General features: G+C 41.3%; 2 protein-coding genes across 2 annotated transcripts; one reads left to right on the top strand and one right to left on the bottom strand.

The window, feature by feature from the left end:
* The first annotated feature begins 9382 nt into the window (after positions 1-9382).
* Positions 9383-55888, top strand: LOC132816716 (ankyrin repeat domain-containing protein 42-like). The gene is made up of 12 exons (XM_060826607.1): positions 9383-9440; positions 11828-11988; positions 20957-21064; positions 23976-24095; positions 27383-27518; positions 35211-35411; positions 36115-36240; positions 41575-41680; positions 43879-44048; positions 44628-44754; positions 45942-46083; positions 55697-55888. The coding sequence occupies exons 1-12, from the start codon at positions 9413-9415 to the stop codon at positions 55880-55882; spliced, it is 1611 nt and encodes a 536-aa protein (XP_060682590.1). The 5' UTR covers positions 9383-9412; the 3' UTR covers positions 55883-55888.
* A 7586-nt stretch (positions 55889-63474) lies between these two features.
* On the bottom strand, positions 63475-104767 carry ccdc90b (coiled-coil domain containing 90B). Its single transcript, XM_060826606.1, has 9 exons — positions 104532-104767; positions 96405-96524; positions 83968-84071; positions 78575-78676; positions 70162-70203; positions 69229-69300; positions 68138-68191; positions 64379-64493; positions 63475-64276 (listed from the first exon to the last, which is right to left on the bottom strand). Exons 1-9 carry the CDS (start codon positions 104635-104637, stop codon positions 64218-64220), a joined length of 774 nt encoding a protein of 257 aa, XP_060682589.1. The 5' UTR covers positions 104638-104767; the 3' UTR covers positions 63475-64217.
* Positions 104768-126869: the final 22102 nt, after the last annotated feature.

The following is a 126869-nucleotide window of genomic DNA, read 5'->3' as shown; positions in this document are numbered from 1 at the left end:
TTCCTCCCAAAGTGCATAACCTCACACTTTTCCACATTATATTCCATCTACCATCTCTTTGCCCACTCACCTAGCATGTCCAAGTCCTTCTGCAGCCTCTCCACTTCCTCAATACTACCTGTCTTTGTGCATTCCCGTAAACTTAACAACAATGTCCTCAGTTTTTTCCTCCAGATTGTCAATGTATGTTGTGAATAGCTATGGTCCCAAAACCTACCCCTGCGGAACTCCTTTAGTCACTAATTGCCATCTTGAAAAAGACCCCTTTATCCCTATTCTCTGCTTTCTGCTAATCAGCTAATCCTGTATCCATGCCAGTAACTTGCTCCAATGGCCGTAGGTTCGTATCTTGTTTAGCAGCCTCCTGTCTGGTACCTTGTCAAAAGCCTTCAGGTAATCCAAATAAATCATGTCCACTGGCTCTCTTTTTTTAACCTTGCTTGTTACCTTCTCAAAGAATTCTAACAGATTTGTCAAGCATGATTTCCTCTTGACAAAGTTATACTGCCTTGCCCTATTTTGCCATACATTTCAAAGTATTGTGCAATCTCATCCTTATTAATTGACTCTAAAATCTTATCAAAGATCGAGCTCAGGCTAACTGGCCTATAGCTTGTCTTCTGCCTCCTTCCCTTCTTGAGCAAGTCTGTTACATTATCCATTTTCCCATTCTTTAGGACCCTCCCTGACTTCAGTGATTGCTGAAAGATCACCACCAATGCCTTTACCACCTCCTCACCTATCTTCTTCAAAATGCTGAGGTGTAGCCCATCCAGTCTGGGTGGTTTATTGCCTTTAGACTTTTCAGCTTCCCCAGCGCCTTCTCCTTAGAGATGACCACTACACTCACATGTGTCCCCCAACTCTCCTGAAGTTCTGCAATGTGGCTGGTATCTTCTGTAGTGAAAACTGATGCAAGTACCAAATCACTTCTTTATTTTCTGTTATCACTTCTACAGCCTAATTTTTCGGCAACCAATGTCCACTCTGTCTTACCTCTTAGATATCTAAAAAAAACTTGCAATTTTTTATATTACTAATTAGACCACTTTCATATTTCATCTTCTCCTCCTTATTGATTTTTTAGTTTTGTTTGTAATTTATACAAACCATTGGATGAAAATTTAGGAGGCATGGTTACTAAGTTTTTAGATAATACCAAAATTAGTGCTACAGTCAACAATGAAGAGGGTTATTTAAAATTGCAAAAGAATCTTGATCAATTGGGCCAATGGACTGAAGAGTGGCAAATGGAGTTTAATTTGGATAGATGCAAGGTATTACATTTTGGTAAAACAAACAAGGGCACGACTTGTACAGTTAATGTTAGAACCCTGGGAAGTGTTATTGAACAGAGACCTAAGGGTGCAGGTATACAGTTCTTTGAATGTTCTGTCACTGGTATACAGAATGGTTAGAGCTGAAAATGTGTTGCTGGAAAAGCACAACAGGTCAGGCAGCATCCAAGGAGCAGGAGAATCGATGTTTCGGGCATGGGCCCTTCTTCAGGAATGAGGAAAGTGTGCCAAGCAGGCTAAGGTAAAAGGTAGGGAGGAGGGACTTGGGGGACGGCTGTTGGAAATGAGGAAACTGGAGAAATCTGAGTTCATCCCTTGTGGTTGGAGGGTTCCCAGGCGGAAGATGAGGTGCTCTTCCTCCAGCCATCGTGTTGCTATGGTCTGGCGATGGAGAAGTCCAAGGACCTGCATGTCCTTGGTGGAGTGGAAGGGAGAGTTGAAGTGTTGAGCCACGGGATGGTTGGGTTGATTGGTCCGGGTGTCCCAGAGGTGTTCTCTGAAATGTTCTGCAAGTAGGCGGCCTGTCTCCCCAATATAGAGGAGGCCACATCGGGTGCAGCGGATGCAGTAAATGATGTGTGTGGAGGTGCAGGTGAATTTGTGGTGGATATGGAAGGATTCCTTGGGGCCTTGGAGGGAAGTAAGGGAGGAGGTGTGGACGCAAGTTTTGCATTTCTTGCAGTTGCAGGGGAAGGTGCCGGGAGTGGAGGTTGGGTTGGTGGGGGGTGTGGGCCTGACGAGGGAATCACTGAGGGAGCGGTCTTTTCGAAATGCTGATAGGGGAGGGAAGGGAAATATATCCCTGGTGGTGGGGTCCGTTTGGAGGTGGCGGAAATGACGACGGATGATACGATGTATATGGAGGTTGGTGGGGTGGTAGGTGAGGTCCAGTGGGGTTCTGTCCTGGTGGCGATTGGAGGGGTGTGGCTCAAGGGCAGAGAAGCAGGAAGTGGAGGAGATGCGGTGGAGAGCATCGTCAATCACGTCTGGGGGGAAATTGGGGTCTTTGAAGAAGGAGGTCATCTGGATTGTTCGGTATTGGAACTGGTCCTCCTGGAAGCAGATGCGGCAGAGGAGAAGAAATTGGGATGGAGTTTTTACAGGGGGTAGGGTGGGAGGAGGTGTAGTCTAGGTAGCTGTGTGAGTCGGTCGGTTTATAGTAAATGTCCGCGTTGATTCGGTCGCCTGAGATAGAAATGGAAAAGTCTAGGAAGAGGAGGGAAGTCTGAGACGGTCCAGATAAATTTGAGGTCGGGGTGGAAGATGTTGGTAAAGTGGATGAACTGTTCAACCTCCTCGTGGGAGCACGAGGACATGCAGGTCCTTGGACTCCTCCATTGCCAGACCATAGCAACACGATGGCTGGAGGAAGAGCGCCTCATCTTCCGCCTAGGAATGAACTCAGATTTCTCCAGTTTCCTCATTTCCCCTTCCCCAACCTTGTCTCAGTCCCAACCCTTGAACTCAGCACCACCTTCCTAACCTGCAATCTTCTTCCTGACCTCTCCACCCCCACCCCCACTCCAGCTTATCACCCTCATCTTAACCTCCTTCCACCTATCACATTTCCAACGCCCCTCCCCCAAGTCCCTCTTAGCCTGCTTGGCACACTTTCCTCATTCCTGAAGAAGGCTCATGCCCGAAACATCGATTCTCCTGCTCCTTGGATGCTGCCTGACCTGTTGTGCTTTTCCAGCAACACATTTTCAGCTCTGATCTCCAGCATCTGCAGTCCTCACTTTCTCCATACAGAATATTTAAACAGGCATTTAGCACACTTGTCTTCATTGCCCAGACTATTGAGTACATGAGTTGGGACATCATGTTCAAGTGGTACACAATGTCAGGGAGGCCATTTTTGGAGTATTGTGTACAGGTCGGTCACCCTGTAATAGGAAGGATATTATTAAATTAGAGACGGTTTAGAAAAGATTTACCAGGTCGTCACTGGGACTGGAAGGTTTGAGACATGAGAGGAAGCTGGATAGACTAGGACCTTTATCACAGGAGCGTAGGAGTTAAGGGGCGACCTTATAGAGTTTTATAAAATCATGGGGGACATAGATAAGGTGAATAGCAAAGGTCTTTTCCTTAGGGCAGATGATTTCAAAACTAGGGGGTATTTTTTAAGATGAGAGGAGAAAGATTTAAAAGGGACCTGACGGACAACTTTTTCACATGTGGAATTAATTGCTAGAGGAAGTATTAGATGCAGATACAGCTGCAACATTTAAAAGACATTTCAGCAAGTACTTGAATAGGAAAGGTTTCAAGGGATATGTGCCAAACACAGGCCAGTAGAAATAGTTTAGTTGGGAAATTTGGTCGGTATGGATGAGTTGGACCGATGGGTCTGTTTCTGTGCTGTATGACTCTGTGGCTGTAGTTATCCTCTGCTGTTTTTAAAGGCTTTACAATTCTCTGGCTTACCACTAATCTCCACCACACTGCATGCATTTTCTTTTGCTGTTATGCTATCTACTTTTCTCATCAGCCATGGTTGCCTAAACCTACCCTTATCATTTTTATTCTATTTGCCTCACAAATTACCCCAGAAACCCGGCCCTCCGTTGCTGCTCCATTGTCTTCACTGCTAGGCTCCCTTTCCAATCAATTTGAGCCAGCTCCTCCCTCATGCCTGTATAGTTACCTTTACTCAACTGTAATATCATTACATCTGATTCATTCTTCTCCCTCTCAGCTGCAGGGTGAATTCTATTGTATTATAGTCACTGGTCCCTAGGGGTCCCTTCACTTTCAGCTCCCTAAACAAGTTTGCCTCATTACACATCACTAAATCCAAAATTGTTCCCTATTGGGCTGTAACACAAGCTGCTCCAAAAACCATCTCAAAGGCATTCCAAAAATTCCTTTTCTTAGATTTGCTACCAATATGATTTTCCCAGGCACCTGCATATTGAAGTCCCCCATGATTATTATATTAGTGCCTTTCTTACATGCCTTTTCTTTCACTATTTTCTATTTATTTTCTTCTCCACATCCTGAGAACTGTTGGAAAGCCTGAATACAATTCCGTTGGGACCGTAATTTCTTAACAACAAGGCAATCCCTTCCACTCTGCCCATCTGCCTGTCCTTTTGGTAGGAGTGTATCCTTGTTTATTTAGTTCCCAGCTCTGATCCCCTTGTAGCCATGCCTCTGTGATATCGACAATATTTTACCTTCAAATTTCAATCTGCACTATCTAAACAAGCTACTAAAATGGCTTACCTTGTTTTGTATACTACATGTCTTTAGTTAAAACACTCTCAGTCCTATGTTAGCTGCCCTTCTCTTCTCATAGTTGTCTCCTTATCTGCTGTACCTGAAGTTAGATACCTGACCTTTTACATACTGTGTGACTTATTACTTGTTCTGGAAACTTTAATAATCTCTACTGATCTCCACTTTTTCTGTAATTTCCCACAAAACTGAACCCATCCACCCACTATTCAGTTTAAAGCTCTAGCTATGGAAGGAGTGTCACTTATGTGTCCATTATTGTCCTTGAGAAAATCCCAATTTGAGCCATGTTCTCCAACTACTAAAGCCAAGGTGATGTATGTGCACATGCATAATTGATAAGAAGGCAGTTCCAGGATGGTGATGGTGAAGGAATAACAATAGTTTTCCAAATCAGGTTGGAACATGGCTTAGAAAAGAAGCTTCAGGTTGTAGCGCTCTTGCATATGTTGCTCTTGTCCTTCTAGAAGTCACAGGGTTGGAAAGTGTTGTTGAATGAGGCATGGTGAATTAGTGCATTTTGTAGATGTTACATACTACAGGTTAGATGAGTGAATGTTGAAGGAGGTTGATGAGTTGAAATTCAAGCAGACTTCTTTGTCCTTCTTAACTTTTATTGGAGATGCACTTAACAGTCAGGTAGAAACTTTTGCATCACACCACTGAATAATAACTTACAGATGGATATGCCTTCAAAAGTCAGGAAGTAATTTATTTGCAGAATCTGGAGCCTTTGACTTGGTCTTGTAGCAACTATTTTTTAAAGACTGGGCAGAATTTTTAAAAAATGCTTACACTATCCTTGACTATCCTTTCCCAAACTAATTATAAAAAACTTTGTTAATTTTAATATTCCCGACAAATTTCTTTTTGTATTCCCACGAGCATGTTGCATACATAACGAAGGACAGGATATTAGATCATTGTCTGGATAATCAAACAGACCAAATGAAAGTGATTAGAAGGAATGAAAACATTTCATAAAGATTAACCTTGTTGAATATAAAAACTCAAATATGATGCTGTTGAGTTGGAGACTAGAATGAACGAGGGTGAAGCCCAGATTGTGTTCAGGGAAAAAAAAGAGTCACAGGTACGAGGGATGGGAAATATTTCAAAATCAGGTAGCTAGGTCAAGTAGTACAAGTTCAGTATATTACAAGTTGAAACTTAAATGCATTAAGGACAAGTATTAAAAGTAGACTGGAGCATTTCTTTTTGAAAAGGCAATTGATAAATACTGTGAGAGCGAGAATAATAAAACAGACTCATAGAAGAGAAGCAAATTAAACAAGCTGAGTGAGTGGGCGAATGCATGGCAAGTGAAGTATAATGTGAGTAAATGTGAGATTATGCACTTTGGTAGCAAAAACAGGAAGGCAGATTATTATTTGAATGACAATAGGGTCGGGAAGGGGAGCTATAATGAGACCTAAGCATCCTTATACCCCAGTTGCTGAAAGTAAGCACACAGGTGCAACAAGCAGGAAAGAAGCAAGCATCGGACTGTTGAAAGGATTTCATCACAGGAGCAAGGATGTCTTGCTGCAATTGTACAGAACCTTGCTCAGATCAAGTATTTTGTATTATGTATAAAGGTATTATGTAAAAGGATGTCCTTTAGGTCTCCTTCTCTGAGCAAGCTTGTTCTGGTTATAGGGGGATTCCACAAAGGTTTACCTGATTTATTCCTGGGATGGCAGAACTAATGTTTGAAGAGACACTGAATCAGTCAGGACAATATTCAATATGTTTAGAAGAATGAAGGGCAAATAAAGGGCAAAGAATGAGGGGTAGCATGGGCTCAGTGATTAGCACTACTGCCTCACAGCATCAGGCATCCAGGTTTGATTCCAGCCTTGGGGACTGTCTGTGTGGAGCTTGCACATTCTCCCAGAGTCTGAGTGAGTTTCCTCTGGGTACTCCAGTTTTCTTCCACAGCCGAAAGATGTGCAGGTTAGGCGGATTGACCATGGGAAATACAGGGTTACAGGGATAGGGCTGGGGGACAGGTCTGGGTAGGATGCTGTACGGAGGGTTGGTGTGGACTCAAAGGACAGATTGGCCTGCTTCCATATTGTAGGGATTCTATGATCTTATAGAAATCTGTAAAATTCTATTTTATTTTATTCAAATAAATCATGGCTTGGTACGGCAACCGTTCTGCCCAGGACTGTAAGAAACTAAGAAGAGTTGCGAATACAGCCCAGACCATCACACAAGCCAACCTTCTATCCCGTCATTCCATCTGTGCTTCTTGCTGTCTTAGGAAGGCAGCCAACATAATCAAAGACACCTCCACCCCAGTTACAACCTCTTCCAAACTCCTCTGTCAGGCAGAAGATACAAAAAGTTAGACACACATATCAACAGATTCAAGATCAGCATCTTTCCTGATGTTATTAGAGTTCTGAATGGACTCCCAAATTTAAATTTACTGTTGATCTTGCTCCTTCGCAGATATAACGTTGTATTCTTTGGTCTGTTCTATTACTTTAGATCACCTTGTATAGTATAATCTACCTGTTCTGCATGCAAAACAAAATTTTTCACTTTTCCCAGGTACATGTGACAATAATAAATAAATCAAAATCAAATTGAAAGTTTCTGAAAATAACAACTTGCAAGAAGCAAAATGGACTCCTAACCATATTCTGCAGACAGATACAATTTAGAATGTTTGCCCAGTATTTGTACCTCCAATCATGAAATCTATGTTTGTTTCTTTCTTTCTTCTTTTGTCTGTCTGCAAGTGTCTAGGAGTTTAGGAAAGGGACAGAGCTTAGGTTAGCAGATAATTAGTTGATAATTAGTTTTATTTTCCTCGGTTGGAACTGATTTCTTTGTAATAAATAGTTGTTTTGGTAAGTGGAGTAACCTATTCAGTGTTTTCTGTTTATCTTGGTCGATCATTCAGCTAAACTGGGAAACTTTGAGTAATTGGGTTTGGGCGTCAGTACACTTTCACACATGGGTTGTGACTATCATCATGTATTAAGTATAATCTATAATAAACAGTTTTACTTTGAAGGCTCAGCCTGAAGACAGTTTAAGACTTTGTCTTCTTCTTCATCAGCCTGTTCCTAAGTGCAAATTCATAGTTTAGCATCAAACCATGTGATAAAAGACATATTACTGAACTTAGCGTTCATTAGCAGAGGGATTGAATTCAAGAATCGTGAGGTGATGTTGCAGCTGTACAGGACTTTGGTAAGGCCACATTTGGAGTACTGTGTGCAGTTCTGGTCGCCTCACTTCAGGAAAGATGTGGAAGCTTTGGAGAGGGTGCAGAGGAGATTTACCAGGATGCTGCCTGGAATGGAGAATAGGTCGTACGAGGATAGGTTGAGAGTGCTACGCCTTTTCTCATTGGAACGGCGAAGGATGAGGGGTGACTTGATAGAGGTTTATAAGATGATCGGGGAATAGATAGAGTAGACAGTCAGAGACTTTATCCCCGGGTACAACAGAGGGTTACAAGGGTACATAAATTTAAGATGAAGGGTGGAAGGTATAGGGGGGATGTCAGGAGTAGGTTCTTTACCCAGAGAGTGGTGGAGGCATGGAATACAATGCCTGTGGGAGTGGCAGAGTCAGAATCATTGGTGACCTTTAAGCAGCAATTGGATAGATACATGGATAGGTGCTTAAGCTAGGACAAATGTTCGGCACACCATCATGGGCCGAAGGGCCTATTCTGTGCTGTATTGTTCTATGTTCTATGAAACTGACCCTCCAACTCACAAATAGTATCTCAGAGAGAGAGGTCACCCAGCAGCGGTGAGAACCGACAGCTGGATGTGGTGGCAAAAGCAGACAGCCCGAGGCAGTGGTGAGTGCAGGCAGCCTGAAGGGATGGTGTGAGCAAGCAGCCTGAGGCAGTGGTAAGTGCAGGTAGTCTGAAGGGATGGTGTGCATAGGCAGCTGGAGGTCTTGCAGCATCTGCGCGGGAGTGATTCAGCCATTGTGGGGATTGCGAGGCCAGCCTGGCTAAGCGCCTAAGAAGGGCTTTAATGTTGAACTTGTAACTTTATTTCTTTCTTTTCTACTCTGTACCTAAGATTTTGCAAAGGGGATACCTTTACACCCATGATGGCGCAGAGAATGGTGACTTTGTAAACTTTCACTGTACTCTTGTATCCTTGTACTTTAGTACATGTGACAATAAAATATAATTCTAATCTTCCATGGAAGATAGTGTGCACTTCACCCCTCAGCTCTTCTTACAATCTTTAACCTCCCACAGCATTCTTTACCAACATTTTTTCCAGTTCAGTCGACTGCCAACGCTTGATTTTTATTAAATCATAGCTAGGTCAGTTCGGGGAAATACACCTCTCTACCCCACCGCCAGCCACGATTTGTAACCTGACCACCCTTCACTACATGCTGAACTTCCACTGTGTCATCCGAAGAAATGCGAACAGATCCTAAAGCTTCACTTCATCCAACATTCTGCAGTCCACATTCTACAGCGCAAAAAAACCCTGTCAATTCATTCCTTATATTCTTGCAGACCTACAATGCCAATTTAAAATAATGTAACTCCTTTTCCTACATGATTCCGAGTGTTCCTCTCTATTTATTAGCTCTACAACCTCACAGATATTTGCTTTCATTCACATTGTCTGCCTGTGTTCCATTCTCTGCTTTATCCTAAACCACCTTCTCCCTTAGTTACATTTCCCATCAATGTATCTTCTAGTGTTTTATTCCTCGGCATTCCGGAAATGAAAACAACTTCTTATCTTCAATTCAAGTGACACCGGAAGTTTATTCCTGTTGCTAATGAAGTCGTCACCTTACTCCGCGTTAGGAGGCTGTTAGTGAACATTTAATCAGGTTTCATTAACTCGGAGCAAGCTGCAACTATGCCTGCGGTTTCTGCAGCTGTCCTAGGTAATACAATGATTTGGAGTGTGAGGGCAAATAAGGGATCTTTAGAGGAACCCTGTATGAGGGTTAATATGAAAAAATGTTCAAGGATTGGCATTTGCCACGAATGGAGTGAGATCTGAAACATTACAATTGTCTTCTGGTGAAAAAAAATCGAAAAAAGTTTCAGAAATAAACATACATTTAGATAATGCCTAGAACATTCTGGTTAGTTGTAGGTTAGATTAGTAGTTAGTTGAGTTTTTTTCTTCTCGGTTTTTTTTCTGTTTGATAAATTTTGGTTATTATTTATTTAAGATTTAACTGTATATCAATGGGTTTTTACTTGGTTTTTTTATTTGTAAACTTGTAAAAATATGTTAAATTTTCAATAAAAGTATCTATTAAAAAAAACCCTAGAAATTACGAGTGTAACTTCCTCCCTAGCAACCGAATTTGGAATGGGGAATGAGCAGGTAGCGAACACAAGCAAGATTGTCCGCTTACCTTCCTGTAGGAATTGTTAACTTTGTCTTCAGTCTTTGGCACTCTCTTCCCTCAGAGAATGATGGACGCGGGATCATAAGTACTTGCCGAGAGAAGGTAGATTTTTCTTAAATAGGTATTTTCCAGTCGACCTGTTCAGAGATGCTATTACACATCTCTGGAGCAGGTGGAACTTGAACTCTGGCCTTCTGCTCCTAATTCTTTTATTGAAAAAAATACAAAAATCTAGCTTTGTATTGAATGCAGACCTTTTTATACATAATGTTAACTAGGTATTTTTGTTTAAAATTTAGTTACTAGCTATAACTAATGATTTTGTTTCAGACTGATTTTTCTGCTGTGAGTTTGAATTCATGTTATCTTTCAGTAGTGTTTATACAAATGGAGTATAATTACAGAAAGAGGCCACTTGGTTCGTAGTGTATGTGCCACCCATAAATGAGTTAACCAGCTTAATCCAACTTTGCAGCATCTGGTCATTATCTTTAGACTTGCACTTCATAGTCTCCTGAATTAAGTTATAATGCTGTTTAAAACCCGTAGCAAGAATGTGCTACACATAGTGTTTTAATAATTCTTTGTCAGAACAGTTTTTTCTTTGATTTTTAAGAATGTAATACTTAAAGTATTATAATTAAAGGCAAATAAAAACCATTTTCTCTTGGACAAGTTTGAATCGCCTGCCAACCAGCACTAGCCTTGCTAACTGCGTATCCATCAGGTTATCTTCCCGCTACTCTCCATGCTGCTCACCCCACTATGCATTGTTTAAGAGCTGCCTGCACTCCATTCTCATACTTTTGATCACAAAGCTATCTAATCACAGAATCCTGTGTGATTGATTGCATCAGACGTCCGTAAAGCTGTTCCTACTCAATGAGAACTTCCAAATTATTTCACTTGGCACCACTGATGAATACTACTTGAGCAAAGCATAAATGCTAAGATGCCCAATGGGATTAAAGTGCTATTATGATTTTTTAAAAAAAATCATTTAATGGAATACAGCTGTTGATGGCTATTATTATCTATTTCTAATTGAAATTGTGGTGGGCCATGTCCTTGAATTGCTGCAGTCCATATAATGTAGATACTCTTATTGTGCTATTAGCAAGAGAATCTAGGATTTTGACCTAGTGACACTATGGGCAATTTAGCATGACCAATTCACACCAATTCACCTGACCTGCACATCTTTGGACTGTGGGAGGAAATCGGAACAACCGGAGAAAACCCATACAAACACTGGGAGAATGTACAAACTCCAGACAACAGGAATTGAACCCAGGTCCCCACCGCTGCGAGGTAACAGTGCTAACTACTGAGCCACCATGCTGCCTGTTGGAGCTGCATTCATCCAGGGAGGTGGAGATGGTCAAACACACGCCCAACTTGTGCTTTTGGTACCTGTCCATCACTTTGATGATCAAAAGTAGGCTGGGGAGTTTGGGTGGTTATGTGTCAAGTTAGAATTGTCCAATGTTTTATGCATAAGAGGTACCTGGGCAATTTTCCACATTGTTGTGTAGATACCCATGTTTGAATGTATATGTCTATCCCAGGCTACCTCCACATCATCTTCTAAACTGCAGAAGGGTGTTAGGGCTAATAGTCTTTGCAAATTCAATGATTTCTGCTGATTTTTGATATCACATTGAATGAATCAAATCAGTTGAAGATTGGTATCTATAATGATGGGGACTTCAGAAGACAGAGATGGATCAGTCACTTGGGACTTGTGGCTAAAAATGATTGCAAATGCTTCAGCCTTGTCCTTTGCACTGTTGTGCTGGGCTCCCCCATCATTGAGGGTGGACATATTTATGGAGCCACCACCTTCAGTCAGTTGTTTAATTGCCAATAATTTGTGCATTTATTGTTTGAAATTGTTTTTTGTTTGACAGCTACAAAGAAGAAGTCTTTTGTCAGTATTCATGATGCAGTGAAAGCCGGTGATGTGAAGGAGCTCGAGCTGATGGTAAAAAATGGAGCCAGCATTAATGAAGTCGATCCCATTCACAAATTCACTCCATTGCAATGGGCGGTGCACTCGGACGGTTTAGAGGTGAAGAAGTATTTCTGTCTGTTAAAATAAGTGCATCTAGATAATTTCAGCAGGTTGTAACCCCAAATTTTGTCAGTGAATTGGATGTAACAGCTATCAGTTGGGTTTTCCAGTAATGACAGCTAAAGAGAAATGAGTTGTTGGATTGAGTGGATCAGTGTTCTGACATTGTTACTTCTCAGCCAGGAGGAGCAGGATTGCTTCCCCGGTCCCACAGTTAACCAGCCATGATCTACCTCCCTGCAATTTGCTATCTGTTTTCACATTTCCTGTCATGCTCTGATTTTTGTCCTGATTCATGTTTTAGCCATTCTCTCCAGTTATTTATAATCTGACCAGTCATCTAACCTGCCACTTAGCTTTGCATAATTAGATACGTTTTCCTTAAGTTTCATATGTTCCTTGATTTCTTCACTTAACCACAGATGGTGGATCCTCCACTTGGAATTTTTCTTAATTGTGGAGATGCACTTATTCTAAGTACAATGAAATATCCCTTTAAAAGTCTACTGATGCTTTTACAATGATTTATCTCCTCAACTTGCATGCTAGTTCACTTCAGCTCAGCTGTCATGCACATATAGTTATTTATGTTTTAAATCCAATCTTAGACCTACTCTTCAGTCCATATTAGGTTTGCTGCTACTTAGAGCTACCTTTACTCTAAGATCATTAACTAATCCTGTCACATGACCAAATATAATACACCTACTCTTGGTCAATTCTAGAATGTGCTGCTTTAGAAAGCTACTTCGGAGATCCAAGATGGTGGCAGTCTGCGTGGTCTGCTGCGCTGGGCTCTGTGCCAGATCCCCAGGCAAGGTGGACCTTTACACCCCCCACCCCCTTACCAAACACCTCCGGGAGAAAAAAGTATTAATTTAAACCTGCTGACCATTTGGAGCTGCTGAAATTGTGTATGAAAGCTTTAAGGACAGGATGAAATTGAATAAAGGAAACGGACCTAAAGGAGTACAGCAGACAGGATACTCCTCTACTGCATCCAGGGTACCTGCAGCCAGTGCTCAATCTTCCGGGGTGGCCCCTTTGGATCTAACTGGACAACAGCATTTAATCTTGGAGTTTGCCAAGATTCAAGCAGCAGTTGAGCCACTATCTGTCATGCTGCCATGGAAATCCAGCTGCTGGAACGAAGAATGGAGGCAATGGAGGGGAGGACCGCGGCACCAGAGACCATGGCGGAGGTCTCAGGAGGAAAGATCCGAACGTTGGAAGACCAGGTTTGGGTCCTTCAGGATCAAGTTCCAACCTGGAAAATAAAAACAGAAGGAAAAACTTACGGATAGTGGGTCTTCAGAAAGCCGAGGACCTCGTTGGCTTCTTGCAGGGGTGGCTCCCAAAGTTCCTGGGGCTGGAGTTGGAGTCGGGCCTGGTAAACGTGGAGAGGAAAGTGAGGACTGCAGATGCTGGAGATCAGAGCTGAAAAATGTGTTGCTGGAAAAGCGCAGCAGGTCAGGCAGCATCCAAGGAGCAGGAGAATCGATGTTTCGGACATAAGCCCTTCTTAAAGGTGGAGGGGGCCCAACGGTTTGCAGTGCACAGGTCCAGGCCGGACCTGCGCCCCTGCACGGTCCTAGTGCAGCTCCTGCATTATAAAGAAAAACAATTAATAGTTGAAACAGCAAGAAGACTGAGAAGGAATTCACAAACTTTAATGTATGAAGGCTGAAGGATAATGTTTTTTCAGGACTTTTCAGGAGCCCTAATTAAGAAGAGAAGGACATTTGATGAAGTCAAGAAAGAATTAAGGGACCTGAACATTCAATATTTCTTGAGGTACCTGGCCGAGTTGCGTATCACCCATGGGGGGAACGATATATAACTTTAACTCTGCAGAAAAGGCGAAAGACTTTGTGAAGTCTTTGAATTGAAGGACCTGAGTTGGGGTGGGAGAGGAAGGGGCATCATTGTGGACTATAGTATGGGTTTTCTTATTGCCCCTTTTTTAACTTCTCTCTCCCCCTTTTTGTGGTTATTGGTTTTATATGTACAGCTCTGTTGTAAAGTTGGAATAATTTTTATATATCGGTCGGTTGAGTATTATCTAAGGCTCCTTTTTTTAAACTGCTGTCTTTTTGATTTTGTATTGGGGGTGGTTGGTAAGGGGGTGGGTGGGGGGTAAAGGTCCACCTTGCCTGGGGATCTGGCACAGAGCCCAGCACAGCAGACCACTCAAACTGCCACCATCTTGGATCTCTGAAGTAGTTTTTTAAAGCAGCCCATTCTAGAATTGACCAAGAGTAGGTATATTATATTTGGTCATGTGACAGGATTGTTTCAGATGAGTGGAGGTAGGGCAATGGGCATCCATTGTTAGCTTTTTAGAATGTAAATAACAGGTTTTCTTCATTTGGGGCTAAGGCATGGCCTCGGCCAGAGTGAGTTAAGATGGTAGTAAGGATTGGGAGGGGTACCCCCTATGGACTAGGGGGTAGACCTCGAGCGAATTGGGGGTTATTTGGGTATTCATTTCAGTTAAATGTAGTGGTTTTCTTTAGTTGTAGTAGTTTTTAGAGGAATAGGTTTCAGATCTCATAGAGTTAATGTCTTTGTAGCTCATCACACCTCAGATAAGTTCCCTTCTCTTGGGAAACCACGGGCTGCTCTGGATGACCATGTCTAGTGATTTGCTCAGGTGGTGCACCTGGAATATAAAAGGACGCCATTCTCCTATTAAAAGAAATAAGATGTTATCAAGCCTTAGGAAGGAAAGAGTGGACATTGCCCTGCTACGGGAGACGCATCTAACTGATGAGAATCTGAAACTGCAGCAGGGGTTTTATAAGAGGGTATTTTTCTCCTCCTTCAGCTCTAAGAGTAGAGGAGTAGCTATACTGGTAAGAAGGAACCTCCCTTTCCAGGTAACAGAGCAGATTAAGGATAAATATGTATGGTTTATCATTCTTAAAGCCCTAGTACATGGAGAAGAGTATGGCTTCTTGAATATATATTGTCATCTGGTGCATCCTCTTTAATTTAGCCATTGCATCAATTAGAAATTTATGAATCTTGGGGTGTGCCGTATGATTATAAGAGGGGATTTTAATTACCTAAATAGACCCAGAGGTTGACAGGGTGCCAAAAGGCCTGGCAGGTACGCGCAGTCTAAGCAGTTGGTGGACATGTGTGAAGAGTTGGGACTAGTGGATATGTGGAGGTACCTCCACCCTAATGGAAGAGACTTTACATTCTACTCCAACCCACACAAGTGCCATACGTGAATTGACGTGTTTTTTATGCCGGCTGATAGTTTGGACAGAACATTGGCGTGCAAAATTGGGAATATAGCTGTTTCAAATCATGCACCAGTGTATCTAGATGTTAAAATCAAGGGTAGTGGAAAAGATGCATGTCACTGGTGCATGGATCCGTTTTGTTAGGGGACAGCAAATTTGTTGAGTATATTAGAAGAGAGTTCAGGGCCTTTTGCGATATCAATTCAAGTCCGGCCAGTAATCCGGCAATACTTTGGGAGGCCACTAAGGCATATTTACGAGGCCTGATCATCTCATATTCGACGACTAGAAGGAGGCAGAGAGAGGAGCAGCAACAGATGCTGGAGGCCTGGCTGAAGGTAGCTGAGAAGACGTATCGTAATAGGCCGTCATTCATTAAACTGCAGCGGGTCATAGCTCTCCGGGCTGTTCTCAACTCATTGCATGCACAAGTGGTGCAAAGAAAGGTCTCCTTTGTCAAACAAAGACTGTTTGAAGTTGGAGATAAACCTGGTAGATATCTGGCTTATTTGACTGGGAGAAAAAAAGCTTCCCAATCCATTACGACTGTTAGGGAGAAGGTTGGTACGATTATCTGTGAGTTGAAAAAATCAATGTTAGGTTTAGGGAATACTTTGCAGAGCTATATTGGTCAGAGGTGGAGGCGAACACGGTACAATGGGAACTCAGTCCTTTTTTGAAAATCTGGACCTCCCCAATATAAACACAGAGCAAGCTTCCATTTTGAATGCCCCTATAATGGTACAGGAAGTGCAGAAAGTAGTAAGGCATCTCCAGAGTGGCAAAGCACTGGGGCCAGATGGATTCCCAACTGAATTCTATAAGGAATTCATAAACATGTTAGTGGAGCCACTCTGGAGATGTATAACTATTCATATGCACAGGATTGTCTGCCACCCTCTATTAGGGAGGCTAATATCTCCCTCCTTTTAAAGAAGGGGAAAGACCTCGAAGACTGTGCTTCATATAAACCAATTTCGCTATTGAATGTAGATTTTAAAATTCTATCCAAGATGCTGGCTCTGAGGTTGGAGAAGGTCCTGTCCCATATGATAAAAGAAGACCAGATGTGTTTTGTTAAAGGCCGTAGCTCCTTCAACAATATCAGGAGAGTACTGAACGTAGTGCAGGTATGCCAGCAAAGATTGATCCTGGGTTTGGTGGTCTCCCTAGACGCAGAGAAGACACTTGATCGGATAGAATGACCGTATCTGTTTGAGGTCCTAGAGCACTGTGGTTTGGGGGTGATCCTTTGCCAGATGGATGGCAGTGTTATATAATAATCCTAAGGCAGCAATCATTACAAATGGTACTAAGTCAGATAACTTTAACATTGGAAGAGGTAGTCGATATGAGTGTCCTTTATCACTTCTGTTATTTACCTTGGCGATTGTGCCATTAGCCGAAGCTATTAGGAGGGCTCCTGAAATAGTAGTGCTAAGGGTGGGCATGGGGGAGCATAATATCACCCTATATGCTGACGACATCCTATTGTTTTTGGCTAATCCGGAGAAGTCTGTTCCTCGACTGATGCAAACAATTAATTCATATGGTAGTTTCTCGGGTTACAGGATCAATTTTACAAAATTGGAAACCATGCCGGTAGGGAGATTAGTGCAGGTGCCTCATCTGAAGGATGGAATGCAGTTCCCACTTAGATAGTTGTCAAAAGGTTTTTTGTATTTGGGAATTTTTATTACTTCTTCCTTCCACCACCTGTTTAAAGCTAACTATGTACAACTACTCGAGAGGATAAAATAGGATTTGCAATGGTGGGAGGGGTTACCGTTATCATGGTTGGGCCGAATAACCCTGATTAAGATGAATGTTCTTCCCCACCTGCTATACCCCATGAGAATGCTCCCATTGTTGTTACCAGACCAAGTGTTATGGAGGCTCAGTAGTTGGCTAGGGTTCTTTATTTGGTGCCACAGGCACCCTCTAATTAAATTCACTAATTGGTAGCTTTTGCAAGGTAAGGGAAGGGTTGATCTTCCGGATTTGAAGAAATACCAAATAAGTGCCCTGTTAACATATGATGGAAACTGTGTACGGGTGAATTCGGAGTCGATTTGGCTTGATATCGAAGCTTTGCAGTCGAGATGTCCTTTAACTAATTTATTATTTATGGATAAGATGAAATCCGTGACCAAGCAGTGTAAGAGCCAAATTATTTTAAATACGGTGAGAGCCTGGAGGATATTGTAGCAAGACGAGGGCAATTAATCTAAGGTCTCACCATTTACCCTTTTGGTGGGAGCCCAAGTATTTAAACCAGGGGCAATGCACTCCGGCTTTAAGGCATAGGAGAATAAGGGAATCTCCTGTCTGGGAGATTTATTCAAGGGAGAGGTCCTAATGTCATTTAGTCAGTTAAGTCAGAAATATGGATTGTCTTTCAGGGACCTTTTCCGATACTTTCAGATAAGGGACTATATACAGAGGAAGACCACACTCCTGACCCGGTATTCCAAATCAGATGTGGAGAAAAGAGTATTCCGGTGTATAGGAGCACTTTATATCATTTACAGGAAGGTCATGCCCTGGGGGACGTGGAAGGACTCTGTAGGACGAGGAATCGAGAGTTAGGAGAGGATATTTCATTGGAGGTATGGGAAGACATATGGGGAAATGTAAGAAAAATGTCAGTATGTAACAGAGCAGAGGCCATGCAACTGAAGATCTTACACAGGGCTCATATGGCACTAGAGAGGCTAGCTAAGTTCAAGAGAGGAACGTCATCAGGGTGTTCCAAATGTAACATTAGTCTAGGCACTCTCACACACTGCTACTGGTCATGTAAGATCTAGAGATATTGAAGTGCTATAGTAAGGGAGTTAAAGGACATCCCGGGGATTGAAATTAACGTGGATCTGGTATTTCTTCTTTTGGGGTTGCCAAATTTGCCCTGTGTCTGGGAACACAGGAAGAGATTGTGTAACATTTTTACCCATTCTGCGAGGAAGAACATTCTAGTGAATTGGATGTCAGAAAAACCACCAGGTCTTAAGGGGTGGCGTAGGCTGGTGATGGAGCATCTCTCCAAGACTACCTCACAAATATGGTGCACCACAAAATGGAGCAGTTTTACAAGACATAGCTGCCCTTTTCAAATTGTATTGACGCTGACTTATCAGCAATATTAATTAGAGCCATGGTATAGCCATGGGAATCAGTATGGGTGCCTGTGGGTCCCTGTGAAGAGGAGATGGGGGGGGAAAAAGAATGTGGCTACTATAGATGGGAGGGATACCAGAGATGGGAGCCTCAGTGGAGGTGTGATGAGTGAGATAGAATAAAGTAGTGAGATATAATTTAATTTAAATTAGTATTTATTTAATATGTTTGGAGTTTAGTTTAAGTTAAGTGGATATGTTCTGGAAGAGAGGTAGGTTGTTCATTAGTAATAGTGTTGTGTTTTGACTTTGTACTGCCTTTTTTCAGTTTTGATCGTGTTATTCTTTTTTTGTATATAAATGTTTTGTAAAAGATTTAAAAAAGGTTTTCAATAAAAATATTGATTTTAAAAAAAACTACTTCAAACATTCTCTGAACTCCTCACAGCTAATATTTTTAATCTGATTTTTTTCAGTTTATATGTAGATAATAGTGTAGATTTATTACAAGCAGCTTGTATGATTCTTCTTCCTATGTTGTAGTTACTGTTTGCAAGATGAGGATCACTCCCACTTGTGACTTTGTCCCCCTCCTATTCCTCATTTTCGCCAATATAAATTCTAAATCCTGAATTCTAACTATTGTACGAAAGCATCTTTAATTAGAAGTGCTATTCTTTTACCTTTACCTGTATTCCTATTTCCTTGAATGTTATATACTCCTTAATTTTCAAGACTCAATCCTTATCACTCTTGCTGGTATATTCTTAGTTTTTTTTTGCTCTCTGCCCCTTCCTGCCCTTCTCTGATCTTTATTTTCTATATTAATATTTTGCTGTCCTATCTTGATTTGCTTGACTCTCCATGGCATTGTTCAGTTTAAAGTCCTCTTCCCTAGTGATGTGGCTGGCAAAAACACCAATGCCAGACAATTCAGGTGTAGACTATTCCACCAATAGTGCTTCCATTTTCCCAGTACTGATACCAATACCTCAAGGCTGAAACCCTCTTCTCCTACGTCAGTCTTTGAGCCATGCATTCACTCATTTAATGTTATTTATATAATACTAATTTATACATGACTCTAGTAGCAATCCAGAAATTATTAGATTTGAGGTTTTGCTTTTTAATTTAGCACCTCACTTCTCATCGTCCCTCAGCAGAACTTCTTTCCTGTTCTACGTATGTTGTTTGTACCAGCCATCAGATTCTTCCCTTTTCACTGTGTGTTCTACCTCAGCCCAGAGCTGACATTCCAAACCATAACACAGCCTTCTGGACTCAGATCATTTGCAGAGGATAGTACCAATCCCTCACACTGTACTGCTCCCTCCTTCCACTACATTTCTTTTTGCTCCCCCTCTTGAAAGGCTTTCTGTATCGTGATACCATGACCAGTTTTCACAAACCCTATAACCCTCTATCTCATTCAAACATGCTGGAAAACATCAAAGCTGTTGAACAATTGCAAAGACCCTTGTCTTCCCCATGCCTGCCTCACTTCCAGTCACACACTCCTGTCCCTGACCACTGACCAAATCAGAAGAGTTATTCTAAGGGGTCTCCTGGAATAAAGTGTCCAGGCAAATTACCTCACTTTCTTTCTCTCCAGCCAACAGTCCTCCCTATCATCACCCTACTCACCATCCACTCAATTCCCATCTGAACCAATCCTCGGTGCTAAGTTTCTGGTCCCTTACCCACCTTCCTGTAAAAATTGGGTAAAGAATCAGAAACTAACTATACATTGGAGATTCTCAGAAAAAATGTTTGCAAATCACAAGAGTGGAGATGTAAAAAAAGATACGAGGGAGGCAGAAATAATTGAAGAGTTGAACCTGAACACACAGCACAGGATTAAAAACAGGGGTCTAAGGATAGGAGTTTTAGGACTAAGATGAGGAGAAACCTCTTCTACAGAGAGTGGTGAGTCTATGGAATTCTCTGCTACGGGAAATGGATAAAGCCAAAACATTGAATGTTTTCAAGAATAAGTTAGATATATTTCTAAGGGTTAAGGGGATCAAAGAGTATGAGGACAAAGCAGGAGCAGAAAGCTAAGATGGATCATATTAAATGACAGAAAGTTGCAAAGGGCTAAGTGGCCTATTCCTGTTCTTACTTCATATATAACATTATTAGAAATGTTCATTACTACTATTGTCAACTTACAACATGCAATTAAACTGCAACCAAAGCTCATGCTGTGCTTTACTCATTCTCATTCTCCCTGGTATCTCCTGTTTTTACCAAATTTCTGATCAAAGGTGTTAAATTATGTAAATCATTGCTAGCTTTACATATGTTAACATGTAAAAACTAAGAGACTGAGTTGGTTAGTTGATACAGGGAAAAGAATCAGTCATCTTATCTGTTAATTTTGGAAAAAAAAAGTATTTTTTAAAAATATGTTTGGGATAGTCAAGGTTCAATAGTATTTTTAATTTCTCTTTTGCCAGTGAATTAATTGTATGGTAAAAATTTAAATAATCATCCAAATAATCATTACCAGCCTTACTTATTATAAAATTAGAAATATGTTCTAACCTTATTAAAAAGAAGCCAAATACTTACAGTTCAATTTTGATATTACAGTGTCTGCACTGGTTGCTTTGGCACGGTGCTGATCTGACAGATGTAACTTCCAGGGGCTGGACAGCAGCACATATCGCAGCCATCAGGGGTCACGATGCCTGTATGCAGGTAAGTTAATTTTATTTTTGTGTTATTCTGACCCAAAATAAATACTTCAATCAATGCAAAATTTTGAAAAATTAGGTTTAATGTCAAGCATATGTTATATGCATTTTTCTGCTAATTTGAAGAGGAGAGAAGGATGACTGAATAGAATCTTTCAAATCATAAATGTTATTTCAATCCAGTAAACAGGTTGAAGTTCACACCTCTTCACCCTCTCAGATCTCCACGTCATTTATCCCTAATTTCTTTCTGTAAAGCAGAAAGGTCATGCTGAAGTAGTCTAGGCTGAGGTTAGAAATGGGAAAGGAGAGGTCACCCTATTGGGAATTTTTTATAGGCCTCTGAATAATTCCAAAGATGTAGAAGAAAGGATAGCAAAGATGATTCTTAGTAGGAGCGAGAGCGACAGGGTAGTTATTATGGGGGATATTAACTTTCCAAATATTGACTGGGAATACTATAGTTTGAGTACTTTAGATGGCTCAGTTTTGTCCAATCCGAGCAAGAGGGTTTCCTGACACAGTATGTAGACAGGCCAACAAGGGGGGAGGCCACATTAGATTTGGTACGGTGTAATGAACCCGGCCAGGTGTTCGATTTGGAGGTAGGTGAGCATTTTGGTGATAGTGACCACAATTTGGTTATGTTTACTTGAGTAATGGAAAGGAATAGGTGTATACCGCAGGGCAAGAGTTATAGCTGAGGAAAAGGCAATTATGATGCATTTAGGCAAGATTTAGGATGCATAGTATGGGAAGGAAACTGCAGGGCATGGGCACAGTTGAAATGTGGAGCTTATTCAAGGAACAGCTACTTTGTGTCCTTGATAAGTATGTACTTGTCCGGCAGGGTAGAAGTTGTCGAGCAAGGGAGCAGTGGTTTACTAAAGAAGTATTCAAGAGGAAAAAGGCAGCTTTTGTTAGGATGAGACGTGAAGGCTCAATTAGGGCGCTTGAGAGTTACAAATCAACCAGGAAAGACCTCGAGAGAGTTAGGAAGAGCCAGGAGAGGACATGAGATGTCAGTGGGAAATTATGTGTGGAGTCAGAAGAGATAGTGGAAGCGCTAAATGAAAACTTTTCGTTAGTCTTCACACTGGAAAAAGACAATGTTGTCGAGGAGAATACTAAGATACTGGCTACTAGAATAGATGGGATTGAGATGCACAAGGAGGAGATGTTAGCAATTCTGGAAAGTGTGAAAATAGATAAGTCCCCTGGGCTGGATGGGATTTATCCTAGGATTCTCTGGGAAACCAGGGAGGAGATTGCCAAGCCCTTTGGCTTTGATCTTTATGTCGTCATTGTCTACAGGAAGAGTTACAGAAAGCTGGAGGATAGCAAATGTTGAGCCCTTGTTCAAAAAGGGGAGTAGAGACAACCCTGCTAATTTTAGACCAGTGAGCCTTACTTTGATTGTGAGTAAAATGTTGGAACAGGTTATAAGAGATAGGATTTACAAATATCTAGAGAGGAATAAGTTGATTAGGGATAGTTGACATGGTTTTGTGAAGGGTAGGTTGTGACTTACAAACCTTATTGAGTTCTTTGAGAAGGTGACCAAGCAGGTGAATGAGGGTAAAGCAGTTGATGTGGTACATATGGATTTCAGTCAGACGTTTGATAAAGTTCCCCCACAGTCAGCTATTGCTCAAAATATGGAGACATAGGATTGAGGATGATTTAGCGGTTTGGATCAGAAATTGGCTAGCTGAAAGGAGACAGAGGGTGGTGGTTGATGGGAAATGTTCATCCTGGAATTCAGTTACTAATGGTGTACTGCAGGGATCTGTTTTGGGGCCACTGCTGTTTGTCATTTTTATAAATACCTGGTTGAGGGTGTAGAAGGAAGGTTGGTAGAGTTGTGGATGATGCTGAAGGATGTTGTTGGTTACACAGGGACATAGATAAGCTGCAGAGTTGGGTTGAGAGGTGGCAAATGGGACTTAATGCAGAAAAGTATGAGGTGCTTCACTTTGGAAGGAGCAACAGGAATAAAGAGTAGTGGGCTAATGGTCAAATTCTTGGTAGTGTAGATGAACAGCAAGATCTCAGTATCCATGTACATAGATCCCTGAAAATTGCCACCCAGATTGATAGGGTTGTTAAGAAAGCATACAGTGTGTTAGCTTTTATTGGCAGAGGGATTGGGTTTCGGAACCATGAGGTCATGTTGCAGTTGTACAGAACTCTGGTGCGGCCGCACTTGGAGTATTGTGTACAGTTCTGGTCACCGCATTATAGGAAGGATGTGGAAGCTTTGGAAAGGGTTCAGAGGAGATTTACTAGGATGTTGCCTGGTATGGAGGGAAGGTCTCACGAGAAAGGTTGAGGGACTTGAGGCTGTTTTCCTTAGAGAGAAGAAGGTTGAGAGGTGATTTAATTGAGCCATAGAAGATAATCTGAGGGTTAGACATGGTACCTTTTTCCTCGGATGGTGATGGCCAGCACGGGAGGACATAGCTTTAAATTGAGGGGTAATAGATATAGGACAGATGTCAGAGGTAGTTTCTTTACTCAGAGATTAGTAGGGGCATGGAACACATTGCTTGCAACTGTCGTAGACTCATCAACATTAACGGCATTTAAGTGGTCACTGGATAGAAATATAGATAAAATTGAACGGTGTAGATTTGGTGGGCTTCAGATTGTTTTCACAGGTTGGTGCAACATCGAGGGCTGAAGGCCTGTACTGCGCTCTAATGTTCGGTGTTCTAAAGTTACACTTAAAAATACTTGGATGTAAATTTGAAATCTGAAACCTACACGACTATGGACCAAAAAGTTAAAATTGAGATTAGGTTGGAATTCCTCAACCAGCACAGACAATTGGCCTCCTTGTGTGCCACAACCTTTCTAAATTTCTATTTCACAATGAGAAGCATAGTATAATGTCTTTATGTATTGGTCCACAGGCCCTGGTAACAAATGGTGCCAATTTAACAGCAAAGGATGATAGAGGCTGTACTCCACTGCATTTGGCTGCTGCCCATGGACATTCCTACACACTTCAGACTATTCTTCGCAGTGGTGTGGTAAGGAACTGTTACTAAGCTATATGGATTGATTTTACTGAAAGAAAATGTCAGAGCCTTTAGGAAAGGAAAGATGGCCATTCAAGCATTCATTGTAGAAAGCAAAATAGATACTATAGATTATGTGAACATTTAAAAACTTTAAAAGTATTTTTTTAAAATTGTTTATTTCAATAGCCAGGTAAGATGCATTAGATAACTTGAATTGATTTCAAAATTTTAAATGCTGAGAACTTTGATATTGGAATGCCCATCCTGTCACAGGAATTGCAGAATTTTATGGAGGCATCGTTGATAATATTTTTCAAGGTGTTTGAGGTGTCTGCTGTAAATTGTCCACACAGCTGACATATACAAAAGGGCTAGTAATACTGCTGCCTTGTAGATTATCAGTGTGTTGCTGGGTTTGAAGTCATTGACATTAAAACACTCTGTTCCTCAGATAACCAAAAGCTGCATTGGCACACTGGAGCCAATGTTGAATTTAATTGTCAATGTCTCCTCTCAATGAGAGGAGGCTCCAAAAGTAGAAGAATTAATCTAAATTGTCCAAAGACTTGCTGTGGCAATGTTGTGTAATGGGAGAAGGCTGATAGAAGTCCTTTGTCTTATTTAACCTAAGGTCCACCCTCCTATTTGTCTCAGTGGACACACCGATGATAAGTTGGAACTCAGCCTCTGAGTGTGCACACATGCAAGCATTATTTGCATGCAGCAGCTTGCAACAGGAATTGGGTCTTCACTGTTCTGGATGTATGTTCAACATGTTCCTGCTTATTTGTGTAGTTAAGCCTCATACCAGTGCAGAGCTTCATGCATTATGGGTACAGTGCTGTGACAAGGAAGATAGAGAAGAGCATGTCATTATGATAAATGTGCATTGGATCTGTGATGGACCTATTGATAAGGATCACTGCTTGCATGCTATTGTGCAGCTGGTAGAAAATGGAAGATGATCCATGGTCTCCCAGTTGACAGCAAGAGGTCAAAGGAGGTCATTTATAGATTTTGCTAAAGCTGTCTGCATTTTTCTTGAATTTGTCTTGCAGGTCTCATCCACTCTGCCTCTAGATGTTAATATTCCCTCTCAGCTGTGCAGCCGTTTAGAGAGTACACAATACTGTTCACATTGACTGGTGGTTCTGGAAGTCACTGTTGGGTAAAACTTCAGAGATCTGCAGTGGCAGTATGAAAAATCTGAGGGAATGTAGCTTTTTTTAAAATACACTCCTGCTGTGTAGGTGGCATTAGCTGGGCCAGCATTTATTGTCCATCCCTTTGTTGTCCTTGAGAAGGTAGTGGTGAGCTGCCTTTTTGACCATTGCAATCCATGTGCTGTAGGTAGACCCATGATGCTATGAAGAAAGGAGTTCCAGGATTTTGACCCAGCAATACTGAAGGAACTGTAGTATATTTCCATGTCACAACAGAGAGGAACATTGTAGGTGGTGGTGTTCCCAGTTATGTGCTGCTTTATGGATGGAAGTCCTGTGACTCCAAGAAGAGCTCTTCAGTTTCCTGTTCCCAGTGGCTGAGAAGGATTTTTGCAATGGTCTTGCCTGTGACAGACAGCACGGAAACACCTCTGTATTTGCTGTTACAGATTCAGTGTTTAGGATATCCCTGGCCGCCTCTTCCCTCTCCAGTTGAGACTATATAAACAAGCCAAGAGCAATTTTCTGCCATTTTCAGTATTTCCACCGGTGCTAGCAACCTTTTTGGTTCTCAGCCTTTCAGCCTCATGTCAGGCTAGGGTTGGGATGACATGGTAACAAGTAGCATGCTGCAGGCTGTGGTCTAGTGCATTCATTCATCGTGGCTGAGGAGATTCTCAAAGTCTTTACAAAGTCCTTGAATCCATTGATATTGAATTTCCTATGGAATGATTCTGCTGCTGCTGTTAATGGGCAGGGCTGATAGAGATACAAGACGGGATGAGATAATGGTCAGTCCAGCAGTCATCAGCTGCTGTCATGGCGCACGTGATCAGCTCAAGAAGGTATATCTGAGGTAGGCCACCAGTTTTGTGAAATTGGTTTTGGCACAAAACAAAAATCTATTGTCTCAGAAAGCCCATGTGAAAGAAGCAATTTCCTCGTGACACTTCGGTTCATCCTAACCCAGAAACGGTACACCATTTATCATCAATGCATAGCACCAACCCTAGATGCAACAGATGAAGCCAAGGAAGCTTTCTACCTCCAGCCTTGATTAATAGCTATCCCATGTTCCAAAGGGAAAGCAGTTGATTCTGCTTCATGATTTCAACTGTGTATCACTCAGGGCAATGTTGGTGATGCTATAGTGCTGGAGTGCTGTTATAGTGATGTTAATGGTGGTGCAATATTCAGGCCTGTTGCAGCTAGGATTACCCATGAGACAACTCGTGCAAATCCTAAATTCACTTTGAAGATGTAAAGCTTCCTTTAAGGTGAGATGGCTTTTGCTCACTAACTACCCTTCAGTCTTCATGGAGCAAGATCTTTGACCGAGGGTGGAAGTAATTGAGACGATTAGACTCCAACTGGATGAATGGGAACTAAAATGAATACTTTTTACCCCAATTGCCCCCATCCTGGGAGCTCCAGTCTTGATAGTTTGTGGGTCAATGTCAAAGCACATATCCATGGGCCCTTGTAATATCAACAAAGAGACATTTCTGCCACAGAACCCATCATTCGGGTCTGGACCTCCTTTCCACCATTTTATTAACTGGTCGGATCCATCTTTGTCCTCGCTGTATCTCATCTGGGCATTCACCTAAGAGCTCCTTTGTGACGTCACTCTTTGAGTTGGCATCCTGGTGACAGTTGCCGTGCCCACTGTATTCCCCCATCCCTCATTGTGGTCCCTTCACTAATAGGCTGCCTTTATCCCAGTTGTTCAGTCTTTCCTGCTGCTCCCCTCCACATTCCTACCACCTCTGTAATGCATTTATCAACACTACTGGTGTTACTCTTTCCCATTGGTAAGGAAGCTTTAAGTAACTCTTAAGGTTGATTTTATTATAGAAAATTTCATGGTCTCTGGGAAAATGATATCATTCATGTATTCAATGCACAAAGTAAAATAGACACAATAGTTTTTGAAAATAACTACTTATTTTATTGGCAGCTAAGTGTTCTTTGGTAAATTGAATTGATTTCATTTATTTTGAACACAATTGTGGAAATTATTACCTAATTTATTTTTCAGGGCTGCAGTTGGATACGCTAGGTCACAAAATACGCTCAAGGTTTGCTGAAATTTGTCATTGAATAGCATTTTTCTGTTTGTTTTGCTCCTAGGACACAAATTCAACAGACAAAACTGGTTGGAGGAGTGTCCATTATGCAGTTTTTCATGGCAGGCTGGGCTGCTTGCAGCTTCTCGTCAGATGGGGAGCGGATGTGAGTGAGGTGGACCGTGATGGCAATTTACCAGGTACTGTAAACTCCTCAGTATCCAAAGCATCAAATTATACTTGGTGAGGTTTTGGCAAAAAAAATTCTTCTTCCACACCTGCCATTCAAGTAACATTACAGTGCTGTAAATAAATTGCGAGCCAGCAACCAGATGCATTGAAGTCCACTATAATGTGTCTCCTGTTCAAATGCATTGTACAGTAAAGTATCTTTTGTACTATTGTTCTTATAAGCATATATTTTGTTCTGCAAAGGTTTAGATTAAACTATTTAGTATTGTTGGTATAGTTGTACTCATGAGGTGGGCTGGTATTTGGCTGAGTCAGGGGTATGAGGCATTCTGTGGTTTAGACTATTATATTACAGCTTTCTGTGAATGCTAGGAATGGCCTCTTGGTTTGAGATCCCACTGTGAACTTGGAGTTGATCTGAGTCACACCAATTACTTGAGAATGTTTGCGGACTGCCTAGTAACCCTTGATTTCATGCCAGAGTCTAAACATTGCTGGCTTTGATCAGCACATGTTCTACAGATGTTTCAATTATAACAGTGTACCAAATACAAGGTGCACTTCAACAACCCTCCATGGTTCCTTCAATCACACTTTCTAAAGGTAGGGGAAGGACAAGATCAGTTGATGCATGGGAACACTGATCCCTAATAAGTACAGAGTACTTATTAATGTAAGTCAGAAGTCACATGACGCTGAGCTATAGTTCATCAGGTTTATTTGAAATCACAAATTTTTGGAGCATTGCTCCCTCACCAGGTGAAGTGCTTCGAAAGCTTGTGATTTCAAATAAACTTGTTGGACCATAACCTAGTGCCATGTGACTTCTGACTTTGTCCACCCCAGTCCAACACTGGCACTTCCACATTATAAAATAATGAGGGGTGTCGCATTAGTGGTAGGTTGCCTTTAATGTAAGTTGGGGGAATTTCAAGAGTTGAGGGCACATTTTTAAGCAGAGAGGAGAGAGAGTTAAAAAAGACATGAAGGGCAAATCTTTTACACAGAGGGTGGTTCGTGTGTGGAATGAACTTCCAGAGGAAGTGATGGATGCAACATTTAAAAGACATTTGGATAAGTATGTGAATAGAAAGGTTTGGAGAGTGATGGGGCAGGAGCAGGCAGGTGGGACTAGTTCAGTTTGGGATTATGGTCAGCATGGACTGGTTGGACTGAAGAGTCTCTTTCTGTGCTGTATGACTCAATGACTCTATAATATCACTGCATTTATAGAGACGTGGCTCCGGGATGGACAGGACTGGCAGCTTAATGTTCCAGGATACAAATGCTATAGCAAGGATTGAAAGAGGGGTAAGAGAGGAGGGAGAGTAGCGTTTTTGTTGAGGGATAACATTACAGCTGTACTTGAGGAGGATATTCCTGGGAATACATCCAGGGAAGTTATTTTGGGTAGAACTGAGAAAAAGGAAAGTGATGATCAACATATTGGGATTGTACTATAAACCCCCCCCAGTAGTCAGCAGGAAATAATTCTATTAGTTTTAAAATAGTGATGGAAAAGGATAGACCAGATCTAAAAGTTGAAGTTCCAAATTGGAGGAAGACTAATTTTGACGCTATTAGGGAAGAATTTTCAAAAGTTGGTTGGGGGCAGATGTTCGCAGGTAAAGGGACAGCTTTAAAAAGCCTTCAGGAATGAGACGACGAGTGTCCAGAGACAGTATATTCCTGTTAGGGTGAAGGGCAAGGCTGTAGGTAATACTGGATGACTAGAGAAATTGAGGTTTTGGTTAAGAAAAAGAAGGAAGCGTATGTCAGGTATAGACAGCAGAGATCAAGTGAATCGAATGTACAGGCAGTAGGAGTATACTAATGAGGGAAATCTGGAGGGCAAAAGGGGAACATGAGATAGGGGTAAGGATGATTAAAGGGATTCTATAAATATATTAAGGACAAAAGGGTAACTAGGGAGAGAATAGGGCCCCTCAAAGATCAGCAAGGCAGCTCATGTGTGGAACAGCAGCAGATGGGGGGAGATACTAAATGGGTATTTTGCATTAGTTTTACATTTGAGGGTATGGGAGATATAGGTTGTGGGGAAATAGATGGTGACATCTTGAAAAATGGCTATATTATAGGGGAGGAGGTGCTGGATATCTTAAAACGCATAAAGTTGGATAAATCCCCTGGACCTGATCAGGTGTAACCTAGAAATCTATGGGAAGCTGGGGAAGTGATTACTGGACCCCTTGCTCAGATATTTGTATCATTGATAGTCACAGGTGAGGTGCCGGAAGACTGGAGGTTGGCTAATGTGGTGCTACTGTTTAAGAAAGGTGGTAAGGACAAGCCAGGGAACTATAGACCAGTGATGGGCAAGTTGTTGGAGGGAATCCTGAGGGACAGGATTTACATATTTTGGAAAGGCAAGGTCTGATCAGGGATAGTCCACGTGGCATTATGCATGGGAAATCATGTCTCACTAACTTAATTGAGTTTTTTGAAGAAGTAACAAAGAGGATTGATGAGGACATAGCGTAGACGTGATCAATATGGAGTTCAGTAAGGCGTTCAAGAAGATTCCTCATGTTAGCTAGTTGGCAAGGTTCGATCACTTATAATAGAATCATTCCTGAAGAAGCGCTCGTGCCCGAAACGTCGATTCTCTTGCTCCTTGAATGCTGCCTGACCTGCTGCGCTAGATCACTTATACTACAAGGAAAACTAGCCGTCTGGATACAGAACTGGCTTGCAAGTACAAGACAGAGGGGGGTGGAGAGTTGCTTTTTAGACTGGAGGTCTATGACCAGTGATGTGCCACAAAGATCAGTGCTGGGTCCACTGCTTTTTGTCATGTCTTTTAAATAATTTGGATATGAACAGAGGAGGTATAGTTAGTAAATTTGTAGATGACACTAAAGTTGGAGGTGTAGTGGATAGTGAAGATTACCTCTGAGTACAATGGGATCTTGATCAGATGGGTCAGTGGGCCGGGGAGTAGCAGATGGTGTTTAAATTAGATAAATGTGAGGTGCTACACTTTGCAAAGGGAAATCATGGCAGGACTTATACACTTAACGGTAAAGTCCTGGGGAGTATTGCTGAACAAAGGGACCTTGGAGTCTTGGAGTGCAGGTTCATAGTTCCTTGAGAGTGGAGTCGCAGGTAGATAGGATAGTGAAGAAGACCTTTGCTAGCTTTCCTTTACTGGTCAGAACATTGAGTACAGGAGTTGTGAGGTCATGTTGCAGCTGTCCAGAACATTTATTCCTGATGAAGGGCTTTTGCCCGAAACGTCGATTTTGCTGCATTTTGGATGCTGCCTGAACTGCTGTGCTCTTCCAGCACCACTAATCCAGAATCTGGTTTCCAGCATCTGCAGTCATTGTTTTTACCCAGAACATTGGTTAGACCACTTTTGGAACATTGTGTACAATTCTGGTCTCTCTTCTATAGGAAGGATGTTGTGAAATTTGAAACGGTTCAGAAAGATTTACAAGAATATTGCCAGGGTTGGATTGTTTGAACTATATAGGGAGAGGCTGAATATTCTGGGGCTGTTTTCCCTGGACCATTGGCGGCTGAGGGGTGTCCTTGTAGAGATTTATAAAATCATGAGGGACATGGATAGGGTAAATAGACAAGTGCTGGCAAATGAGACCAGATTAATTTGGTCAGCATGGGCGAGGTGGACCAAAGGGTCTGTTTCGTACTGTACATCTCTAAGACTTTTGGATGTAGGTTTGCTTGCTGAACTGAAAGGTTCATTTCCAGACGTTTCGTTACCTTACCAGGTAACATCTTCAGTGGATCTCATGCGATGCAATTCTGAAAATTCCTGCTTTCTATTTTGATACAGTCCTTGCATGGTATTTTGTAAATACTAAAACAGCAGCTAATGAACTTGAAGACTCTACACAGACAATGAGCAAAACTAATGTCATTTACAAAATATTGTGCAAAGACTGTAACAAACACTACATTGGACAAACAGGCAGAAAACTAGCCATCAGGATATATGAACACCTACTAGCCACAAAAAGACATGACCCTCTCTCACTAGTATCCTCTCATACGGATGAGGAAAGACGCCATTTCGACTGGGACAACACATCAATCCTAGGACAAGCCAAACAAAAACACGCACAAGAATTCCTAGAAGCATAGCATTCCAATCGGAACTCTATCAACAAACACATCAAGTTAGACCCCATCTACCACCTCCCTGAGAAAAGAAACAGGAAGTGATGTCACCACAGGAAATGACATCACCAACCCAAAGAAACCCAAACATATAAATAGAAAGCAGGAATTTTCTGTATTGCTTCGCCTGAGGTCCACTGAAGATGTTACCTCGTAGGGTAACGAAGTGTCTGGAAATGAACCTTTCAGCTCAGCAAGCAAACCTACATCCAAAACCTCAACCTGAGCTACAAACCTTCTTAAAACTCACTAATCTCTAAGACTCTATAAATCACACATCACCATGACTCGGAACCATATTACGGTCACTAAGTCAAAATCCTGCACTGTCTTTCTAACAGCACTCTAGGTATACCTACATCTTACGGACTACAGTAGTTCAAGAAGATGGCTCATTGATACCTTCTCCAGGACATTTAGGGATGAATAACAAATGCGGGCATAGCCAGAGACTTAAAGAGTAAAGAAAAAGAAGGCAGGTTGCTGAACTAAGAAAGTGGACAAAATACTTGGTGGCTTTACCACGAAGTCAAGCTGGAAATTGTCTCTTCTGAATGTGCTGTCAGAATTTTGACTACAGAACAGGGAACTTGTGTATATGATGGGCCAACAGCAGCTGGGAGATTTTTGTGAAATCCAGTGGAGCACTCAATTGAAACAACAATAGATTTTGCATATTGATTGAAGCAGGCAGGAGCCAGGGCTAACTTGCTAATGAACCTGAAATAAAGTGGCAGCACCCACATAGTTCATCTAAAATGCTGCTGCAACTTTGCTGTCCCCCAATAAACTTGCTTACTTTTCAACATTTCTTTGCTGACCAACATTTACTCCCTGTTGCCCACTGTCTCAAAACTAAAATCACCATCAGGTTCTCAGCCTTTGTCATCCATGTAACTTCCACAAGCCTCACAATCAAAAAAACCCCTACGCCACCAGAGTCTGAGCATGCCAACTGTTTGGTTCTAGTCTTTTGTATTGTTCCCTCACTGTTACAGCCATGCTACCATGACAATACAGGTCTGGGGACGTGTCAGCTGGTAGCGTTGTAATTGCTTGAGTCAGCAAGTTTTGGGTCAAAGACTGCTCCGGAACTTGAGTACAAAAATCTAGGCTAGCCCTCAATGCACCAGCTACCTTGTCAGAGGCTCTGTTTTTCAGATGAGACAGTAAGCTGAGATTCTATCCAACCTCTTAGGTGGCATATTGGAAACATAGAAAATAGCTGCAGATGTAGACTATTCGGCCCTTTGGGCCTGCATCACCATTCGATGTGATTATGGCTGATCATGCGATCTCAGTACCCTATTCCCATACTGCTTGACCCCTTTTCGTCATATGGACCGTGTCAAGCTCCCTCTTGAGTATATCTAATGAACTGGCCCAACAGCTTTGTGTGGGAGAGAATTCCACAGGTTCACAAATCTGAGTGAAGAAATGCTTCCTCATCTCAGTTCCTAAATGCTATACCTCTTATTCTTAGATTGTGACCCCTAGTTTGGGTCTTCCCGAACATCAGAAACATTCTTCCTGCATCTACCCTGTCCAGTCCCACTAGGATTTAATATATTTCGATGAGATCCCCTCTCATTCTTCTAAATTCCAGTAAATATAAGCTCAGACGATCCAGTCTTTCCTCATATGTGATATTCCTCAGATTGGAGCTCTTGGCATTGTTTTGAAGGAGAGTGGGACATTTTTCCAAGCATTTTGGCAAATATTTCTATTCTCAACCAACATTATAAATAAAGGGTTGTGGGGAGAAGCTGTTTTTCACTGGCAGGAGGTCAGGTAACAAGAGTGAATAAAAGTAATGTAATTGGCAAAGAATTAGTAGGAAAATAAGGATAATTGTTTTATGCAGCTAGTGCTTATGGTCTGGGAGGCATTATCTGAAAAGGCAGTGAAAGCAAATTCAGTAGGAACTTTTATAAGAGAATTGAATATATCCTTGAAAAGGATAAATTTGTAGGGGCAACACAGAAATTACTTGGAAAATTAGCAGGTCTGGCAGCATTTGTGGAGGGAAGGCAGAGTTAACATTTTGAGCCCAGTGATGCATCTTCAGATCAGATCACTGAGCCCAACATGTTAACTCTGCTTTCTCTCCACAGATGCTGCCAGACCTGCTGAGTTTTTCCAGCAATTTCTATGTGTTTCTGATTTCCAGCATCCACAGTCCTTTGAATTTTTTTCTGTTTTGGGATGAATTTGTACAGCTTCGAAGAAAGAGTAGGGACTGGGACTAACTGAACAGGTCTTTATAACATCTGATGGAGAAATGAGTTAAATTTCCTGTTTGTGCACTGTTTGATTCTATGTTGAAGGTCACGACAGAACAATTAATCTGGTCATTATCACATTGCTGTTCACAACTGTTTTCCTTACACAACACCTGTGACACGTTTAAAAATAATTGATTGCAAAATGCTTTGCCACGTCCCAAAGTTCTGAAAAGCGCTTTATAAACTCAAAGTTCAGTCAGCACTTCAAGTTAAAATATTACTGTGAAATATCCAATTCTTTGATTTGTTCATCTCTTGCACTCTTTCTAGTAGAGAATTTTTTTTTTTCCTTTTTATATTATCCTTTCAGACAGGAGTTTTAAGTTATTTGATTTGCTGTTTTTGGGGCCTTTGTGTTACAGAGGATGACCTTGAAGTTTTTTGTTTTTAAATCTAGACCATCAGTGTGTGGCTATTGCAGTATCTTAAGTCTAAGCAGTAATGGGGTGCTTTTAAACTGGGTGATTGCACGGATTGGGTAAAGTTGGAAATGTATGAGAGCATGGAAGGCCAGATACATCCAGTCAATTACCAGGTTCTGGGAAGACGGGACAAATGATGGGTAGCCAATCCATTCCTACAAAGATTGTTGGGGGCATTTTAAATATATCAATAAAGTCGGCATCCTCTGATTTAACTTGCTTTTCACAATTTTTAGTATAGGGGTTGGGGAGAAATCTGGCAATTGAGGCAGAGGAGGGTAAACATATTGCCCTCAAACAATGTTGTAAATAAGGACAGAAGTTTTCCCAACTTCCTCCATCATTGGACGATGCCACTTGCCCAGTGTCAAGGTTTATTCAGAATCATCTCCCACTGTCAAGGTCAGAGGTCTGATTTTACCTGATCCTGTAGCTTACTGTGGAGCTGTCGTTTCTGGCTGGAAGCCAAGCCTATCAGTGTGGTTGATCCCTGGGTAGGAAATGCTTCAAAGGCAAGTTATGCATAACGTGGAGATAAAACTCTAAAACTCTGACCAAGTGTCAGTTCATTATCCAACTTTGAAGGCATCCAATCTTGTATAATCCCCATATACTTGCACTTTTCAATAGGTTTCACTGCACATGGAGCAATGGCAAGACCTTGACCAATTTGAATTGTTTTGTATAATAACTGCAGCCATACTGTTAAGACACTGTTGAGTGAACGACATGGAGTATTATTGACAGTTTGGTTGTTGCATATTTGAGTTATTGTAAAGGCAGTAATGTAGTCTACTTCTAATATATCTTGTTATTCTTTTAATGATAGTTCATCTTGCAGCCATGGAAGGACATTTGCATTGCTTTAAGTTTCTTGTCTGCCATGGAGACAGCATGACCGAGATACTGGGGGCCAGGAATGATCAAGGTGAAACCCCAAAGGATCTTGCAAAGAGATTCTATAAGGACAACATAGTGCAGTACATTTTGGCTGTGGAACGTGAACGGGATCATCCAGTTGATCAAGAAAGTAAGCAGGACAAAATGCTGTCGCTGCTAGTGCTGTAATCTGTTGCTATGGATTGTGGTGCTGTTTAAAGAAGTGGTTTGTTAACATTAAATACAGCGTTGCAGAACACAACATTCTTTATTTCACTGTATAATAATGGTAGCTCCTAGATGATCATATAAAAATGTTACAGAGAAGGATGAATGAATAAACTATTTCAGTATGCAGAACACTTTGAAAACCAACCTTTTAAAAATAATGCAGAATACTTAGATGGGCTTCTACATAACTGATATTAATAGAAGTTAACTAGCAATATAAGTGTTTCAAATGAAGCAGAATATTCTGTCATTTTTTAGCCCTGTTCCTATGCGGTGAAGTTGTGTAAAGCTCATGTAGTTGACCAGAATCTGAGAGAGCCTACAGCTGAGGCATTCCATTAAGGCAATCGCAATGAGAAATAAAGAAGAGGAGATAAAGGATGAAAAAAAAATGTGCTGCCATATGTTGAACAAATCAGATATCGCTTGAGTTGATCTTATCATTAAAACCTCCCAGATGGTTGCTTCAGGAATAGGATTATTACCTTGCAGCATGTATTTACCCTTCTGATTGTGAAATGAAGGAAAACTGTGGACATATCTAAGTGGGCAGAAGGTAATGATTCAAAAAATTGTGGATAAATGTCCTGCTATTGTTTTTCTGCTTCCTGCTCCTTTCTTAGATCTTGCATTTCCAGCTCATGTAAGTGCATTCAAAGGAGATCATGAGACTCTGAGACAGCTAGTCGAATCTGGAGTAATTAACATCAATGAAAGAGATGATAAGGGTTCCACCCCCATGCATAAAGGTAATCCCCATGAGTCTATGTTATTGGTTGCAATTAGAATTGTTAGTATTTTTGTATTTTATTTCTTCAACGTCTTGAAAACTGATATGGTAAAAGCCTCTGTTAACTAGTAAACTGTTTTAGGAGAAAGTGAGGACTGCAGATGCTGGAGATCAGAGCTGAAAATGTGTTGCTGGAAAAGCTCAGCAGGTCAGGCAGCATTCAAGGAGCAGGAGAATCGACGTTTCGGGCATGAGCCTCCTTTGGGATTCCTGAAGAAGGGCTCATGCCCGAAACATCGATTCTCCTGCTCCTTGGATGCTGCCTGACCTGCTGTGCTTTTCCAACAACACATTTTCAGCAGTAAACTGTTTTGACTATTTACTGTACCAGTTTCCACTCAGCTCAACCTTCCAATATTTTGGCAACATTAGCAATTAAATAGTGTAGGAGTGGTTGTGATGGGGATTTAAGTGGAAAACTTCCCACTGATTCATAAGATGATGTTTTTGGAAGTGTTTTCTTCAGGCACCTTTTAATGAGGCGGAATATCAGAATCAAGGCTCTATTGGTTCTGGTATTTGGAGCTGGATGAAAATTAGCAACAAAATGTAACCAAGCAACTGTGAAAGAAGTAGAACTCCCGTGACGTATGCAGAAGTTTAATCTGAAAATGCATACTGTTCAGTAGCCCAAATCATAGACTAAATAGAAGAAAATGAACAATGAGTCCATTTATTTATGCTTTTATGGATCATCCTATTTATGTCAGCCGCAACAAAATTTGTCAAAATAAGGTTTTCTTTCTTAGTGGTGAGAGACTAGGAGCTGTGGAGAACCAAATAGATTTGTGAGCCAAGGTAAATAATCACCAAAAGTTAATACTCAGATCAACAGTCATCAAAAAGGCTAATTGAATGTAGGCCTTTAACTCAAATGTGTTCAAATTCAAAGTGAGGAAGTTTAATCATACTCCATCTGAGCAATGTATTCAATTTTTGGCACGAAAGATTTGGAAAATCACATTGATCTTGGAGTTCAGTACACTTCACATTCATCAGAATTATGCCAGGGTTTACTGAAGGATTTATCATGAATATAGTTGTGTAGTGAGATGCATAATCTTGCTTGTTATTCTTTGAGAACCTTTTTTTTGGACAGTGGTGGAACCCCCAAAGTGTCCAAATTAAACAAACTCATGTAGAGATTTTCAGCAGCGTCAATTTGTCAAGACCTCTAAAAGTAGTGGATTAGTGATGGGGACAGTGAGTGAATCTCAGACCTAAGAAGGTCTCCACAGGTATCAGATGCAGAAGATTTATTGGATATTTATGCTGGAGCAGAGGTGTCTTTGGGTAGCAGATACCCTATGCTAGAAGTGTCATAGAGTCATACAGCATATAAACAACCATTTAGCCCACCTTGTCTATGCTGACCAACAAACAGCAAACTTCATTAATGTCATTTACGTATACTTAGTCCATAGCCTCCTATACCTTAGCATTTAAGTATTCATCCGGTTGCTTTTTAGATGTTGCAAGAGTACTTGCCTCCACAATCCTCTCAGGCAGCATGTTCCATATATTTACCATCCACTGGGAGAAAAATATTTTCTTTTATATCTCATTTAAACCACTGGCTCCTGATCTTTCATTAATGTCCGGTGGTCTGCCATGAGGAAAGATTCTCATGATCTTTGTGTATACCTCTTATGATTGACCTCGTTGATCTCATGTATATTTCCTTCTGCTTCTCTGACTGAGATCAAAGTATCTTTATTATAAAGTGCCTTTAAAACAGGCTGTCCCAACTTTTCTTGGCTAGAGAAACACATCCTGCAATATCACAATCTTTGTGGTCAAAGAAAGAAAACTTAGCTGCTTGGTAGTAGAGAACTTTTTGATGAAGCTTTTCATCTTGCACTCACCAGAATATCTCACAACAATAGCAAAGCTCTGATAATCAGGGTTACCTGCCTGATTTAAAATTAAACAACACCTAACTGGTAAGTGTCAATTAATATTAATGAAGGCTTCCGCCAATCAGAGTTCACTTTCCAACCAATCAACAATGTCTTCTAATGGAATATAACTGTTGGTTTTCCTCTTGAGTTTGTATTCTTGTGAGATATCTTGTTGAGTGTGAGATGAAAAACTTTGAAAAATATCTTTCTTCAACAGTACTGAAAGAGAATTTATTATGTTTCGCAAGTTGGAATGTTTGAACACTCATAATCTCAAGAGCGACATTCAAAAAAAAAGACCTGTGGTAAAATTATGTTAGCTATCAGGATTCCAGTGACCCCCTCACAAGGATGCATCAGCTGAAGGAATAAGCAAAGTCACATATCTCGTGCTGGAAAGGCAAAACCGACAGTAACCCATGTACTTGTGGAGTTGGGGGGGGGGGGGGGGGTTTGCCATTTTGAATGGGATCTTGTTTGCACTGGCAGAACTTCCTAATTGTATTATGAGGAGGCTGATGAAACTGTCTCCAACTCAATAGAAATCAATATGTCACAATCATCAGTTTGAATGTATTGACCCTTGACTCTTACAGAAATTGTAAGGAAAAGCTGTACTCCTCTTCTTGATAAAGTTCTCTTTACCAGCTCAAAAGAATAAAGGATCATCCAACCGGGGAGCTTTAATACCTGAGTTGGCTGGGACTCTGATGTAGGAAGCAGAATCTTTGGAAAATAGAACTGGGGAAAAATGAATGCAAAATGCATCCACCCACTGTCAAAATGTGCTCAGCATGATCTCATCTTTTTCCAAAGTATAAATACAACACCCGATGGCAACATGTTAAATCAGGGCATTTCATCTCCTGAATAATGTCATTTGGGTGAAATAGCTAAGTGATCTTTATATCATTTGATTCATAATACAAACATGCTAGCTGGACAAATAATAGACTTGATTTCATGGTAATGAATGTCCACCTGGATAGGTTTAAGAATTGAACGGCTGCAAGTTCAAAAGCAGATGGTGAATGTCTCAGTCATGAAGTAGCCCCATTGAGCAAAAGAATTCCACGTGCAGCTCAAGATCAGTTTGGATAATCTTCACACATGTAACATGATTCCAGAACAGTGACATCAAATAAAGTCAAATAGATACCTAGATGCCAATGGGGCTTGACCACTGGGTTCAAGCATCATCATCATCATAAGTGACACTAACAATGCTAAACTATGTGACAAACTTGAACTAAAACAAGCAAACTCTTCCTGGCACAACAAAACAAGGTTTCAAGTTAAGAAAGCAATACCACATCAGAATAAGGCAGACACTCAAAGGCAAATGTATAGGATAAAGAACATGTGGTGGAAGTAGAAAACCCAAGAGATCCAACAATGCATTAACCATTTTGACATGCGAAGCTTTTTTTAAAAGCTACCAAGGTCAATTGGCTGAAATCCTCCTCACTCAGAGGTTGACCTTTCTCTTGAGGGTGACAGTGATTTCTGGACAACTCCTTAAATGTGAATTGCCAATAGCAGCTGATACTGTCCAAGCTATCCCCCAGTAGCTTGTGGTAGAATCTATGGGTGGACCACCGTCATTGGGGGAGCTGCAACAAGTGATCAAATGGATTAAAAACAACAAAATCTGTGGCCCCAATGGTATTCCAGCTGAGGTCATCAAGTTGACAGACATTTGCTCACAAAAGCCATCCCTGGTCCCCACAAAAAACCAAATTACACAGCGCCTTTCACCAGGGTCTGTTTGTCGAGTCCATGCACTCATTCTATGAATTTAGGAGGAAAAAGATCTGGAACTTTATAGGGAAATCTGAAAAATCAGGATAAAAACTGAACGAACCTTGGATGTCTGAAATCAGAAATCAAAACAGAAATTGCTGGAACTGTTCTGAGGAAGGGTCACTGGACCTGAAACGTTAACTCTGATTTCTCTCCACAGATGCTGCCAGACCTCCTGAGATTTTCCAGCAATTTCTGGTTTTGGTTTTGAAAAATCAGGATCAGGATCAAATAAGGCTGTGTGATAACCTCGATACTGTTCACAGTATGGCTGTTGGTAACTGTTCACCTGATCAAAGGTTAATGATCCGTTACTGCCAACACTAAATACTGGCTGGATAGTGAATTCTTTAACATCAGTTGGCTCTCTGCCGTTAAATTGACCATCATTGATATACAGAATCCAAGGTTTACTGATGATTGCAATATGGTTGCCAACTTTGTACCAGATTTTCAAGTCAATTATGATGTCTTCAACTCTGTATATGAGAAAGTTGGCCTATCCTTGAGGATTGCAAACATATATCAAACCACACATAGTCAACCAAATATTCCAACTTCCATGTATTCTGAAGGAGAGATTCTGGAATATGATAAGCACTTTCCATTCCCTGGCATCCAGTAATGCCAATAGGCCACCATTGTCACTGGTCTCAACATAATTCAAGTGAAATTTGGCCCAATGGAACAGTTTCCCCTTTCACCAGTGCTGGCGCCAGTGCAACATGAATTAAACCTATTTCTCCCACAGCAATCATAGAGCAATGCATCTAGCTTTTGATCATCTTAATTCTACTTCAGTTTGCTCAGGCTCAGGTAGTAATACAGGGAAATAAACTTTTTCTTTGCTTTCTGTTGCTGTAATCAGGAACATTACAAGCATTGTTGCGACTACAGTTGCAGACCATTTCGTTAAAATAAATAATCAAGTAAGTTTAAAATCTGAGTGGGCTTCCAATGAGATGCTCCATCAGTGCAGAAGTTACAGCAGGACACTCAGCCTGTTCATTCTAATGACTAAGTCTCATTAACATCCTGCTGGTTGGCTTGACAACAACTTCTTGAACAAGAATCCAGAAGCAGTTTGCTTGCTTCAGGATGACTAAGATTGGCTGGCTTGAGGTAACCTGGCAGCCATGTTAGTTATGGAGGGAACGTTTTTAGGTTTTTGGAAATAGTTAAGTGGAGAACTTGGGCAGAAGTGCTCAAGCTTTCTTTGTAGGGCCCAGTGAATAATCTCTGTTCCTCTGATTATTACAAAGGCAAGCTACAGACTAGATAGGTCCTCTGCTGAGTGTATGCTAAGTTATCAGGTCCCACTCAGTTAATGTTCATGATTTACAAATGTTGTCAGTTCCTCGAGAGCAGCAACGGTAAAATACCACCACAAGATTGCCTTGAAACGCTTACTTCCATAGCTGTAAACCTTGAATCGCAATAATATTAGTTTGAACATCATTAATTAATACTAAATAGCTCTCTTACAGAAGGTACAGGGTCAGTAAAAATTCTTGGACAAAAATTATGTTTTTTTTCTTAATGGTAAAATTGAATTAAATGTGACTGACACTAGTATGTACAATTCTTAGCTGCTGGGCAAGGACACATTGGTTGCCTGCAATGGCTTATAGAAGTGGGAGCAGACCATCACATCAGAAATGATGCTGGAGAGACACCAAAGGATGTGGCTAAGAGGTAATCAATTAGTTGTTAAAACTGTAGTACCTTTAAAAATGTTCGATCTTTTAATTTCATCTGCAATGATGGGGCAGACTTTCAACTTGGTGGTAAACCATATCTTTGCCATGTTCAGCAATATGAGAATTTTAACAGTCATTGAACTTGAAACATTAACTTTCTTCCCAGAGATGCTGCCAGACCTGCTGAGTTTCTCCGACAAGTTCTGGTTTTGTTTGCGAATTTAAAGATTGTCTTTGCTTAGTCCCTGCCAAACATTTCATTTTTTATGTTACCTTTTATTTTATTTATGTTATTTTAATTATTTAAGTTACTTTAATAACAAACTGAAATAGGTGGTGATCTTTTACAGTTACAATGATTAGGTAATATGGGCAGAATCTAAAGTCTTGAAATGACTTCATAGAGTCCCAGCCAGTGAGCATAATTCATTCATGTGTCCAACATTTGACAATACTTAAAAGGAAAAGTGGTAAGTACTTCAATGGTTGCAGTTACACTGCAAGAGTAACCTTTGATAAAAAGGCATGGAAATGGATATCTCAAATCACTATTACATAACTCAAATTCTATTTGGTGTTTCTGGTTCTCATCTTTAAACAGACTGTTGTATTGAATGAATGTTAATGAAAACCTGTTGCTCAACAAAAGCCATCACCTGATTGTCCAAAACGTCTGTTATTTCAGTTGACATAATGTTACAGAAATAAGTGCTTGGGAGCCTCCTGTGAAGTGCTTCTGGATGTTTCCTCCAGCATTTATAGTGGTTTGTCTCTGCCGCTTCCGGTTGTCAGTTCCAGCTGTCCGCTGCAGTGCTCTTATGTATGGTAGTGTGGCATTTCAGGAGCATTTCCGAACTGACAGCCAGATTACTGCGACCACTAGGACTCATAACAGCACACAAACCAACAGCCACTCTCAGACAACAACTCACCAGAACGAAGGACCCGATACCCAGCATGAGCAAAACCAATGTAGTGTACAAAATCCCATGCAAAGACTGCACAAAACACTACATAGGACAAAGAGGAAGACAGCTAACGATCTGCATCCATGAACACCAACTAGCCACGAAACAACACGACCAGCTATCCTTAGTAGCCACACACGCAGATGACAAGCAACATGAATTCGACTGGGACAACGCTACTGTTACAGGGCAAGCCAAACAGAGAACAGCCAGGGAATTCCTAGAGGCATGGCACTCATCCACAGATTCAATCAATAAGCACATCGACCTGGACCCAATATACCGACTGCTGGAACTGACAACTGGAAGCGGCAGATTCAAACCACTACAAATGCTGAAGAAAAGATCACAGAAGCGCTTCACAGGAGGCTCCCAAGCACTGAGGATGTCACCTAGACAGGGGACGAAACGTTTGCAACACAAATTCCCATTTCGGCAAACAGAACCACAACAACGAGCACCCGAGTTACAAATCTTCTCCCAAACGTTGTTACAGAAATAAATCTAGAAAAAGATAACAGTTGGGAATGTATGTTATTTTGAAGCTAAGCATTTCCTATTTGGAGAGTTGAGAAATTGCCACTATTAGCAATTGTGATTTGATTTTACTTCATGGCTTTGAAAATCCAAGGATATTCAGCAAAACAGCATGAGTTCAAATTCAACCAGCTGTCGTGACCTGGACCACAGCATTCGTCTAGGCCTATGGATTATTAGTTCAGTGCAACCATTTCCTCATCTTTGCTTTCTCAAATATATATTGTCTTTTACCTTACAATCTTAGTATTCATCAACAGTCAAAATCTAGAGACAATCAGTGTGCTCATGTTTTCAGGAAATCTTGTGGATGGAGATTGTCTGCTTGACTCCACCCATGCTCTTATAAAATGGAATAGGTCCCTGAAAATTGGAGTGTGTATTTTCTGGGCCTTCATTATTGTCTTGCTTATATTGACATAGGCATTTCTAGTTAGACTTGGCCCTCTGGCTGACTGGTGGTGTAGTACACACTTAGAAATTCTCTATCAAGGTCTTGTCGTGGAACATCAAGAATTTGAGTGCCAAACATGATCTTTACAGATATCCTATAAGAACAGGGCAGCTGTACCTGGTTTCCTGGGTGACCTGGTAGTAATTGTGCAAGTTGGGTTCAAACCGTAAACAGTTCTTCTGCTTGTATAGGGCAGGTCGAGCACAAACTAATCCTTGGATTACTGCATTACAGATTTTCCCAGTTGGCAGCAGTTAATCTTCTGGGTGGAGGCATAGATGATGATTCTGATGAAGAACTGAGTAAAGACAATCTCAACTTCTTTCGCCAACATGTTATAGAATCAAGTACAGATAATCAGGATAACATTAACCTGAGTGGGGCTCAGAAGAAGGAAGCAAGGAGTAAGTTGAGATTCTTTGTGTGCTTCATTAAACAGTATATAATCGGGTTATGTTGGAACGTTATCAGGTTGTGTTACGCTTTCACTGGGGACAAGCCAGTTTATCCCACTTTAGAATAAAGTGAGTTGTTGACTAAACGTTTAAATAATTTAAAAACTGTCCAGGAAAAAAAGTGCAAAATGTATCATCAAGCAATTTGCAGCCCTTTATAATATAGACCGTCACTACTTGTTTTAACAGAAGTTATGTTCCCCTCTGCTGTCTTTTCTCACCTCTCCCCTGCTTCAAGTCATGTAATGGGCTCTGATGTTGTTGTCTTCCCCAAGTCTTCACTTATACCCACTTCAGCTCTGCACAGAGTAGATACAAAGATAATGTTGGTTATTAGTTTGGATCCCTGGATTACCAGTCCAGGGTCATTACCAGTATGCTGTCATCTCCCCCAATACATACATACTTTCTTGTCTTTCTCAAATACATATTGATCTTTATTTTAAGACCTAATTTCAGTATTTCCTAATCTCCTGCTACAAATCAGTATTTTTTTGCTTACTCAACATCTTGTGTTCATCCATGCAGTGAGGGCCTATGAAAAGATTGAAAAATTTGAACGGTTATTAGAAATTGCAAAAAGCAACTACAGACAACTTGGAGGCATGCTGGAGGAAGACCATCTCCGGCAGAAGGAAGAGAAAGAAGCAGAAAGGTAGCTGTCAAGTGCAACTTTTTATTGCTATGAAATAATTTTCACAGTATGTTCTGTCAGCAAAGAATGTCACTTGCTGCATGTCAAAAAATAGGGGCTGGACTATCCAAAACTTCCTGTCCATTGAATTAAGTAGATGGGAATCAAATTGAGGTTTCTCAGCAGAAACATGTTGCTGAACATGTAATATTAAGCTAAAGTTTATTTATTCATTCTCTTGTTAATGAAATAATTTGTTATTTAGCATAGCTATTTGAGAAGCTGAGCCAACTGTAATTTAGTTAACTTTTAATTTAAATTTTATATGATGCAATGCTGCCTCTCTTCATTGTTCTAACTCAGATGGACTGAGGTGAATACTATAAGAGTGCAATTTCCGGCTGCTCCTAAGCAGTTGTAGTAGGATGTGACCTCATGTGTCATCTGTCACTAGTTCGTCAGCTCAACTGTATTTTTCAGTTATAGAAGAAAACCTCCTCACACTAAAGTGCTGAAAAAGCTTTATTGAACCTGATGAATGTCACTTGGTAGTGCTGCAAACCTCCAGTAGACACAGATAAGGAAAATATTACCATTGCTTGGCTGTCTTATGGCACCGCATTGTTAATATAGCACTTAAAAAAACAAGATTTCCATGATTTCCAAAAGCACCAAATTGAATTTAATTTCTAGTTTGCAATCTACATTGATAAATGAACCTCATTCGGCTGCAGGAAAGCATTTGGAGCCCAATCTTGATTTTAATTGATGATCACTTTATTTTTGCAAGGTGAGCAGCTAGACTAACTGACAGTTATCTGTTGTTGTGTGTCTCTAATGCAAATGACCATGCACATTCCCTTTTGCTTCTGTATGAATCTGCTGTTTCCTTTCACTGTAAGGAGACAGTCTATTGTGAGTTGTATCTCAGTCAAGATAGAAGTTTGGATATTGCAATTTATAGCAGCAACATTTGGCTAAGAAAGAAAAAGTCAGCCAAGGCTTCCACCCTTGGTCATTGCACAGTGAAGTCCACACGTATTTGTTCTGCCTGAGTATCAATGACAGATGACTTCTGTAATTCTGTTTGAGAAGAAGGGGGTTGTGTGAGGTATCACTGCCAATGTTCTCATTTTTTTAATTATGTAGTGAGACATACTTGTGGTGTAAGGAAGAGATGATACAGATTGGCATTTTTCTTCTTGCAGAATGTTGCAGGAGTTGCAGGCGCAACTGGAGTATGAACGTCTTCGCCGGGAGAAGCTGGAGTGCCAGCTGGATGACTGTCGAGCCGAGATAGGCCATCTAAATCAGTGTCTGGAAAAGCTGAAAACATCTGATGGCTCTGTGGTGAGAGGGTTATATTAGTTCAGCTAGTTTAATTATCAGTTTTTCAGTATTTTAGTGTTACTTTATTTTGTCTTTCCGGAGACCTTTAACAAATTGAGTTCTGAAATCAGTAATTGTTTCTGTCGTTATTGAAATGAATGCATCTACTGAAAAAGCAGTTCATTTCATCTCTCATTTGGCAGTCAGTCCTTGCATCTGTGCTTGAGCTCAGGCTGTTGTGAGGTCTGGAGTTAAATGGTTCTGACAGACCCTAAGCTTAATCTTCTGCACTCTACAGCTTTCTTCTTCACCCTCAATTAGAGATCAAATTTTGGTGTTATCTTCAAACTGTCTTTTGAGACCCCCTACCTTTTAAGTTGAAATAATTGGTGTATACCATAAACAGTACTGAGCCTCACTGAACCACACTGGAAACAACCTTCCAATACCAAAACAACACCATTTAACATTAATTACCCTTTAATAACTAGCAGTGACCCAATTTCAGATTCAACTTGACAGTTTCTGTTTGCTATTGTGTGAACTTGTCAAAAACCCTTTTAAAAACCATGTCGACTAAGTCAAATATGCTGCTCTCATTAGCCTTCCTACTATTTACCAGATCCTTGTCCTTGATTAATTAATGATTTTCTACATGATGATTTATATCACACCTCAGGATTTTCCTGCAGCTGGGCTGATTAACCAGTAATTATTTGATCAAGCCCCTTCTCTGCTTTTAAGCAATAGTTTATTAGCTGACCTCCTATCCTCTGACACCATGATACCAACCTGAAAAAAATTAGAAAATGATGGTGAGAGTCTCTGCTATTACCCTTGGTCCTCCTAACCGTCCAGAGATATGTTCAACAGGAACTGGTACATTGTTTCAAAGATGTCACATCTCTTAATATCTCCTGTTTCAATATATCAATGCAGTGCAGTATTTACACTCTGCCTGATCTACAGTGTCTGCATTTTTGTCCTCTTTTTATGAAGGATGACCCAAATATTTATTAAGAACCAAGCTCTCATCTTCTGTCACCACACACATTACCCATTTGGTCTTTAATTGGTTGAATTCTTCAAGGGAAATGTTCTTCTCTCAAAAGTGTGTAATTTTTAAAGTCTTTGCTTTTACTTGCCAATGCTTTTATTTTGTGCCTTCTGTTTGCTTTCTTTGATGTTTTCATAAGGTTACATTTCTCGTATTCCTTCCATGCAAAGGGACTTACCTGATCCAAGTTAAAAATTGTCAATTAATTCTCATGTCACATCTGCATTTGAACAACTGGCTTTGGGGAATGGTTAGTTCCTGTTTCAATTAATCTGCTGAAACTTTCATCCAAGCATTTGTTTTCTCTGAACATGGCTATTCCATTGCTCTCCTGGCTGCCTTCCTACCTTTTTTATTCTCCTATGGGATGTGGATGCCCCTGCATATGTTGCACATCTCTAATTGCCCTTGAATTGATTGGATCCCTGAGGACATTTGAGAGTCCATCACATTTCTGTGATTCTGTGGATCTGGAATCAAATGTAGGCCAAACTGGATAAGGACAGCAGATTGCCTTCCCAAAAGGATGTTGGTGAACCTTCTGATTTTCATAATCATGGTTATGCAGAATACTTAGTTCTGATATGCAGGACATGGACAATCTGGCTGAGATTTTGTGCAGACCCACAACGATCGATGTATCCAGTACACTTGGCTTCATGTCACCAAAGAATGAAACAAATGGTCTGCACACAAATATAATGATGGTTATCTCTCAGAAAGGTGCTAAGTAGCATCATCCATTTGGTGCAATTTTCTTAAGATCTTTGCAAAAACCAATTTGAAGTGTTTTTAATGAGATACTAGGCTCCATCATCATCATTGATGGGAATGTTCGTGAACTCAGTTTTCCTTCTGTTAGCTGTATGATTTGTGTGACATTATTCATGACTTGGTATTGCAGGACTATAGAACTTCTGTTCTGATTTTGGTTATGGCACATAGTGTTCGCTAGCCTGCTGCTTTTGTCTTCGATCATACTGGGAACCCCATGTTGCAGACTCGGTGGAATGATGCCTCATTTTAAAGTGTGCCAAATTTAGTTTCTGAAATGTTCGTCTATGCTCTTCCTCTCTTTCAATATCTAGGTTGGTGAGAATGAGGTCAGCTAGCTTGCTTACTCATGTTAGTGCACTCACCATTTGTTGGAGGCTAGGTTTTCCAGCTTTGTCAGTCATGTATCAGTAATATTCTAATTAACTATTACGGTATTGGTGCTTGAAATTCTGCGTCCATGGTATTTCATGTACCTTCTTTTGTTTGGTTCTCCCTCAAATGGATTTCAATGTTGAGGAATAATGATTCATCAGTTGATCGTGGTGGGGTCTGTTGATAGTAATTGGTCTCTAAAACAAAAGCAAAATGCTGCAGATGCAGAAATCATTAAATTTAAAAAAAGAAAGTTCTTGTGAACCTCGGCAGGTCTTGCAGCAACTTTGGTGAGATAAACAGAGTTAATGTATCAAATTGAGTATGATGATTCTTTAGAACTGAAGAGAGAAATGGGAAAATGATTGATATTATATTATAAAAGCAAAGTTGGAGAAGAGCAAGTGGAAAAGAAGGAAAGAGCTGAAAATGTGTTGCTGGTTAAAGCGCAGCAGGTCAGGCAGCATCCACGGAACAGGAAATTCGACGTTTCGGGCACAAGCCCTTCATCAGGAATGAGGAAAGTTTGTCCAGCAGGCTAAGATAAGAGGTAGGGAGGAGGGACTTGGGGGAGGGGTGATGGAGATGTGATAGGTGGAAGGAGGTCAAAGTGAGGGTGATAGGCCGGAGTGGGGTGGGGGCGGAGACGTCAGAAAGAAAATTGCAGTTTAGGAGGGTGGTGCTGAGTTCGAGGGAATCGACTGACACAAGGTGGGGGGAGGGGAAATGAGGAAACTGGAGAAATCTGAGTTCATCCCTTGTGGTTGGAGGTTCCTAGGCGGAAGATAAGGCGCTCTTCCTCCAACCGTCGTGTTGTTATGTTCTGGCGATGGAGGAGTCCAAGGACCTGCATGTCCTTGGTGGAGTGGGAGGGAGAGTTAAAGTGTTGAGCCACGGGGTGGTTGGGATGGTTGGTCTGGGCGTCCCAGAGGTGTTCCGTGAAGCGTTCCGCAAGTAGGCGGCCCGTCTCCCCAATATAGAGGAGGCCACATCGGGTGCAGCGGATGCAATAGATGATGTGTGTGGAGGTGCAGGTGAATTTGTGGCGGATATGGAAGGATCCTTTGGGGCCTTGGAGAGATGTGAGGAAGGAGGTGTGGGCGCAAGTTTTGCATTTCCTGCGGTTGCAGGGGAAGGTGCCGGGAGTGGAGGTTGGGTTGGTGGGGGGTGTGGACCTGACGAGGGAGTCACGAAGGGAGTGGTCTTTGCGGAACGCTGATAGGGGAGGGGAGGGAAATATATCTCTGGTGGTGGGGTCCGTTTGGAGGTGGCGGAAATGATGGCGGATGATACGTTGTATACGGAGGTTGGTGGGGTGGTAGGTGAGAACCAGTTGGGTTCTGTCCTGGTGGCGGTTGGAGGGGTGGGGCTCAAGGGCGGAGGAGCGGGAAGTGGAGGAGATGCGGTGGAGGGCATCGTCGATCGCGTCTGGGGGGAATCTGCGGTCTTTGAAGAAGGAGGCCATCTGGGCTGTACGGTATTGGAACTGGTCCTCCTGGGAGCAGATGCGATGGAGACGAAGGAATTGGGAATATGGGATGGCGTTTTTACAGGGGGCAGGGTGGGAGGTGGTGTAGTCCAGGTAGTTGTGGGAGTCAGTCGGTTTATAGTAGATGTCTGTGTTGATTCGGTCGCCCGAGATAGAAATGGAAAGGTCTAGGAAGGGGAGGGAGGAGTCTGAGACAGTCCAGGTGAATTTCAGGTCGGGATGGAAGGTGTTAGTAAAGTTGATGAACTGTTCAACCTCCTCGTGGGAGCACGAGGCAGTGCCGATACAGTCATCGATGTAGCGGAGGAAAAGGTGGGGGTTGGTGCCAGTGTAGTTGCAGAAGATGGACTGTTCCACATATCCTACAAAGAGACAGGCATAGCTGGGGCCCATGCGGGTGCCCATGGCAACTCCTTTAGTTTGGAGGAAGTGGGAGGATTGGAAAGAGAAGTTGTTCAAGGTGAGGACCAGTTCAGTCAGTCGAAGGAGGGTGTCAGTGGAAGGGTACTGGTTGGTACGGCAGGAAAGGAAGAAGTGGAGGGCTTTGAGTCCTTCGTGATGGGGGATGGAGGCGTACAGGGACTGGATGTCCATCGTGAAGATAAGGCGTTGGGGACAACCTGTACCTACAACAAATCCGAAGCCTCCAGCAACAGACCTCCCTCCGGATCCTCTGCTCCACCCTTGCAGCCATGCGTCGCTACCTACACTCCCTGCAATCAGCCCTACCCCAGCTCAGGACAACACTCTCACAGACCTGCAAAGGACTTCTAGTGTTCTTCATCCACAGAAGAATCCATACACTAAACAAACAGTTCTTCCTAGCCATATCAAAAATTAAAGGCAGTAAGTACCGAAAACTTTCATGTACTTACCCCCCACACTCGTGGATCCTCAACTGTTCCAGAATCTTCCATCGGCCTCTGCAATCTGTTGGACGCCATTACACACGCGGCCGCTACAGCGCCCGCGGCACCAACGGCCGCCAACGACCGTGACGTCACTTCCGCCCCCACCGACCTCGCAGCCTCCGCGATCGCCGTCCAGACAACCGCTTCCACGATCGCCAGAAAGATCACCGACGGATTCTCGACCCCCACGGCTATCGAGAATGACAACGTTTCTTTCGTCGCCACAGCCATTTCCGCCCCTTCGGTTGCCGTCGCCGCAGCCACTTCCGCTCCCAGTGACATCACTAACCTGCACAACCACAACGCCGCATGTCTCCGCCCTCATGTCGACTTCCGTCACCACGCGTAACCCCGCCCCCACGCCGACTTCTGTCACCACGCGTAACCCCGCCCCCACACCGAGCTTCGTCACCACGTCTAACCCCGCCCCTACGTCGATCTCCATCCCCGCCCCTGCCCCTAACCCCGCCCCCACTCCCAGCTCCAGTCCCACACCAGGTCCTAGCACCCAACCTTGCCGAATCTTCACCATCCCTCCAGACCTCCTCCTCTCTGAGGATGAAAGATCAGTCCTCAGCAGAGGCCTCACCTTCATTCCCCTACGCCCTCGGATTAATGAGTTCAACACGCGGCAAGATATTGAACACTTCTTCTGCCGCCTTCGCCTCCGTGCCTACTTTTTCAACCAAGACTCCCGCCCACCCTCTGATGACCCTTTCTCCCGCCTCCAACACACCCCATCCACCTGGATGCTCCGTGCTGGCCTCTTACCCGCGACATTAACGGACTCAATCTGTCCACCCCTCTCACCCACTCCAACCTCTCACCCTCAGAACGTGCAGCCCTCCACTCCCTCCGCTCCAACCCCAACCTCACCATCAAACCAGCAGACAAGGGAGGCGCGGTAGTAGTTTGGCGCACCAACCTTTATACCGCTGAGGCCAAATGCCAGCTCGTGGACGCCTCTTCCTATTGCCCCCTTGACCATGACCCCACCTCCCACCACCAAACCATCATCTCCCAGACCATCCATAACCTCATCACCTCAGGGGATCTCCCCTCCACCGCCTCCAACCTCATGGTCCCACAACCCCGCACCGCCCGTTTCTACCTCCTGCCCAAAATCCACAAACCTGACTGCCCCGGCCGATGCATTGTCTCAGCCTGCTCCTGCCCCACCGAACTCATCTCTACATACCTCGATACGGTTCTGTCTCCCTCAGTCCAAGAACTCCCCACCTACGTTCGGGACACCACCCACGTCCTCCACCTCCTCCATGATTTTCGTTTCCCCGGTCCCCAACGCCTTATCTTCACGATGGACATCCAGTCCCTGTACACCTCCATCCCCCATCACGAAGGACTCAAAGCCCTCCGCTTCTTCCTTTCCCGCCATACCAAGCAGTACCCCTCCACTGACACGCTCCTACGACTGACTGAACTGGTCCTCACCCTGAACAACTTCTCTTTCCAATCCTCCCACTTCTTCCAAACTAAAGGAGTTGCCATGGGCACCCACATGGGCCCCAGCTATGCCTGTCTCTTTGTAGGATATGTGGAACAGTCCATCTTCTGCAACTACACTGGCACCAACCCCCACCTTTTCCTCCGCTACATCGATGACTGTATCGGCACTGCCTCGTGCTCCCACGAGGAGGTTGAACAGTTCATCAACTTTACTAACACCTTCCATCCCGACCTCAACTTCACCTGGACTGTCTCAGACTCCTCCCTCCCCTTCCTAGACCTTTCCATTTCTATCTCGGGCGACCGAATCAACACAGACATCTACTATAAACCGACTGACTCCCACAGCTACCTGGACTACACCACCTCCCACCCTGCCCCCTGTAAAAACGCCATCCCATATTCCCAATTCCTTCGTCTCCGCCGCATCTGCTCCCAGGAGGACCAGTTCCAATACCGTACAGCCCAGATGGCCTCCTTCTTCAAGGACCGCAGATTCCCCCCAGACGTGATCGACGATGTCCCCCACCGCATCTCCTCCACTTCCCGCTCCTCCGCCCTTGAGCCTCACCCCTCCAACCGCCACCAGGACAGAACCCCACTGGTTCTCACCTACCACCCCACCAACCTCCGTATACAACGTATCATCCGCCATCATTTCCGCCACCCCCAAACGGACCCCACCACCAGGGATATATTTCCCTCCCCTCCCCTATCAGCGTTCCGCAAAGACCACTCCCTTCGTGACTCCCTCGTCAGGTCCACACCCCCCACCAACCCAACCTCCACTCCCGGCACCTTCCCCTGCAACCGCAGGAAATGCAAAATTTGCGCCCACACCTCCTCCCTTACTTCTCTCCAAGGCCCCAAGGGATCCTTCCATATCCGCCACAAATTCACCTGCACCTCCACACACATCATCTATTGCATCCGCTGCACCTGACGTGGCCTCCTCTATATTGGGGAGACGGGCCGCCTACTTGCGGAACGCTTCACGGAACACCTCTGGGACGCCCGGACCAACCAACCCAACCACCCCTTGGCTCAACACTTTAACTCTCCCTCCCACTCCACCAAGGACATGCAGGTCCTTGGACTCCTCCATCGCCAGAACATAACAACACGATGGTTGGAGGAAGAGCGCCTCATCTTCCTCCTGGGAACCCTCCAACCACAAGGGATGAACTCCGATTTCTCCAGTTTCCTCATTTCTCCTCCCCCCACCTTATGTCAGTCGATTCCCTCGAACTCAGCACCACCCTCCTAACCTGCAATTTTCTTCCTGACCTCTCCGCCCCCATCCCACTCCGGCCTATCACCCTCACCTTGACCTCCTTCCACCTATCACATCTCCATCGCCCCCCCCCCCCCCCCCCCCCCCCCAAGTCCCTCCTCCCTACCTTTTATCTTAGCCTGCTGGACACACTTTCCTCATTCCCGATGAAGGGCTTGTGCCCGAAACATCGAATTTCCTGTTCCTTGGATGCTGCCTGACCTGCTGCGCTTTAACCAGCAACACATTTTCAGCTCTGATCTCCAGCATCTGCAGACCTCACTTTTTACTACGAAAAGAAGGAAAGGCCAAGGGAATGTTAAAGAGCAATGGTGATAATTAATGTAAGGGTTAATACGCAGGATCTTGTTCTTTGCAGACAAAACACACACAAGCATAGACAGTACTGTGTATATTTTAGACACAGCATCTGTTTCATCTCAGCAAAATAAATGAGAGCCATTCTCTGGTCAAGACATTGCCCTGAGGAATTAGCAAATCAAAGACAACCTGCTTTGTTTAAAATTTAAAAGAAAGCCTGTCAGTTAGCTGTTAGTCATCAACTAATTGGTGCATTGTTCATGGCTATGCCTCCACTAATTAGATTCCATTTATCAACCAATCATTACTCCCCCCCTCCAACAATGCAAGTGTTGTTACTATTCTTGTGAATTAGGAGAAAATGAGGACTGCAGATGCTGGAGAGTCAGAGTCGTAAAGTGTGGTGCTGAAAAAGGACAGCAGGTCAGGCAGCATCGGAGGAGCAGGAGAGTAGATGTTTCGGGCCTGACTTGCTGTGCTTTTTCAGTGCCACACAATTCTTGTGAATTGTCTGCAAAGCAGAAGATGAAAAGCAGCAACAAAATGTGTTTTTCTCAACAGTATTCATGGTTTGGTTGTTAGAGATCAGTCACCTCAGTCACAGGACCTCACTGCAGAAGTTCCTCAACGTAGTGTCCCAGGTCCAAACATCTTCTGCTGCTCCATCATGAGGTCAGAATTGGGTTGTTCACTGATGATTGTACAATGTTCAGCATCATTTAGGTAATGAAACAAAAACCTGGACAATAACCAGGCTTAGACTCGTGCTACACAAGTGCAAGGCAATGGCCATCTTGTCCAAGAGAGAATTTAACCATCATTGTTTGATATTCAATAGCATTACCATTACTGAATTTTTCACTGCCAAAAGTTATCATTGGAAGTTATGATTGACCAGAAACTGAACTGGACTTGCCACATAAATACTATGAATACAAGAGCTGAGGCGGGGAATTCTGAAGGGAGTAACTCACCCCCTGCTTCCCTTAGGTTTGTTCATTACCTCTACAAGTCAAGATTATGATGGAAAATATTTCATTTGCTTAGCAACTCCAACGACACTCATAAAACTGAACACCATTCACCAATACACAGTGACAGCAGTTGTGTATCATTTATAAGATGCATTGCAGTAACTAGAGATGGGCAATAACTGCATGACTAGCCAGTTTTGCTTGTATTCTGTGAACAAATAAAAAAAAAAGTCCACATTGAATTCAAAACTTTAACTGTTTCTCTCTTCACAGGATGCAGCCATACCAGCTGCGTTTTTCTACTACTTTGTATTTTTACATTAGCAATTTATCTTGTTTGATCCCATGAAGCTTTTGGGATGTAATGAGGTTTAGAGTCTATGTTGAGGACTCCCAGGGCCATACTAGCCAACTGTATATCTTTTAGCCACTAGCTCTGATCAATCGACCTTTGTGATTGGGGAGGATATGCCAGGGATACTGAAGGAGGTTCTGAGGTGTTGTTTAGTAAGTGTTCTCTGTGAGATGATTGTCAGGTTAAGCCTTGAGTAATTCATGGGAAATTTCTACCAAACTAGGCAGCAGTTCCTAAATTTGACTGAATTGACTGGATTTGGTCGTCCTGAGTTCCACAGTGATTGCTTTGTTAAAATGTACTGGTAGGCCACCTTAGGATGTATTAAGAGACAAGCACATGTCAGTATCTAGATTGGTTTGGTGTGGCATGGTTCCTCACTTGTAGGGCACTAATTGCTTGTTTTAAGTAACCTTGGTATTTTGATGGTCTTTTTCCCTGACACTAACCCATAGTGTACTAGATTTTATGCTGTACAGCACTTAATTATGTAATGACTTTACACTTGTACTGATGCACACCACTGTTCTTGCAAAGACAGATGATGCTTGCTAGAGCAGAATAGTCCTTTTTTAATTTTCCTAAAATCATTACTTTTCCCAGAAAAGTTTAGACATTTTTCTCTTTGTCTTACACAGGAAGAAACTTTGGAAGAGCCTGTTAAAGGGAAAAGAAAAGGAAAAAAGAAACCGGTGACCAATTCTGGAGGTGTGTTTGTGCGACGTGTTCCTTTGACAAGAACAGTGACAAACCCAGACCACTCTGATATTCCAGGATCCTTTGCCATAGGCACATTTAAATCTGTAATCCAATCTAGACCATAACCTTACCTGCACATATATTGCTCTCATATTGTCTCTAATTATAGAAAAACTGACTGCTGTCATTGTACTATTTCATAATATGGGTGCAAATTTTGGAAGTAATTCTATTGCTGGTTGAAAATATTCCTTTCCTGATTTTTTTTCTTATATGTATATCTTTGGTATTTGTTCCATTTTTAAATCAACAATTTTACACTGATTGATTAGACAATTTGACTCAAATGTTTTGTTCAGTCAGACTCCCTTGAGAGCTCCTTATAAAAATGGGGTTTGGGGCTTGATTCTGGGATTTCCATCCACTTTTCCTGAAATATTAGTTGCTGCAGGTTAAAGTATAGGTAGCTCTTCCACCCTTGCAGGTTCCTTTGGGGAATAAACAGTTTAAATATTTCTGCATTTTGTTGTGCAAGTATTCGTGATTTATGGCACCTCCAGAGTCATTCATCGTGAGGAATCCCCTGTCCTGTGTGAGAAGCCAAAAATAATTATCCAGTTACTCCTGTAATTTTGTTGTTGTTAGGCTGTAAAATGCATAAAATAAATTGTTCAGTTTCAATAGTTAGATGCTATGTGCAAGATAGGTAAAAACAAGGACTGCAGATGCTGGAAACCAAATTTTGGATTTGAGTGGTGCTGGAAAAGCACAGCAGTTCAGGCAGCATCCGAGGACCAGGAAAATCGACGTTCCGGGCAAAAGCCCTTCATCAGATATTCCTGATGAAGGGCTTTTGCCCGAGATGTCGATTTTCCTGCTCATCAGATGCTGCCTGAACTGCCGTGCTTTTCTAGCACCACTCTAATCCAGAGCTATATGCAAGATAGGTGTTTTTGAGGAAAGAAAAAGTACTGAAGAAACTCAGGAAGTCTGGCATCATCCATGGAGAGAGAAACAGTTAAAGTTTCAAATTCGATGTGGCTCTTTTTAAAATTGACTAGAAACATTGAACGCTTTCTCCCTACACAGATCCTGCTAGACCTGCTGAGTTTCTCTAGCACTTTGTTTTTAATTTCAGTTTGCCAGCTTTTGCAATATTTTGCTTTTATTTGAATACTGTTGAGGCATTTTTTTGGAGCAGCACATTCTGGAAGAAACCAGGAAGCAAGTTATACTGGACCTGGAATTGTGCAACCTCAAAATTGTCTGAACAGAGAGCAGCTAGTTGGGAAAGTGAAATCATGTTCAACCAATTTATTGTCAGTCTTCAAGGAGAACATTCATGCATTGGTAGTGTCCTGACCTCTGAGTCAACAGACCTGGGTTCAATGTGCAATGACATCTCTGAACAGGTTGATTAGAAAATATGAAGGAGTAACATTTGCATGCTGTTAGTATCCTTATCTCTGAGCTGGGCAACCTGGTTTGAAGACCTATCTGCTTCAAGGATGCGTGATAACATTTCTGAACAGGTTGTTTAAAAGAACATCCATACAAAAAGTGAATGTGCAAAGTAGCAATTCATAGTGTAAGTGGTAAAATGTTTGCATGGGTAAGAGATTGGCTGTTTGGCAGAAAACTGAATGTTTTTTGATTAGCAGAATGTGACAAGTGAAGTCCTTCAGAAGATTGTACTGAAGTTCTGACCTTTTACTGTTCATATCATCAACTCAGTTGAGGGTGTCAATGGAATAAGGAAAATTTAGACCGATAGGTTGAGTGAGTGGGCAAACATCTGGCAGGTGGAGTATAATGTGTGGAAATGTGAAGTTATGCACATTCATAGGAACAATAAAAAAGCAGAGTATTTGATGTATTCCGCTGCAAGAGTTCCAAACATGTTATGTTTTTTACACAGAGTGGTAGGAGTCTAGAAGGCACTGCCAAGTGTGGTGGTGGAGGCAATTACAATAGGGGTGTTTAAGGAGCTTTTAGATAAACGCATGAATATGCAAGGAAAGGAGGGATATGGACCAAGGTCAAGTGAAAGGGATTATTTTAGTTTGGCGTCATGTTTGGCACAGCACCTGTGCTAACTTCACTGCTCTGTGTCCTATGTTCTATGCAGCATATACTTGAGAAGGGCAATGAAATTCTAGCCTTTGTTACAAGAGGATTTGAACATAAATGTAAGGATGTTATGCTTCAGTAATACAGGGAATTATTGAGACTATATCTTTTAGCTGCAGTTTTCATCTCCCTATTTAATGGTGTGACAATATTAGAGGTGGTTCAGAGGAAGTTTACTGGATTGATACCTGGAATCAGCAAGTTGTTACATGATGGTAAGTTGGAGATGCTGAGCTTGTTTGCATTGGAGTTTAGAAGAGTGATAGTGACTTGATTGAAGTGTATAAGATCCTGAATGCATTGACCAGCTGGAAAGGATGTTTCGTCTCCTGGGTGCGTGCAGAATGAGGGGACACCATTCAAAAATTAAGAGTCGTCCTTTTAGGACAGAAGAGAATTTTTGTTTCTGTGAGTGTTGTGTGACTTTGAAACTCTGTACCTTGGAAGACACAAGAGATGGTGTCATTTCATTTTTTTGGGAGGAGATTTATAAACTCTTGTTAGACTAGGGAATCTAAGATTATTGGAGGTAACTGGGAACGGGGAATTTGAAACACAAATAGATCAGCTTTGATTTTTAAAAAATTCATTCAAGGGATGTAAACATTCAAATCAGGATGCTGAGTGGTTCAGAGGGGAATTTGCAGCTGGTGGTGCTCCCATACATTTTGGTCTTCTACATAGTAGTGGTACAGGCTTGAAAAGTGTTGCCTAAGGAGCTTTGGTGAAACTCTGCAGTGCATCTTATAGGTGGTACACATTGCAGCTAATGAGCATTGGTCTAAAAGGCTGCTTTGTCCTGGATGGTATCAAGCTTCTTGATTGTTGTTGGATCTGCACGCATCCAGGCAAATAGAGACTTTCCATCACACACCTGACTTGTACAGGCTTTGGAGAATCCGAAAGTATGTTACTCGCTGTAGACTCCGAGCATCTGACCTGTTGTTGTAACCACAGTATTTTTTTATTACAGGTCTAGTTCAGTTTCTGGTCAATAGTAACCCCCAGCATATTGAGAACATGGGATTCAGTGATGGTAATGTCATTGAATGTTTGATTAGATTACTTAAGTGTGGAAACAGGCCCTTCGGCCCAACAAGTCCACACCGACCTTCCAAAGAGTAACCCACTCAAACCATTTCCCTCTGATTAATGCACACTGTGGGAGGAAACCGGAGCACCCGGAAGAAACCCCCATGCAGACACAGGGAGAATGTGCAAACTTCACACAGTCGCCTGAGGCTGGAATCGAACCTGGGTCCTTGGCGCTGTGAGGTAACAGTACTAATCACTGAGCCACTATGCTGTCCCCTTGTTGAGGGGCGATGGTTAGATTCTCCCCAGTATGTATGGCTCTGATGATTGATTGAATTGTAGTGCAGGCTCAAGGGGCTATATGTTCTATATCTGCTCTTAATTCATATGTTCATATGCTAATATACATTTTATTGACTGAGCTCTGCCCACAGTGGATACTGTGTGGGTGCCTATGGAGGATGCCTTGGTTTAAGAAGGATCATGGTACGCTGAAGGGTCAAAGAAGGGGGAATGGGTGATCAGAATTTATGAAGGAGCAAATGTAGGTATGTAGTGTGGATACAGGTATATGGATTTGAGGCATCGTCGTTCACCTTTAAGATTAGACCAAAGTCCAAATGAACAATGGCAGGAATTTCCAGCCACCTCATCTGCTTCCTGTTCCCACTTCTGGTCTGTCGCTGGAAAAGCAAGCGCAACAGTACCCAGTCGACCTCCCATGAATGAAGGTAAAATGGGTGTGACCTCTTTAAAAGAAGACATGTCCTAGCCAGGAAGTTTATCAACCCAACCTTCCTTCTTCCACCATAAAAATCCAGACCAATGTTTATATTTGAGAGTTTGGAACACAATCAAAGTACTTCTACAGCAGGTCACTTGCACTCATAATGTAAATCAAATATGCTTAGAAATCTATTTTGAATGTGTTATTAACTTAGATGCAGAATTATTTAACTGTCATAACTTGGTATTGATATTTTCATAAATATTAATATTTGCAAATATGATGAAAGACATTTTTATTTATATTTTGAAAATAATTAAATTTCTGTGTAACATGCCATGTTGCTTGTAAAGCTTTAGCAATGCTGTTTTGAGTTCTGATGGTGTGAAGACTTGATTTTTCTAATTCTAGTTTGCTGGCCTTTAGTGGAGGGCCTGCGTCAAGAAGGATGAGTAGAACGCAGGAAGGAGAACAAAAGACAAAGAGGATGAATGGTCATGGGTAGATGTGAGGAGAAATGGAGAAGGGAAGAAAAGTGAAGCAGCGAAAGAAGTTGCAAAGGGGAGAGTATGCGAGAGAACAAAAGGGGCATAGGGAGGGAAGGGAATATTGATGCAACGCAATTTTTAAATTGAAAAACATTTTGAGCACAGGTGTCTTACGGGTCAATGGGCGAGCTGGTGTGTTGACTATCACTGCAGCTAATATTCAAATACAAGCAACTAGCTGATAGCCAGGAGAAAAACAGCAGCTGCAAAGGTTGTAAAGGTGGGCTCACAGTGAATGCTACATGGAAAGGACAGATAGCAATTATTATGATAGTGCAGAAGCAAAGTTAATGTAATATTTCCTCCTTTTCTTTCATTATAAATTCACCTTTACCAGAAGAATGTACCATTGAAGTCTCAGAAACATGGAATGCTTCACAATGCCACCTGATGCATGCAATTTGACAACAGTGCTTGATATTTTTATTGTGTTTCTTTGTCAATTGACATCTGTGATGCTGACAGCAAGTTACGCTTGAAACACTGTTTTAGGGATTGCATTTCAGATTATAATTTGCTGTGTAAAAAAGAAAAATCATGCCTCCCTCCTCACATTTTTGCAATACTTTCAAATTTTCTCTATCAGAACTTTCATAATTTTGAACATTTCTATTAAAATTACCCATTAACTTCCTCTGTTCCAATGAGAATAATCTCAACTTCTTCAATCTTTCCAGGCAACTGCAGTCTTTTGTTCCAGGTGATATTGTAAAGTTCAGCACACACCCCAACAGCCAGACATCCATCCTAACGTGAAAATACTGAGCAAAGCCTTTCTTGAAATATGGCTAGGGTTCAGTTATTGGTTTGGAAGTGGCAATCAGTCTGGGAGGGGTCTGTCAGCAGTTCTATGTAAGGGACAGTATCAGAGAATGGAAAGTGAAAGGTGTGAAAAGGGAATTTTTGTGCAATAATTATTCTATCATTCAGGTGAAAAGCTGAAAATTTTTACTGGAATGAATAGTGTTGAACAGACTTGTTGGGTGGCTTAAGACAGAGTGAAATAAAATGTTGTGAAATGTTAAAATCAAGACTTAAATATTTAAGAAAGAATTGGCTGGTTCAGTAGTACATTGATACAGAGACACCTGGTGGACAGGAAAGCATTACTAATGTTTCTCAAAATTTTAAACACAGAAAATCCCATTATTGTAACACTTAGAGTATACACAGAAACAAGCCATTTGGTCCATGGACCAACAAAGTACATTGAAAACCCATGTCAACTGATTTCATATTTGTCCATAACTGTCGTGTTTGTGCTAATCTGGGGAGGTATTGGCCTAGTGGTACTATCGCTAGACTATTCACCCAGAAACTCAACTAATGTTCAAGGGAATGCAGATTCAAATCACACCATGGCGGACGGTAGAATTTGAGTGGTCTATTGACAACTATGAGACCATTGTCAATTGTCAGAAAAATCTAATTCCCTAGAATCCTTGAGGGAAAAAAATCTGTCATCCTTAATAAAAACTGAAAGAACTGTGGATGCTGGAAATCAGAAACAAAAACAAATTGTTGGAAAAGCTCAAGTAGGTCTGGTAGCATCTCTGGAGAGAAATCAGAGCTGATATTTCAGTCTGAGCCCTGAGGAAGGGACACTGGACCAGAAATGTTAACTCTGATTTCTCTCCCCAGATCTCCCAGGCCTGCTGAACTTTTCCAGCAATTTGTTTTTGAATTGGTCATCCCCTCCTGGTTTAGTATACATGTAACTCCAGCCCACGGTCCTGTGGTTGACTCTTAACTGTTCCCTGGGCAATTAGAGTCGAGCAATAAATGCTAGCCTAGCCAGTGAAGCCCTCATCTTGTGAATGAATAAAAAAAATCAAATGGATATATGTTGTGAAGGGAGTTGCAAGGGTTTTAGAAATATTTTATTGGTGGGGACGGGATTTGGTTTTGCATGAATAGGGTTGGTTGAGGATGAATGCCTAAATGCCACTGGAATAAATGTAAAACTAATCTTTAAACATGTTTTGGAATTTGGTTCTGGCAATGATGTCCATCTTCCCAGACTGAATAAAGAGTTGCATCAGAAAGCAAGAATGACTCAACTAGAAAATCCTTGGCACAATTTAGGTGTCTTTACATTTCCTATGACTGCACAAGGAAAGAAGATCAAATCTCAATTTTACAGGGAAAATATAGTTAGAGGGTAGAGAATAATTAATCAGGCTCTGCAGCATAATCCAAACTCTGATTTAAAATCTTAAATTTGCCTTAACTTTGTATTGCTGTTTTCAAAATGTCCACATCTATACCTGGATCTAGTTATCTATATTGGACCAAATAATAAACAATGCATAAAATAAAGTGGTCTAAATATAGTGAACAGTAAATATACTGATCATTGTTGCCTTGGCTATGATTATGTAGTGCTTAAATAGGAGCCAAATACTTTCTTTCACTGATCATATTTTGATCTACATCTTTACATGATTGTACAAGTGACATTTTAACAATTGAAAATAAATTCTTGTTACTGAAGTAGCAAATGCTGCCGATAAATAAAGTGCAAACGTGGTCATCAGCTTTAAAGCAATGACCAAATTCCCTTTAAGGGATTCCGTATGATGACTGATTGTAGTTTGCATCACATACAAAGTACAAATCAACTTCACTCCATGCATACTACAGCAAGCAGATATTTTCCTTGTTCACTTCCCACAATGATGCATATGTGGAAATCAATAATTTTGTGACAATCTACACACCTGCAAATGCACATCTAAATTCAAAGTCATATTTGTACTTGAGTGACATAGATGGTTGGTCTGTGCATTCAGAGCTATTTTAAAAAAAACTTTATCTATAGAAACAAATTAGAGCTGTTGCTCACTTTTTTCTGTTTGTTTTTACAGTAAATGTGTATGAAAAGAACATGAAAATGGTGTGGAGGTCTGATTGTGAGAAAAGGGGACCGATGAGATTACAGAGAGATCATGTAGGGCAGAAGCTGGTGTTGAATTAACCTGAGCTATCTTTCTCATATCTGAGTCCGAGTCCATCACACAGGGAATTGGGAGAAGACCAACGGGGCAGTAGTCGCTTTCAGATTTGCTTGTGCAAGATCCTTAAACAGATTGTACACACTACACATATAGATGGGAATTGATGCTAAAATGACAGCTTTCTTTAATTTTTACGAATATATAATACAAATATTCCTTTTTAAAAAGGAATATTTATTATATATTCGTAAAAATTAAAGAAAGCTGTCATTTTAGCATCAATTCCTTTTTAAAAAGGAATATTATCTTTGTGACAACGTTCTCATCATGTGATAATTCAAAATTGACTTTACTTAGTGATTTTCTTTATACCAGGTAACTTTTAGAAATTGTTATTAATTGTTTATCCTTTAAATTTTCCAGAGAATAAATGGTTTAATTGCTACAATTGTTCAGCACAAACAGTAACAGGAATATGTGGATGAAATAGTGCTTAATGACAAAATAGTTGGCTATCTAGTTCCTCATATCACTTTACATAATTACCTGGACACTTGCCACATTCATCAATTCCAAATTTCATCAATTTAAATCAATATTGCAAGTAAAAAAATAGTTCTGTTCAAGATTACATTATTTGCTGAACAACCAAGCAACAGCATTCAGCATAACAAACTCAGCTGGACAACACAAGAGGCCAGAAACATAGCCTGAAAGCAGCACCAAATGCTGAATATCACAACACATCCCATGTGCATAAAGAAGCTGTTGAAGGTCAGTTTTGCACCATGATCCCACTCTCACCAGCAATGGGCTAAGAACAGCCAAAGTCAGTTTGTATGAGAATGTTACAACAAATAAATAGAATTGTGTCTCAACTCACTATCCAGGTTTTGGAATCATTTGTAAACACAATTAACATTAAATGGAACATAAGTGACTTTCCTAAAAACATAGATCAACAATCATTCTTTCAAGAAAAATCCCAATTTTTTTATGGAATTATCTTCACGATAGTTAAGTTCCACTAAGTTGCTTGTTGCTGAAGATCATCTTTCATTTGCTATTTTTGCCACAATCGATAAAATCCTAAGGCTATTGCTAGGCAACTGAACACCGATGCTGTAGAACGATAAAGCAGAAAATAGAATTAGATAAATGCTGACTTTTCTAAAACGCTGAACTTGTTTCTCAAGTTTAATGACCCCACTTTCACAATCTTACCTGCAAGATACCTCATTGTTTCTAGTTTAAGTGATTCCAACATGGTCTTAAGTGAAGCCACATCGGTGTCAATTTTTTTGTTTGTTTCGGTGATGGCACGGTCTGTGTCTGAGTTCTGAAAAGGTGAACAAAAATCACATCAATCTGCAAGGAACAGTTATATTGCATTTAGAGGATGTTGTATTTATGTGCCCAAGAGATAGGTAATAGTAGACAATGGTAGACCACTAAGATAGACTAGTGAGTCATTAGCTTATTGTGGTTGATGGGATCTTGATGTGTTAGCATTTGCTGATAGGTTTTGCAACTTTGGTTATGTTTCAAAACTTTATTAACAGTAAAATAATTTCAGGTCTGATGTTGTGAAAGGGGAGTTGTGAATGCAACTCCTTTTATCATTGACATTTTCAGGTGGTTCTACTTTTGCTGACACTGTACTTGCAGAAAAAAAATTGCAGAATTCCTCAGAGTCGGGAGAAGGAATTATTTAATGTTAGGTGGGAATTAGGGCTTACATAGGGAAGGGGAGACTGTGAACAGAGTTGGTGTGGGGACTAACATTTTCTGCAGATGTACTAGCAGCAGCAGCCAAACTCTGAATAGAGGAGGTACTGAGAAAGAAGGAACATGTAATAGCTGTCTGTGAAACCGAGAAGCAATTTGTTTTCCTCAGATGATTGTTAGCTTATGACATTTTCCTCCCTTGATGTAGTGGAAGTGGCATATTTTAAATTTATTCAGGGCTGAGTTAGATTGATAACAAGGGAGTTCAGGGTTATGGGACCAAATAGAAAAGTGGAGATGAGAGTACAACAAGTTTAGCCACACTCTTAAAGGTATAGCAGGCTGAAAGGCACGGATTTGGATTCTCAGCATTGGTGTAGACTTGGACTCTGTGGATGTGGCGAGGCATCCTCTTACCTTGATGTCATGGTCTCTTGGCCGGGTGTGGCCTCATCTTGGACTTCCGACCAGGCCTGGCATTGATGAGAAGCTAGATGCCAGTGTGGACTGGATTGGAAGGACTGTTATTCTGAGCTTTTTATTTCTCTGATCTATAATGCTGGACTTTATATTTCTTTAGTTTTCTAATTTTGTTTTCCCTAGGAACTTGTACCGAAGAATCTGTACCTGGGTATCTTCTATTTAAGATGGCACTAGAGGTGGCAGCTTGTAAACTTTTCACTGTACTCATTTTAATATATGTGACAATAAAGCTTATTTTATTCAATTCAATTCAATTGAAAGGCCAAATGGTGGACTCCTGATCCAAAGTTCTGTTGTTCTATAAATGTGGGCATGTGATGAAAGGGTGTTTCACTGGTAATAGGAATACATAGAGACTGAGTATTTTTACTGGAAGGATCTTAAATGGAGTGATGGTATTTCTAATATAAAGATACAGGTAAAGACTAGATCATTTAAATTGGAATGCCGTAGGTTAAACATTTAAAAAGAAGAAGGAATATAAAAAGCAGAAGAAATTGACATTACAACCACTTAGGACTAAATGGCCTTCTCTGATTTTGCTATTTCTATCGTATGAAAACTATGTGCTGGAGCCCAAGATACGATTAGAAGTCCTGTGATCAGCTCATCATGTGGTCAGACCTCCAGGAAAGCCTTTAATCAAAATTAGCAATCCTCTTCCTAACAAATGAACTATCACTCTCTCCTCCTCTTGCTGCTCTTTCAGACTGGTCATTAGATTTCATGAATTAAAATAATTACTTTCACATAAGTCATAATTTTAATGTACTTCTATATCATATGAGTAGCCACTTGAGTCAACATTTAAAAACATTGGAACATTGCACTTATGTTCTTTTAGCAAATGTTGCTGAGAATTAAGATATTGCAGATCATCAGAATCTGGTCATCAAGCTCCAGAAAATATTTAAGGTCTTCTCCTACCACAAGATAAACAGCATGTCTAGGACCTTAGTCCAGCTGAATAAGATAGTTTTCACTTGGCACCTACAGCAATTTAAAATTGTCTCTAGAATTAGGGACCAAATTACTTTCACATATGTGCTGTTGTTATTTTCCTGTGGTGGTTTACATCGATAGAGATGGCATCATATGTTTAAAAAACAAAGAACTTAGGATGCTGGAAATCTGAAACAAGCACAGAAACGGCTGGAGGTCTGGCAGCATCTATGGAGAGAAAGCAGAGTCAATGTTTCAGGTCCAGTGAAGAGAAGCACAGTTGCTCAGTGGTTAGCACTGCTGTCTCATAGCACTGGGGACCCGGGTTCAACTCCAACCTTGGGTGACTGTCTGTGTGGAGTTTTGCACATCCTCCCTATGCCTGTGTAGGTTTCCTTGGCTAGGTGGATTAGCCTTGGGAAATGCGGGGTCACAGCGATAGGGTGTGGGTCAGTCTAAGTGGTACAGACTTTAGAGGGTCAGTGCAGACTAGATGGGCTAAATGGCCTCTTTCTGCACTGAAGGGATTCAATGATTTGATGCCTTGAAGAAAGGTCACTGAACCTAAAACACTGACTCTGCTTTCACTCCAAAAGCAATTAAACTGAATCACTAGTCAACCTTCTGTTGTACATTTAATGGGCAATTAACATGCAGGTGCAGGAACTCCACTGGGAGAGTTAAGGTGGGATTCTGTTGAAAACATTATTTTTAAATAACCTGCTCAGACATGTCATGTTACACCTCTAGGGAAAGTGGGAATTGAACACAAAGCTTATGGTCCCGAGGTAGAGCTGCACGACTCCTAAAATTTGTTTTTCTAAAAACAATGCAAGCTGTTCAACCAGCTCGTTTGGACACGTTCTGACACACCTCCATGGCAGGTAGGGCTCAAACCCAGACCTTGCAGCCCAGGGGTAGGAGCAATACCACATTGCCACAATCATCCTAACTTTTCTTTTGTTTTAAGAAATGTGTTTGAACATGTTATAACACACTTTCTGCATAGCACCATTCCCAACAGGCCAAATCTGCAGCCATTCTAAAGTCCCACACATAGTCATTGGTGTGCTGACATGGATCACAGCAATAACTTCTGGTTCTGGAAGATTCTGACCTCTGAAGTCCATGCAGAAAAAAGGAATGTTAGAGGAAACACTGCAGCACAGATTGGATTTGAATAGAGACATTCTGGCTGTACACACTATTACTTGGCATTATAACCCTTATTATTCTGTTACCATTAAGCTAATGGTGGATCAGCACAAATTGGCTGCTAGACTATAGTAAAAAACAATTCACTGTGTCCCCCCTTGTCACAAGTTCCTACCTACTTGCGCATTAATTCGTACACCATGCTTTTCAACAAATTCTGGACTATCATGACTTTATTTTACAAATCATTCTTTGGACAGCAGTGATTTTGGTTACTGAGGAGAAGAAAAGGCCATTGAAAATGCTTCAAAAAGGTGATTTTTTTTAAAAACAATTGATTAGAAAGACTTTTTTCTGGCTAGGTTCTCCTGACTGACCTTTCTGGATTGGCTATTTCTATAATTCTTCAATAGTTTCTTGTTAGCTTTCTTATCACTTTCCTTATTTCTGTTTGGTATGTTTTGTGTTAAATCACTTCGGATTTGCAACAATTTTAATTTGTACAATGGAGTATAGCGTGATAAAAGGAAAAGTTCTGTGATTACTCCAAGTGCGAGAACATTCACACCAAATATTGCAGCATCAGCGTTATAGATTTTGAGTGATAATTCACATTTCTTTGCCAGATTCTAAAACCTGGCATATATATGAATTCATAATGTTATAAATACTTACCAATTCAGTAAATTCATTTCTAGATGTCATTAACAGCTTCTCTTGCTCTCTAAACTGATAAAAAATTAAATTATTATAGATGTGAAGTATTAATACTTGCTTAATAAAAAGATCTGTTAAACTGGTCACATTTGTTTAGATAATTCCATTATATATCAAAACATTTATTGAGGGAGCTGTTATGTATCTGAACAAGTAGATTTATTCCATTTCAAAATGTTTAGAAGGTTATTATCCCTCAAAATATTTTTCATCCCAATTATGCTTGTACAGAATATTCTGTACAATAAATGTTAAAGAGGCAGGTGACACTGGGATAGATGGTTTCAATATTAACTGTTTTATTATCATTACTTACTGAGACAATTGGTTGCATTTTTTCGTGGTAGTACAGTCGTTAGGTGGTTCCTGGGCAAATTTTTCATTTCAGTTGATGTCTGAACAGATGTATTTTTGTGATCACATTACATTATTTTAAAATTCCTTTTCTTGATCTGAAAACTTTTCAACTTCAATTAAATCTTTACTTGGTTTTTGGAATATGGTCTCTTTTTGTGTCTTAAGTGAATTTTTGATTTGTGAAACATTTTAAACTTCAAATTCAGTACCCAGACCAAAGCCCATTTTTGATTTGCTCATTGTCCACAACAGAACATTTCATCTTCCTGTTGATTCCCTTCCATCAAGGGAATTTCAAAAACGCTTTGAACTTATGACCACTGAAGACTGCTCAGGAGATGACCTCTGCCAAACATAATATTCTTTGCCATGGTTTCCTCCCATTGACGTATTTTACTGCAATTGTTCCCGGCCAATATGTTTCACACCTGCAGCTAATTGGTTCTTCTCTTCCAGTTGTTTTACCCACAGTTAGTTACCCTGCTTCCTTCTTCCCTCTGCCCAACTTCTTACTCTTGCCATCATTCAGTTCTCTCTCCACCTCCAACTTTATTGAACCTCAATATTGTAGTTTGCCCATATGCCATCTATGAAAAATGGATCAGTAAAATTTGAAGGAACTTCAAGCAAAGTTGACAGCACATAAACAGTAGAATAGCAACAGCATAACTGAAGTATCAATGATGCATTACCGTATCCATAATTCTGCTCTTCTCTAAGTTCATGTCCAGTTTTGTATCGTTTCTGATTTTCTTAACTTCATCCTGCAAAACCAAGAGTACATTCTCAGCTCAAATTAAATTTGGGGAAAGTGTTAAAGAAACAGACAAATAAAAAGAAAATATTGCAGATGATGGAAATCTAAAGCAAACACAGAGCATTCTGGAGAAGCTCAGTAGGTCTGGCAGCATCTGGAGACAGAATAACAGAGTTAATGTTTCAAGTCTGGTTTAATGGTAGTGCAGGCATGGTGTGTACTATTAGGGCTCCTGAGTCTGACTGCTCCAGATGGCTGCAACCTTTTCTCTCCTTTGTGTCTCTCTCTTTTCTTGCTTCATCTTCAAGGCCAGAGCAGGGTTGGCAGGCCGGTGGCTGCAGCGTGAATCAGAACTCTTGGTGGCAGTAGGCCTGAAGCCTGGACTTGTAGTGGTGCCTGGAAGGGCTACACCTGGCTGCAAGGACTCTCGGCAGCGGTAGGGATCAGCTTTGGCTGGGTCTCTTGGGGCACTGGTGTTGTCACTGCTGTAGCTGAAGTGGGGACCCCTTGAGGCCCAGAACACCTTACAGAAGCCGCAGAGCTGTGTTTAAAGCCCATATTGAATGGAAGATGAACTCTATTTAAGTGATTTCTTTTTAGTCTTTTTTGCAATTCAAAATGGTGCCAGATTGTGGTGACAAAACACTTTTCATTGTACTTTCCTAGATATATGTGATTATAAAAATCATTCCATCTTCTTTAGAACTTAGATGGTTTGGAATAAATGTCATATTGGACTCAAAACATTATCTCTGTTTCTCTCTCCACAGATACTGATCGACCTGTTGAGTTTCTCCAGCATTCTGTTGGTTTAAAAAAAGAGAGTGAATATTGTGATTATTCAAGACTAATCCATGTAACAACTTACCAAAAGCTGTAGTTTTAGGTGCTCCAACTCAATTTTTATTTTCTAGTAAAAGAACAGAGAACTGAGTTGAAATGAAATATACTTGTAGCATTTCAAAGTAAAAGAATTATTTAGGTATAAATAAACTATTTGTTTCATTTAAATGATATATGATTGGTGGCATGCTGATATTCGGTTAGAAAGAACAAACACACAATTAAGTCAATATTTGATCTTTTTAGTTGCTGGGAACACATTTATCAGATTAGAATAATATATTTTAACACTACTCATTCACACATTTTGTAACCAGATTAGGAAAGTGGTATTAGCTAGAGAAATGCCAGAAAAAAAAATCTGATGATGCCACAGAATATCTGACTTCCTTTTATGCAGACAATTGGTCAATGACTCATCTGATAGCACAGCTTTCCAATGTAGCACATCCTCAGACTTTCAGATTGTATAAATATTCAACTTCTGAAGTGCAACAGTAATGTTAACTGAGGGAAGTTTGGGATTTAGATTAGATTAGATTACTTACAGTGTAGGAACAGGCCCTTCGGCCCAACAAGTCCACACCGACCCTCCGAAGAGCAATCCACTCCCCTACATTTATCCCTTCACTTAACACTATGGGTAATTTAGCATGGCCAATTCAACTAACCTGCACATTTTTTGGACTGTGGGAGGAAACCGGAGCACCCGGAGGAAACCCACGCAGACATGGGGAGAATGTGCAAACTCCACACAGAGAGATGCCTGAGGTGGGAATTGGACCCAGGTCTCTGGTGCTGTGAGGCAGCAGTGCTAACCATTGTGCCGCCCAAATTTAGTACTGAACCACCTCAAATTAATTCTGAGATTTTAATCTTCAACATTAACATCCTGCTTTATATAATTAGACATCCGAGAATGTTGGGAAAACAGTCCACTGACTGGAGTTGTAATAAACACAAAAGGACATCACTGCAGGAGCTTGTCAAGAGTTCCGACCATCTTCAGCTGTGGCTCATAACAGCACAATATTCAATTCCACTCACAATTTCACAGATACTGAAGTAATCTATGCCAACATACATCAAGACTTGGACAACATTCAAGGTTGGGCTGGTAAATGGTTAGTGATATCCATAGCGATATGCCAACCATGTACCAGGCAATGATCACTTACGAAAGAAAATCCAACCATCTCCCCTGTCATTTAATGGTATTGTCAAATCTCCATCAATATCCCAACAATCAACAGTGACTAGAAGCTTAACTGGACCAATCATATTAACAATGTGATTACTAAAACAGGTCAGGCTTTGTATCCTGCAATCTGTAATTCAGTCCAGACTCCAGAAAATCTGTCCATCATCTGCAATGACAGCAGCGTGATAGAGTATACTCTATGTCCCTGGATGAGTGAAGCTCCAATGATACTTAAAATGGTTGACATTTCCATACCGAAGCAGGTGACTTTATTACTTAGATTACTTACAGTGTGGAAACAGGCCCTTCGGCCCAACAAGTCCACACCGACCCGCCGAAGCGCAACCCACCCATACCCCCTACATTTACCCCTTACCTAACTCTACAGGCAATTTAGCATAGCCAATTCACCTGACCCGCACATCTTTGCACTGTGGGAAGAAACTGGAGCACCCGGAGGAAACCCACGCAGACACAGGGAGAACGTGCAAACTCCACACAGTCACCTGAGGCAGGAATTGAACCCGAGTCTCTGGCGCTGTGAGGCAGCAGTGCTAACCACTGTCCCACCGTGCCGCCCGACCCAATTCCCCATCTTAATTATTTGCTCCCTCCACTGTTGGTGTACAGTAGCAGTAGTGTACCATGAAGATACACTGCAGCAACTCAACTAGGATTCTTCCAAACCTGTGACCATGCAATGTAGAAAGATAATGGGAAAAAGCAAATGGAAACACTCCAAACTATAAATTCATCTCGAAGTTACCATCTGATTTGGAAATATGTCACCTTTCTTTATTTGTTGTTGGGTCAAAATCCTGGAACTTCAAAGCACGGAGTATGTAGCTACATCCATGGACTGCAATGGTTCAAGATGGTAATTTTCCAAATCTTCTCATGGACTATTAGAGATGGGCAATATAACGTGATTCCAAAGAATGAATTTTTAAAAAGGAAATGAGTTGGTTGCTGTAAATTAGCTTGTAATATTGCCTCAACATTTATTTATTCAAGATCTCATTTGACAGAAACCGTGCAATGTTCCTTTATTGCCACTGGAGGTCACTGAAACCAGTACAACACAAAAGCCAGCAAACTAGGCAGTCTTACAATTCCAAATAGTAAACTCGACTTCTTTTTGCCTGCAAAATGTTACCAGTCCAATAAATGGTTTGCCATATTGATGGGAAAATAACACAATGAGACAAATAATCCTACAATTTATTTTAGTGACATTGCTCGATGGGATATATAGAGGTTGATGATGGTCACTGGTGAGAAGTGTCCTATTTTTAAAATATAATGTTACAGAATGTTTTTACATTCAATGGGCAAGGTTTATCTTTAACATCTCATTTAAAAAACTGCACTTTTGAAGTTCAGCATTCCCACAAGACCATGTGGAAGTCAGCATAGATGTTTTCAAGAGGACTTGAACCCATAACCTTTTGACTTAAAAACAAGCAAGTTACAACCGACTGATGGCTGAGACTAAGAAATGGGCTGAGCATAGGATCACTAGAAATATTTTAACACTAATAGATTGATCATACTATAGGTAGCATATGTAATGCTGTTGGACTACTCTCTCTGAGTCACACCAAGTGTGGTGAAAGCAACTATACATCTCTGAAGAAAAGGATAATCAGACCACTGCTTTGAGCAAACTGAATGAGGCAGTAACAATAGTTTAGAAATTAAACTTAGCAGCAATGGTCTCATGGCTGGACAAAATAAAATCGTGGATAATATTGTTTGTACTTGTGAGGTGAATTGCCCTGGACACTATTTGGTGCAGTTGCTAGTACACAGAGTAAATCTCATTCCCATTCCAAGATAACATAGAAGAGGACTCCTTAGCCTGGGGCTTGTTCGCTCCATCTGCTTTTCCTTTCATTCTGTCTTTTTTACCTCTTGTACCTACATCCTGTGAAGAGCTCGGTCATGGCGACAACATCAACAACTGAGACGGCCCAGCATGGACTCAACTGAGCCCAGTGTGGATTTGAGTGGGCCAATACAAAAGATCTTCATGGTGAACAAATTTGGTAGGTTGGCAGAGAAGTTGGGACCCAGCATTGATATCAGCAGCTGCTACAGTGGCGAGGTAGGCTCTGTGGCGAAGGATGGCACCCGATGATTGCTGACTTCACTGTTGGTTGGGTCCAGTGCTGGCGGTGGAATGGCCATCACAGTGACATCGGCGGAGAAGACAGCATGTGCAGTTGGCATTGGAATTGGAGATGTTGGCCTTCAGCTGCGGTAGGTCCAAATTGGTATTTCTGGAATGGACCTTGATGTGGAGGCATTAGTGGGCCTGGAGCCCATTGTGGAGACTCTCTCCCTGCCACCTGATGTTGAGTGCAGCACAAGAAGTGAGGAGGATGAACTCTGTTTTTACTTATTTTTAAATCATGTTTTATTTCAGACGTAAAACTTAATATCTGCAGTAGGTTAAATTGGCGCTGGAGCATGGTGGCATATTACACTTTTCATTGATTTATTGTCACTTGTATTTAACAAACAAATACATTCAATTCATATCTTTGCGTAAATGTGGAGAGCAGACAAATTGTGTTGTCAGTCAGTGGTAGCGTTTTGGAGCTGAAAAAGCTAACCTTGTACAGAACAGCAGCACATTCATGTATATTCAACAGCCCACAGAATCATAGAATCCCTACAGAGTGGAAGCAGGCCATTCAGCCTATCAAGTCCACACCAATCCTTCGAAAAGCATGCCACCCAGACCTATCCCCCTAACCTATCACTGTATTTTCCATGACTATCTCACCTAACACTATGGGATAAATTAGCGTGTCAATCCACCTGACCTACACATCTTTGGATTGTGGGAGCACCTGAAGGAAACCCATGCAGACACAGGGAGTTGGCACAGTTACCCAAGGCTGGAACTGAGGCAGTAGTGCTAACCACTGAGTCACCCCTGGCTGGAATACCAACTAGCACCTACTTAGAAGGGAGAATCATCTGCTCCTAGGTTGTTGTTAGCTCACTTCTCCCATCTGATGCTACAATTCTACAAATGTCTGAAGGGAACAGTGTGGCTAGGCACACTATTTTTACTGACTTCAAACCAATTTTGGTCACACACTTATATACTAGTAAACATTCGCCTAGGAATGCAGCTTGATTGGAGAATGAACAGAGGTTAATAGAGTAGGAGAAGGTGTGGTAAATGATGAAGAAGAGGGAAGAGAGGCGCGTGCCGGGAGGCCTTATATCCCAAGGGTTGTTCAAGATGATCAACTCATGAAGAGTCCTGTAGCACAGATTTATGGTGGTCTGCTGCTTGTTGCACAACCTAAGTTCAGGGAAAAAAACCTTTGCCATCAGCCAGATTGTGGGTGTCTTTTGTGCATGAAAAGGAAAAGAAACATCGGGAACAGAAGAAATAGAAAATTTATGAAGGAGGGTACATAGTCCATTGTGTCAGTCCTGGACAAAAAAGAACTTAATCCTACTTTCCAGCTTTTGGTCCATAGCTCTGTAGTTTAGGAAACATCAGGTGTGTATCTGAGTAAGTACAACAAGGGTTTTTACAGTTTTCTTTTCTTTCAGTTCCCAACATTCAACATCTACTGGGTGAAAGAATTTCTCAATTCTTTTTCTAATTTTTCTGCCAATTCCTTTACATCTATGCCCCTGCTTATCGAACACTCTACTGAGAGAAACAAGTCCTTTCTTTTCACACTAATCGCAGCCCTTTATTATTTTATACATTTCAATTAAACCTTCCCATTGCTCACAGTTGTCTAATTAAAACAACCCTAGCCTATCTAAATCTTTGCTCAAAATTAAAATTTTCCACTCATGGCAAGATCCCCATAAATGCCCTCTGTACTAAAGAGAGTACAATCATACTCTTTCTATAATGTAGTGACGAGTATTGTACACAATGCGCTAGTTACGGTATAAGTGATGTTTAGCTGTAGCATAGCTATTCTTTTGACTAATGTAAAAAATATCCTGAATGTTTTCTTCACCAACAGATCTACTTATCCTGTTAACTTCAGGGGTGTGTCCAAATATATTTGAATAGCTCTCCTATACTTCAGTTTCCAGTTTCTTATCATGTAATACCTGAGTGGGATTTGATGCATGTGAACATTTGGTATGAATTCTGAGAGATTGTTGCTAAGTGAGTAATAGTAATAGGAGAATGAGAGGTGCCTGTAGGTAGTAGTAGAGTGTGTTAAGATGTGGCATTTGTAAACCTTGTCCATTCATGTAAGATCTTTGACTATCTGGCCACACTAATGGACCTCCACATTCATTTGCTAGCACTGCCTTTTGAATATGTCTGGAGGGTCTCCTGATACACTTTGACCCTTTCTAACTCCTTCCTCAGCATGGAAAGTCCTTGAGCCTGCCTTCCCTCCCCTGATATTCAACACTTCATTGTGCTCAAGCTCAAAAGAGGTCCTGTATGATCCAGTGCCTCAAAAAAAATGAGCAATCCTAGCATTTTGGACCCCCTGCTCATTTAGATCAATAGCTGCATACATGGTTAGCAAGAAAATGCTTTTGACAAAAGGTATTATTTCACAGGATATGGGCATCACTGGTTGGGCTATCTTTTATTGTCCAATCCAAATTGTCTTGGAGGTGGTGCCTTCTTGAACTGAAACAGTCTTTGGGGAGCAGGGACACCCAGAGTGCAGTTAGAAAGGGACCTAGTAAGAGTGAAGGAATGGTGATATAGATCAGAGTCAGGATGTTTTTGTTTGTAGCTTGGGAAGGAATGTGCAAATGGTGATTTTCTCACGTATCTGTTGCCCTTATCTTTTGAGATGGTAGTGATCGTGATTTTAGAAGTTGTTTTTAAAAGAGCCTGGGTGAGCTGCTTCATTTCAATAGTGTTGAACTTCTTTGGTGTTCTTGGAGCTGCACCCATCCAAGTGAATGGCAAATATTCTATCAAACTCTCGTCTTGTATCATGTAGACAGTGACAGACTTTAGGTCTTCAGGAGGTTAGTCACTTGCTGCAAAATTCTTAGCCTTTGACCTGTTCCTGTAGCTACAGTATTAATACAGCTGGAGCAATTCAGCTTTTGGTAAATGATAATCCCCAGGATACAGGTAGTGGGCAATTCAGTGACGGTAACCTTATTGACAGCATCAAGAGATGATGGTTAAATTCTCTCCTACTGGAGATGTTATTACCTGGCTTCTGTGTGCCATGAACATTCCTCATCATTCTCATCTGAAGCGGGAATATTGTCCAGTGTTTGCTGAACATAACAGGCTGCTTATAATACGGTGGCACAGTGGTTAGCACTGCTGCCTCACAGTGCCAGAGACCCAGGTTCAATTCCCGCCTCAGGCGACTGACTGTGGAGTTTGCACATACTCCCAGTGTCTGTGTGGGTTTCCTCCGGGTGCTCTGGTTTCCTCCCACGGTCCAAAAACGTGCAGGTTAGGTGAATTGGCCATGCTAAATTGCCTGTAGTGTTAGGTGAAGGGGTAAATGTAGGGGAATGGGTCTGGGTGGGTTGCGCTTCGGTGTGGACTTGTTGGGCCGAAGGGCCTGTTTCCATATTGTAAGTAATCTAAAAAAAAAATCGGAGGAGTCATGAATGATGCTGAATATTGCTCACTGATGACTGCCTATTACTTATTTGGAACTTAAGTTGGATGAAAAGTCACTGATGAGGCAGCTTAAGATGGTTAGACCCAGGGCCGTACCCTGAGGAACTCTTGAAGTGAGATCCTGTGTCTGAGATGAATGTCCTCCAACAACCACAATCATTTTCCCTTGAACTAATGATGACTTAAACAGTGGGAAGCCTCCTCCTCACAAATTCCCAACTACATTGGTTTTTCTGGGGCTTCTGATGCACTTCGTCAAATGTTACTTTGACTGCCTTTGACATCATTTTCACCTTACTTCACCTCTTGAATTCAGCTCTTTTGTCCATGTTTGGATGAAGACTGTAACGTGGTCAGGATCAGGAAGTACCTGGTGTTGCCTGCAAGCGTACTAACCTTGCCTTTCATATTCTCATTCAAATCATTTATATAAATGACAAACAAAAGAGCACCCAGAACTGATCCCGGTGGTACACTGCTGATGATAGGTTTCCAGTCTGAAAAGCAGCCTTCTACTACCACTGTCTGTCTCCTGCCATTAAGCCAATTAAGTATCCAATTGGCAAACTCATCCCGAATCCCACGTGACCTAAATTTACTAATTAGTCTTTCTTGCAAAATCTTGTCAAAGGCTTAACTGAAGTCCAACAAAATGTCCACTACTCTGCCCTCAAACATTTTGGTAACTTACTCAAAAACTCAAGCAAGCTTGAGAGACAATTTTTCTCACACAAAACTATGCTGACTATCCCGAATCAATTTTTGCCCCTCTAAAGCTTTATAAATGCAGTCTTTTAGAATCACCTCCAACAACTTACCCACAACTGAAATCAGGCTCACAGGTCTATAGTTCCATGGTTTCTCCTTGTAATCCTTCTTAAAGGTACAACATTGGCCATCCTCCAATCATCTGACATCTCAGCCACAGTTATATATACTGCAAATATTTATGCAAAGGGTGCTGCGATTTTCTCCCTTACTTTTTACAACATTAGATAAGGTCCCAGAGATTTATCCACCTTTATAATGTCCAAGACCGCCAGAACTTCCTCTTCTATAAGATGAACGGTTTTTAAACATTAATATTTATTTCCCTGATTTTTCTAGCCACCATTTCTTCCTCCATAATAAACATTGATGTGAATATTTATTTAATATCTCTTCCATCTCTAGGGATTCAATATAAAGACAACTATCCAGTTTCGTTGTTTTTATTTTAACCAGTTTGATTCAACAGAATGGTTTGCCCCACCATTTCAGAAGGCAGTGAAAAGGCAACCATTTTGTTGAGGTCTGAAGTCATGTGTGAAGACAGCAAAATCCTTTCCCCAAAACACATTCACATTCCAGCTGGGTATTTATGACAATTGACAAAGATTTCCTGATCACCCTTATCAAGAATTGCTTGTAATTCCAGGGAAAATTTCCACCACAACTGACCACACATTCAGCATCTTTCTACTGCACAAATGTTAAGGAGTTGCCATGCAGTCTGTTTTTACATTGAACTGGAATGAGTTAATCTCACAATGCAATCACTGTGCCCATATTGGGAGCTCTTCAATTCAATCCCCAAAGCTGTTAATTTCATTAGTTACTCGTATTTTATGTATTTTGGAGTCATACCTCATTTTCCATCCTCAGGTTAGAAAATTCACTTTTCTCCAGAATAACCATATCCTTTCTTATGGAGTCTAAATGGGCCATGATTTGTTGCAGCATTATTTCCTGAAAGAAACAGACATTAGATGATCCAAAACAATAACATTATGCAGTTTTTAAATTCTATACAATGAGAACAATCTTCTTGTTTTTCCACTCTGCTTTGTCCTGTGCAATTTAGTCAGCCCTGCCAATAATAGAAAACATTTATTGGCAGTGAGGAGCAATAGAAAGCAATTCAACATCATTGATTCCTTTTTTTAAGAAAAACCCCAGTTGGCTGGATGATTGGTTTCCTATACAGAGTGAGACCAAAAGCGTGCGCTCAATTCCCACACCAGCTGAGATTACCATGAAGGACTCTCCTTCTCAACCTCTCCCCTCACCTGAGGCATAGTGACCTCAGGTTAAACCACCACTGGTTGTCTCTCTTGGGTGACAGAGCAGACTACGGTGGTAAGACAATGGTAATTTTCCCTTTTTAGAAAATGTTCCTGTTGCCCTCTAACGCTAACAACCTTCTGCTACTAGCCCTCACGTTTATTTACAGGCAGCTACCCTCTCAATTGGCCTATTGAAAATTGCTTCATAGGGGAGGTGCTGGATGACTGAGGCCTTCTCCCCAACGTTAGTACAAGAATGGAAGGAGTGCTAATAACAATGGTGTGGGCTTCACTCTACAGAAGACATCAGAACGGAATATCAGAGAAGAGGAACACTACGTAACCCTTATCATCATGGCAGCATCCAACTGAGTATGCTGCCCTATTAGTGAATACAGAAATGGGATAGAGAAAATGAACCTGTTACTGAAGAGACAGTGTAGGATGGAGGCCTTTAAAGTTCTGGGGTATTAGAATTGGGTCTGGGACAGATAGAATCTGTACAAGGAAGACAGGATTTACCTTGGTAGGAGAAAGTAAGGACTGAAGATCAGAGTTCTGGAAAAGCACAGCTGGTCAGGTAGCATCAGAGAAGCAGGCGAGTCAACATTTCAGGCATAAGCCCTTCATCAGGAATAAGGCTTGTGGCCAAGAGGGCGGAGAGATAAATGGGAAGTGGGTGGGGCAGTGGGGAAGGTAGCTGGGAATGTGATAGGTAGATGAAGGTGGAGGCGAAAGTGGTAGGTCAGAGGGGAGGATGGAGCAGATGGGTGGGAAGGAAGATGGACAGATAGGATCATTCAATTGGGCAGTACCAAGTTGGGAGATTAGGATTGGGATAAGGGGGGGTTGGGGGATGGGATGGGACAATGGGGAAACTGATGAAATCCACATTAATATCATGTGATTGGGGGGTCCCAAGACAGGTGTCAGGTGGTTAGGGTTTGGCAATGGAGGAGTCCCAGGACCTGCATATCCTTGGCGGAGTGGGAGGGGAGTTAAAGTGTTCAGCTACAGGGCAGTGGGGTTGGTTGGTGTGGGTGTCCCAGAGATGTTCTCTGAAACGATCTGCAAGTTGACGTCCCACTCACCTCGGCCTGAAGTCTCATTCCTGATGAGGCCTTATGCCTAAAACATCGACTTTTCCAGCACCACACTCTTTGACATTTACCTTGGTAGCATCATTATCATTACAGGGAGATTTGCTAGTGCTGTTGGGCAGAGTTTAAACTTGGCATAGGAATAGGAAGCTAAAAGAGTATTCCGATAGAAGAAATGCAAAGCTGGTAATAGTAGGAAGAAAGATGTTAAGCCAAACTGTAAGACTGGAGAAATAAAGGCCAGCAGCAAGTGGGGTCAAATTTACTGCTTTATCAATGATGTTCCCTTTGTTATCAATAGCTCACTGATAACTTTACATTTCCATTTATAGTTCCTCCGACAGCAAAGCGTCAATGTGAACCTGCAGCAGGACAAAAGCTCCATTTTGGATTTACCCTGACAAGGTGCAGGGAAACTTATTTTCTGCAATAAACTTATCCTCATGACCTTCATGCATATCAACTTCAACACCAATGGGGAGATAGGAGTTACCATTAAGTTCAACTGGAGCAACCACAATGCTTCCGTGAGTAGCTAGGTCCTTCCCAATGAGTGGTTCACCTGCTGACTCCTTAAAGCCTTGCTACCATTGACAAGCACCAAGTCAGAACTGTGATGGAATCCACACTCCTCTGCTGGCTTGGTGCAGCCACAGAAACACTCCCAAATCAGAGAAACTCACCATCCACCCACAATACCCAAGGTCATGCGGCTGAGTTTTGTGGTGATCTACAATATGTACTGCAACAACTCTTTTCAACATTATTTCATCACTTCCAAACTTTGAGCTTTGCCAGGAGGAAGAAGAAAAACAGACAAAATCACAGGACTACCATCTCCTCAAAATTTTCCTCCAGAAATGGATGTATCTTTACTACTGTATCAGCTGAAATTCTGGAATTTCCCTACTCCTTTCAAACCCATTTTGAGAGAACAATTGAAAGGGCAATAGTGATAGGGAATTCAATAATTAGAGGAAAACAGACAGTATATCTGTGACCGTAGATGAGACGTGACTCCGGGATTAGTATGTTGCCTTCCTGGTGCCAGGGTCAAGGATGTTAGAGAGCAGCTGCGGTACATTCTAAATAGGGGAAGGGTTTACAAACAGTAAACAAAAAGGTGTGGTCCACATTTACATAGATGAGTAGAGGAGCTACCTCAAAGGCAGTAACTTCAGGATTACTCAAAGTGCCACCTATTAGTGAATATAGAAATGGGATAGAGCAAACAAACATTTTGCTGGAGAGAGTGCAGGATGGATGGCTTGAAATTAGGTCTGGGCAGACAGACCCTGTACAAGGAAGACAGGATTTACTTTGGTAGCACCGTTATCATCACAGGGAGGTTTGCTGGTGCTGCTGGGCAGAGTTTAAATTTGGCAGGGAATGGAAAGTTAAAAGGGTATTTCAATAGGAGAATAGCAAAGCTGGTAATAGTAGGAAGAAAAGTGTTAAGCAAAACTGTAAGGCAGGAGAAACAACAGCCAGCAGTAAGTGGGGTCACAATACACAAAGAGGTAAAAGAGGCAAAACTAAAGGCTTTCTATCTGAATGCATGCAGCATTTGCTAAATTATCAACATAATTAGGAGTAAGCTGATTTGTTGTAATTGCCAATATAATGACACAGCTGCAGGATGACCAATGCTAGTTCTTTTATTCATCTTTTAAAAGTGCTAATGCATGGAAGCATCCTGTCCAACCTGTCTCCCAAGGAACCCTGCCACTCTGGAATGAAAACCTGAGCCAGTTTTTCCCAGGTTGGGTTGGTTGAGCCAGGAAGTGTCCCTCTACACTCCAAACCCACTCCAAAACAAAAACAAAATTGGGATCTTTGAGTCTATCTTCATGGAGAAAAGTACAAAACATTTGCAGAAAAATGCAGAGAAACAAAGGTCCACTGAGTGAGGAACTGAAAGAAATTATTGGTTAACTAGTTTACTGGGGAAATTAATGAGACTGAAAGTAGGTCTGTACTAATGATGAAAAAGGTGGCTGTAGAGATAATGGATGCATTGGGTGGTTAATCAAAAGTCGACAGATTCTGAAACGTTTCATGCTGATTAGAAGGTATCAAATGTATTCCCAGTATCTAAGAGGGGTGAAGGGGGAAGTGATAATGGGAGCACATATCTTGACATTAGCTTGACACTGGAAAATGTTGGAATCTATTATAAAGAATCTGACAACTGGACACTTAGAAAATAATGGTAGAATTAAGCAGAATCAACTGAATTTATGAAAGAGAAATCATGTTTGATAAACCTTTTGGAGGTTTTGGGGATATAACTGGCAGAATAGATAAGGATGATCCATCAAATGTTATGAATTTAGATGTTCTGACAAGATCCCACACAGAGGTTATTAAACAATATTAGGTCACATGGGATTGGGGATAATGTGCTGGCATAGACTGAGAACTGGTTAACAAACAGAAAAGAGAGTAGAAATAGACATGTCATTCTCAATTTGGCAGACTTTGGCCAATGGGTTACCACAAGAGTCAGTGTTTGGACTCTACCAGTTCACAATCAGAATCAATAATCTGAATGTAATATCTCCAAGTGTGCTGACGACACAAAACTAGGTGGAAGTGGGAGTTGTGAGGAGGGTGCAACATGGCTTCCTTGGAATATAGACAGGCTGAACAAGTGGGCAAAAGCACAGCAGATGGAATAATGAGAAGTTATACACGTTGGTAGGAAAAACAAAACAAAAACAGCATTTCTTAAATGATAACTAATTCAGAAATGTTGATGTCCAATCGCCTTGCTTGTAAGTCACTGAAAGCTTAATGCAAGGGCAGTTCACAATTAGAAAGACAAATACTACAATGGTAAGGGGCATGACTGGTCCCACCTGCCAATCTTCCTTCCCCCCTATCCACTCCACCCTCCTCTCTGACCCTCACCTTCATCCCCACCCCCATCCACCCATTGTACTCTTTGCTACGTTCTCCCCAACCCCACCCCCCTCCCATTTATCTCTCCACCCTGGAGGCTCCCTGTCTTGAGTTCTGATGAAGGGCTTTTGCCCGAAATGTCAATTTTCCTGCTCCTTTGACGCTGCCTGACCTGTTGTGCCTTTCTAGCACCACTCTAATGCAGAGTCTGATTTCCAGCATCTGCAGTCCTCACTTTTGCCAAGAGGGGCATGTCAGTGCCTGCCTGCAAGGGGGCAGATGTTGTTCAGGCTGGTTTGCAAGGGAATGAGGAGTGCAGTTGTGGTGGGAGGGTGGAGATGTGAGCAAGTTCAGTGGGCACCAGGGTACTGGGCCCTGGAGGCTCAGGCCAGCAGTGTAGTTCCTGGACAGGATACTGGTAGATGTCTTGGTGATGGCAGGCAGAAGTGGGGGACAGGTGTATAAGTTAGTGGATCATCTTAGTTTTTTTTTTACCCAGGAGCTAAACTTGGCATCCAATCTTCTAGCTTTCCCTGGGTAACTATTAACCTAACAGAAGCAGAACCCTCTCAATTATCTACCTTTAATGGATTCCTTTGGAGAGTTCAAGACACTGGGAAGTTGCCAGTCAGAATCATCAATTCCCACAGAGTCAGCTTTAATCAGAGATTCAATGGAATATCCAGGCCTTGGTTTCTAAAAAAAAGGGGCAGTTTATTTGTAATTTAAATGATCTAAATAATTGGTTTCCCAGCCTCTTGCCCAGCAGGGTTTTATTCCTCTTATTTTAAAAAGAAGGGCATTTTTCATCAAGATGTGCAGTAAATTATGATAATTTCTTCACCTTTCTTGGGATAGTCAGAAGTAGATTTACCCATAAAGGTTTTCACACCATTCTTCACCATTTGTTTTCATTTTATCAGAAAAATGGGATTTAAAAGCCAGTTTCTAGTACATAAGCTCCACCTACCTGCTGTGCCTTGGTTACCATGTCCCTGTACGTGGATTCCATATTAGCACAGGTTAAATTTGCTAATATTGTGACTACAGCCTCTGCTTGTTCTTTTTGAAAACCTTATCAACAAAAAAGAATTTAAAAATAAAGATATCGTTAAAATGTTTCTATTTGTAATTGACCTACTTCTTTTGCTGCCTAAATGACTGTTCATTAATAGGCTCCTTAGCTGAACTGAGCAGTCAGGTAAAAGGAAGACTTGCATTTATACAGGTTGTTACAATGCCTCAGGATGCCCAAAATGTGTTGAGGAGATGATGGTGAATTTGATGTTGTGATTGTTGTAAGGTACAGAAAATATGGCAGTTTATGCACAGGGAGTGAAATAACTCGACAGAGGTGGTATCCTGTCTCCAACTCACCCTTTATTTACACATGGCGAGTCCTTGACACTGATCCAGGCCCCTCAGAGCCAGCTCTGAGAGCAAACAGAATGTCTGACATTATCTATCAGACAGGGTTCTCAGATTGGAACAGATTAACAGCCCCAACCAGGGAATTCATTATGAGGTCCACTTGGCTGACCTTGTTCCAATCACTGGATTAATGGTGCTGGAAGAGCACAGCAGTTCAGGCAGCATCCAAAGTGCAGCGAAATCGACGTTTCGGGCAAAAGCCCTTCATCAGGAATAAAGACAGTTAGCCTGAAGCGTGGAGAGATAAGCTCCAATCGCTACATCCCTCCCCCAGAGTCCGAGGACATAGGCTGGTTCATGTTTTTGGTAACTTCTCCCAGTGCATTTTAGTACCAGTTCAGGTTCCTCCAACTCTGCCTCTGATACAGGCAGCATGTAATGCACAGTGGCTCACCTCTTGCATTTGGAGCAGCTTAAAAAAATTAATTCCCTCCTTCAGGTGACAAAGGCATCGGGACAGTGATATCCGCTATGTCCATCTCAGATTCTGAGATGTCTTTAATACCAGATGGACAGGGAGAACCCACGGGTTCCAGACAGTCGGAAAGGCTGTTGAGAAGCCAGGCACATTTTGCTCCCACACCATTTGCGAGTTTTGCAGCTTTCATTTGGTCCATGTGCTTGTTCAGGACCGCTGCACCGACCTGACCTGACCTTTCGTCGATCATGCCTCTTACCCATGCAGGGCCATTCCCACAGCTTCTACAATACAATTCGGCCCAAATAGTAAACGGTCTCTCTCGCTTTGAGGTGTCTTGTGACCAGTATTGTGTTCTTGAAGTCATTTGCAGTCCAACCACTTTGAGGAGGCATCCATGATTAAGAACAAGCCCATGAAAGAGCCTGCATAGTCAACTTGTAACCATTCCCATGAATGTGGCGAGCTGTCAGTGGTAATTTTTGTCCTTGATGGCTCTGAGGACATTGCCCCATCAATGTGGCTATGTCTGTATCAATACTGGTCACCAGGCAAAGTATTTTCAGTTTGGAAATTCATGGATGACCCTGGTGCAGTTCAGCCAGTATCTGGCAGCAACCTTTGCTCAGGACAATCACGCTTGCTCCCCATAATATGCTGTCCTCTGTGTTCTGCTTCTCATTTGGTTTGCAACAGCCCTTTGGTTTCCCCCATCATACCAACTGTTTCAGTTTTGCCAAGATCAGATCTTTCTGCATCCCAAGTCTGATGTTGTCAGCTATGACTGGAAGTGTGGCCAGAAAATTTAAAATCATTATAGACTCTTCCAGTGGTACCACCAGTGGTGTATCTGCCACTGGGAGGCAGCTCAGTGCATCCACATTTGCTACTTGGTTTCCTGGATGGTGTTCTAACTTGTAGTTATACGCACTTAGTATTAGTGCCCTCTGCTGAATTCAGCCTGAAGTTACGGGCGGCACAGCATTGTTCTCCTTAAGTAGACCAAGCAGGGGTTTGTGGTCTGTTATTTTTACAAGTTACTTCCATAAAAAAGCTATTGCTGGAACTTCCCAACTCTAAATATTACAAAGATAGTTGCTTTATCTCTACCATGAAAGCTATGGCTTGGCCATGCAACCATTTCAAAATCTGAACATTTTTCAGAAATTGAAACAAAAAGATGTCAGATGGAGACCAGGCAATGTATAAACTTTCTATTATAATTTAACAGCCCAAGGAAAGACCTCAGCTTGGGAGACATAGGAGCAGGGTAACTTTAAATGCCTTCACTATTTTCAATGGGTCTAGTCAACTCTGGTCACCCAAATAGGTCATTGCGGTGCCTGTGTACACACAATTTTCCCTTCTAAGGCGTACGCCCACCTGGAAGAAATGTCCAAAAACTACGTTCAAGTTCTCGAAGTGTTCCTTATTGGTCTTCCTGTTATTAGCAATGCATCTAGATAAACGGCAATCTGGGATAGATCTTGTAAACTGTTCTCCACCATTTACTGAAAAATTGCACAGGCTGAGAATACTCCAAATGGCAGTCTCATATATTGGTACTCCATTTAGATCCAATGAAACTCATTTGCTATTTGGAGTCCTTTTTCTGGCAGCAACTACAACGGATTGCCAGCCCAGATCCTGAAGAAAATTTTAACCATTTGGCCAAGGCTCGGCTTTGTTTTGGGATTTTGTTCAGGATATGTCCTGAGTAAGGTTATGCAATTGCCTTCTCTCAAGTGGTGTTCCCGATGCTCAGTTGGACTGACAAGGTTGTCCACTTCCATCAGAATACCCTGCAACTCAAATGCTCAGCTTGCTATATTTTCTAATGATAAAAACTAGCTGTAGTACCTGTTTGAAGTCGAGCTGGGCTTCAGCTAGGTGGTGCTCTTGCATGGTTGCATCATTAATCCCACATAACAAACGGTCTCTCAGCATCTCATTAAGGGTTAACCAAAATCACATGCCTCAGCCATTCATCTTAATCTGGTTAAAAATTTGATACAGATTCCCCTGGTTCTTGAATTGCTGAGTATAGCTGTTAGGGTTTCAGAATCAGAGGCAGCTTGGGATCATAATATTCCTGAACTAAATCCATTAACTCTTGATAGGTTTTACTAACTGGTGCCTCAGGGAAACGTAGGCTTCTAATAACTGAAAAGGCTCTGGGTCCACAAGGAAAATTACTTGTTGCTTCTCATTTGCCTCAATGTGGAAAAATAATGCATTCTTTCCACATACTGAACCCAGTCTTTGAAGGGAGGATCAAACGAGTTGAGCTTTCCAAATAACAGCATGATGCGAGAAATGCTTACCCCGACTCAAAGAAAACTGAATTTCTTCAGGAGCATGCTTTTCTCCATTGCCACTGAAACAGCTCCAAAGACTAGTATCCCATCACCACATCACCCTTTATTTACACATGTAGAGTCTTTAACACTGATCCAGCTCCCTCAGGGCCAGCTCTCAGAGTGAACAGTATGACCGACACGCTTGGTATCTGTCAGCCAGGGCTTCCTGATTGGGGCTGTTAATCTGGTCCAATCAGGAAATTCATTCTATGAAGTGGACCTGGCTGACTTCATTACAGAGAAGTACCACAAACAACAATATGATAATTCCCAAATGGTTTGTGCTGGTTAGTGGATAAATATTGATCCAAATCCATTGGAGGTCTTTTTAAATTATTTTTGTTATTAACATCCACCTGAGGGGATTAGTAGATCTTTGACTAAATGTCTTTTGCACAGGATAGAGTTGCAGAGTGAAGGCTAATCACTTCACATCAAATAGGGAGTGGATCGCAGCAGAGCAAGGGCAGGGCACGGGGGGGTTGGAGCTCGCGTGTTTACCGGTAGTGACCAGCTGGCTTGCCAGATGGAGCCTAACACCGCTCTGTGTCCCGTTTGCCGGCTTGGTATGGCAACAGCAGGTGGGTCCGCAAGTCCCACAAGAAAGCCTCAGCCAATATCTTCCAGGACATGGATCTGGGACAGATGCAAGTGCTGTTCGGGAAGAGTGGGGACAAGGACGCCGAGGAGTGGGCAAGGATCATCTGGGAGGAGAAGCATGGGGACCAGGACATAGCACAGGCTCTAATGGAGCTCAAATCCAGGAAGATGCTGCTATTCTTCCAGCGCTATAAAAGTGGGACAGAATTCCTGGGGTTGCTCTGGATGAAAGCCTTTAACAGACTGCATATCAAGGATGGAGGAAAGGGTTCTGAGTACGAATCCAGCAGCAGTGAGGAACGATCACAAAAGGTGCACGATTAAGTGAAAAAGACTAATTGCTAAGAAATCCTTCAGAAAACTGCTGTACAACAAGGATTCTTGTTTATGGAGACTGCTGCAAAATTCCCTGTCATTAATTTGCACGGGGAATAAATCAAACAATTGACTGCAACTTGCTGGGAGATGAATCATCTGCATTTGTATTAATGTATAATGTATTTCATTTCGGATATGAAACTTGCGTCTGTTCTGGCTTTGTAACTTTTTTTATTATTTAAAATTGAAACACTAAAAAAAAAGTCTTTTGGATGACCGATTACATTTTGTTATATGTTTTCTGCATTTCAATAAATTTGTCAGAAAAAATTTTAAAAAAGGGGCATGGAAAGGGTAAATAGGCAAAGTCTTTTCCCTGCGGATGGGAGTCCAGAACTAGAGGGCATAGGTTTAGGGTCAGAGGTGAAAGATATAAAAGAGACCTAAGGGGCAACTTTTCCATGCAAAGGGTGGTACGTGTGGAATGAGCTGGCAGAGGAAGTGGTGGAGGCTGGTACAATTGCAACATTTAGGAGGCATTTGGATGGGTATATGAATAGGAAGAGTTTGGAGGGATATGGGCCGGGTGCTGGCAGGTGGGACTAGATTGGGTTGGGATATCTGGTCGGCATGGACGGGTTGGACCGAAGGGTCGGTTTCCATGCTGTACATCTCTATGACTCTGGTTGAAAGAAAGAGAAACATAGCTGACATATTGCTTAGGCAGGTCAGTTTGGTATAGAATGTCAGAGATAAAACCTTAGAGTTGCTTAACTCCCCATCCTCTTGGATAGGTACTGTAAACCAGAGGCAAAATAGATTTGTCAAAGAATTTTTATTTTTTAAAAACATGCATGATCATAACCACATACACCAACTTCCCAGAGCTATTTCAACTTCTTAAACTCAAGGACCCTAACGACAGGAACCTCTCAAAACACTTAGGAAAACATGCCAGACTAGAGTATACAGTATTACATGTGTGGAGCATGAAACTAGTTTGAACTACTTGTCTTTCACCGATAGTCTGCTTGCAGGTGGTGGTATAGACTACATTATCACCCATTTTGTTTGAGGTTAGTTTGTTAATGTAGTTAGGTGGTCTTAAAATACTTACAATTTGAACTGTTCACCCTCAACAATTTGTGTTTACATAATGCCTTTAATATAATAAAATATCAAAGATGCTTCACAGGAATATGATCAGACAAAAAAAATGAGACTAATCCAAAGAAGACCTTAGGTTAGGTTACTAAAAGCTTAGTCAAAGAGGCATGTTTCCAAAGGTGTCTTAAGAGGAAAGATAATCTGAAGAGGCAGAGAGGCTTAACGAGGGAAATCCATGAACAGATGAAAGCACAGCTACTAATCTGGGGTGAAACAAGTTTGTGACAGACAAAAGTGTGTGAGTTCTCAAACGATTGTAGGGCTGGGTATATGAATAGGAAATGATGTGACCGTGAATGGGAGGATGTGAATTTTAAAGTTGACTGTTTCAGCACTGGCACCCAACATGCGATAGCCAGCACAGGGGTCAAAGACTAATGGGAAACAATGATAACGTAGGCAACATATACACAAGGAGATTAGAGATAGGGATTTTAATAAACCCATTAAGGCCTGGATTTTTTGTGGAGCCAGGTTGAATGAGGAGGCCTTTAGAAGTATTTGACAAGGCATGATTCCTGGACTCCTGCCTCAATTCTCACTTGCAGCAAGTTTTGTTAGTGCAGGATAAAGGTATGGGTAACAAGCCCACATGCAGCATTTCCTCCCTTGCCAGATTCATCATGGGGGTATTTCAATCACTTTGCAACTTTGATGGAGTAGGGCCCATTTTGAACGTAGACATGGTTCCTGGCACTCCAGATGAGTGGCGAACTACAGATGAGTGTGGAACCAAGAGAAATTAATATTCCCTTTGGAATACATTGCCTAAGTTGTCAATTAATTGCATCATGGTATGAATAAAAAAATTGAAAAATCTTCAAAGATCAAGTAGCTTATTAGAAGGTAACAAATGTATTTAATCAAACTAAGTACCTGAGTATCATTTCCCTGCAAGCTTTGTCAACAATGCATTTTAGACGGAGAGTATTGGCCAGTCAAACATCCATTCAGGTCATGTTAGTAAACACATGTCTGGCTATCTATGTCAACTGATTCTACAGATATAATTGTCAAAGTGCCTGACAGTCATTATTATAACTGGTTTGATATTCCAGTAAACAAAGTCGGGTCTTATTTTTTGCCAGCCGCACCCTACTTCCTTTATCAACTTTTACCACCGCCCTGGAACAAAACTATGCTGAGCATGATTAAAAACAGAAAGTGCTGGGGAAATTCAGCAGGTCTAGTAACATTTGTGGAAAGAGAAACAGTTGATGTTTTGAGTTCAATATTATTCTTCTTCAGAACAATTCCAAGTGACATTATAGAGATTTATAAAATCATTTGGGACAGATAGGGCGAATAGTCAAGGTCTTTCCCCCAGGATAAGAGAGACCAAAACTAGAGGGCATAACTTTAAGGTGAAAGGAGAAAGATTTAAAAGGGACCTGAGGGACAAATTTTTCACACGTAGGGTGGTTTGTATGTGGAATGAACTGCCAGAGGAAATGGTAGATGCAAGTACAGTTACAATATTTAAAAGGCATTTGGACATGCATAAGAATAGAAAAGATTTAGAGGGATATGGACCAATCGCAGGAAAATGGGACTAGTTCAATTTAGGATTCATGATCAGCATGGATGAGTTGGACCAAAGGGTCTGTTTCCATGCTGTATGACTTTGACTGTATAAGTAATTCAACTCGAAACATTAATTCTGCTTTTGTCCAACATTAGATGTTGTCCGACCTGCTGAGTTTCTCCAACGTTTTCTGCTTTTACTTCCAACCTCCAGTACTTTGCTTTTATGTTGAGCAGGGGCCTCCTTAATGGATATGGACTTGCAGAGTCAGTGACTCTGACTCTTTCCCTGTCTCCTCTGGCTCCAAGAATCAAAAAATACATACACTCAAGTTCAGTACTGACAATGGAATGGTTTGTTCCTGAAGAAAGCGAACATATTAGATAATACCAAGGTTATCATTAAGCCAACATTTTGTAAGGTGACCCAAGATAAATGTTACATCAAGAATTAGAGTACTTTTTGAATGTTGACATTTTTCAGCAGCTATTAGAGAAAGCTGTTACTGGACAATAAATATACTCCGATTCAAAACATTCTGAAATGCTAGACAGGGTTTTGGCAGCAACTAAAATGAAAACATTGTACAATCAGCTCAGTTCAGATCATTCACTACATTAGCTTCATCACAGAAACATTTCTGACTGTTAAAGAATTGCAAGCAGCTGCCCCATCATTTGTGGGGAATTACTAGCAAAATCTACCCATGTACACAACACACACTACAGAAGCTCTATGAAATATAAATATATACATATGAATGATTAAAACTGCCTCTTGGGTTTTCTTGCATGTAACTGTTAAGACAAAAGCTACAAAAACCTTCCATTGAAGGTCTTGAACATACATTCATGAGGGAATAGTCATAGGCTGTAGATAAAAATAATTGATATTTTACCTAATTCCCTTCTTTTATACCCAGAAGAATAATATATGTGTGTACGCGCAAGTAAAATCTGAATTACACAGCTCAGAATGGAAAGAAAGTTGGTCATTTGACTTGAAATGTGTGTTACGGAGCTGTTGATAGTATAGTCACAACTCCATGGTGCAGGAGTCAAAATGTTTTTGAAGAACTAAAACATTGCATAAAAATGTTTACATTTACAACCTTCTGCCTCAGAACACCTTTATAACTAAGTGACAAGACACTTCATACAAAAATTTGCTTTTCTAGAACAGACTGCTAATTTCTCACAGAATCAATTGTCCATGAAAAATAAAAATCAGTTCGGTTATGTAAAACATTGTGTAATTTTGGTCTCCATACTTAAAAGGACTTATTTGGATTGGAGACCATATAGCTAAGTTTCATTAGATTATCTCCAGGATGCAAATGGTTTCCTTATGATATCATAGGGTAGGGCGGGTAAGCTAAATAGCGGATACAAAAATAAGGAAAATGGAGCAGGAAGAAAAAGTGGTGTTCTAAGTTTAATAAAAGTTACCCTTTTAAATAAGGCATTCAAGAGGGCATTGGATGATTATTTGAATAGAAATAACGTACAAGAGTACGGGGAAAAAGCAGATTAGCATTAGGTACTGATGCTTGCTTGAAGAGTTAGCACAATGGACAGAACAACCTCCTTCTGCACTGTACCAATTCTATGACTGCAATAAATTTTATGATTATTTATTTACTGAATGCAAATTCTTGGTGCCATGCGACACAGTCTTCTCTTTTGTAAAATTTGAGATCTGCCACAATTTGTAGATGGGACACTTTTAGGGGGTAATGTGAAATATTGATTGTCTCTCTAGAAGTGTGCAATTGGTCTGTACTGAGGTCCCAATAGTGGAGATTAGTTTCATTTATTCAAAGATGTAGGAGAAATGAAACACAAGTAATGAATAAAGAGAAGGGTGCATACAACGTGTACAGGACTTTTTCTGCTACTGTCAGTCTAAGAAAGAAGAGACAGCAATCAATTTTGAATGAAGAAATGGTCCAAAAAGAGATTCCGTTTAAAATAAGTGAAAAGAGGGAGCAAACATTAATAGTCCCTGACTGAGGGAAAGCGAAACAAATTTTAATGCAATTAAAACAGAACTAACCCACAAACTGGAGAGAAAATGATGTGCATCATACACAGAACAATTAAAATGTCCACCTAACTTTGAGGTAGAAGACCTGGGTTCAAGCACCAGCTGCTCCAGAGGGGTGTCATAACATCTCTGAACAATTTCAAACTAATGATCATAAAGCAAATGCAGAGAACAGAAATGATTAAGGAAATTAAAGGTTAATTCTCAGTGGACTGCAAAGAGGGCTACCTTCGATTACAACAGGATCTGCACCAGATGGGCCAATGGGCTGAGAAGTGGCAGGTGGAGTTTAATTCAGATAAATGTGAGGTGTTGCATTTTGAGAAAGCAAATTTTAGCAGGGCTTATACACTTAATGGTCAGGTCCGAGGGAGTGTTGCTCAACAAAGAAACCTTGGAGTGAAGGTTCATAGCTCCTTGAAAGTGGAGTCACAGGTAGATAGGATAGTGAAGGAGGCATTTGGTAAGCTTTCTTTTATTGGTCAGTGTATTGAGTACAGGAGTTGGGAGGTCATGTTGTGCTGTACAGGACATTGATTAGGCCACTGTTGGAATATTGCATGCAATTCTGGTCTCCTTCCTATCGGAAAAATGTTGTGAAACTTGAAGGAGTTCAGAAAAGATTTACAAGAATGTTGCCAGGGTTGGAGGATTTGAGCCTCTAGGGAGAGGCTGAACAGGCTGGGGCTGTTTCCCTGGAGCATTGGAGGCTCAGGGGTGACTTTATTGAGGTTTACAAAATTGTGAGGGGAATGGCTAGGGTAAATGGACAAAGTCTTTTCCCTGGGGTCGGGAAGTCCAGAACTAGAGGGCATAGGTTTAGGGTGACAGGCGAAAGATGTAAAAGAGACCTTATGGGCAACTTTTTCACACAGAGGGTGGTAAGTGTATGGAATGAACTGCCGAAGAAAGTGGTGGAGGCAGATACAATTGCAACATTTAAGAGGCATTTGGATGAGTACATAAATAGGAAGAGTTTGGAGGGATATAGGTCAGGTGCTGGCAGGTGGGACTAGGTTGGGTTGGGATATCTGGTCGACGTGGACGGGTTGGACCAAAGGGTCTGTCTCCGTGCTGTACATCTCTATGACACTATGTCTGGCAGCATTTGTGTAGAGAAATCGGAATTAATGTTTCGGGTCTGATGACCCTTTGACACTTCAGACCTATTGAGATTTTCCAACAATTTCTGTTTTTGTTTCAGATTTCCAGCACTCGCAGTGCTTTCAGTCTTTTGTTAAGGATTATAAAGTCATGAGGGACTAGACAGGAAGATCAACTGTATTAAAAATTCAAAACACATGGAAAGTATCATAAGGAAGTGGACTAGGTAAGTAATCTAAAAGGAATCTTTGCTATGGAGAATTAAGGAAATGGTAGAGATACTAAAGAAGCCCTTGACCTCAGTTTTTACAATGTATGAGGCTGTGAAGCTGTAAGAAAAGAACATATGAGGAGGAGGAGATGATACTGGAGAATATACTGGAGGAGGTAACATGTAAAAACTTGGTGGAGATCTTCCATTAAGCCCCTCAGAAAGTAAACAAAACAAAATCACCAAACATTCAAGTTAAAAGGTTGTGATAACTTAATCTATTGTTGCCTAAGAGTACAGAACACAAGTGGAACTTGACTTTTTCTGAAAAGGTGACATACTGCCAGATTTTCCATGCCATGCCCAGAAGATGTGTTTCAGTACTGAGTGGGGAGAGGTTCAACATCGAATAGGGCATGTGCACAACCTACCACCTTCCAAGCCAACTCCTAGATGACCACGCACCCCCAAATAGAGAGGGTGGATGTGTCAAAAATCAGCAGCCTTCTTAACATATGTAAATAATTAAATATCCTTTGAGTTTGATCTGAATGACACCAATAATACATGACTCCTGCCATTAAAATGGATGGCATGGAAGTATGCAGCAAATTTTGTGCAAAACATTTTTAAAAGTCAACAAGTGGTATAGTACTATGACATTAGGAGCACCTGTCCAGAAGATAGCACCCAATACCCTTCCTTTCTCCACCATTGAATTTAAAATTCACCTCTCCATCCCCTCCCTAAGGTCACTAAATCTTCCCACCCAATGCCTCTTTTTACCTGGTATGCAATCCATAGTTCTTTCTTCCTGGGCCTGCCTACATTCCAGACAGTGCCCAGTACAAGATCTGGTGCTGCCAGAACAGTTGCACATTGGTAAGCAACCCCAGAAAGGGTGAGATTTCCTCCCACTGAGGGACAGAAGGCCCAGTATCTACCAATTGAGCCCATCATCAGCATGTTATGGCTACCTGTAGGCATCTTCAAGGAATGTTGGTTGGTTGTCTCCCCCCAACCTGCAAAATTCTGTTTCATGATACTTAAGCTTCTCATCTTGCACTCATCAAGACAGATATCAGAATTTCAAAGGGAAGGATAATTTACACTGTATGAGAAATGGTGTGTGTGTGTGTGTTAATTGTGGGTAAATGGACCCTGTTTCCTGGTGCGTTCTCCATGGCACTGCCTCAACCGATTACCACCTAAGCTTTTTTTTTTAGAAAAGTTAAGAAAAAAAGCAAATGCACCCTGGTTGGGTGAAACACCTCAAGAAGAATATATCAGGAAGGGGTCACCCATACAACTGTTTAATTGTAAAAGTACAATAACTAGGCAAATTCATTCTTCTAGCAGAAGCCCAGCCCCTACAAATCAATATATGTAGCTTTTAGCAAATGTAAGTGAGCAGTGTTGTAAGCTTGTTAGATAATCTTAAATTGGTTATTGGTGTAATTCTTGGCTCACTCATGATTGTTCAGTCAGTGCTGCCCAATCACAGACTCACATCTAATGTTGGAGAGCATGTTCTGAATTTTGAAAGCACATGGTTGGTTGAGTACGCTGCCTGTTCCAAAGAGCTGAAGGGACGTGATGTCTGTTACTCATTTGTGTGGTAGGCAGAATGACTTTTTGGATTGACGGCAACATCCATGTAGTGGGGAATACCACTTCTGTTGCCATTGTATAGTTCCAGAATGTGACAGACTAGACAATCTGGAGGTCTGAAAGTGGTAGGCTTAGGCAGATTCATGAGTTTAGAAACTTATTTTCTTCTGTTTGCCCTAATTTAACTTGTAATTTAAAAAATGAAAAACAAAATATCAAGTCCCATCTGCACAGAATGAAACAGTTAGTTTTGATCTTCAGCAGAATATTGGCAGCACAGTGACTCCGTAGTTAGCACTGCAGCTTCACAGCCCCAGGGATCCAGGTTCAACTCCCATGTCGGGCGACTGTGTGGAGCTTGCACATTTTCCCTGTGTCTGCGTGGGTTTCCTCCCACAATCCAAAAGATGTACAGGTCAGGTGAATTGGTTAAATTGCCAAGTCGGGGTAAATATAGGGTAGGGGAATGGGTCTGGGTGGGTTACTCTTCGGAGGGTTGGTGTAGACTTGTAGGGCCAAAGGGCCTGTTTCCATTCTAGGGAATCTAATCTGGTCTAATTTTAAGTTGGATACAATAAAATTCAAACATTTAGCAGGAGTGCTGTCTTTTACTCACCATTATTCTCCAGCTCTAGAACTAGAGCGTGAGTATCGAAACATAATCTCCTCTGCTCCTTGGACAATGGTTCAGCCTTGCTAATGTCGTACGTGCGCATCACGGCAGCAGTGGAAAAACCTACAAACAAGCAAAAAAGATCAGCTTTGTGTGACTTATTTCATCTAGTGCTCTAGATAAGTGACCAGAAATATATAAAATATGTAATCAATTTACTTTTGAAACAAAAGTCTTGCATGACTTCTGTCTGCTCTATAGTACGGCAGAATTGGTTACATTAGGGAAAGAACAGCCTTTAGAATTCTATTTTGTTGAAGATACATTGATTGTTTACTGAAAATAAAATATATAGTAGCCATAAAAAGATTCATTATCCTTTAAAAAACTAAATTACTGAAAATAGAGAGCAGAAAGTTGATTTTTTTCTTCTGCTGTTTTTAAAGGTGTCAGCAACAGGGATCTACTCCATTTACAGCAGAAGGATTCATTCATTTGCACAGGCCTGACAGTTGACTGAGTGATACAAGGAGCACTTTCTAAGCATAGTGCATTATGAATCTTCAGCAGGTCCCACATTTCCTTGAGGTGAAGCAGCAGAAGATCAGCTCTCAGGGCAAATCCTCAAAAGGAGCCAGATATTCTACCAAACACACTTTCCTATGAGCATGCCTGCAGACAAGGAGGGGCAGAAAAACAAGTCTCTTGTGTCTAAAAAGAGACACTGTGTCATAGTCATAGAGCTATACAGCAAATAAATAGACCCTTTGCTCCAACTTGTCCATTTTCACCAGAAATCCTGAATTAATCTAGTCCAACTTGCCAACATGTGCCCTTATCCTTCTAAAGCCTTACTATTGATGGGCAGCACGGTGGCACAGTGGTTAGCACTGCTGCCTCACAGCGCCAGAGACCTGGGTTCAATTCCTGCCTCAGGCAACTGACTGTGTGGAGTTTGCACGTTCTCCCCATGTCTGCGTGGGTATCCTCCGGGTGCTCCGGTTTCCTCCACAGTCCAAAGATGTGCGGGTCAGGTGAATTGGCCGTGCTAAATTGCCCGTAGTGTTAGGTAAGGGGTAAATGTAGGGGTATGGGTGGGTTGCGCTTCGGTGGGTCGGTGTGGACTTGTTGGGCCAAAGGGCCTGTTTCCACACTAAGTAATCTAACCTAATCTATTCATGTACCCATTCAGCTGAATTTTACATGTTCTAATTGTACCAGCCTGCAACACTTTCTCTGGCAGCTTATTCCATATACGCACCACCCTGTGTGAGAGAAAAGTTTGCCCCTCAGGTCCCTTTTAAAGTCTTTCCCTTCTCACCGTAAACATATGCCCTCTAGTTCTGGATTCCACCACTCCAGGAAAAAAGACCTTGACTATTCACCCTACCTAGGCCCTTCATGGTTTTATAAACTTCTATAAAGGTCACCCCTCAGCATCTGATCCTCCAGGGAAAATAGCCCCAGCCTGATCAGAGTCTTGCTATAGCTCAAAGCTTCCAATGCTGGCAACATCATAATAATTTTTCCCGAACACTTTCAAGTTTCACAACATCCTTCCGACAGCAGTGAGGCCAAGATTGATCGTAGTATTCCAAAAATGGCCCAACCACTGTCCTGCAGAGCCATAACATGATCTTCCAATTGCTTTACTCAATACTCTGACCAATAAAGGAATGCATACCAAACGCCTTCTTCACTAGTCAATCTACCTGCGACTCTACTTTCAAGGAACTATGAATCTGCATGTCAAGGTCTCTTTATTTGATCCCCAGGACCTTATCATTAAGTGCATAAGTCCTCACATAAGCATCTCACATTTATCTAAATTAAACTCCATCTGCCATTCCTTGGCCACCCGTCCATCTGATCAAGATCCCATTGTACATGGAGATAATCTTCTTTGCTGTCGACTACACCACCAATTTGGGTGTCATCTGCAAACTTGCCAACTATACCTCCTATGTTCATATCCAAATCATTTATATAAATGATGAAAAGCAGTGGACCCAGTACCGATCCTTGTGGTACACTGCTGGTCACTGGCCATCAGTCTGAAAGGCAACTCTCCACCAATACCCTGTCTTCTACCTTTGAGCCAGTTCTATATCCAAATGGCTAGTTCTCCCTGTATTCCATGAGATCTAACCTTGCTGATCAGTCTCCCATGCAGAACTTTGTTGAACACCTTACTGAAGTCCATATAGATCACATCCACCACACTACCTTCATCACTTCTTCAAAAAACCCAATCAAATTAATGAGACCTGATTTCTCATGCACAAAGCCATGCCGGCCATCCCTAATCAGTCCTTGCCTTTCCAAATGTGTAAATCCTGTCCCTCAGGATTCCCTCCAACAACTTGCTGACCACCGATGTCAGACCCACCAGTCTTTAGTTCCCTGGCTTTTCCTCACCACTTTTCATAAATAGTGGCACCAGTCAACCTCCAGTCTTCCGGCAACTCACCTGTGGGTATCGATGATACAAAATATCTCAGCAAGGGTTCCAGTAATCACTTCCTTAGGTTCCCACAGTTCTAGCATACACCTATTCAGTTCTAGGGGATTTATCTACCTTTATGCATTTTAAGACATTCAGCACCTCCTCCTCTGTAATATGAACATTTTTCAATCCATAGCTATTTATTTTCACAAGTTCTCTTGCTTCCAAATCCTTCTCCACAGTTTTGGAACTTTGGAAAAAGAAAAGTCCAAACAACAGCAGTTTTCAAAGGGAGAAGAACAAACAAAGGAAGCACATGGTGAGGACAATGCAGGAGAGAGAGAGAGAGAACTTGCACAGTTACCACCTTTGCTGTTTTGAATTCATGTGTCGCTGGACATTGGAGTGTGTCTGGGAAAATTAACAAACAGTGAAATCTTGGAGGAACCGGTTTGAGCGAAGTTCACAGCACAGAGTCAGATAAGTTAATCGTTGTTTGAAGTGTGTCCAATAGAAAGGCTGCAGTAGTGCGTAGAGTGGGTTCTTTCTTGATTATATGTTTTTGGAGATATGTCTCTTGATTAAACTTTAAATTAATAATTATAACTTCTATTTTATCTGGGGCAGTGTTTTGGAGAGGAATAAGAAGGTGTTATTTTCTGGGTCTGTAGATTGTGAAGGAGCAAAAATGGCCTTTAGTACAGTGATATGTACTTCTGGTCAGATGTGGGAGTTTAAAGAGAGTTTAAGGATTACTGTGGATTATATCTGCCATAAATGCTGCTGGATGCGAATCTTACCAGATCGAATGGATCAGTTGGAGAGAAAGTAGAAAGCAATGAGGAATTTGCAACAGCAACAGTATGTGATGGATGGCAGTTATAGGAAGGTGGGAAGTCTCAGATACAGTCACATAGATGGGTTAACTCCAGGAAGGGTAAGAGAGGTAGGCACCTAGGGCAGGAGTCTTTTGTGGATATACCCATTTCAAACAGGTATGCTGTTTTGGAAAATGTAGGGGGTGATAGATTCTCAGGGGAACAAAGCACGAACAGCCAAGTTTCTGGTATTGAGACTGGCTCTAATGCAACAAGGGATATGTCGGCTTCCAAGGGATCAATTGTGTTCGGGGATTCTGTAGTCCGAGGTACAGACAGACGTTTCTGTGGCCCACAGTGAAAAATCAGAATGGTGTGTTGCTTCCCTGGTGCCAGGATCAAGGATGTCTCAGAGAGGGTGCAGAATGTTCTCACGGGGGAGAGGGGCAAGCAGGAGGTCATTGTCCGCGTTGAAACCAACAATATAGGAAGGGAAAAGGTTGAGATTCTGAAGGGAGTTTATAGTGAGTTAGGCAGAAATTTAAAAAGGAGGTCCTCAAGAATAGTAATATCTGGATTACTCCCAGTGCTACAAGCTAGGGAGGGCAGGAATAGGAGGATAGAGCAGATGAATGCATGGCAGAGGAGCTGGTGTATGGGAGAAGGATTCACATTTTTGGATCATTGGAATCTCTTTTGGGCTAGAAGTGACCTGTACAAGAAGGATGGATTGCACCCAAATTGGAAGGGGACTAATATACCGGCAGGGAAATTTACTAGAGCTGCTCGGGAGGATTTAAACTAGTAAGGTTGGTGGGGCAAGGGGACCCAGGGAGATAGTGAGGAAAGAGATCAATCTGAGACTGGTACACTTGAGAACAGAAGCGAATCAAACAGTCAGGGCAGGCAGGGACAAGGTAGGACTAATAAATTAAACTGCATTTATTTCAATGCAAGAGGCCCAACAGGGTAGGCAGATGAACTCAGGGCATGGTTAGGAACAGGGGACTGGGATATCATAGCAATTACATAAGCATGGCTCAGGAATGGGCAGGACTGGCAGCTTAATGTTCCAGGATACAAATGCTACAGGAAGGATAGAAAGGGAGGCAAGAGAGGAGGGGAAGTGGCGTTTTTGATAAGGGATAGCATTACAGCTGTGCTGAGGGAGGATATTCCCGGAAATACATCCAGGGAAGTTATTTGGATGGAACTGAGAAATAAGAAAGGAATGATCACCTTATTGGGACTGTATTATAGACTGCCCTAAAAGTCAGAGGGAAATTGAGAACTTGTAAAGAGATCTCAGCTATCTGTAAGATTAATAGGGTGGTTATGGTAGGGGATTTTAACTTTCCAAACATAGCCTGGGACTGCCATAGTGTTAAAGGTTTAGATGGAGAGGAATTTCTTAAGTGTGTACAAGACAATTTTCTGATTCAGTATGTGGACGTACCTATTAGAGAAGGTGCAAACCTTGACCTACTCTTGGGGAATAAGGCAGGGCAGGTGAGAGAGGTCAGTGGGGGATCACTTTGGGGCCAGCGACCATGATTCTATTAGATTTTAAATAGTAATGGAAAAGGATAGATAAAATCTAAAAGTTGAAGTTCTAAATTGGAGAAAGGCCAATTTTGACAGTATGAGGCAAGATCTTTTGAAAGCTGATTGGAGGCAGATCGCAGGCAAAGGGATGGGTGGAAAATTGGAAGTCTTCATAAATGAGATAACGAGAATCCAGAAAAAAGTTATTCCTTTCAGGGTATAGGTAATGCTGGATGACTAAAGAAATTGAAGGTTTGGTTAAGAAAAAGAAGGAAACATATGTAAGGTATAGACAGGATAGATCGAGTGAATCCTAAGAAGAGTATAAAGGAAGTAGGGATATACTTGAGAGAAATCAGGACGGCAAAAAGGGGACATGAGATAGCTTTGGTAAATAGAATTAAGGAGTATCCAAAGAGTTTTTACAAATACATAAGGACAAAACGGTAACTAGGGAGAGAATAGGGCCCCTCAAAGATCAGCAAGGTGGCCTTTGTGCAGAGCTGCAGAAAGTGGGGGCGATACTAAATGAGTATTTTGCATCAGTATTTACTGTGGAAAAGAATATGGAAGATATAGAATGTAGGGAAATAGATGGTGACATCTTGCAAAATGTCCAGTTTACAGAGGCAGAAGTGCTGGATGTCTTGAAATGGGAAAAGGTGGATAAATCCCCAGGATCTGATCAGGTATACCCAAGAACTCTGTGGGAAACTAGAGAAGTGATTGCTGGGCTTCTCGCTGAGATATTTGTATCATCGATGGTCACAGGTGAGGTGCTGGAAGACTGGAGGTCGGGAAACATGGTGCCACTGTTTAAGAAGGGCAGTAAAGACAAGCCAGGGAACTATAGACCGGTGAGCCTGACCTTGATGGTGTGCAAGTTGTTGGAGGGAATCCTCTGGGACAGGATGTACATGTATTTGGAAAGAAAAGGACTGATTAGGGATAGTCAACATGGCTTTGTGTGGGGGAAATCATGTCTCACAAACTTGATTGAGTTTTTTGAAGTAATAACAAAGAGGATTGATGAGGGCAGAGCGGTAGATGTGACCTATATGGACTTCAGTAAGGCATTTGACAAGGTTCCCCCTGAGAGACTGATTAGCATGGTTAGATCTCATGGAATACAGGGAGAACTAGCCATTTGGATACAGAACTGACTCAAAGGCAGAAGACAGAGGGTGGTGGTGGAGGGTTGTTTTTCAGACTGGAGGCCTATGCCCAGTGGAGTGCCACAAGGATCAGTGCTGGGTCCTTTACTTTTTGTTATTTACATAAATGATTTGGATGCGAGCATAAGAGGTACAGTTGGCACCAAAATTAGAGGGGTAGTGGACAGCGAAGAGGGTTACCTCAGATTACAGCAGGATCTTGACCAGATGGGCCAATGGGTTGAGAAGTGTCAGTTGGAGTTTAATTCAGATAAATGTGAAAAACAAATCTTAGCAGGACTTATACACTTAATGGTAAGGTCCTAGGGTGTGTTGCTGAACAAAGAGACCTTGGAGTGCAGGTTCATAGCTCCTTGAAAGTGGAGTCACAGCTAGATAGGATAGTGAAGGTGGTGTTTGGTATCCGTTCCTTTATTGGTCAGAGTATTGAGTTGGGAGGTCATGTTGTGGCTGTACAGGACATTGATTAGGCCACTGTTGGAATATTGCGTGCAATTCTGGTCTCCTTCCTATCGGAAAGATGTTGTGAAACTTGAAAGGGCTCAGAAAAGACTTACAAGGATGTTGCCAGGGTTGGAGGATCTCAGCTACAGGGAGAGGCTGAACAGGCTGGGGCTGTTTTCCCTGGACCATCGGAGGCTGAAGGGTGACCTTACAGAGGCTTACAAAATAATGAGGGGCATGGATAAGGTAAATAGACAAAGTATTTTCCCCTGGGGTCAGGGAGTCCAGAACTAGAGAGCATAGGATTAGGGTGAGAGGGGAAAATATAAGAGATCTAAGGGGCAGCTTTTTCACACAAAGGATGGTATGTGTATGCTGCCAGAGGAAGTGATGGAGGCTGGTACAACTGCAACATTTAAGAGGCACTAGGATAGGTATATGAATAGGAAGGGTTTGGAGGGATGTGGGCCAGGTGCTGGCAGGTGGGACTAGATTGGGTTGGGATTTCTGGTCAGCATGGATGTGTTGGACCGAAGGGTCTGTTCCATGCTGTACATCTCTATGATTCTAAATAACTGATGCAAAATACTCATTTAGAATCTCCCCCATCTCCTGCAGCTCCACACATATGTGGCCTTGCTAATCTTTAAGGGTTCCTATTCTTTCCCTAGTTACCCTTTCAGCCTTAATGCATTTGTCGAATCCTTTGGATTCTCCTTTACCCTACTTACCAGAACTCTCACCTGTCTCCTGTATGCCCTCCTATTTTCCCTCTTCAGTTTTCTTCTGTTTTTATACTCTTCTAGGGATTCACTCAAGTCTACTCGTTATACCTGACATATGCTTCCTTGCTTTTCTTGACCAAGATCTCAGTTTCTCTAGACATCCAGCATTTCCTGCACCTACCAGCCATGTCCTTCACATAAGCATACTGTCTCTAGACAGATTATCTTATTTTTGAAGGCTTCCCATTTTTCAGTCATCCCTTTATTTGCAAATATCTACCCCCAATCAACTTTTGAAAGTTCTTCTCTAATACTATCAAAAATCAGCTTTTCTTCAATTTAGAACTTTATCTTACAGATCTCACACCCTTTTTATAAATAAATCAGTTTTTTGAAATTTTGTCAGGAATTACCTTTTTTTAAATCAGAATCTCTTACACACACTTATTGTTATAGATTTTTGAGATCACTAAATTACAAGCATATTCACATAGATATTTAAATTGTTGTGACCTGCAATTAGGGATGTGTCTAATCAGTTTGTTTTGCCCTGCGCTGAGGGTCAGTGTGGAAAATCCTGATTACTTTGGTGGAATTGTACTGTAATTAATATTTTTATCATATTTTTGCACTGGTCAATGGGAAATCAATAAGTTCTTCTGGGTTTTCCTTCTGATTGTGTTTTCAATGAAATTGGAGATTTTTCAAGACAAGTATAACGACTTACAGATAAGATCCCACTCACTTTGGACCTGGCAAAAGAAAACAAAACTCCCTACCTGGCAGGGCTGACAAAATATATCCGGGGTTATCTGAGCGATTGAGAGTTTTATCGAGAATTTGACCACATCACTTTAATTGCATGGAGTAGGATAAACTTTTTAAAATGCCGTTCACTGTGTCTGGAAAATGAACTTATTGACCCAAATGACAGATCAATGTGCTGCGATATGTTTATTGTAAGCAGTCACACTCACCACGTTTGAACAGCGCTCCAACACTATGATTTAAACGATGTTGCAGGGCGTAAACTCGGAAGTGGCAAGTTTGTAACAAACTCTTGCAATATTGTATCCGTTTCATATCCTCCCTTTCTATCTCAGTACTCAACTCTTACCAGAGATTTCTACTGAAAAGCAATAAAGTATTACTGCTATTTGAATCCGAATGAGTGCTAAAAGCTTATTTAGCATAACATTATGCTTGATGTCATTTCCACTCTTAAAACCACAAGCCTCGCGATCACTTCCGGAAATTCTTAGAGCTTGGTTGAGCATCACCCTGTGGTGTACAGTGAAAATTGCATACCGAGAACTGAACTATATTGTGTAACTGCACCTTTAGCCCCCTGTGCCCCAGAACTGAACTATATTGTGTAACTGCACCTTTAGCCCCCTTTTGACTTTGCTGGGTTGTGCTGTCACAGTTGCAGTAGTCCTTCATGGGTGAGCTCAACCAAAAATGCCAGAGTCTCCTCTCAGCAACCCAAGTCGCTGGTCTATTCATATAAATGTGAAAAATGTGGGACTGGCAAACAGACAAGAGGAACATCTCTGCCTTAGTAGCGTGTGTTGAAAATGTGTTGCTGGTTAAAGCACAGCAGGTTAGGCAGCATCCAAGGAATAGGAAATTCGACGTTTCGGGCATAAGCCCTTGCTGTGCTTTAACCAGCAACACATTTTCAACTGTGATCTCCAGCATCTGCAGACCTCATTGTTTACTTAGTAGCGTGTGATTGATCGATAGGCCCCTTACAGCTCAGCCCCACCATGGCCTTACCCATCTGGGGATGGGATTTTCCTAAGTGTAGATCGGTACCTAGAAACCAGAACTAGTAAATACATTTAAATTATTTCCTCGCCGTGAAGGACAGCAGAGGTCAGCTGTTTCCGATCCCACCACGAACACAATTACTCTTTGTTATAGTTATTATAATCAACCTGTTTGGAAATGATTTGTCTGAGAGAATTAGAAGATGAACTGAAGGTAGATAGAAAAGGATCTTGTAGAAATGAAGGTGATCAAATAATTATTCAATGCACTGTAGAGAATTGGAAGGAAGGAAACTTAAAATTGGGGTGTCACAACTGGAATTAGTGAAGATACAAGTGAAAGTGAAAAGACTGGAATGAGAGGTAAAACAGATAGAAGGTGAGGAGAATGAGAAACATAGACAAAGGGAAAGGGAGAAGAAAGAAAAGTCAAGAGTAATGGAAAGGGACAAAGTTAAGAAAACTTGAAATGGAAAGGGAGGGGAAAAACAGAAAGCGATGGAATTAATAAAACTCAAATTCTAAAAAGATAGGGATCACAGAAAACATGAGTTTGCCAAAAAAATTTATTGAATAAAGAAGAAAGGGAAAGGTTAAAACTTGTAGGATGATTATGATTCCAACAAAGTATTTGATTTAAGTTAATGCTAAATTTACTGAGAATAGAGTTAAAGGTATTTTACCTCATTTGATAGGTGAGTTGGACAGATGAAATGGCCAAAAGAGGTTTGAACTTTAATGTTAGAGTATTTTGACAGGTACCACTGTGCCTGTGTATGGCAGTTTGTCAGAATAACAATCTGCACAGTATGAAGCCACTAAAAGTCCACTACTCAATGTTTGTGAGCTTGTCACTGAAGCTAGCCAACTAAAATTTAGGAGTGCAAGGAAGAAACCTAATTAGACATTTGTAGAATTTGGAAGGGACAAAAGATAAGTGTGATCAGTGGGTTAGATCATTAAAGCTAAAGAAAAAAAATCAGGAATGTAGAGGTAGTTATCATGGAGGAGTTCAGGAATAGTGTTCCTGCAAGCTTAAAAACCTGTTTAGATGAGCATGAGGTGTTAAAGATCAGAAAAGTAGCAGCTTTGTGGATACTTATGATAGCTCACACAGACAATTGACTTGGGTACTATTTATCTAAGTTGTTTTTTTGAGTCAGTGAAACAATTTGATTGAAAATCTGGCAGGGTGAATTTGTCAAATCAAAATTGATTTATTTGGGCCACATTCTGGGAGAAGGCTAAGCAGCATATAGAAAACTACAGGCTATTTTGGATTTTTCTATGCCAAGGACAAAATGCTAAATTTTATGTTATGTTGGCACGAATGGATTTTATTGCAAGTTTCTTCCAAATTTCAGCACTATCTTTGAACCTTTAATGCATTTGTTGAAGAATGATAGAAAGTTTGAATCGATGTTAGATTGTCAAAGTATCATTGAAAACTTGAAAGCTGTGCTGACAATTGCACCAGTTTTAGCTGTGCCAACATGTGACAAACCATTCAAATTGACTGTTCACTAGGTCATATGTTCCCCTTCGCAATGTGGGGTGTGTTTTACTGCAAGATGATGAGATGAGGATCAAATAACTTGTTAGCTGCATTTCAAAGAAACTGACTGTCAACAAGAATATTCAACAGTTGAGAGAAAAAAACAAAGTTTTACATTGACTTTGGTGATTTTTATTTCAAAATTATGCAACAATGTAGAAGGAACTGTATTGAGTTTTGAGAAGCTTTGTAGCACAGGTGGATGATAAGTATGTAAGTTAGCTTGCTGAGCTTGAAGGTTCATTTCCAGACGTTTCATCACCATATTAAGTAACATCAGTGAGAGTCTCCGGTGAGGCACTGGAGGTATGTCTATTTGCCATTTATACTCTATTTATAGGCCTTGGTTTCTTAAGTGGGCGAAACCAAGATCCATAAATAGAGAGGCGAGACATACCACCAGCACTTCACCGGGGACTCTCACTGATGATGTTACCCAGTGTGGTGACAAAAAGTCTGAAAACAAACCTTCAAGTTCAGTAAACTTAGACTTATAATCCCTTTATTTTCTTGGAAAGATTTTGAGCCAGACTACTTATTTTGGTGAAGCTTAATCAGAGACAGCCATAGACTTATACAGCATAGAAACAGGCCCTTCAGTCCTCTACATCAATGTAGACTAACAAATACCAAACTACACTAATTCCATGTACCTGCACTTGGTCCATAGCTTGCTAAGCCATGGCATTTTAAGCACTCATCTAGATGCTTTTTAGATGAAGTGAGAGCACTTGCCTCCACCACCCTCTCAGGCAACACATTCCATATTATCTACCACCCTCTGGGTGACAAAACGTTTGCTCACATTTTCTCTTTTCTCACATTAAATTCATGCCATCTGGTCTGCCATGGGGAAGATAGTCTTATAATCTACTCTGACTATGTCCCTGATAATCTTGTATACCTCATCAGATCTGCCATTGCTTTGCCCAATTAACCAGCTGATCAATTTCAGACTGCGCTGACCTTTCTCTTCACTGTCAACAACACTACTAATTCTTGTGCCAATTCTCCAAACATATCATTTGAAAATCATTCGGTGTACCTGAAAAAGAAAATGTTATATCGGATTTTTTTTTAAGAGCATAGATTGAGGGCACCCTCTGCGTGAAGAACTTTCCCCGTATATTGCCCCTAAATTTTTCCCCTCTCACTTTGAACTCATGACCGAGTAATTGAGTCCTCCACTCTGGGAAAAAGTTTCTTACTAACCACCCTGTCCACATCTCTCATGACTTCGTAGGCCTTAATCAGATCCCTCCTCAACCTCCTTCTTTCCAATGAAAATAATCCTAATCTACTAAACCTCTCCTCATTGCTCACACCCTCCATAGCAGGCAACATCCTGGAGAATCTCCTCTGCGCCCTCTCCAAAGCATCCACATCCTTTAGGTAATGTGGTGACTAGAACTTTAAGTAGTATTCCAAATGTGGACGAACCAAAGTCTTATACAATTGTAACATGACCTGCCAACTCTTGTACTCAATACCTCATCCGATGAAGGAAAGCATGCCATATGCCTTCTTGAGCACTCTACTGACCTGCTTTGCCACTTTCAGGGAACAATGGACCTGAACACCCCAGATCTCTCTGTATATCAATTTTCCCCAGGACTTTTCCATTTACTGTATAGTTCACTCTGGAATTGCATCTTCCAAAATGCAAGACCTATCTGGATTGAACTCCGTCTGCCATTTCTCTGCTCAACTCTCCAATCTATCTACATTCTGTTGTATTCGCTGACAGCCCTCTTCATTATCTGCTACTCCACCAATCTTAGTGTCATCTGCAAATTTGCTAATGAGGCAACCTACATCTTCCTCCAAATCATTTATGCATATCACCAACGACAGTGGTCCTAATACAGATCCCTATGGGACACCACTGGTCACAGGTGTCCATTGTCAGAAGCTCCCTTCCACTACTATTCTCTGGCTCTTGTTACCCAATCAGTTCTCTATCTAGCTAGAACACCTTGGACCCCATGCAACTTCACTTTCTTCATCAGAGCGGAGAATGTGTTGCTGGAAAAGTGCAGCAGGTCAGGCAGCATCCAAGGAACAGGAAATTCGACGTTTCGGGCATAAGCTCTTCATCAGGAATGAGGAAAGTGTGTCCAGCAGGCTAAGATAAAAGGTAGGAGGAGGGACTTGGGGGAGGGGGCGATGGAGATGTGATAGGTGGAAGGAGGTCAAGGTGAGGGTGATAGGCCCGAGTGGGGTGGGGGCGGAGAGGTCAGGAAGAAGATTGCAGGTTAGGGAGGCGGTGCTGAGTTCGAGGGATTCGACTGAGACAAAGTGGGGGGAGGGGAAATGAGGAAACTGGAGAAATCTGAGTTCATCCCTTGTGGTTGGAGGGTTCCCAGGTGGAAGATGAGGCGCTCTTCCTCCAACTGTCATGTTGTTATTGTCTGGCGATGGAGGAGTCCAAGGACCTGCATGTCCTTGGTGGAGTGGGAGGAGGAGTTAAAGTGTTGAACCACGGGGCTCTATCGCTAACCTCAACATCCACTATATCACTTTCCTCTGAATACCGATGCAAAGTACTCATTAAGAATTGCACCCATCTTCCACGTATAACTTCCCTTCTTTGTCTGTGAGTTGGCCAACCTTTTCTGTTGTTACCCTCTTGCTCCTTACATATGAATAAAAGCTTTGGGGTTTTCCTTAACCCTGCTAGCTAAGCCTGATCCCTTTTAGCCCTCTTAATTCATCGTTTCTGATTGATTCTACATTCCCGGGATTCTTCCAAAGCTTCATCTGTCTTCAGTCACCTAGACCTTAGGTACATATCCTTTTTTCTCTTAGCTAGTCTCACAATTTCACCTGTCATCCATGGTTCCATAATCTTGCCATTTCTATCCCTCATTTTCACAGGAACATATCTCTCCTGAATTCTAATCAACTTCTCTTTAAAAACCTCCCACTTATTGAATGCGGATTTCCTTTCAAACAGCTGCTCCCAATCTGCATTCCCCAGCTCCTGCTGAATTTTGGTATTGTTGGCCTTCCCCCAACTTCACACTCTTTCTTTAGGATCACTCTCGTCTTTGTCCATGAGTATTCTAAAATTATGGAATTGTGATCACTATTCCCAAAGTAATTCCCCCACTGAAACTTCAACCACCTGGCTGAGCTCATTTTATAACACCAGGCCCAGTTTGGCCTCTTCCCATGTTGGACTACTTACATACTGCTCTAGAAAATCCTTCTGGATGCTCCTTATAAATTCTGCACCATCCAGATCACTAACACTAAGGGAATCCCAGTCAGTGTTGGGAAAATTAAAATCTCCTATCACACAACTCTGTTGCTCCTCCATCTTTCTATGATCTCTCTACATATTTGTACCTCTATGTCATGCTTGCTGTTGGGAACCTGATGTACAGCCCAACATTGTTGCCGCACCCTTCCTATTTCTGAGCTCTGCTCATATTGCCTCACTGCTTGAGTCCTCCATAGTGCCCTCCTTCAGCACAGCTGAGATATCTTTTTTGAGCAGCATTACAAACAAATGCACCTGAGACCACCAGTTCCGTTGTGTTCATCTGCCACTTCCTGCCTACTCATCTCCTTATTCTGGATCAGTGGTGCTGGAAGAGCACAGCAGTTCAGGCAGCATCCAACGAGCAGCGCAATCGACATTTTGGGCAAAAGCCCTTCATCAGGAATAAAACCCCTTATACACATCTCCTTAGTCATGCTGACTTCATTATCTAGTTCTTTACAGACTTTAGTTACTACCTCCTTCCTGTCCACTAACGTCCTCATTTGGTCCCCATTCCAGTACCACATTAGTTTATCCTTCCCCAACTGCGTTAGCAAAAGTACCCCCAAGGACATTGGTTTCAGTCTGACCCTGGTATAGACCATCCGATTTGTAATAGTCTCACCTCCCCCAGGATTGGTCCCAATGTCTAAAAAATCTGAACCACTTCCTCCTGCACCATCTCTCAAGCCATGCATTCATCCTGAATATTCTATCATTCCTACTCAGACTAGCACATGGCATTGGTAGCAATCCTGAGATTACTACTTCTTTTTAACTTGGATCCTAACTTCCTAAATTTTTTGTGACCTCATCCCATTCTTACCTGTATTATTGGTGCCTATGTGCACCACAACAACTCCACATCCCCCCTTCCCCTTGAGAATTTTCTCTAGTTGATCCAAGACATCCCTGACCTGTGCATGTGAGAGGCAACATACCATTTGGGAGTCTCATTTTTGACCACAAAAATGCCTGTCTACACCCGTTACAATTAAATCCCCTATGGCTATAGCCTTTCCACTCTTTTTCTTGCCCTACTGTATAGCAGAGCCAGCCACGGTTCCACAAACATGGCTACTGCTGTCTTTTCCTGGTGAACCATCTTCCCCAACAGTATCCAAAGCAGTATATCTGTTTTGGAGGGAGATGACCGCAAGAGACTACCTCCCTGTTCCTTCTCTGCCTTTTGGTCACCCATTCCCTTTCTCCCTCAGCAATCCTAATCTGTGGTGTGACCAATTCACTAAACATGCTATCAATGACCCCCTCAGCATCGTGTAAGCTCCAAAGTGAGTCCATCCACAGCTCCAGAGCCATCATGCAGTCTCAGAAGAGCTGCAAGTGGACATACTTCTTGCATATGAAGGAGCCAGGGACACCAGCTGTGTCCCCAAGCTCCCACATTGAGCAAGAGGAGCAATACACAGGTCTGAGATGTCCTGCCATTTTTAATCTTAACCTTTATCTAAGTTGAGACTAAAGTTACAAAAAAGAAAAGAGAACTTTTTTTTAAACACAAGATAAAATAAACAATACCAGACATACCTTACCTTATCCACACACCACCATCTTTATTTGGTTAGAGGAGGAAGAACAGGTGGGATACACTCCACAGGTAGTGTCTCAGGTTCAGCTACTGCCTTGATATATCAGCTTTTAAATGGCTTGTTTACCTTCCCGGCATCCCCCTGGTCCTCGTTCACTCCACCCTTGACCTACAATTAAAATGGAGCATCAAGCTGCAGTTATTGGGCTCTTGTGCACCCTCCTGTTGGGCCCCTAATGGAACCCAAACTGAGCTTTGATTTTGTAGGTTATTAGTGAAAGCGTCATTAGATAACATTGTTAATGATCCCTTCCATCAATGTCTTGTTGATTAAGGGTAGGTTTATGGGGTGGTAATTAGCCAGTTCACATGTGTTCTGTTTTTGGAGGACAGAAAATACCTGGACAATTTTCACCAAACATAATTCAGAAGGGAGGGTGATGTCAGCTTGTTACATTTGTATGCATTGTAGCTAACTTTAAACAAATCACCACAGCTAAAAAATAATCTCAGACACTGCAGGCTAGATAGTGCAGGTAGCATCATTACTGATTGGTCCTTTGAAGAAACCCAGTATAATATGTGTTGTATTTACTTCCCTTTTTAAATGTCAGAAGAGAAAGGTCATTGACAACTGCTGTGGCACAACAGTTGTTGCTTTGACATATGACATTACAATGCATTTTCATCTTATTCCCTTACACGCTAAATCCTCACCTCCTACCATATACTAGAGCAGCACAAAGAAAGTAGAAATTAATTCAAAAGCAGATAGACAAGCAAAGTTAGAAACTCCATCTACCTACATTGCTGTAGTGCATGACTTATTCGCGTGTTGACAATATACAGTCATGAGAGTATAGTAGTCCAACTGATTGCGGAATGCAGCCTCAGAGGGAATTCAACATTCGAGCGATTTCCATCCTGAGATGCTGTTAGGTAGGATTAAAAAAATTATATATGATTAATTATCCTATAAACTGCTTAAGAGAATTTCTAATTTTTATAAGAGTTAGACACAGGTGGGATTTAAGGCTACAATTAGAATTTAACAAGGAAGGAATGGCAGTGCAGTGGACTCTTACAATGAATAATGTTATGATTTCTGTAGCTACCAATAATTTAAAACAATTCTAGTTACTTGCTGAAAGGGTGACAAAGGAAGTATGTGTTTTAAAGCTCTTGCTGTAAAAATGATGATTAAAAAAGCATTTTTAACCAAGCTAGTGTTTTGTCTTTGTAGGCAACTTATACATTAAACTACAGAAGATGACATTATCCTGTTATAATTATCAAGCAGCAAAATCTCCATGGAGTTACAGTCCTTTTAGCAAACAGTCAACACTTGCTTCCAGTTTCTACTGTGTTCCTGCATCACTGTTTCACTAAGTAGTAACTTAAAGTGACCATGTCGAGTTACATTCCTCAGTTTTAGAGAGGTCCCTAAATCTACAATCAGTGGTCATTCCAGGATCAGTTTCCCAGAATCCTAAGGAGGTTAGAAGATTCATCACTTTGAATAGAGATCATCTCCCTGCTGCATCTGGCTGTGGTTGCTTACACAGCCAAACAGCCTTTTCTCTGCTGACCACACTGTCTATGATATTCATTAACTTGTTTGAAAGTCTGCCATGTGACCTCAAAAATGGTTTTCTCTTCCTCTTCCTTATGGCAATCTGAAACTGATTGACCTTACATCCATTTCCAAATTCCATACCTATTCATGACCATTCACTCTCTTTTAGAAATAAATAAACAGAGAAAAACTGTTTACAACCTGGAAGAAAAAATAAATAGAATTACAAGAGAAACTCAGCAGGTCTGGCAGCATCTAGGAAGAGAAAACAGAGTTAATGTTTCATGTTCAGTGACTCTTCTTCAGAATGGTTCTGAGTTCTGAAGAAGGGACACTTGACATGAAACATTAACTCAAGTTTCTATTTGCAGATGTTGTCAGATCTGCTGAGTTTCTCTAACCATTTCTGTTTTGTTTATTTCAGATATTCAGCAGCTGTAATTCTTTGTTTAGGAACAGAAGATCACTGTGCTTGAGAGGAGGATCTCTGTGCTTGAGTAGCAAGCAACTCCATTCTAAATCAGAGAGTGTGGTTGATTTCTTGATTCCATTCATGAAGAGTGTCTTGGTTTAACATGTTATCGAAGTAATATAGATTGAAGGAAATAGGTGAACATCCTCAGAGGCAGCAAAACAGAATCAGGGTTCTCATAGTCAGTCACCACTAAGTTACTTGGAGAGAATTTTCACTTGCCAGGTTGGCATGGATCATCTTGGTCAGAAAGTTGTTGGAAACCTATAATTTCGTGAACAATGACAGTAACATACAAGGGAATGTTTTGGAGCCATGTTGTGATGGAATGGAGCAAGGGTCTTATCCAGAGGGATAAAAAGCAAATAGACAATGACTATGAGATTGACACTAGTTGGAGGTTCTATAGTTAGAGTTATAACAGAGCTTTATTTTAATTCACAGAACCACACAATTATTGCAGTGTGGACAAAGGCTATTTTGCTTATCATGCCTGCATTGGCTGTATTATCTAATGATAATCTTCTGCTTTTTTCATGTATTCCTGCTTACCATAACTATACAAAAAGCCATCCAATTTCCTCTTGAAGTTGCCTCCACCACAAGACTCTTTGTTTTCTATCACTTAGCCAGTTTCGTATCCACATTGGCATTGCCCCTTTTATACCATGACCTCGAACTTTCTTTATAAATCTGTTGACTGGGACTGTGTCTAGAGCTTTCTGGAAATCCACGTATACCATGTCAAAGGCATTACCGACTTTCCATACCTCTTTAAAGAACTTCAGCACATTAGTTGAACATAATTTCCCCTTTAGAAATCCATGCTGGCTCTTCCTAATCAACCCAGCTTTTTCCATGCGACTACTGATTCTATCCTGAATAATCGTTGTTGAACATTTCCTCACCACTGAAGCTAAATAAGAGTAGGTATTTGTGAAATAGGGTCTACAAGATGGAGCTGCTTGTGGCGGAGTCCACTAGGGAACAGGCAATTCTGGATTTAGTGTTGTGTAATGAGGCAGACATGTTAAGGGACCTTAAGGTGAAGGATCCCTTGGGAGGCAGTGATCATAACATGATAGAATTTACTCTGCAATTTGAAAGGGAGAAAATAAAATCCGAAATTACAGTTGAATAAAGGCAACTACAGAGGCAGGAGGGAGGAGCTGAGAAGAATTGACTGGGAGAGGAGCCCAGCAGGAAAGACAGTGGAACAGCAATGGTAGGGGTTGCTGGGAGTAATTTGAGAGACATAGCAAAAATTCATCCTGAGGAAAAAGAAGAATATAGAAGGGAGGGTGAGGCAAGTATTGCTGACCAGGGAAGTCGGGATACAGCATAAAAGCAAAAGAGAAAACATATAAAGTGGCAAAAGGCATTGGAAGCCAGAGGATTGGGAAGCCTACAAAGACTAACAGAGGAGAACAAAGGAAGAAATAAAGAGATAGAAGATTAAATATGAAGGTAAGCTAGCTGGTAATATTAGGAAAGACCACAAGAGTTTATTTAGACATAGAAAGGACAAAATAGAGAGGTAAAAGTGGACATTGAGCCTCTAGAAAATGATGCTGGAGATGTAGTAATGAGAAAGAAAGAAATGGCTGAGGAACTGAATAAGTTCTTTGTGCCAGTCTCACAATGGAAGACTCCACCACAAGCTGCTGCAAAAAGACATTTCACAAATTCCTACTCTTATTTAGGTTCAGTAGTGAGGAAACCTTTAGCAACAATAATATGCAAAAATTCAAGAAATTTGGAGGGGGGGGTGGGGCAGAGCTGAGTAGGGTGGCCATCACCAAGGAGAAGGTGCTAGAAAAACTGAAAAGTCTGAAAGTAGATAAATCACCTGGACCAGATCACAACACCCAGAGTTCTGAAGGAGATAGCTGAAGAGATAGTGAAGGCTTTCATAGTGATCTTTCAGGTATCATTGGAATCAGGGAAGGTCCCAGATAACTGAGATATCACTAGTGTAACTCCCTCATTTAAGAAGGGAGTAAAGCAAAAGATGGGACATTATAGGCCAACTAGCCTGACCTTAGTCATTGGTAAAATTTTGGAGTCCATTGTGAAGGATGAGATTTTTGAGTACTTGGAGGGATATGGTAGAATAGGGCAAAGTCAGCATGGTTTCATCAAGGGGAGGTTATGCCTGACAAATCTGTTAGAAATTTTTGCGGTATTGAGCAGATTAGACCAAAGAGAGCTAATGAATGTTATCTACCTGGACTTCCAAAAGACCTTCAACAAGATGCTGCACAGGAGGCTCTTGAGTAAGATAAGGGCCCAAAGTGTTAGAGATAAGGTGCTACCATGGATAGAAGATTGGCTGTGTGGCAGAAGGCAGAGAGTGGGGATAAAAGGGTCCTTCTCAGGATGGAAGCCAGAGACTTGAGATGTTCCACAAGGGTCAGTGTTGGGACCACAATCTTTCACTTCGTACATTAATGATCTAGATGAAGGAACTGAAGGTGTTCTGGCTAAGCTTTCAGATGATACAAAGATAGAAGGAAGGGCAGAAGGTACTGAGGAGGCGGGGAGGCTGCAGAAAGACTTAGACAGGTTAGGAAAGCGGGCAAAGAAGTGGCGGATGAAATACAACGTCCGAAAGCATGAGATCATATACTTTGGTAGGAAGAGTGGAGACATGGACTATTTTCTAAATAAGGGGAAAATTCAGAAATCTGAACTGCAAAGGGGCTTGAGAGTTCTAGTCCTGGTTTCGCTTAAGTAAAACTTGCAGCTTGGATCGGTAATTAGGAAGGCAAATACAATGTTGTCATTCATCTTGACAGGACTAGAATATAAAAACAGGGTTGTACTTCTGAGGCTTTATAAGCATCTGGTCAGACCACATTTAGAGTATTGTAAGCAATTGTGGGCTCTATACCTCAGGAAAGATATATTGGCTCTGGAGCATCCAGAGGTGTTTCACAGGAATTATCACAGGCTTAACATATGAGAAATGTTTCAGCACCATGGGACCACACTCGATGGAGTTAGAAGGACAAGGGAGGATCTGAATGAAGCTTACAGAATACTGAGTGACCTGGATAGAGTGGATATTGGGAAAATGTTTCCATTGGCAGGAGAGACAAGGACCCGAGAGCACATCCTTAGAGTAAAGGGAAGATCCTGTGGAATTAATTGCTATAGAAAGCATTGGAAGCCAGGTAATTGAGTACATTTATTGCCAAGGGCATCAAAGGTTTTGTGGAGAAAGCAGGAAAATGGGTTTGAAATACCTATCAGCCATGATTGCATGGCAGAGCAGACTTAATGGGCCAAATGGCCTAATTCCTGCTCCAATGTCTTACAGCCTTATGGTAGTGAGGAGGAAATAAGCTAAGATGGTAAAAAATGGAGAATGTCTGGTTTGATACTGGAAAAGGAGAATGGGATTGATAAAGACATTGAAATCCAACCAAGTTGAAAGCAAACTAGAAATTATGAGGTCTTGAGAGATAAAATTAATATTGTTGTTGAAGGTGTAAATGATATTAAAATTTAAATAAATTCAGAACAAGAATAGGAGTCACATTCTAAAGTTTGAGAAATAATTGGGTGTGAAACTGTGAATGAAAATGTATTCAAATAAGATGAAAGCATTTGGAACAATAGTAACTATGGAGAAGCATCATGTAGCATCAACAATGACAAAGCAGTTTAAATTCAGACAGGATTGTGAAATTAATATTTGTGTTTAGAACATTTCCAAGAGCAATAGGGAAGAGAACAGGCATCTTATTAAAACAGAGCTGAAAATGTGTTGCTGGAAAAGCGCAGCAGGTCAGGCAGCATCCGAAGAGCAGGAGAATCGACATTTCGGGCATGAGCCCTTCTTTAGGAATGACGAAAGTGTGTCCCTGAAGAAGGGACATTCCTGAAGAAGGGCTCATACCCAAAACGTCGATTCTCCTGCTCTTTGGATGCTGCCTGATCTGCTGATCTTTTCCAGCAACACATTTTCAGCTCTGATCTCCAGCATCTGCAGTCCTCACTTTCTCCATCTTATTAAAACAATCCATTACTGTGTCAGAATGTAGGAATGATGTCTTGGTGGTGGGTGAGGAAGGTGTGCATAGTGATTATAAAGATGGGGTAAATGTGGATATCTGCAGATAGTTCATCAAGATTTGTAAGAACAATTGGATGATGATATTAGACAGTTTCAACTATTTAAAGATGGACTGAATTAAAGAAAATGTTTGTGCCAAGTGACAATTCAACCTGGACTTCTCCTAAGTTGAGTTTGTTTCTAATCTATCAATTGTGCGGTTGTGGGTGACCCATTATAGAAAAAAAATTAAAACCAAAGACAGAAAGCAGTTTTAATTCACAAATTAAGGTGACAGTTGATAAACTAATTGTGTTGGAATATTTGTAATACAGGAACCATTTACACTGGAACACAAAAATCTAATAAAAGATTTTTTTCAACCGTCTTAAAATTCTGAAGCATTTTGGCAGCATGAATTGAAAAAAAACCTTTTTCACTGGTTTAGGAATCAACCAAAAGGAGTCATCCTTTTATAATTATTTTTAAGTGATAGAAGAGGGAGTTTGGGAGAAATGTCTTTGGACAGATGGCAGTTGAAGCACGGAAAACATTTTGTCAGTGGCTGATTGATGAAGAAACCGTGCATTCTGGAGGAGAAAATTTGATGCATATTCAGAATCATATATGTTGTTATATATTTGGAACTCTTCCAGTAAGATGTCCTTAATTGGTACTAGAATACATTGACTCTGCAGAAACTTTGAATTTAATTGTTTTCTTTAAAATTTACATATATGATATTGTGAGCAGGTTACGCAGATAAGTAATTTTCAAACAGCTGTTCCACCGTCTCAGCCAAGCAACTGTGTGAAAGCACTTAATTACACATCTTACTTCAAATTATAATTCTGTTAATATTAGCAAGAGCTCTGTGTGTGGGATTTAACAGCGTTTCATAATGTGCAAAGTTATTTGCCAGTGATTATACAAGATGAGTGTTGCTTAAATTTATTGATATGCAACTTTACCTGGGCTTCATCTTAAAAACAATTTTCAAAGAGGATTCAAAATTCAACAGATAATATCCAAATAAGATAGGGTTTTTAGATTTCTGAGGAGGAATCTTGTTATTTGTAAAAAAAGATCAATGTTGTAACTTAGTTGTTTTTCCAGTCTTGAAGTGTGTTAATTGTGTGTGCAATCCTTATATCTCAACAGATGTAAATAAGATTGAAGGGATCCAAAGACATGTTGATTGATTTTGCAAAGAACTACATCAGTGTCATATCCTTGATCAAAAATTTCAAATGGGAATCACTACAACAAAGGAGAGAGAAACATAAACTGACCATGATCTATAAAATAAGGAATGTAACAATGGGAATTCAGAGAAGCAAGTAGCTGGTGGCCTCTGGCAATGATAAATCATAAAGCAGTCATCCACTCAAACTACAAAGATTATTTGTTTCCAAAACAACATACCAACAATCTTTATTTTCAGGGACAAGTGCCTAATGGAATAAGCTGCCAAAGAAAATAACCCCAGACTTTTATAAAAAGTCATAGGCTTTGCCTCTTGATCGAAGAACTTCAGTGAAGTGAGTGGAGGAGCTATGAATGTTCTCTTTGGAACAGAGAAGGTTAAGCAAGCATTTAGTAGAGATGTCCAAAATTCAGATGGTTTTAAATTAATATAAAGGAGAAACTATTTCCACTTATACATAGGTCAATAATTAGAAGGCATAGATTTAAGATGGTATCCAAAGGAATCAGAATGCTAGCCATGGTTCAATTGATACTCCCCTCAACTTTGAGTCAGAGGTTTGTGAGTTTAAGTCACAAAAAAGACAATGAAAGTCCAGGCTGACTTTGCAGTGCAGTCTTGAGGAAATTCTACTCTGTTGCAGCTGCCATCAGAATCATTAAAGCAAGGCCTTGTCTTCTACCTCAGATGGGAGTAAGATCGCATGATATTGCTTAGAAGATCAGAAGAAAAGTTATGCCTAGCCAATATTCAAACAACATTAAAGACATGGGCTATTTAATCATTTTCATTTGCTGTTTGCAGAGCTTATGTGAAAATTAGCCACATCACAACAGTGACTCTTCAAAATGCTTCATATATAGTGTTTTGGGGCATCCTGAGAATGTAAAAAGTGTTATATTAATATAGGCTTTTTAGAGGATACGAGGATAATTTTTATCCTTCAGTAAGGTATTATAAACACAAATGCATTTCCTAAAAGGATAGTGGATGCAGACAGAAAGAGAAAGGGTATGGGATTACTGAAATAACACTCTCAGAGTCAGTTTAGGTACAGCAAAATGAATGACCTTCTATATGCCATAATTACTTTTAATTTGCTCTGATATTTGGAAATCCGAATCCAGTAAAATCCCAATCCACGCATCATCCTGATTTGGAACTACATCACCATTCTTTTACTTTCGCTGTGTCAAATCCTGGAACTCCCTTCATAACAGCACTGTGGTGTCCCTGCACCCCAGGGACTGCAGCAGTTTAAAAGGCAGCTTCCCACTATTTTCTCTCAGGTAATTAGGGATAAACAATAACTGTCATCACAGTGATGTTCACATCACATGAACAAATGAAAACAAATCACAACTTGTACCCGAAATTAACATGAAGTAAATATGTGTCAATAGATAAACCGAGATCAACAGATTACATCAAATAGATTCCAGATCCTACAGTTCCCATAGATTTCTCAGCAACTTAAGCAGATGTCTGTGACACTGTGGGCCATTCAATATCATTAAGACTTTTTCACCTAAGAAGATCTAGCCTTGGAATGTGCTCAAAGTTGCTTTGCATTTGATTGTTGATATCCTAATAGTTGAATCTTTTCGTGGGACTGTTCTCGCCTGGATTCTCAAGGCTGCTGATTCCTGATGAAGGGCTCTGGCCCGAAACGTCCAATTTCCTGTTCCTTGGATGCTGCCTAACCTGCTGTGCTTTAACCAGCAACACATTTTCAGTCCTGTACCTACTCACAGACAGCTAGCTTCATGAAACTGACATCACCCTGGATTTCTCTGAACATAATCTTTCTCCATTGCATCAAAGAAATGCTTGTGGGCTTCCCTTACCCCACACTCAGCTATCAGATAGCTGATTTGGATTTCAGTGAACACCCAGCTCCCCAGTCTTTAGGTTGTATGGAGACACCTACATTACTTGCTCTTTCTCTCCAAATATAGATCTAGCAACCTTCCGCTGCCTTCTTAACTCCTCAAGATCTCTCCCAGTCAATAATTGGAGACCGCTAACAAATCCTCGGAGCATTTTCTCTCTGCTTCTTAGTATTTGACTGACCAGCAGTCCAAAAGTAGCAACCTTGTTCTTTGATGGCCTCTGACCAACGAATTATACCCAATGAACTCTCCTCTAGCATGTTCCCTTATCCTATGGTCTCCTTTTCTCACACAGTCTCCACAAAGCATGTTCAATGTTCTGTTGAAATGGCTCAGTCATTCAGTTGTGAACAAAAATGGCATTGACATTAAGGAAGACTGTTATGCTCATGCATGTGCCAGAAGCTGTGACCTATCAGGAAATGGAATTCTTGCTTCTTACCAACAGTGATATTATAACCTCTGAGTTACATTTCTCAGATTTTGGGTGATTTCTGCAAATGCTGCAAAAGAACCTCATCTATTGACTTGCAGATACTACATTGTATGTCTTAAAATTGCAATGGGCTCCAAACCTTTCACAAAGCCCTGTTCCAAATTGAAAACTCAACTCTTCCATGCTCTAGGAATGGATATCATCTTTGTGGCTGGTTTACCAAAGTATCTCTGTTAGCTTTTTTCTATATGTTGCCTGTCAGAATACTCCTCTGGCTCCTTTATAGCAAACCTCTTGCCCTCCATATTGTGGGCAGTTGAGATATATCAGTGACTGTGTTTGAGTCATGTGCTTGCTATGAGATTCTAGATAGCGCTGGAGTAATGGGGTTGCATGGGGGCTCTTGCCTGAGTCTAATCCGCTCCTACATGCACTCTTTCTTTTTACTTGCATCCATTTTTTTTCATTTGTTTCTTTTATTCTTCTTTCCTTTGGAACCTTTTGCGGCATGTTAGTCGGCAAATTCGGTATGGCAGTTCGAGTGGGCTGTACACAGAATGGCAGCTCCTCCGAACAGTTGCAGGCAGTGGCAGAAGCAGCTCCTCACAGCAACTGGAGGTGATGATGGCAGCAGCAGTAGGGACGTCCTCCCAGCATTCAGCATTGGTGGCAGCAGCATTGATGAGATGGGCCCAGCGGCGAAGAGATGGCACCCGTAAAGTGGCAACTCCTACATTGGTGGGCCTGGCGCAGGTGGCAGTGAGATGGTGGAGGAGAGGTGACATTGGTGGGCTGGCTCAGGCCTCAGGACTCTCTTTCAGTTATATCTTTTATCCTTTTTATTCTTAAACTTTTCAATATGGTGCCGGATTTTGGTGACTGTTGAAGCACTTCACTGTTTTTTTACTGTACTATTCACTATAAAATGCAACTGACACCGAGTAAATCATTCATTCATTCCTGTTTAGATCAATGGAAGTATATGAAAGCAGCAGGTGATTTCGGGAATATCTGCATTGGAAGGTATATGAAGTTGAGTAACATAACTAAACAGTGAGTCTGAGACCTAATTCTATGAGATTCCTACTGGATGGTGGTATGGTGTATAGGCGATAATATGCAAAGATGTATTCACTGTCCTCAGCCACCCATATAACATCATTGAATGTCTTGCAGCCCTCCTGCCAGGTCACAGAGATAACAGCCAAGGAATGACGTCTCTAGTCATCTATTCCATTTCCTTCTCAGCTTGTTGAGAGCTCTTCCTGCAGAAATATTACTTCTCTTCTCCTATTTGTCCACTAGATCCTCCAGGCCAGGTCAGAAAACCTGAGAGTTACCTGATTTGGTTGTTCCATTTGGGGTGCTTCTCTTCACAGCCAATTCCTGTGCATCAACAGCATCATTACAATTAATGTCCCTGCTCTAGAAGAGAGAAAGGCAGCTTCCTATGAAAGCTACAGGTGAGCTGAACCATATGCTAGCGATATGCACTGCTGGACCTTTTGCTGGACACTTAATTAGCCAGCAGTATGTTGGCTTTATGTTGCAATATTGCAAGTGAGGTAGAAGCTCAGAATTTAAGTATTGCCTGCCTCAACAGAAATGGGCACATGCTGATTGTCAATCATGACTCTGTCTCCTGAAAATTTCAGTTACTCCCTTGAAATTTTACTCCTTTATATGCTACTGAAAGAAGTCACATTCTAACAAGTCATGGTTATAAAAATGTGGAGGAATTCCATTACAGGAGTTTGAGTGACTAGAACTGTGCTAAATAAACAGTTCCAGTTCAAAGTGATGGCTGAAGGGTTATCATGCAGTCAACTACTGTATCAACCTTGAGTGGCAGGTTGTGCCATGGATATTGGGACTTTGCAGAAGAAATGACTAACATAATGAGAAACACAATCAAGCTTCAAAAACTTAAATAACTGTTTCATGAGTTAGACTTGACCTTTGGAAAAGAACAGCTTATCAAAGGTACCAATTGTGATGTCAAAGATATTGCTGAGGAAGAGAGTTGGGGTTTATGAAAATGAGAGCACTAAAATAATGAAAAGAACCAGTCTGAATGCTGCAGAAATGATTAGTTTAGAATAGTTATATTTCTGATCTACCAAGCATCTGGCAGCAAGTTTGTTAGTTTCTATTAGGAGAATGTTAAATATTAATCTATGCATTATGTGTGTATTATGTCAGTATAAATATGTGGCAAACTTGCATATTAGCACTAATAACAATGAGTGAATTTTGCTAATGACCACAATATTCCTTCAGATAATAAACTGGTTCAATCAAATTATCTTTTGATTTGTTAAGGACCAACTAAAAGCGACTGTTGTACCAATCTATTCTACCCACATTATGTTCATGCTAACCCCTTTAAGGTGTAATTAATTTCACAAGAAGAGTCAGATAAAAGTCAGTGCAGGAAAAATCTAAATAAAATAGATAAAAGAAAAAGCTAAAACAGTGCTAAGTAATTTCAGTTCTACATCACAGACATTACAAATCCATTAGGAAGGGGAAAACATATCTGTGCATTTACTTCTGAGAGGCAGTCATACCCTTTAGGGTAAGTACATCAGATTTAGTCTGTAATCAGGGAGAGAGGGCATGACCGAGAGTGAGGCACATATGGGGATTCAGAAGGTAGTGATAGAGTCAGGCCAGCCCCTCAGATGTCAATCAGATACTAGTTTCAAATTATATAATGACTGCACAAAGAATGAGCAAATTGATCATGGCAGTACATTTTGAATCAGGGGACTAAAAAGAATATAGTTATAGCAACAACAGTAAAATAAGGGGATAGATACTGTCAAGACACCAGGGAAGTGATTGCTGTGCCCTTTGTTGTGATATTTGTATCATCGATAATCACAGGTGAGGTGCCGGAAGACTGGAGGTTGACTAACATGGTACCATTATTTAAGAAAGGTGACAAGGAAAAGCCAGGGAACTATAGACTGGTAAGCCTGACATCAGTGGTGGGCAAGTTGTTGGAGAGAGTCATGAGGGATAGGATTTAAATGTATTTGGATAGACAGGGACTGATTAGGGATAATCAGCATCGCTTTGTGCATGGGAAATCATGTCTCATGAACTTGACTGAGTTTTTTGAAGAAGTAACAAAGAGGATTGATGAGGGCAGAGCAGTAGACACAATCTTTATGGACCTCGGTAAGGCATTTGACCAGGTTCCTCATGGGAGACTGGTAAGCAAGGTTAGATCTCATGGAATACAGGGAAAACTTCAGGATACAGAACTGGTTCAAAGGTAGAAGGTGATGGTGGAGGGTTGCTTTTCAGCCTAGAGGCCTGTGACCAGTGGAGTGTTACAAGAATCAGTGCTGGGTCCACTGCTTTGCATAATTTATATAAATGATTTTGATGTGAACATAGGAGCTATAGTTTGTAAGTCTGCAGATGACACCAAAATTGGAGATGTAATGGACAGTGACAAAGGTTACCTTAGAGTACAACAGGATCTTGATCAAATGGGCCAATGGGCTGAGGAGTTGCAGATGGAGTTTAATTTAGATAAATGAGAGGTGCTGCATTTTGGGAAAGCAAATCAGAGCAGGATTTATACACTAAATGCGAAGGTCCTGGGGAATGTTGCTGAACAAAGAGACCTTAAGGTGCAGGTTCGTAGTTCCTTGAAAGTGAAGTCGCAGGTAGATAGGATAGTGAAGAAGGCATTTGGTATGCTTTCCTTTATTGGTCAGAGCATTAAGTGTAGGAGTTGGGAGGTCATGTTGCAGTTGTACACGTCATTTGTTAGGCCACTTTTGGAATATTGCATGCAATTCTGGTCTCCCTGCTATAAGAAGGATGTTGTGAAAATTGAAAGGGTTCAGAAAGATTTACAATCATGTTGCCAGGGTTGGAGGATTTGAGTTATAGGGAAAGACTGAATAGGCTGGGGCTGTTTTTTTTTAGAATCCCTACGGTGCAGTCATTTGGCCCAACAAGTACACACCAACCCGCCGAAGAGTAACCCACCCAAATCCATTCCCTTACTCTATTACTTTACATTTAGCTCTGACTAATGCACTTAAACTACACATCCCTGAACACTATGAGCAATTTAGCATGGCCAATTCGCCTAACCTGCACATCTTTGGAATGTGGGATGAAACCAGAGCACCCAAAGGAAACCCATGCAGACACAGGGAGAATGTGCAAACTCCACACAGACAGTCAACCTGAAGCATCAGACGCTGAAGGGTGACTTTACAGAGGTTTACAAAATCATGAGGGTTATGGATAAGTTAAATAGACAAAGTATTTTCCTTGGGGTAGGGGAGTCCAGAACTAGAGGGCATAGTTTTAGGGTGAGAGGGGAAAGATATAAAGGACCTAAGGGGCAACCTTTTCACACAGAGGATGGTGCGGGTACGGAATAAGCTGACAGAGGAAGTGATGGAGGCTGGTACAATTACAGCATTTAAAAGATATCTGGATGGGTATATGAATAGGAAGGGTTTGGAGGAATATAGGCCAAGTGCTGGCAAATGGGACTAGATTAGGTTAGGAATCTGGTCGGTGTTGTCAAGTTGGACCAAAGGGTCTATTTCCGTGATGTACATCTCTATGACTCTATGATTCTAAGACACTTCAGTGGAGAGCATGAGTCATGACGGCTGTGCTGCCCGCCTTCTAACAGGGTTAAAGAAATCAGCTTGTTGTTGGTGAGGACTGCAGTAGAGGGAAACAATTCAACTATCAATGACAATCGCCAATAACAAAGTTTACTCAAACTGTCCATTGTGTCACAGAGCTTTACAACATTGAAGGAAGCCCTTTGGCCCATTACGTCATTGTGCATCTGTCTCCTCTAATCCCACTTTCCACCGCTTGGCCCATTGCCTTATATCCTCTGGCATTTCAAATGTTCAACTACATATTTATTATATGTTGTGATGATTGCTAGCTCTACCACCCTTTAAGGCAGTGAGTTCCAGATACGTGCCACTGTTTGTGTGAAAAATAATTCTTCTTTAAGTCTCCTCTAAGCCTCCTGCTCCTTACATTAAAACTGTCCCCTGGTTATTGACCTCTTTACTAAGGAGAAAGGTTTCTTCCTACCTACGGCCATCATAATTTTATAAACTACGTCACCCTCTTCATGTTCTCTGCTATGAGAAAAATAACCCCAGCTTATCTAGTTCCTCTTGATAGCTGAAGCACTCCAGCACAAGCAAATTCCTTGTGAATCTGCATTAGATACTGCATCTCTCAAGGGCAATCATATCCTTCCTATAACGTAATTGGAACTGCACACTGTACTCCAGCCTAACTAACATTATATACAGATCCATTATAATCTGCCTGCTTTTATATTCAAAGCCTCAACTAACCTATATAACTCATTATTTCTGTTTCAGCTGCGTGTAGCTTGCTACTGAATATATTAGACAGCATTTAGTCATGGTGACAAAGTTCTCACCCAAAGGCTGGAGCAGCAGTGACAGTTCTGCAATGCTTCCTACTGAGAAGGGCCATCTAATTAAGAATTA

Source organism: Hemiscyllium ocellatum, chromosome 6 (assembly GCF_020745735.1).
Source record: "Hemiscyllium ocellatum isolate sHemOce1 chromosome 6, sHemOce1.pat.X.cur, whole genome shotgun sequence".
In the NCBI taxonomy this organism is placed as follows: domain Eukaryota; kingdom Metazoa; phylum Chordata; class Chondrichthyes; order Orectolobiformes; family Hemiscylliidae; genus Hemiscyllium; species Hemiscyllium ocellatum.
This window is presented reverse-complemented; position numbering and strand designations above follow the sequence as displayed.

Coding starts and splice junctions, on each gene's coding strand:
- ccdc90b (XM_060826606.1), bottom strand. CDS start 104,637: ATGAAACGGATACAATATTGCAAGAGTTTGTTACAAACTTGCCACTTC. Junction 96,525..104,531: donor TGGAGCGCTGTTCAAACGTG/GTGAGTGTGACT, acceptor GCTTGTTTGTAG/GTTTTTCCACTGCTGCCGTG. Junction 64,277..64,378: donor AACAATGAGGTATCTTGCAG/GTAAGATTGTGA, acceptor ATCGTTCTACAG/CATCGGTGTTCAGTTGCCTA.
- LOC132816716 (XM_060826607.1), top strand. CDS start 9,413: ATGCCTGCGGTTTCTGCAGCTGTCCTAG. Junction 9,441..11,827: donor GGTTTCTGCAGCTGTCCTAG/GTAATACAATGA, acceptor TTTGTTTGACAG/CTACAAAGAAGAAGTCTTTT. Junction 21,065..23,975: donor GTCACGATGCCTGTATGCAG/GTAAGTTAATTT, acceptor ATTGGTCCACAG/GCCCTGGTAACAAATGGTGC.